Consider the following 134,777-nt stretch of genomic DNA (forward strand, 5'->3'; position numbering starts at 1 on the left):
CTAATTTTTTTAAGTCAGAACGTTCAACCTAAAGTGGAATGCAAGACAAAAAATTGAAAAAAGCTAACTGAACTGCCTTGTTAATCTCACACATTTCTGAGAGAGACACAAAAACCTTTAACAAACATGTGACTTATTTTCCTTCTCCTCGCACTCATGTTCTCATCTCATTCAGTGTGCCACTAAGACTGTCTTCACTGACAAAAAGGTTCATTTTTTGCCATGAAATAGCTAACTTGATTTACCAATTTCACTGTAAAATCCTAATGGCTACAAGGCACAGGTAGTTTTTACCTCACTAGCTAGTCAAGGTGAACTCCAGGTGAGGTTATAGTGTTGACCGCCACAAACATTGGCAGTAAAAATATAGCCTAGCAGCTGCTTCAAGATTACTGGGAACGTAATAATAATCTCAGCTAACAGTACTCCTCCTTCTACTATTGGAATGAGATTGTACTATTTAAAAACAGCCCTGCAGAAAGATAGTCAGGTCAATATGCTGACCAATAAGTACATAGCAAATTACAGATACGATTAGGGATAAGCCTCCACATGCATTTTTGTTATTTTGTTTTTATACTTATGTTCAACTTATGCCCTCATCATTGTGTTAATGAATAAATAGATTAGTAAAAACATAAGAACGGCCATACTGGGTCAGACCAAAGGTCCCCCTAGCCCAGTATGCTGTCTTCCAACAGTAACCAATGCCCCAGAGAGAGTGAACAGAAACAGGTAATCAGCAAGTGATCCCTCTCCTGTCATCCATTTCCAGCCCATGGCAAATAGAGGCTAGGGGCACCATTCCTACCCATTTTGGCTAATAAGTATTGATGGACCTAACCTCCATGAATTTATCTAGTTCTTTCTTGAACCCTCTTAATGTCCTGGTCTTCACAACTTCCTCTGGCAAGGAGTTCTACAGGTTGACTCAGTACTGCATGAAGAAAAACTTCTTTTTGTTTGTTTTAAACCTGCCACCTATTAATTTCATTTGATGACCCCTAGTTCTTATGTTATGGGAACAAGTAAATAACTTTTCCTTATTCACTTTCTCCATACCTGTTATGATTTTATAGACCCCTATCATCTCCCCACTTAGTCTTCTTTTTTCTAAGCTGAAAAGTCCCAGGTTTTTTTAATCTATCTTCACAAGACACTCATTCCAAACACCTAATCATTTTTGTTGCCCTTTTCTGAATCTTTTCCGATGCCAATATATGTTTTTTGAGATGAGGCGACCACATCTGTAAGCAGTATTCAAGATGTGGGTATACCATGGATTTATACAGAGGCAATAAGATAGTCTCTGTCTTATTCTCTATCCCTTTTTAAATGATTCCTAACACTCTGTTTGATTTTTTGACTGCAGCTGCACATTGAGTGGATGTTTTCAGAGAACTATCCACAATGACTCCAAGATCTCTCTCTTGAGTGGTTATAGTTAAATTAGTCCCCATCATTTTGCACGTGTAGTTGGGATTATTTTTAGTGGTCAAAGTTAACTCTACATTTTATTTTAAATCATGATGTCCTCAAAATTAGATCAGCAGCCAACCTATTTCTGTACTAGATCTCAGAGGAGGGGCCAGGCAATTCAAGTGAGAGATACTGTGGAAAGTGGTACAATTGTTTTTGTGGTGTGAATCCTGCCATCTGACTCTGAAGTAGAAGTTGGGAGATAAGGAATGGAAGCAGGTTTCCAGTCCCCTCGCAAGTAACTATTAGCATTCCCTTAGGGATCATGATCAATAGATTGAGAACCACTTTAAATCTTAGAATGAATACTATTTGAGTGGGAAGACTCACCCCAATGCCCACTACTGCAATCCAGTTCTTTCCACAACTTCTAGAACCTACCCTGGGGCTACAAGCAACCTCCTCTATTTTGCATGATAAGCACTGTCCTACCCTGAAGTTGCATCAGAAAATGAAGCAATTGGGAAAGAATATTGTAATATTCTGGGAATATGTCCTGGATTCCTGACCAGGATTTTGGCGCAACCAATTAAGAGTATGCCTGCCACATACCACCAAGGAATCCCTTGCCCAGTTTTACAATGAACCTAGTGCAAGTTTTAACAAGTCCTGTATGAATTCATGTAGAAACTCCTGTTCAGGAAAGTAGCCTTATTCAGGAAAGCATTTAAGAATGTGCTTAAAGTTAGGCATATACTTAAATGTCTTCCAGAATAGAGACAGATTTAAGCACAGTTATGTTTCCCTGAATTGGATCATAGTGCAGACGCAATCACTAAAACTTATATTATGATGTACCTGAGCAGGGCCGGACCACAACATTTTGGCACCTGAGGCGGGGAGCTCAAATGACGCCCCCATGCCTCCTCACTGCACCAGCAGCAGACACAATTTTCTACACTCTGAGTCCTAGTGGCACCCTCCCCACCCCCCCAGTCTGGCACTTGAGGCGGCTGTCTCAGTTTGGCTCATGGTAAGGCCAGCCCGGTTCGTGAGTGTATGAGCTCCCAGTCATCTGGTACACAACATGCAAAGGAGCAATGGTTAGAGGATTTTAGTTACAGCATGGCCCTGTACAAAAGGATTTGCTTAATCTGCCTTACCTGTTGACTATAATTTATCCAAGCTTAGGTGCTTCCTTTTACAATTTTGAGTTCTTCCCCCAAAAGCTATTTGTAACTCGTTTAGATGCAATAAATCTGAATTATTTTTCAAAAGCTATTGTGTTTTGTAGAAGCGTTATTCAATTAAAACACTTTATTTGCCCCACCCTCATTGCACATCAGTGTAATCTCCAGAGTGACTAATTTTTGTCTGACTTGCTCTTAGCTGTTGTTGACTTTTGTGCAATTCATTGCTTTTAGGATCAGACCCAGTAGTGCACCCACATCTCCTACAGACTTCAATTTGAGCTCTGATACAAAGACAGAATACTTGATGATATTATTACTCTTTATAACTGTTGTTATCAATACATCTCTACTCCTTGTGTATTTAGTTACAGTTGCTATATCAATATGTATTTATAATGTTCAGTACCTTTTCTTGAAAGATCTCTAAGTATTTGACAAACATTAATTAACTAAGCCTATACTACCCTGTAAAATGCTGTAGAGTCTTCTTATACCATTCTAAACATCTGTAAAATGAGCACAGAGCTACTATATGAATCAAAGAACAGAATCCAGATATCCTAACTTCCAGACCCCTGATTTAACCACTGAACAATGTTTTTTCCATCCATATATTTTTAGAGTGCCATTACTTGAAAGTGAATTAATAAAGTTTGCCTGTGTATAGACATATAAAAATATGACTATACACATAGGCAAGTGAGGTGCGTCATACCAGATATATTTTCATAAATACAATTTACCTCTCCTGTAAAAAGTCAGAGTGGTATATTATATAAAGTTCTCCGGAATAAATGGTGATATTACCAAGAACACACCTTCCATGATGATGTGGCTCATTTATTTTATGTATTGATATTTTATATTATGGTAATACCCACAATGTGGTAGGTGCTGTCCAAACATATATGACACGAGCCCTGCCTTGAAGAATTGGTATATCTTATTTAAGATTGGAGGGGGTGAATTTTAGTTTACTATGATGAAAAATCACATCTACACGTGAGTAGGGGTGATACTTCCGAGCACTACCTGCTAGTCATGTCATGCCATTTTCAAAGCAATAGTGGCAGAGATTCAAGTTGTTTCAGATTATTGATTCCCACCTTTGTTCTTTATTAAGACCCTGTGCAAAGAGCACCTGCTGATTTCTGATCTGTATGATGGTGCCTATCGCAACATGAGAGTACTGCAATCACAAAATATGTAAAAATAAAAAAGCACATAAATTGAATAAATACAGAACTATGTTTCAGTTTCTACGCATGCATGTTACAGAGAATTAAAAACCATAAACCTTTTCAAACAAATTTGTATTGAAAATATTTATCCTGCTTAGTTACTAAATGTATTAATAATTAGGAGTTTAAAGGCAGGGCCCATGTTAATGCTCAAGAAGAGCTCCTTCCCATGCTGTTAGTAGGAAGCGGTGGTGGTGGTGGTTGTAGAGTAGGGGAGGTTCAACTGCCTCTGCAGCATGATCTGCCCTTTCACAAGACCATCAGAGAACCCTCCAGGGGGTCAGGAACCCATGTGTGGGGAATGAGGTGAAATGGGGGAACAGAGGTTGGTGGACAACATGTATTAACTTCCCTCCAGCAGCCAGCAGCAAATCTGAAAAGTTCACAGTCTGAGGCAGAGTCCTCCACTCTATGGACCTCTTATGTGTAGGGTCAGGGTGCTCCCCAGATGTTGTCAAGTGGGCTCAGGACAAGTGAAAATATAGACGCTAAGGTTCTGTGCATAGATGAGCTTTACCTAGTAAATTCACTTATGTGTGTGATGTTCTCAGAAGAACTGTAAGTCCTGGGTGGCCACTCCCCTGCTAATGCCAGTGGGTAAAGAGACCACCCCCTCCTCCTTTTTTTTTTTTTAACAAGTCAGCAATTTGGCTTCTTCAAGGTGTAGGATAAATCCCACAAGAAAAAAAATCAGTTTCCTTCCTCGGCTGTCACGCCCGGCCTTAGGGCAAGGTGAGCAAGGTGGTTACCTTGGGCCCCATGCCTTCAGGGCCCTACTTTGCACTGAGCCCAAGTACAAGGGGCTGTGGCTGGAGCTGGAACTGGACAAGCTGGTCACCTGCGTCCCCATGGGGCTGCTGCTGCTGCTCGTCTCATTGGCCTTCATGCAGGTGATCTCCATAGGTACCCAGCCAGCCAGCCCAGCCACTGATCCCTCCATCTTGCCCTGTGGGCATCTGGGCTCCTGCCCAGCTGCATTGGTGAGACTGGGAGAGCTGGCTCAGCCCTCATGTGTGTTGACAGCTCTAGGCTGTGTTTGGTCCTAGTGAGCCAGGATGCGGCCCTGAGCCCTTGCCTTTCTCCCTGTCTGCCACAGATTGTGTTTTCACTGTACAGAGGGGAGAGTCACACAGGTCAGCAGAGAATCTGACCTGGCCTATGTGTTGTGGAATATATCCAGCAAGTGACTTGTACTGCCCAGGCTGGACTCTGTAACCCCTCAACTGGGATTGACTTAAACTAGAACATTCATTGGCCGGACACTGCTGTCAGTGTGCCACGATGGGCTCCGCAAACTCTTTGGCCAGGCCTGTCAGCTGCCTTCTACAGGATTTTCCACCGGAAAAAGCACTCTTGCCCAAAGAGACAAACAATAACTTTATATTTCATAGACATAAAGGATAAAACTTTCAAAAACACTTACACCATTTTGGAACCTAAATCCCCTGGACTTCTGAAAATGTTAACTGATTTGTTGTAACTCAGTTCTTTCTCTTGTAAAAACTTTGATTGCTGAAGGCGTGATGTTGGCATACCAGGTGCCAATTCATGCCAAGGCCCAAAACTTTACTGAATAATGACAAATGTATAGCTGGAAATCAATCTGGCCTTTCTGTGGGCTAGTATAGTTAAAAATAGACATCAGCATTACAGGCAGTCCCCGGGTTATGTACAAGATAGGGACTGTAGGTTTGTTCTTAAGTTGAATCTGTATGTAAGTCGGAACTGGCGTCCAGATTCAGCCGCTGCTGAAACTGATCAGTTTCAACAGTGGCTGAATCTGGACGCCAGTTCTGACTTACATACAGATTCAACTTAAGAACCCCAGGCATCCCCAAGTCAGCTGCTGCTGAAACTGATCAGCGGCTGATTCCAGGAAGCCCGGGGCAGGGGCTTCCTGTAGTCAGCCACTGGTCAGTTTCAGCAGCGGCTGACTTGGGAACGCCTGGGGCAGAGCAGCTGGGGTGCTGCTGGGTTGGTCCAGTAGCGCCGCCGCTCCTCGGCGCTACTGGACCAACCCAGCAGCACCCCAGCTGCTCTGCCCCAGGCGTCCTGATTCAGCTGCTGCTGAAACTGACCAGCAGTGGCTGAATCAGGACGCCTGGGGCAGAGCAGCTGGGGTGCTGCCGGGTTGGTCCAGTAGCGCCCAGAGCGGTGCTACGGGACCAACCGGCAGTGCCCCAGCTGCTGTACCACAGGTGTCCGGAGCAAAGCCGCGGAGCACGGGGGCAGCGGGACAGCCCAGATGCACCGTGGCTGTCCTGCTGCCCTCGGGCTCCGTGGCTTTGCTCTGCTTTGCTCCCCGTCCCCCTGGTCTGCAGACCAGGGGGACGGGGAGCAAAGCAGAGCAAAGCCGCGGGCAGCTGACAGCCCAGATGCATCTGGGCTGTCCGCTGCCCGCGTGTTCCGCCGCTTTGCTCCCCGTCCCCCTGGTCTGCAGACCAGGGGGATGGGAGCAAAGCAGAGCAAAGCCGCTGCCCGTGTGTTCCGCTGCTTTGCTCCCCGTCCCCTGGTCTGCTGGAGACCAGAGAGAGGGAAGGCCTCGTTCGTAACTGCGGATCCGACATAAGTCGGATTCGCGTAACTCGGGGACTGCCTGTATAAGAATATGTTCAGTGTTTAGATTTTATGGAATGCTTGTAGGGTGCTTCGTGTATTAATCCTACTTATAGTAGCTGCATTGCATGGTATAAAGTTATATTGAGTGTTTGCATTGTAAACCTATGTAATTGTGTAGCTCACCAAACAGGGGAAAAAAGCATTAATACACATTAAAGGAAAGTGCTTGTCCTGCAGACAAGATGGTCCACTGAAGGCAAATGAAGCATTGGGTACAACGAAAAGACAGACACCTTGTTGACTGCATTCCACACTGCCTCCGGGGAGGGCTAGCCTGTGCATTAACTCATCCCATGTTTGGATTCTGGGTTGAAGGGAATAAAAGTCCTTGACAGGGAGAAACTGGACACAAATTCCTAAACATAAACAAGAGATCGCTATTCTGCTCAGCATGGGTTAGCCCTAAAGGATAGATATTTATATTACCTCTATAAACCAAAATGTAACTCATTTCTATGTGTAGGCATTCTGTTTTAACCTTGCAAAAATCCTCTCCTTTCTTTTTCCTAGTTAGCTAATCTTTAGTTAATTACAGGACTGGGTTCAGGAAGTCTTTAAAGGGTACGTCTAGACTACATGCCTCTGTCGCCAGAGGCATGTAGATTAGGCTACCCGACATAGTAAAATGAAGCGGCGATTTAAATAATCGCCGCTTTATTTAAATTTACATGGCTGCCGCGCTGAGCCGACAAACAGCTGATCAGCTGTTTGTCGGCTCAGCGCGATAGTCTGGACGCGCGGGTGTCGACATCAAAAGTATTTGTCGACCACCCAGGTAAACCTCCTGGGATGTTTACCTGGGTAGTCGACAAATACCTTTGATGTCGACACCCGCGCGTCCAGACTATCGCGCTGAGCCGACAAACAGTTGATCAGCTGTTTGTCGGCTCAGCGCGGCAGCCATGTAAATTTAAATGAAGCGGCGATTATTTAAATCGCCGCTTCATTTTACTATGTCGGGTAGCCTAATCTACATGCCTCTGGCGACAGAGGCATGTAGTCTAGACGTACCCTTTGGTTTGAAATCTGATGGCCTCAGATAAGTGACCAGTCCTTTGTAATGGAAATAATGTGAATATTGTTGTGACTGTTGGTATAAAGTGACCATCTATCATATAGTCCAGGGGTCGGCAAGCTTTTTGAAGTGGCGTGCCAAGATTTAACCCTCCTGCCCTGGGCTGCGCTGCTCTCCTGGGGGCAGTGGGCTATGTCACTGTACGCCCTGTTTCGTCTCCTGCCCTGAGTTCCACTCCAGCTTTTCCTGTGGGGAGTTGAGGAGCTGTGCGCATGTGCTTCCCTGCACTTGGGTGCAGGGTCTGGGTGGGTGGTGGGGTGTAGCAGCAGGCTGAGATTAGGGTGTCTGGCCAGAGGGAGGGGCAGAAGTAAGGTGCGGGTGCAGGGTCTCAGCATGGAAGGGGGTGAGGGTGCAGGGTCTGGGTGGCACTTACTTTTTTTTTTCTAGTGTCTGTAACAGGGTTTATTCATTGTAATAGTCACTATCATGTGGCAGCCAGACACTGCTCAACACACGGAATATGTTAGCGGCCCTTGGGCCAAGTGTGGAATGTATGCCATGCCTTGCCAGGAGTGCAGGGAGGCCGGCCAGTGGATCCAGGCAAGCTGGCTAGGATCTAGCCTGCTGGCACCTGGATGATGGACTCCACTGACCCTATGGGGCTCTCTGGTGGGTGTGGGTGCATGGCATACATGGGAGGTGTGAGGTGGAGGCGGAGCAGTGTGCAGAGCAGTGGGGGGACAGCCATGGCAGCAGTGAGTCCTCCATGGGCAAGATGGTGGCCAGGTCTACCGTACTTTTGCCCCCTGCGCTGCTCTCAGGTTTTCTGTCCCAGGCATGGCTTCCCATTGCTTCATTGGCTGGATTCTGGCCAATGGAGCAGTGGGAAAAGCCTACAGTGCTGGTGCACTGCTTTTTTCCTCCAGCCGGGGGGAGGAGGCAGGGGGAATGCGCATGCATGCATGGAGCTGTATGTGGCTCCAGCTTTTTTCCGATCACACAGTGAGGCTCGGGGCTTTCTCCACTCCCCCACCCTTGCTGCCACTGAAAATCATCTTGTGTGCCACTTATGGCACATGTGCCAGATGCTGCCGACCCTGATATAGTCCATCTTGCCTGGGGAGCAATATAGACTGGAATGCCCCGGAGGACCATCTGTAACTTGATGCTCTTACAGTGGTTTAAGAGTTCACATTTGTTACTGGGTTGGTGAAATCTAGTAACAGAAGATCCAGTTTGTGAGCACTTCAAACAGCATGAAAGAAGGTTGCACATTTATAATGCATAATTGGCCAAAGCTCATTAATAGAAATAAGATCAAGCTTCATTTTGATACTGGTTTGGGTAGAAAAGTAAAAAGCAAAACAAAACAACAAACCATGGTATTTTTCACTAAGCAAAGCATGTCAATTTGTTAGTACTAGAAATCTGCAAAATATTGGCTGGGTCAGTCAAAACTTTCCAAGACAATTTTTTTTTTTTTTTTTTTTTGCAACTTACAAGGTGTAACAGTATGTGTCACATCATTTAATGCAGAGCTATACAAAAACCTTCTGGGATTATTTATAGCTATTACAGCAGTAAGGATATGTCTACACTACAGCACTAATCTGAACTAACTAAGCTAATTCAAATTAGCGCATCTAGACCTAAAAAATAGTTCGAATTAGTGTTTTGCTAATTCGAACTAGCATGTCCACACTTGAGTGGACCCTGAACCGAGGTTAAGGCTGGCCGGAAGCAGTGCCGGCAGGGCATCAGATTAGGACTTAGAGCCTAGAGCTGCTGTCTCAGGCTAGCCGAGGTCTGTGCTTAAAGGGACCCGACCCTCACCCCGGATAGACAGTTCTCAGGGTTCCCCGCTTGCTTGTCTACCTCGATGAGGGACAGCAAAGCAGTCCTGGCTTGGAGTGCCCTGAGTGCCCACACTCGGCACATCACAGCACTCAGCCACCAGCCCGGCTGCACTTGCTGCAGGCTGCCATCTGGGGGAGGGGTCAATCGGGGGGCTGCAGGAGAGCTTCCACCCCGAGGAGCCCGCAGAGCCACCCCAGTCCTCCCCATCAGGGGCTCATACTCCATTCCTCCCTCACCTCCTTCCACTTACCCCTCCCTAGCCCCCCTTCCTGATGTACAAAATAAAGGACACGTGTGTTCAAAAATAGAAACTCTCTTTATTGAACAGAACTCAGGGAGACTGGGAAAATGAGGTGGGAGAGGGGAAGAGAGAGGGTGGAAGAGGGGAGGGCAACTAAAATGATCAGGGGTTTGGAACAGGTCCCATACGAAGAGAGGCTAAAGAGACTGGGACTTTTCAGCTTAGAAAAGAGGAGACTGAGGGGGGATATGATAGAGGTCTATAAAAGCATGAGTGGTGTAGAGAGGGTGCATAAAGAAAAGTTCTTCATTAGTTCCCATAATATAAGGACTAAAGGACACCAAATGAAATGAATGGGTAGCAGGCTTCAAACTAATATGCGAAAGTTCTTCTTCACAAAGCAAGTAGTCAACCTGTGGAACTCCTTGCTGAAAGAGGCTGTGAAGGCTAGAACTAGAACAGAGTTTAAAGAGAAGTGAGATAAAGTCACGGAGGTTGGGTCCATGGAGTGGTATTAGCCAGGGGGTAGAAATGGTGTCCCTGGCCTCTGTTTTGGAAGGCTGGAGATGGATGGCACGAGACAAATGGCTTGGTCTTTGTCTTTGGTCCATCCCCTCCAGGGTCCCTAGTGTTGGCCGCTGTTGGCAGACAGGCTATTGGGCTAGATGGACCTTTGGTCTGACCCAGTACGGCCATTCTAAGCTCAGGGCTCAGGGTCGGGGGGGTCTCACTGGACCACCCTGATTTTCATGCACACCTGCTCCTGGGTGGCCAGGCTGGCAGCTATCCTGCCCTAGACGGCCACTTTCCTGTGCTTAGTGCGGAGGTCGTGGATGAGGTCCACTATGTCCGCACTAGACCAGGCGGGCGTCCGTCTCTTGCGGACCCGGGCAGGCTCCCAGGAGCCGCCAGCCTGGTCCTGGGAAGAGGCGGAGGGCTGGGTGGCAGCGGGTGGCTGGCTCGAACCGTGCCAGGTGCAGGGTCTGCTGGCTGGGTGCTGGCAGGCTTGCACCTGGCACGGGCACCGTAGCCAGCCCGTGCCCCTTTAAGGGCTCCGGAGCCAGGACGGGGGCAGAAGAGTTTCCCTGGTGGTGCCCAGAGTGGCCACCAGGGAAAGCTGGGAAGGGCTAGCCTCCCACTAGTTCAAATTAAGTGGCTACATAGCCCTTAATTCGAACTAGTTAATTTGAACTAGGCGTTAGTCCTCGTGGAATGAGGTTTACCTAGTTCGACTTAAGCGTGCCGCTAGTTCAAATTAAGTTTGAACCAGCGGTTTGCATGTGTAGTGCCTATTAAAGTTAATTTGAACTAACGTCTGTTAGTTCGAATTAACTTTGTAGTGTAGACATACGCTAATATAGTAAAGTTCAACAGCACAAAGATGATGTAAAAATTGCTCTTCCCATCTACCATAGTTTAGTGACACTTCACATCCTTGATAACTGTAGCCCCTATTGAAGTGGAATCTTAAGATTCATACTTCTTTCAAGGATGCTAAGAACCCCAATCTGGAACACTATGAAAGACACAAAAGGAAGGACACAAAGAAAATGTTGTTAGAGGAAGCATAAAATAATGAGAATCCAAATACCATCTTCTATATTGTTAACTACATCATTATTTCTACTGTAAATCTCTTACATTGACTAGTGAATAAGGGAAGGCAACACTGTATGGAGGAGGAAGGTGATTCTCACTCTAAAAGGAGGGAGCTTTCTGATAAGATAAAGGCTGAAAAGATATGGCACAGTCCATTTTTCTTTTGGGACATCAATAAAGCAAGTTAGTGAGAACTGTCCTGGAAGTTACAGATTGGTTCCTTTCAATTCCTGGATTTGAAGATGAGACTTTCCAAATCCCAAGCTATCTGACTTCCAGCTTCCCAACAGTATATGCATTGGCATCTTTGTTTACAAGTTAAGGTAAAAGACAACAAGGACTGCCTTTCAAGGAAACACTCCTAGCATTTATTTTAATGACAAGAGTCCTGTTATTAGCTGGGAAGAGTGGTACTTATGGATTTCACACTAGCTAAAACTTTCCGTAAGTGCTCTTCAGTCTCCTTTCATGTGCATTTCATTCAAGGACATATCTTCCTGATTCTCTCCCTCTCCTTCCCCCTCCCCACGATTGGAGACTTGACAACAGGAGAACAGCTATAAATGTGAGGGTACAGTATATCATGAAAGAAAATGTGGAGAATATGTCCTCTACCAAAATACCCCTTGGTGTAAGAAAAAAAGACAAAATGCTTAGAAGAGAACTCCCTTGGATTAATTCCACAAAGGAGTCAAAAACAAAACAAAACAAAAATGAGCTGTACATGTTCCTAAGGCATCAGATCTGGCAGAAAGTTGAAAGGTTATGTTTGTGAAATAGCAGCTGCTTTCCTGCCATTTGATTCAGGTTTCTGCATTGCAAAGTCTCCAAACCGAAAGACAAATCTGACAATATGCTAATCTTCCAATAAAAAAATGTGACTTCTGAACCCTTATCTGTTGAAGAGCTGACAGTGAAGTTCAGAGACGGTTGTCTAACCAGACAAAACGATAGAGAAAATATGCCTTCAAACAAGATCATAAATCTTGAATAGTGCAGGGGAACAAATGTAAAGGGAACGATTTACCACTAATACCATTTACTAGCCTCACTTTCCTTGTCTCTCGTCTACCTCACCCCCAGCCCCATCACACATACAAGGACGGACGATGCACCCTGTCAAACCAATAACATAAAAGCAACGTTAGGGGAGAAAAAAGTGACAATATATCGTGTATTAAGATCAGATATTATTTCCTTCACATCCTGGGAGAAGGCAGAATACAAATATAGTGTAACTTGAATACAACCGTATACACACACACATACACACAAAAAGTTTGCATATTGCACAGGGCGCTTGAAGATCATAAATCTATGCATGAGAAAGATGTAGTGGAAATTTTGGGGGGGATTAGAGTTTATTTTTGTCATCTCTGTGAGACAGCTACTCATTCATCCAGATCACAGCTAAGAAAAAAGCTGGTCACAGAAATTAGCAGTTTCAGCTCAGCAGCAAAGTCGCCAGCCTGTGAAGGCAGAGAGAAATTGACTAATTAGCAATGCGCACTAAAACTTGACGGTTCTTTATAGAGAGAGAGGGAGAGAGGGAGGGAGGCAGAGGAGGGGGGGGCTAGCTTTTTCCCCTTCTTTCTTCCAAAGATGTTTGAAATCGCAGTCATTTACGCTCGACAATTTTTACAATAGCCTTGAGCCATAATTTTGCGAGTCTCTCCAGCATCCATCCCCCTGTATGGTCTCTCTCCACTGGCCATGCACGACCGTTTCTCTCCCCAACCGTGGATTTCCTATTACTCTCGTTACGACTCACTGAGCCCCAGGCCCAAGGATAATGATGTGTTGTTTCTTGGTAGCATAATTTGTCACACGTACATTTTTTCTTCTTCTTCTCTTGCAGAAAGCTCTGCGCGCTCTCTCTCTCTCTCTTTCTCTCTCCTTCTCCCTCTCCTACATTTTCTTGCTGTTGCTAATTCATGGTGATCAAATGATGTACGACAAAATAAATTGTAAAGAGTGACTGCTCCGAGTTGGGAAGCAGAAGGTTGTGGGTTTTTTGGTTTTTTTTTTTTTTTTTTTTTTTTTTTTTGAAGGAGCGATCAAACCTTTAAAAAGGAAGGACAATTGATTTTTGGGGGGGAGCTTAAGTGAACCTTTACTTTGGCCGCTGGTTGTGGAGCAGGTAAGTTTCTGGCCTTGTGTCTAGCCGTCTGTGTGTATTTTCTTGTGTCTTCTGGTTTGTTTGTTGTTGGGGAAGAGCGGGGTGTTTGTGTGTGTGCTGCCGGGGGGGAGTTGTGTAACAAACGCCTTTGGAGAATAAACTCCAATTGCAAGAAATGGGCAAAGGAGGAAGAAAGCAGGGGAGGGAGGGAGGAGGAGAGAGAGAGTGTGTGTGTGGTTGGGGGGCGGGAGGGACTGACCGGGTCCACTTAAAGGGAGAGGCTCGTGGAGATTTCTTAAGCCCGGGCTGGAGCTGCAAAGCCGGGGAGGCGGAGGTTGGGGGCAGCCGGCGCGGGGCAGGAGGGAAAGTGGCTCCCGCCCGGGAATCAGGACAATCGAAGGGAAGCAAGTGCTCGGGAGGAGTGAGCGGCCGCGCTGCAATGGAAGGAGCCGGGCCCTGGAGGGTCCCGCCGAGGAGGGGGAAGAGCAGTGGCGGGCTCCGCTCGCTCGGAGGCGGGATGTGGCCAGCCCGGGGCCCCTTCTCGCCAGCCCTGGAAGGTGCCGTGTGTCAGGGCTGTCTGCGGGGGGGCGGCAGGGCAGAGGCCAGGGCGCCCCCCCCCCCCCCCAACTTGAACTTCCCGCAGTTCGGGGAGTTAAAAGCGGCTCCCGCCCGGAGGCGAAGAGCAGGACAAGCCGCGGCTGCGCCCCCCCCCCCCCCCCAGCCTCCTGCACCAACCCAGCGCCCGGCTGCTGCCAACTCGGGCAAAGCCGCGCCAGGGGAGCGGTGGCGCGAGGCTGGGCCCCCACCCGGCCCCACACACAGACACACACAGGCGCGCGCGGGCTGCAGCGCTAAGCGGAGCCCGGCGCGGTAGAGCGGCGAGCAGCGGAGGGGAGGGCGAGCAACAGGCTGGGCGGGGGACCCGCCGACGCTGTGTCTGCCGCGCTAGAGGGGGGGGCGGGTTTTTCCCCCTCCGCCTGCCCCTCGCTAGTTTCTCGGGGTACGGCAGAGTTTGCAGGTTTGCAAACAGCCCCCAACTCCTCCTCGCTCCTCCCCTGGAAACAAGCTCCATTTGCACACACACAAACCGGGAGGGAGGGGGAGCGGGAAGAGGGTTTCCAAGCCGCGCGCCGTCCCTGCCCCTCTTCTTCCTTCTGCTCCTCGTTACACACGCCCTGTGCATGGAGGACAAAGCCCCCGCGCCACGCACCGGCCCCAGGAGCTTGTGCCGCCTCGAGCCCCCAGGAGCACCCGGCGCCGGCTTGCTGCCGTGCATGGCTTTAGGGCCGTTGCTCTGGGGAGGGGGCGGCTGAGTGGAGAAGCTCTCGCGTGGCAAACATGAGTGCGCCAGGCCTGCTGTAAAGCTCTGTATTTGTTGTTGTCCCCTTCCCCCTACCCACCCCCCCCACCGCCCCCTTTGCCCAGGTTGGAGGAGGGTTTAAAGGCAGGTGCGTTGAGGCCGCTCGCCATGTCCAGATCCGGGGACAGGACCTCCACCTTCGACCCCAGCCACAGCGACAACCTGCTGCATGGCCTCAACCTGCTGTGGAGGAAGCAGCTCTTCTGCGACGTGACCCTGACGGCCCAGGGCCAGCAGTTCCACTGCCACAAGGCCGTGCTGGCCTCCTGCTCCCAGTACTTCCGATCCCTCTTCTCCAGCACTGGCGGCGGCGGCCACCCCCAACCCCTGGCGCTGGGACCGAGCGCGCAGGACGGGCTGGGCCTGGGCGCACCCCCCAAGGAGCAGCAGCAGGAGGAGCCGGGCACCCCTTCTTCCTCCCCCGAGGACAAGCTCCTGGCCAGCCCCAGGGCCATCAACAACCTGGTGTTGCAAGGCTGCTCGTCCATCGGGCTGCGCCTGGTGCTGGAGTACCTGTACACGGCCAACGTGACCCTGTCCCTGGACACTGTGGAGGAGGTGCTGTCGGTCAGCAAGATCCTGCACATCCCGCAGGTCACCAAGCTGTGCGTGCAGTTCCTCAACGACCAGATCTCGGTGCAGAACTACAAGCAGGTGTGCAAGATCGCCGCCCTGCACGGCCTGGAGGAGACCAAGAAACTGGCCAACAAGTACCTGGTGGAGGACGTGCTGCTGCTCAACTTCGAGGAGATGCGCGCCCTGCTTGACTCGCTGCCTCCCCCAGTGGAGTCGGAGCTGGCGCTTTTCCAAATGTCCGTGCTCTGGCTGGAGCACGACCGGGAGACCCGCATGCAGTATGCCCCGGACCTCATGAAGCGCCTCCGCTTCGCCCTCATCCCGGCCCCGGAGCTGGTAGAGCGGGTCCAGTCGGTGGATTTCATGCGCACCGACCCCGTCTGCCAGAAGCTGCTGCTGGACGCCATGAACTACCACCTGATGCCCTTCAGGCAACACTGCAGGCAGAGCCTGGCCAGCAGGTAAGGGGGGAAGCTAGATGGAAGGCAGTGGCTGGCAGGTGGGAGGGGTAGGGGGGATTCAGCCACAAACTTAGTGATTTTCAGCAAATGCCTGGAGATATAAAAGTTGAGTTCAGCTTGACAAGATCCAACAAAGAAAGAGGTGGGATGAGGGGCATACAGAAGGGAGGGGGGGGTCTCCCTCTCGCCCACCCACTCACACTACGGGGGGCACAAAACCACAACTATCGGCTATAAAACCCACAAATGGCATCAGAGAAATACCACGTGTATTGCACCAGAAAAGAGCATTGACCCATTAGTTATGGGGATCCGGACGGTCAGTGTGATATGGAATGATTGTGCTGGTTAACTAACATTTCTAGAAGGTTTTTGCTATAGCACTTTTTGTAACGTTTTAACCTACCTTCGTCTCCGGGAAAGGACTTTTGATAATTGTCACATCTCTTCAGTGTCATCTTGTTTAGTAGGAACTAGACAAGGATGGAAATGAGGGATTGCCGTACTACTTTCCTTCCCCAGCCCTGCCAAACAAACTTTGTGTGTTCCCTCCCCTTTTCTCAGTGATCGGAGAAGTGGCTGACGCAGATCTGTCTCATATGTGAGACTTTTTTTGTCTTTTAAAATCTCTCATTAGTTTATTAAGCTAGGACACTTTTGATGGAAAAGTGACTTGGGAGCAGTAATTTCCCACTACATGCCACTGTCAGTGGTGAGTGCTCGAAATACGGCAAAGTGGGAAAGACCCGCCTAGACTGTTCTCTAGACACTGTAACACCGTATAGTTTGGTAAATGCTTAGTTATCCATTTACACAACGTTTTAGAAGTGTGTATTGCAAACCAAATTACGATTTAGCTGCCTCTTAAAATATAATGTGAGAAGAAGATTGTATGGGCAAACAGGCATGGTTTACTAGCATCAGTTTTAAATCTCATTATGAGCTCCCTGGGCTGTTTGCTTAGGGAGATGGTATCTTGTCAGCTTCCCATCTTTCTATTGTGGTAATCAACACCACTCCATAAGATATCATGCCTAATCCATAACATTAAAATGTACATCTTAGATTTGACAGTGCATGTAAAGGCTCATGACTTGAGAACCTGTTGTAATTAATATAGGCCACCCCCCATTCTCTCACTTTAGAAAGGCAATGTATCTGTCACAATACTTTTAAAACTATAATACATATGTAAATCCCATTTATTGATTTTGTACAACTAATTGCATTCATAGGTGTTTTGATATTTTTGTGGTTCAGATACAATGTGAGGTTAGTGTCATGAGATGAAAGCACTGAATATAGTTTAATTGGTAGTTTGTAAATTCAAAGGCTAGTTGAAGGGTTTTAGTTTTCTGCCCTTACAATAGGGGTATACTTCATTTTGTTCAAAGAATGTAATAAAATAAAACAAATATGGTGACAGTATTATAAAAATCAAAGCATATTGAGAAGATTTTGGTCTGTACTTTAATTAATATCAAGTAGGCTATTAATAGGAAAGAGTGGTATAATGCTAAGATTTTAAACAATGTAAAATATTTTTTGAAAATCTAATTTTAATATGTACCCAGATGATTTAGCTGTAAAAACACTGTAAGTGCCTTCTTTTATTATATTTATTTGTCCATATAGGATTTTGTTTGCACCCATTACCAAAGTCTATAAATTATTTCCATTGCAAGATACTGTAATAAAAATGAATACAAACATTTGCAGCAAAAAAGTATTTCTGAGGCCTATTGTATCTGGTAAATATTCTTAGATTTCAACATTCAGAACAGTTGACTTTCAAAATGCAAAATCCCCTACCTGTTTTAGTCTAGATTCCGCACACCTCCTGGGGCATGCTGGGGCTCTTGTCCTGGTGGATTGCTGAGATACCAGGCTGTTTGGTTCAGTGAAGGTACCTTCCAGCTTCACTGGTCCATATCATTTGAAGGATATGTAGTGGTGTTCTGACCACTGAATGCTTACAAGTGTCATGGATGCTGTAAGAATCTGATACTCCTGCTGCTAGAAGCCGTCTTTAAGCAGGAAAGTACACAAAGTAACAGACTTAAATTGGCTCGTAAATGGCAGTTATTTAATTGGCTGAGGGAGACTATAAAATCATATTTTTTGTTTATAATAGGCCTGGATATTATGGATAATATTTCAGACATCTGTTTATAACTTTAAAAGGTGAATAATATGCTGTCACCTTCTCATCTTTAGCATACGTTTAGACACAGTGTTGTAACTAGCTTCAGTTTTGTTTTGAGCATCACAACCTTCCATAAAGTGTTAAAACATTAACAGTACCAAACAGACTAGGATACAGAATATATTTTGTGTATTTTCACATTTGGGATTGGATTGCTAATGCTCATTCAAGATCCATTGTTGTGTCTTGATGATCTTAAGGTCGCATCATTGTTCCATTAGATTGTACTAATCTGCACATGCTTTTAAAAATCCAGATCACTCTCTCCTAGCTATACTGGCTCTGAAGTTCTGATAAGAGTAAAAACTTATCTATTTCCTTTACTGACTAAAGTACACTCATAATGTATACAAAGCACTGGTGTATTGAGTAAGAAATACTGTTTTACATTTTGAAATGAAAGAAACAAACAATAATAAACATATACCTATCTGGACAAGCTTTTGCAGTATGATATATGTAGTTTTCCTAAAATTATGATCTCTGATTAAAATAACATTTTACTGAATGTTAAACCTAAGAGAAAAGATATTACAACATTTTCTGGAATTATAAATTTGAAAAATAATATCTAAAAAGTACTGAATAGTAAAATAAATGAATAAAAATGTGTAGGATTTTGAAAGATCACTATTGGTTTCCTGGGAGCAATATTAACCTTAATAGATTAGAACTTCAAAAAAAATTGATGAAAGGTTATTCAGAAAGGATTCATGAGTCTTTTAGAAAGGTAAGTTACTCTCTGTTTACATTAAAGTTTTTAATCACTGAAAAGTAAATAGTATACTTCTGGTCTACACTAGGGGATAAATTCGAATTAAGATACGCAGCTTAACCTAACAATTAATGTAGCTAAAGTCAAAGTATCTTAACTCATATTTTGGTGCTGTGCACACTGCGAAGGGAGCGCACTCTCCCTTCGACTTCCCTTACTCCTCATAGAAGCAGGACTACCGGCATCAACAGGAATGCCCTCTCAGTTCAAATTGGCATGTCTTCACTAGGCCTAGTAATTTGAACCCTGGAAGAGCGACTGTGTGTGTGTGGTTCAGTCTTCTCTGTAGTGTAGACAGGGCTATAGTGACAGAAATATCTGCTTGGTAAGTGTAGAAGAAATTGGGAAGATCACACACACTAAAACTTCGCTTGATAACTTTCTTCCTTATTTAAAACACCTTTGTCTATATTGCACTATTTGAAAATTGTAGCATACAAGTACTTTGGGATTTCACCTAGTCACATTTCTTAAATTCTCACCAAATAGAGTAAATATCAGAAAGCATAACATATGGTTGTTCTACTCCAAAAAGTAACTATATAAAAACGGTATAATCTAATTGACCTGTGCCATGTATGTATTCTGAGTCATATCTATTTACTGCCTAAAATAAGTTTTCATTCTTGTCAGCCTTGTAGAGCCAATATAGCTATGGGAGAGGGAGCTGGATTTTATTCTTGCTCATGGAGAATGAACAGAATTATTTACTGAATTCCAAATGCAAAATCTCCGTGTTGCTAATGCATGAGCTAGAAAGAGTCTAGTTTGACTTCCATGTTGGATTTTCAGGAGTCTCGATAAAACAAAACAGATTTCCATGTGCCTATTTGTACTATCAATATATTTTTTAGTTAGTCTCACTGCACCATAGTTTGAAATAAGATACGTAATTTGAGCTATGCAAATTGCAGATCTTATTTTGATCTTATTTCAAAATAGCTTAAATTTCAAAATAACCCACCATTCTGAAATGCCCCTTACTCCTCATGGAACAAGGTTTACAGGGATGTCAGAATAGCAAGCTCAAAATAATGGGCTTAATGTTAAGATGGGGATAGCTATTTTGGGATACTCTGGTATCCTGAAATAGCATCGCAGTATAGACATAGCCAAAGAGCATGTCTACACTGGGGAGTTATTTCAAAATAACTCCCCTTATTTTGAAATAACAAGCAGAGTGTCCACACTACCAAGTATGTTATTTCAAAATAATGGGCTTGTTATTTCAAAATAACTCCTGCTTGTGAAGAAGCTTATTTTGAAATAGTCATTTCAGGAGTTATTATTTTGAAATAACTTATTTCAGAATAATCTGGTAGTGTACACATAACCAAAAGTGCTAAAGGACCATTGTTGTTTTTTAAAATTTCCACTTATATACCAAGTAGATTGTTTCTGGGAGCCACAGAGACAAACATGAAATCCCATAGGGGCTTTTTTGCACTTACCTTTTGGATGCAAATAAACTGTAATTTTAAAAGAAAGTTGAAGAGAAATATTCCCATTAAACTCTGGGGCTGTGTCTACATTGGCCCCTATACCGTAATAGGGATGCTAATATAGCACTTTGGAATAGGCAAATCCGCGGGGTATTTAAAAATCCCCTGCGGTATTTGCATTTTCATGGCTGCCGCTTTTTTCCGGCTTGTAGATAACCTGGAGAAATGCACCAGTCTGGACGCGATCCTCCGGAAAATAAGCTCTTTTCCAGAGGATCTCTTATTCCTACTTTCAATTTAAATCCCCCGCAGATTTGCCTATTCCAAAGTGCTACATTAGCATCCCTATTACGGAATAGGGGCCAATGTAGACGTAGCCTGGTAGAGGCTTGATCCTGGAAAGTGCTAAACAATCAGGCTCTGATTCAGCAGCGCATTTAAGCGCATGTTTCACTTTATTCTGATATCCCTTTTACTGATTTTGCATTAGGCACTTCTTTGGCTTCAGTGGACTTGCTCCTGTTACAGGCCCTGGTTCAGTAGGCCCCAGTAGGATTGCTCACATGCTTAAAGTTAGTTGCATAGGAGAATTTCTGTGTCTACTGAAGTCAATGGAAGTTTCACCATTGGGTTTTTTTTTGCTGAATTAGGGCCTCTGACATTAGTGAGAGCAGAATTGGGCAACTCCAGTGGGACTTTTACTTAAATAGTAGGTCTGAAAATTCTTCAGAGGGATCTTTGTGACACAGATAAGATTATGTACTTCACAAGTGATATCCAGTTTTGAGGCCCAACTATAGCGTGAGTAAGGAGAAGCATCTCATCTCCTATAGCATCCCACAGTTTGTTTTGAAAGTCTCCAGTGTGGGGAACATCAACGAAGAATAGGCAATTTCTTTTAAAAGAGCACTTTTGTGAATTTCTGCTCAAGAGAATTTTTAACCATATCAAGAGAATCTTCTGCTTGAGAGTTTTTCACCATGTCCTCTGACTCCATTTTTTAGCAGAAAAATAAAATCTCTCCCTGGGAGGGAGTTAATGGCGGGTGGACATTTCTTTGCAGGGATACTTCTCGGTCATTCAGTTTGGAACGGGCTGGATTTGCTCCTACCCTCTATCACAAAACCTGGTTTGGGGCCTGCTCACAAACTGAAATCTTCATGGAACAAGACGACACAGGCAGTATTATCTTTTACCTGTTAGTACTATGGAGTTGGAGATGTGCATATCCCTCAGCCATACTGATGTTCTTAGTGGGATGTCTCCCAATCCATTCTTCTGCTGCCCCTTTCCCCCGTAGACATCCCAATCCCATAGAGAGCATAGGTAAGATGATGGAAGGAGGATAGTCTCATGCAAGTGTGTCCATCTGCATCTGGATCTTGAAGGCAGCAAAGTTCCTCAATGCAGGAAGGAGAACTCTGAAATTCTGAATCTGTAATTACAGGCTATTGTAAATGAAAGCTTTGTCTCAGTAGAATCATTCAATTCCATATTCAAGAGAATGAAAGTCAACTTGGATATTACAAAAAGCCGAAGACAGAAAATAAAATGAACAGCTAATATTTTTTTCCCCAGGAAAAAAATCTAAGTTCTGTTAAATACACAATCCCTGTAAAAACAAGGTCACTATTTGATAGTTCAGGTAAGTATTAAAAATGCAGAGAAGTCCCTCTCTATTTCAAAAATTGAATGCAGCAGCACCCTTGGCAAAGGGCATGATTATTTTTGCACAGCAATCTGTCTTCCCAAAAGAAGAAACATATATGAAGTCAGTGGGAATCCTTAGGTGAAATTTTGGGCAGAATTCCTCTGTAAAGCTGGGTTGGGAATTTTTCAGCAAAATATTTTTTCCAATTACAAAATGCTAATTTGTTGAAAACAAATCTTCTTGCAGGAATGGGTTCATTTCAATTAATTTCTCCACTCAATAATCCACTTCATTTAAGTCCATTCCATTTAAAATCAAAATTTTCAATACAAAATGTTTTGATATTCTCAAAGATTTCAAAATGATCAATGTTTAAATTGACCTGAACCAATTTTTTATTATTATTTATGGTTCACTAACTTTTGAGTTTGACTTTTTGTCCCTATTCAGGGTGAGAAAAAATTTGAAATCTCTCTGGAAGCCCGTTTCACATCTAGCTCGACTCATCACGGGCTTTGGCCAACCAGCTCCTACTTAGTGTAACAACATAAAATATGCAAAAGTTTCAAAGGACAGGAAGTTAAAATCTATCTTCCAAAACACTTCTTGGCATCATTTTTCATACTTGAGATAATCACTGGCTCCCAGAAACTTCCCTTAGGACCATGGCACCCAGTACTGTTGCTAGCAGATATCTCCTGCTGTGTCCTTGGAAGGCAGGCAGCCAACTTTGAAGAAATATTATCACCTGCCAAGTTTGAAGGAAGCAGACTGTTCTGGGAGAAGTGGGGGAAAATAGAAACTGATGCAGCAGGCAAAAATATATAAATAAATAAAAATAATGCCTTTGTCTTCAGAAACCTGAGAGGAAAAGAAGATAACCAACCTTAACAAAGGATCAGACAGGCCTTTTAGAACTCCTGTGGGCCTCAGGGAGACATTTTAGAAAAATCTCAGGATACAACAGAAACAAATGTAGAAACAGAGGCAATGGAGGAGACAAATCAAGTCAAGATCACTTCTACTCAGATAACAGCAGCAATTCTCACTTCCTAAGCCCAGGGTCCTAATGAAAGGAACCACAGATAGCAAAAAAGAATAAATTAAGATAGAGTGCTCCATACAATCACATCGAATTACAAACCAGGCTGTAGGCAATCTTACCTAATGGTCAGGGAAGGAGTCTGGCCTGGTGGAACAGATCTAATGACCAGAGTTGAAATCAGGAGCTGATTTACTTAGTTAGGATTGGGGTTGCCAGGTGTCCGGAATTCAGTATTTGAGCTTTCTGTTTGGGAAACAAATTGAGAAAATATAAATAAATGTCCAGTATTTTCTAAATAAGATGTAATGTAGACTGTGATGTAATGTCAAGTGTGTCTGGTATTTTTGTTGAAACCATCTGGCAGTCCTAGTTTGGATGTGAACCATTGTCAAGAGCCAGTAATAAGTAGTCAAGCATCAGAGCCAGATTATTATTTGGAGTAGGGACAGGAGCAGAAATCTAAAAGTCTGAGCTGGGGGGAGAAAACCAGGGATGAATCTAGGAATACAGAACAAGAGGCAGGAACAATGAAAAAACTGAGAGCAATAAGCAGGTGCAGAAATTTAGCTGCAGGCATGGAGCACTATTAAGATGCCAGGGACCCACCCCTGCTTCAGGGTTTAAAGCATTAAACTGGGTCTAGATTCAGCTGTGGGGACCCTGACACATTGTAATCAAGCAAAGGCCCAAATCATCAGGAAACTTAATAACATTCATTGACCTTTCGAAGGTCTACATGCCAATTAGACTGGCACAGAAGTTTCTGTTATTCACTTTACAAAGCTAAACATTGTGGCTACGTCTAGACTGGCATGATTTTCCGCAAATGCTTTTAACGGAAAAGTTTTCCGTTAAAAGCATTTGCGGAAAAGAGCGTTTGGATTGGAATGGACGCTTTTCCGCAAAAGCACTTTTTGCGGAAAAGCGTCCGTGCCAATCTAGATGTGCTTTTGCGCAAAACAAATCTAAGCTGTCTACACTGGCCCTTTTGCGCAAAAGCTTTTGTGCAAAAGGACTTTTGTCCGAACGGGAGCAGCATAGTATTTCCGCAAGAAGCACTGATTTCTTACATGAGATCGTCAGTGTTCTTGTGGAAATTCAAGCGGCCAGTGTAGACAGCTGGCAAGTTTTTATACAAAAGCAGCTGCTTTTATGGAAAAACTTGCCAGTCTAGACGCAGCCTGTCAGTGTAAGTTCCTTCCATTGAGCTCACGAAAAGTGCCTCAAGGATTTATTGACTTGATAGTAGACATGTATGCAAAGTTCAAGTCTCAGGGTATGTCTACACTACAAAGTTAATTCGAACTAACAGATGTTAGTTCGAATTAACTTTGATAGGCGCTACACATGCGAACCGCTAGTTCGAACTTAATTCGAACTAGCGGAGCGCTTAATTCGAACTAGGTAAACCTCATTCCACAAGGACTAACGCCCAGTTTGAATTAACTAGTTCGAATTAAGGGCTGTGTAGCCACTTAATTCAAAGTAGTAGGAGGCTAACCCTCCCCAGCTTTCCCTGGTGGCCACTCTGGGCACCACCAGGGAAACTCTTCTGCCCCCCTCCCGGCACCGGAGCCCTTAAAGGGGCACGGGCTGGCTACGGTGCCCGTGCCAGGTGCAAACCTGCCAGCACCCAGCCAGCAGACTCTGCACCTGGCACGGCTCGAGCCAGCCACCCGCTGCCACCCAGCCCTCCGCCTCTTCTCGGGACCAGGCTGGTGGCTCCCGGGAGCCTGCCCAGGTCCGCAAGAGGCGGGCGCCCGCCTGGTCTAGTGCAGACATCGTGGACCTCATCCACGACCTCCGCACTAGGCACAGGAAAGTGGCCGTCTAGGGCAGGATAGCTGCCAGCCTGGCCACCCAGGAGCAGGTGTGCATGAAAATCAAGGTGGTCCACTGAGACCCCTGACCCTGAGCCGTGAGCTTAGAATGGCCGTACTGGGTCAGACCAAAGGTCCATCTAGCCCAGTAGCCTGTCTGTCAACAGCGGCCAACACTAGGTACCCTGGAGGGGATGGACTGAAGACAATGACCAAGCCATTTGTCTCGTGCCATCCATCTCCAGCCTTCCACCAACAGAGGCCAGGGACACCATTTCTACCCCCTGGCTAATACCACTCCATGGACCCAACCTCCATGACTTTATCTCACTTCTCTTTAAACTCTGTTCTAGTTCTAGCCTTCACAGCCTCCTGCAGCAAGGAGTTCCACAGTTTGACTACTTGCTTTGTGAAGAAGAACTTTCTGTTGTTAGTTTGAAGCCTGCTACCCATTCATTTCATTTGGTGTCCTTTAGTCCTTATATTATGGGAACTAATGAAGAACTTTTCTTTATGCACCCTCTCCACACCTCTCATGCTTTTATAGACCTCTATCATATCCCCCCTCAGTCTCCTCTTTTCTAAGCTGAAAAGTCCCAGTCTCTTTAGCCTCTCTTCATATGGGACCTGTTCCAAACCCCTGATCATTTTAGTTGCCCTCCCCTCTCCCACTCTCTGTCTTCCCCTCTCCCACCTCCTTTTCCCAGTCTCCCCGAGTTTTGTTCAATAAAGAGAGTTTCTATTTTTGAACACGTGTCCTTTATTTTGTACATCAGGAAGGGGGGTTAGGGAGGGGTAAGTGGAAGGAGGTGAGGGAGGAATGGGGTATGAGCCCCCGATGGAGAGGACTGGGCTGGCTCTGCGGGCTCCTCGGGGTGGGAGCTCTCCTGAAGCCTCTTGATTGACCCCCCCCCCTCCGGATGGCAGCCTGCGGCAAGTGCAGCCGGGCTGATTGCCGAGTGCTGTGATGTGCCGAGTGTGGGCACTCAGGGCACTCCAAGCCAGGACTGCTTTGCAAGCGGGGAACCTCTGAGAACTGTCTGTCCAGGGTGGGGGTTGGGTCCCTTTAAGCACAGCCCTCGGCTAGCCTGAGACAGCAGCTCCACGCTCTAAGTCCTACTCTGATGCCCTGCCGGCACTGCTTCCAGCCATCCTTAACCCCAGTTCAGGGTCCACTCAGTGTGGACATGCTAGTTCGAATTAGCAAAATGCTAATTCGAACTAGTTTTTTAGTCTGGATCCATTAGTTCGAATTAGCTTAGTTCGAATTAACTAAGTTAGGTCGAATTAGTGCTGTAGTGTAGACATACCCTTAGTGCTACAGATAGTTGTGCTTTCTAGTGTGGATCTAATCATTACAGCCAGTACAGGAAGCAACTAACTCTGCAGCATCAGAAATGCAGAAACCTAGATTCATAATATATTTCAACAAAAGGAATCTAGTTTCAACATAGTCATCTACACAAGATGAGAGATGCCTTTGACAGAGGAAAGATTCTAGAAGATAAGTTTGGCTGGCTAGTCACAGTGGAACACGGGCAAAGAAAGCCTGTATTGTAGCCTGTCTGAAGCTACAAAGAACAGTGGCAACCTTGGCAAAATTCCATATGCAATAACTACAGAGATTCTTTATAAAGAACTGGTACCAGTCTCTTAACAACATGAATAATAAGCTGGTAATGCAAGGAGAAAATAGTTAAAAGAACATTATTGGATATTCCTCTGAGAGAAACACTGAAAATGGAGGCCAACCTTCAAAGAGAGCAACCTGTACTTAGTCTATAACAACACAGTGAAGCTAATGCCCAAATCAGAAGATTCTGAATATCCTGGAACTAAGAACAGAGGAACGTGCTATCCTAACTTTTCTGAATCGACTCAGACACCATCATAGGTTAGTAACAACATGATACCAAACAGCGATTGCATTAATGAAAAAGTCTGAAAGATACTCAAAGCTCTGGATCACATCAGGAATCATTAGTCTTAGCAGAGGGGGTGGAACTTCCCTTCAGAATCATATAGGAAATGCAAGTAGAGGAATTGACCGTAAAAAAGCACCCGGGTTAGCAAGCAACCTCATCAACTGTCACAGTAGTGATTTAATCATCAATCATATTTCTCATTGATACAGTCAACCTCAAGACTTGTTTCCAAGGTCAAGACAAAGATTAAAAAAAAGTTCTAGAAATTAGTATCGTACCTCTAATTTATATATGAAGTACCTATCCAGTGCTCTGTGTTATGGACAAAAAATTAAATATTTCAATAGATCAAGAGGACCACAAACAGACATCAGTCCTTACAGCAGGTCACTCCCTAAACTTGTTATTCTTATCTCCTGTCAACTTCTACTCAACTTCATACACCATTTTCTGTCCCAAATCCCAGCCCCTCAAATAGTCTGCAGGTCAGTCCCCAATCATCCCTTCCTCTCCCAAAGAAATGAATGAGGAGAAAAGATATGCCATGGAGGCCACCAAATGCAGGCTTAAACAAATGTTGTTATTAATTCTATTACAATATATTCATTGTCTCCGGCTACTCTGCTAAGCAGGCCTATACAGAGGATAAAGACAGAAGGAGTATCTATCATCTTCATGGCTGCAAACTGAATGAGAAGACCCTGTTTCAAAAACTTAGTGATGGTATCAGTGGGACCACCATTCAGATCCTCACTGCTGTCTCCTCCTAAGGAAAGAAATATGTTGGGGAAAAAATTGTCATACCAAATTATATCCAGGTTATTGTTGTGAAGGGAACTTATCGTATCTAGAGCATGCTCTAGGATTTGGCTACAGTTCATTTATTGGCATTGAGTCTTTTCCTGCTGATCAAGACTGTTCTTGCAGAAGGGAAAGGTTCCAGCCACAAGGAGGCAGTAGGACACTACACTTCTAAAAACAGCAGTGTAGATGGGGAGGTATACCTTAGTTGATCCACGCAAAATATGTATTCGTGCATACTAGGGATGTAAAGTTTTGTTTAAAAATGTAACTGTGTATTTTACTGCTAAAAATCATAGTGGTTACAGGGTTACACACGCTGTAGGCTCTGCAATATAAAGCTTAAATAAGCTTTATACTGTAGAGCCTGCAGTGAAGCCTCCCTGGTAGTGTTCCCTGTAAGCTGAGTGCTTAGGTAGCCACCTAGGAGAGATTCAAATGCCACCCAGTAAGCAGAGCAGCCACAGCTGCCCAGAGCCAGAAACATGTGTTTCTACTGGTGGTGCACATATGCACATGGCTTGGTGCATGTAACAAAATTTATTCTGCATACGTATTAAAAACTGTAGAGAGGACAGTGCTCCCCAGGAGCGCCGCCATCAGGGGCTGCTGCCAGCTCTCCTCCCAGGGAGGAGGCTTTATTGTGGGCTCTGCAGCCAGCTCCTCGGGAGCGGAGCTGGAAGCCCCTGCTGGTTCTGCTCCCTGGGAACCAGTGTGTGACCTGTAGCAGGGTGGGGGGCGGAACGGGGACAGCTAGGCCCAGCATGGACAGTGGCTGCTCTGGGGGTCCCTGAGGAGTGGGGGAGCCAGCAGGGAGCTGCTTCAGTCGCTACTAGTTAACCTGAACCTGATGGGTGAGGCTTACTGGTTAACTGGTCAACTTTTTACATCCTTAATGCATAGCCCTGTCCATCAGGCATGCTCTCCAGAGCCATGTGTCACTAGCTCCACTGCTGTTATATCTGTGCTGGGGTGACTATGCTTGTGTTCTGATCTTAGACTTCTTAATAAGTGGTCAGAGATGCTGAGTACCTGCAGCTTCTTTTCTAGTCAGTAGGAGTTGCGTGAATTCATCCTCTTTGAAAATCAGGGCACTTGTGTGTGTGTGTGTGTGTGTGTGTGTGTGTGTGTATATATATATATATAGGATTTTGTGCCTGGAGTGAGACATCTTAAATTTTAAAATTTTGGCCTTAAAATATCTGATCGAGTTTGCACACCCAGAAATAGGTGACATAAATTTCACATAGCTCAGGGTTCTCTGAGGCTTAATTTTGTTTTATTAAGTGTTTTGTGATTTTTCATATGGAAGCAGCTATGTCCATGGAAAATAATAGTAATTAACAGGTGTATGTGTGTGAGACTAGACCTGTTGGAGTTTGGGTATCAAAAATCTTTTGTGGAGAAGTTACTGTGCTGTAACTTTCTTGCTTTGGGGTGTGAAAAAATACACCCCTGAGCACAGCAAGGGTGAATAGGTTCCCAGCACTGGGAGCCGCGCACCCAACTCTGTTAGCTACTCCCCTCATTGAGGTGATTTATCTAGGGTGCTGGGAGAGTTGTCACGCAGCACTCATACCATGACCACACTGCTGCGTTACAGTGCTGTTGCAGAAGTCTTTTAAACTTGAATGTGTAATCAAAGCCTTAGAGTACCCTATATCAGCTTTTAATGCTACACAAGTATGCCTGCAATCGACTGGTCAATATTTCAGCTAGGGATGTGAAAGTGTAACCATGTATACGGTTACATGCAGGCTCTCAGTTTGTGTGGGGAGCCGACATATAAACCAGCTTCTGGGGAACCTCTGCCCCCTATCCCCAAATGTAACTATGTAATCACTGAAATCTTCTGCTTTTTCAGGTTTACTTGATTAAACACATTTTAACATCCCTAATTTCAACCTCCCCTTATTTGCAACCTACTAGTATTAACTGAGTACAGAGGATTATAAATAGTCATATTAATATGAATGTGAATCATGATCCTATTAGTATGTCATATGGCATACTGTAGTATGAAATATAGAATTTAAAAAGAAAATGTTTCAGTTATAGTGTGAAGTGTTTCAGATAATAATTGCACATTACCAAATTAAAAAATAGGTAGTAGTGTAATAGGGAAAATTTCTCTCTCAGGCTTCTGCTAGAAAATCACATGAGCTTTAGACTATGCTTTTCTCTTACTGTTTTTATTTAATTACATTAATGTTTGAAACTACATTATAGCTTATGAACAGTGAGATTTTTTCACACCATGTTTTATTGTATCAGTGTATGTTAACATTCTACTGCAGTAATATTATTGGATGTAATTTCAAACATGGATATAGTATGATTTAGTAAATAAAAATGCATATTTCAAAACCTACAATAGATGCATCTACTCAAAAGATAAAAAAGCATCTGAGGAGCTACCAAGCCAATAAAACATGCTTTACAAAGAAATATAGACACTTTTATGTACCAATTTTGACATCGGAATGTTTCTGAACATAAATCAGTTAAATAGTGCATATTTGACATAAAACATATAGTAACTATCTGAAAGACCCAGATGCTTTTCCTCAAAAAAAATCCTGGCTATATGACCCTTTTATAAAATGATTCTTATTTACCTCATTGACTAACACATTAAAAAACAGTTTTTTTTTCAGGTTGTCTCACTACCTCTTAAAGATATTCAAGATACTGTAAATATACAAATGGGGCTTTGTTTAGATAAAATTGAGGGTAGATTCCATGATGCCAATGTCTTGAAATTCAAAGTCACATCTGACATTTCATTCTATACCTTAGCCATTAAGTCTTATTGTTCATTGTTTTTTCATGACACTGTGAGGTGAAAGGAGAAGGGAGTTTATCAGAAGAAAGTTGACAACTGAAATATGCTCCTTTATCTACTAGACCTTACAAGACCGTTTACATTTTTATAAGACAAGTAGAATTGATTGTGATATAACTATAACATGTAACAGGGTTGGAATAACCAATTTATTCTCTATCATTAGGGATGACCATACATAACATGACTTATGGCTATACCACTAGTTATATATGTAGTCATCCCTAGCTCAGGTACTTTTATGTTGCATATTTTCTATTTACCATATTTTTATTTAAAATTTCTATGTGGAGGAACTGAACATGTCAGGGAATTGGTAACATATTTAAAAGCTTTGTCAGCTAGGTCATAGTTTGAATCCGGTCCATTCTAGCAATTTCACCCCCACTTACATATAGAGTCCGGTAGACTGGTAACAACCATCCTTTGACAATAAATAGAAATTATGGTGCATAGGCCAAAGACTGAATTATCAGGAAGACTGAATGATTTCCTCCAAATCAGGGTTCAAGCACGTTGTTAAGACAGTGTGGGCAAACCTTGCTCTGTCACTGCACATACAGTACAAAGTCTACATAAAATGGCATTTATATTTCCTGTGTTATCAATTTGGCAACTTACAAAAGCCTTAAATAGATTTCAAAATAAGTAAGGCTATCTGTTATAGTATCCACAGTCTGTCTTTCTCATGGATATTTTATTTCTCAAAATCTATAACTGTAGTTGTATTCTGTGTAGCAACATCTCACAATACCATTCCAAAGGTTTGATTCCTAAACGTAATGTGGAGGGAATCTCCTATTGTACATTCTCTCTCTGATTAAGATCCATTGGGATAGCACATATCTAAAGGCATCCAATATTGAAAGAAAATCAAAACGTGCTCAATTTTATTTTGCACAATTTTTAATGTGATGCAATATGAATATAAATGTATATTAGCCTGACTGACAGTCTTCGTAAATAATAATGTAAGCAGTATTTAAAAAAAAAGTTTATGGACATCAATGATAAGGCTCCCTCTACTGGGGTGTATTACTAATAAAGAAGTTTCTGTGCAGAAAACTCACCCTGTTGATGTATGTACACAATTTAATAATAATGGAGCTAGATTTTAATGCCGTTCTCTGGTTTTCTTTGCAAGGCACATTCATTAACAATATCTAAATTAGTGCCAATGACGTTACTCTGCTCCACAAAGCAGTGGCATATAGCAAAGGGGTATTACAGGAAACATTCTGTTCCTTATAACAATAAATAGTATGGATGTGTTTTTAAATGCTATCTCACCATCATATTTAGAATGAATTGTTTTACTGAGGTTCTTTGTGTAGATTTTCAGGTATAGACTGGCTGATAGAAGTTCAATTGTATGTCAAGTGACTATTAAACATCAGTGCTCATGGGGGGCTTATGACTTCCTTCCCCTCTTCACATACAATTGTGCTAAATCTGTTAATGTTGCAAAGAAAACTAAGTTCATCAGGTAAAGTGGTGAAGGCCCGAGTGAATATATGGCTTTTACTTCATATGAGACATTGCAGTCCTGTTCTTAAAAACTGCCAGGCAGATTGGGAATCACGGTCACGGTTAATAGCAGCGAATTGCCAGCTCTTGATGGGTGGGTAGTCACTCCTTTCAGTGGTTGCCCCCTGGGGGAGAAGGTAGAAAAACAGAGGGAGGGAATTAGAGTGACTTTGCACAGTCGAGCAAGTTCATGCCGCTGGATCAGTAGCAAGCATTGGCAGGGCTCCACTCTGGGGAGGCTCTCAACAACATCACAGTCTCATTTTTACCAATTGGTGTTGCTATAGCCAGTGGTGCACAGGGGGAGAGCAAAGAAAACGGGAGGAGGTTGTGGGGGAATGGGAAAGCAGGAGTCTGGACTAATTTGAACAAAACAAAAAAGTACTTTTAAGTTAGCGTTTAACCCATAACCATTCGCCTGGTACTTCTAATTGTACTAAACTATACTACTAGAAGTTCACTGTGTGATTAAAGAGTTGGCTCACAAACTCTCTGCATAACCTTAATTTTTTCAAGGTTCTTTGAGTGTAGAATGGCTTATAATAATGATTTTGACTAATACGATTTTTGACATGCAACTTTAATGTTTAACCTTAGTACAACTCCAGAGCATTTCATGTGTATTCAGCTGTAAAGAGTGATGATTTAAAGGGATAATATAAGAAAAAGGTCGTTCTAGAATGAACCTCTAACAAATTGCATAAAGGAAGCTTATTATTCCATGAGTAGAGGGATATGCAGCTTTTCTGATCATTTTTCTGCTTGGTTCAAAAATTGTTGAGACATGATTGGGGAAAGAAACACAAAAAATGAAAACTGCAAGCAGTGAACATTCTTTTGATGGTTATGATTTTGTTGCCACTAAAAATACTCTACAGTAATATAGTTATTCGTCTTTTTTCTTGTTTTGGGTGAAGAATTCGCTCCAATAAGAAAATGCTGTTATTGGTCGGAGGCTTGCCTCCTGGACCTGACCGGCTACCAAGCAATTTGGTTCAGTATTATGATGATGAAAAGAAGACATGGAAAATACTGACAAGTAAGTGGTTTATTTTTTGTAGAGTTGTCTTGATGAATCTAAAAACATGGTTAATTAAATTAGACATTTTATTGATTTGTTTCCCTTCAGAGATTTGTTTATGTATCACAAGAGGTTTCACAATGGAGCAATAAATTGAGATTGCAGAAGCTGGTAATTTTGTAATAGAAAAGGCCTAAATTAAGATTGGCTTAAAATCATTCCAGTATGTTTTTAAAATAAACTTGCAAAGTTTTCATATCACAATACATATCATCTGAATTGTTAAAAAATAATTTGATGTTGGAGGAATTCATATCTCTGGCTAACACTTTTAGAACACACTTCCTATTCTGTTTTTCACTTTGGTTTCCCTCTTCAGTCTTTATGTCTTTTGGTCATTGAAGGCAGTTTTCCCCATTCTCCTCTATATATATATCCGTTGCCCCCAGCGTGTTAGCATGTATCAGCTACAGTAAATAATGCTTAGAGGTTTTATGTACTGATTTTTTCAACACATTCCTGTCTTAAGGTGTGATTGTGTTTTACAGTGAATGTTTTGCCTTGAGCATTGAGATTTGGGACTTACTGTTATATTGGTTACAATTCCCAAACTAACTTGGTCATGGAATCTAATCAGTTTCTTGAATGCAGTAGGCTGTGTGTATTAGCCCCCTTGTGGTTAGACTGGCTTTAGGGATCAATACAACTAAATTTTAACCAAAGCTGCATAGATGAAATAATAAATGAACATTTTAAGCCATAAATGAAAACCATACTTCTTAAATTGGCCAGCTAGTAAACCTTGGATTTCCTAACAGATTTCCAGTTTTTCCTAGTGAAACATCTTTCACAAAATTAAATATTTTTATAAAAACCTTTTAATAGGATGAAGCCAAAATAGTATTTGGTTCATAAGACAAAGCAAAAGTAAAGATAGATGAGATGCAGTGCTTGAAATAATGCTTCTTCAAACTGGTTTACACAGTGAAACTAAACTGGCATCATCTACAAACTACAACAAGAAGACTCCCTAGATACCAATACTGTGAATTAATAGTAGATGGTGTTGTGTAAGAATAGCAATATTAAGGAGAAGATATGAACTATAGTCTAGAAAAGTCTACATTTATCACTTTGTTCTGGTAGACATGTCACTAACGACTTTTCAGACATCAAAACTATGATGATATTGCCTCTTATTGTGACAGATTACTTTTCAGAAAAATGTGTAGGATAATAAGTCAGTTCAAAAACAGTGTGTTTTGTAAGACATAAGTAATCTATTTTTCTGATGTTGTTTTGTGAAAGGCAGTACCTCATAGTGAGGCATAAGTGAACTAGAGCGCTATGTAGAGTAGGAGATTCCTGACTCAAGTTCTTGTCCTGCAGCTGAATAAAGGATATTATTTCATTGCATACTCACTGTCTAGAATAGCTGGTCAGTGTCCTGAATCTACTTATGCTTGCAAATATAATTTTGTAGGAATGAAATTTGACAGCTGATTATTTAAATGGATACTATCCATTAGTTTGGGGAAATACTGAACCATACTTAATGTTATATGTATGTTCTGATAAAGAACATTGTTCAGATTCTAAATCGGGGTGGGGAACCTCAGGCCCAGGGGCTGGCTGAGGCTCACAGCTTGCCTGGATCTGGCCCCCAGGCACCATTGGAGAGTCCGTGCTGACACTTCAGCACTCCAACCCCCCTGCTGCCCCACCACAGGGCTCGAATACATGAAAGCTACTAGGCTGGGCCCCAATGTCTTTCTCCTTCTCAGTCAGGGGCTACATCAGTGAGGTTTGGGTTTTTTTTGTTTTTGGCTGTTGTTGTTGCTTCTCACTTGTGTGTGGCCACTGACTGATTTTTCTGTGGACCAGTGGCCCCAAAAAGGGTTCCCCGACCCTGTTCTAAATTAATTGGCTCCAATCCATACATATTGTAATTTAAATGACTGAATTAGAATTATATCATGGATGAATGTGGACTAGTGTCTGTTTTTTTAAAAAGGTATCAGTCTGAACTTCAAGAAGTTTTTAAAGAGTATTTTTGTGCAGCTTACCAAAATAAAGCATATTCTTCCCATTGCCCTTTAGCAAGCAGTTATCTGAAGGCTTGTCTACACATAGCAGCAGTGTGAACTGGTGTGATGCACAATACATGGTCTATGTAGACCCTCGTTGTGTGAATTCAAAGTTTCCTAGTGCAGTGTTTCTCAACCCTTTTTTATAAAGTACCCCTTTTTCAGAAAAAAAAGTACCCCCAGTACCTACAGTTTTCAGACACACAATTTTTTTTCTACCATTGCAACACATTTGTTTAAACGACTTAATCGGGCAAGCAATTAAATAAAAGTACAAAAATTAAAAAGTGCTATAAAACTTAAAACAAAAATTCAATTTTCTCCAAATTTCAGTTGTGTTGATGTATTCCCCAGACTTCTCTCGAGTACCCCTGAGGGTATTCATACCACTGGTTGAGAAACACTGCCCTTGTGCATACTACTATAGTACTTTCTGAAACCAAGTTTGAGTGACAGTGACCAGACTGTGAAACAAAACTGGAGTTACACAGAGAGATTTGATTAGCAGTACAGAGTGATCAGATTAGCAGAGTGATTGGATTAGTTACTAATGAGTTGTAAATCAGCTGTTGGATCCCCTCCTGAATTGATAGCTCAAGCATCAGCCCCACTCACCTCTAAGCAAGCAGTCTACCTTGAGCTTTAAAGCACTTCTTAAGTTGAGGCAGAGATTTGTGTGTGTGGATGGGTGTTAAATTAGGGGTTACACTCAAGTTATAACTCAAGCTAGCCAATCTGTGAAGACACACCTTATGTAATAGTGGGAAACAGAAAAATGTCAATATTTGCATAATGGAAAAGGTCAAATGTGACAGGGACAGCTTAGAACATATTAGAGATAGCCTTTAAATAATTAAAGGCAACAATTTAAAACTTTTTTAAAAAGTTGATAGCTCTTAAGCTGTTTAAAGTTCAATAAACCGCCACCATTCCCTAATTTACCATGAAGCAATGCAGGAACCCAGAGAAATGTGAGTAGAATTTTCTTCCCAATTTCTCCTTAAAACATACATTAACACTAAAGAACAGTGGTATGTTACCTTGAAGAGCAGGCAAGGAATATCATAAGTGAAAGGATTTGGGGAGAACCAGCAAGGAATCACAGCACAACACCTTGATATTGCATTGTAGTCATGGTGCTTCATCAACATGTGTTGTGGTGTTTAGTTATCACAAGACAGTGTAAAAATGACTTATTTGTGTTGTAGCAATAACATGAAATAAATATTACAGTGCAAGTCCAGTACATTGTGCCATCTTTACTTTCTGATGCAATAACTCTTTTATTCTTACCCCCCACAATCTTGGTTCTTAGACATGAAATATTTATCTGGCTATCTCCCACCCAGTCCTAGTGCAGAGTGTCTGAAAAGAAGAATAGTTTTCTTATTTTTTATCCCAATTTCTGATGGTTAGGGAAGGAGGAAATCATCCTCCTCTGTTTCTGTGTTACCAGCAAGAGCAATTCAGACAATCTTGCCCATCCCAGAGGCACAATGCACCTCCAAGTCATCAATGGAGGTGAAAAATTGACTGCTCACTCTCCAGTGAACCAGTGGAGCTGGATTGTGCTTCACTTTATGGTTCACTGTAAATATTAAGAAATGCCACCAACTTCTATCAAGACACTTTGGATTTAGACTGGTATAAATGTGCACAGAATTTGGCACCTGGTTTGTCCATATTACTTATCCCCTTCTCTCCTTTGACTTCTACAAGTAGTGTGTCATAGGAGCATGGGGCAGATGAGGTGGGAAGAGAAGATTGAAAATGAAATCCTGGGTCTTTGAACTGGAAAACTGCATCAGATGACTCAGGAAGGAGACTCAGATATTCTTGGACTGGACATGTTAACCTGTTAGAGGGAGATGGTTACCCTCACATCTCAGGAGGCTGAGTGGCTTTTGCATCAGTCCATTTGCTCAGTGCTCCATGAGGCGCCTTATGTGAGATACCAACAGAGCAAGAATATAATGCATTGCAAACCACAGATTCCACAAAAGCCATGATACTCAGGGATATGAAAAGAGTTGCAGGTTGAGCACTACAGCTGTTGAATATAAGAGCTTTGCAAAATAAAAATTTTGCTTTGTTCACGCTAGATGACTAGATCTGTTGGCAAAGGATACTGCATTCTTCTCTCTTCTTGGCTTCGCAAAGCAACTAATGCATCAGGACTAATGGGAGTAATTCTGAAGGTATCAGAAAAATAACTCACCTTTGTCAGAAGACCAGAGGAGGAGGGGAAACATGCACCCATTTCCAATTTTAATGTCATCGTCTGTAAGCGAGAATGTTATGCCTCAAGGGCTCATTAGATTTTTTACAGTCCAGTATTACTGTGTATTTTCCCTGCTAGTGTTCCTCAAAGAGTGACTGTTTTGAGGCGGGGAACAAAGGACAGAGAAGTTAAGTGTGGTGTTTTAAAAGAATACATTGGCATCTAATTTTACCTTCAGTGGTCTCAATTCTAATTTGAGATACATGGATGCACATTGCTATATATCTTGAAATATCCGTTATTGCACATTCATGTCCAAGCAGAGTAGAAGATTTTACAAGCTACATGGTGATGTGTAGTGAACAGAATTCATACAGTAACCATTCTTGGCTGAGTCACCCAGATTCTCACATGCGCGTGCACACACACACACCTGCTTTAAAGTCATTGGTTGTAATCTGTGTCATATAGCAGAAATATGTTACTATTGCTATCAGTGGCACTAGTTAATCTTGAACTGACAGGTGTTTAGTGGCCCTAATTAGCAGCAGAAGCAGTGTCCTGTTGCTGGGTGTTGTGTCACTTAATACCCTCTCAGTTCTCCTTTAAACTGAGCAAACTACTTGGTGGACACTGATTCTTTCAATGCAACAGCACTGTGCCCCACAAGTCAAGATCAACTGCTGCTGCTTATATTTTAATTATCAATCACAATCCTACTAAGAGGCCTCTTGTTTAAGCCTAACACCTTACTTTTTCTTTGTAACTAACATTTAAGATGGATTGAATTTTAAAAGATACCCTTTGTTTCATTTGTTAAAATGAAACTATAATAATTGTAAGTTTCAAAAGCCAGAACCTATAAAGATTTTTTTGTGTTCAGACTTGCATAGCACTTCCAAAAAACCCTACTGCTAAGGCAATGATGTATTACTTTCACTTTCATTATATGTTTTTAATCAGAGCGTGACTTCACACTAGACAAAGCGATGCTTTATGCATGGTCTCACTTGTTTTTGCTAAAATCTTTTGACATGATTAATTTTACTTTAATGCTTTTGTCTTGTTGTAATGTTGAGGATGATGAGTGTAAACCAGGGCAAAATACATGTTTTTCTATCGTAATACCTCTTAGCATTTAAAAAATAACTTAGATGAAAGAAAAAAAAGATCACAAGAATATGGTCCAACTGAAATTGAATGTCCTGTGATGTGAACATAGACTAGAAGAAATAAAAAGGATGCAGTCATTGTTATTATGTTTACTTTTGCTGTTTTTTGAATGGAAATATATTCATCTGCATGATTAGAAGTGATGAGATTATATATTACAGACTTCTGGATTTCAGATTTCTCCATTTCAATGCTGGATTTTCTTCTTTAAACCATGAATGAATAAACTATTAGGAAAGACTTCTGAAAGCTTAAAGTGCATAGTCTATTTGGTATTAAACTGCAGCCTGCTTTTCTTTTACATCAGTACTTTCTTCAGTAACATGCTAACTGGAACTTTCATCGAGCTCTCAAAATAGGAATCCATCATATGGTTAAAAAATCATAGAGGATTTGATGAGCATTGAAAGTACAGGCAGTCCCCGGGTTACGTACAAGATAGGGACTGTAGGTTTGTTCTTAAGTTGAATTTGTATGTAAGTCGGAACTGGCTCCAGATTCAGCCACTGCTGAAATTGACCAGCGGCTGACTACAAGAAGCCCGAGGCAGAGTTGCTCTGCCCTGGGCTTCCTGGAATCAGCTGCTGATCAGTTTCAACAGTGGCTGAATTTGGACGCCTGGGACAGAGCAGCTGGGGCGCTGCCGGGTAGGTCCCCGCAGCGCTGCACCTCAGCGCTGAGGGGACCAACCCAGCATCACCCCAGCTGCTCTACCCCAGGTGTCCTCAAGTCAGCTGCTGCTGAAACTGATCAGCGGCTGATTCCAGGAAGCCCGGGGCAGAGCAACTCTGCCTCGGGCTTTCTGTAGTCAGCCGCTGGTCAGTTTCAGCAGCGGCTGACTTGGGGACGCCTGGGGCAGAGCAACTGGGGTGCTGCCGGGTTGGTCCAGTAGCGTCGAGGAGCGGCGCTGTGGGACCAACCTGGCAGCGCCCCACCTGCTGTACCCCAGACGTTCTTGGGGAGAAAAGCCTGGTCTGCTGGGGGGGGGGCGCACTAGCTGAGCCCCCCCCAGCAGACCAGGGAGACGTGGGTGGCGGGACCGCCGAGACGCGCCACAGTCCCGCCCGCATCCTCCGCAGCTTTGCTCCGCGTACAGATAGTTCGGAATGGAGATAGTACGCGTGGAACGAGGCGTACAGATAGTTCAGAATGGCTACGTAGTTTGAACTATCTAGCCCGTGCCGCGTGTAGCCGCGCGGCACGGGGTTCGCACTAGCCGGCTTTTAAAAATGGCGGCGCCGGCTTTATGCTAATGAAGCCCGGGAAATTCAAATCCCGGGCTTCATTAGCAAGTTCGGTATGCATACATTACCCCGCTAGTTCGAACTAGCGGGGTAGTGTAGACATACCCAGAGGCAGCAGCGCAGGGGTCGGGTCTGTGTGTAACTGTGAAGGTTAACCAATATGCCCTGGCTCATTGGCTAACCAGGTACTTGTACACTTTCATATCCCTAGTCCTCAGTGAGGTACTCCATGCTAAGGGTATGTCTACACTAGCTCTGTAGTTCGAGCTAGGTAGGCAAATGAGGGCAACCGGAGTTGCAAATGAAGCCCGGGATTTAAATATCCCGGGCTTCATTTACATCTTCCTGGGTGCTGCCATTTTTAAATCCCCCTTAGTCCGAACTCCGTGCCCGCAGCTACACACGGCACGGAGTAGTTAGTTCGAAGTAGGATCTCTATTTCGAACTACCGTTACTCCTCATGGAATGAGGTGTACCGGTAGTTCGAATTAGAGATCCTAATTCGAACTACCTACTCCGTGCCGCGTTTAGCTGTGGGCACGGAGTTCGGACTAAGGAGGATTTAAAAATGGCGGCACCCGGGAAGATGCAAATGAAGCCCGGGATATTTAAATCCCGGGCTTCCTTTGCAACTCCGGTTGCCCTCATTTGCCTACCTAGCTCGAACTACCGAGCTAGTGTAGACATACCCTAAGAAAAACATGTTATGTGTTTTTACCATATTTTGAGCTAGCAGGTTCTCCTTGACCATTTGCCTCTACAGTCTAGCCCCTTTATCCCTCTGCCACTCAGGCTCATTCAGATTATAATTTAAATGTCTCTCCTTTACTATAAATCTCTTAGGATCTTTAATAATAGTACTTTGCAATTATAGGGCAATTTTAGTCCATACCAGTAGTTCTAAAAGCTCTTTCCAACGCTGCGCAAGCATTATTATTTTTCCATTTTACAAAGAAGGAAGCCAAGGCAATGGGCAGTTCAATGACTCGCCCGAGTTCACAGTTAAAAAGTCAGCATTAGAGAACCTACATTTCCTCACTCCCCAACCTGTGCTATGCCCATTGGACCATGCTGCTTCTATTCTCAGCAGCATGGGATTTCACAGATACTAAGTTGCGCCAACTTTTCCCCACTCGTGACAATATTTTTTCTTCTCAGACTCACTGAGCTCAATGTTCTCCAGCCTTCTATTCTTTTGGAATAGCTTGGAAATGCTGGTTCCCATGGCAAGCCTTCTTCTGGGGGGATCACTAAAAAAGTTTCTTGGCCATGACATAGATTAAAACATTTGGCCACCTTTTCCTATCTATTCCTGAAAACTCCCAGCGTTGTTTTTCCTTTTCCATATTGATGACTTCTGTTAACATAGGTTGTGGCTTTTGTCTCTACATTTAAGATTCATGGGAGAGATTTTTTATTATGTCATGCCTTTAAAAACTTTTCCCCTTGTAAATGAATTCATCGGCTATAAAACTTTTGGTTTAAAAAAAAAAAAAGAGGTTAGAGCAGTTTTGAGAACTTCTTTCTGCCATGGTCCCTTCCTAGATTTATAATTGAAAATTAACAATGAAAAGGGGTGTTGAACAGGGGAGGAGAGAGAAAACTTGTGATATCCTCACATTTGTTTTTATCATTTACATGCATAAATCCTACACGTGTGTACACCAAAAATTTAACTTGCTGAGCAATTCTTGGGAGCCCTGATAAATTTCAGATACCTTATTCTGTTCATTCCATAGTCTCAAGCACCAGGGCTTCTGTTTCAGTGCTGTGTCAAGGCTGGTTTCACCACTGCATTGAAACGTTTAAGCAAGCATTGGCACATTACTAAGGCAGAAGCTTTGACACTCCCTGCTAGATGGATTTAATGAACGTTTTGGAGCTCTATAGAAGTAATGACCTTCCCCCCAAGCCCACACACTCTGTCTCTCCTCAATAATTACATGCAATTACCATGCAAGCTGTGATATCCAACATTTCAATATCCGGAAAACTCAGTTAACCAGCATCTGTCATAGGTGGCAATACAATTCCTTCTTCACTTAACCAGAAAAATTCTGATAGCCATCCAGCATAATTTTTCAACATTTTCTAGCACTTGCAGAAGTCAAGTTTGTAAACTTGTGGCAGTAAAGTTTATTTGTGTTGTGCTTCTGCATAAAATACCACTATCAGATATTATTGAACCCATCCTGCAACAATGGCTAGTGAATGGTGAAAAATTCATGAGCCATCAGTGTAAAGCTTGAGTAACCGGCACACTTGATTAACTGACAACCCCCATTCTGCATGAATGCTGGATAACAGAGCTTATACTGCATTATATTAAATGCAACTGCTTTAGTATATATTCCTTCTTTTTGTTCCATTCATATATTTAGCTCATTATTGAAGGTTCAAAACAGTTGAGCACAAACATGAAAGAAGACACACAAATACTTAGAAATTTCTAACTCATATGAGGGGAATAAATGTGCAATACTATGTCTAAACTTATTTGATGTGACCAATCAAATTTCCAGTAGGCCACAGGTTTATATCATATGGGTTGTGAGAAGCATGAGGTCAGTGAAGTGTAATTTTTGTGTGTGATAGTTAGCCACTCAGCTCTCATTCTGAGCATGATGCAACGCTCATTAATGACGTAAGCTGCATATCTAAGAGCAATATGAAGTTCTGAGAATGAGTGAAAATACAGCGAGTTGTTAAAATGCATGCTCTATTTGCCTATTAAATATTATTCTCTCCTGCAGTACCATTTGCAATAAATTCCAGGAAATGTCAGCACTCCTCCTGGAGTGTAGGTTTTTGTCGTTTTTGGTTATACAGGCAGTCCCCGGGTTACGTACAAGATAGGGACTGTAGGTTTGTTCTTAAGTTGAATCTGTATGTAAGTCGGAACTGGCGTCCAAATTCAGCCACTGCTGAAACTGACCGCCAGTTCTGACTTACATACAGAATCAACTTAAGAACCCCAAGCGTCCCCAAGTCAGCTGCTGCTGAAACTGATCCGCAGCTGATTCCAGGAAGCCCGAGGCAGAGCAACTCTGCCTCGGGCTTCCTGTAGTCAGCGCTGGTCAGTTTCAGCAGCGGCAAAATCAGGACGCCTGGGGCAGAGCAGCTGGGGTGCTGCTGGGTTGCTCCAGTAGCGCCGCTCCTAGGCGCAACTGGACCAACCCAGCAGCACCCCATCTGCTCTGCCCCAGGTTTCCTGATTCAGCCACTGCTGAAACTGACCAGCAGCGGCTGAATCAGGACCAGAGCAGCTGGGGTGCTGCTGGGTTGGTCCAGTAGCGCCCAGAGCGGCGCTGCGGGACCAACCGGCAGCGCCCCAGCTGCTCTACCACAGGTGTCCAGAGAAAAGCCTAGTCTGCTGGGGGGAGGGGCGTACTACCTGCGCCCCCCTCAACCCCAGCAGACCAGGAAGACGCACCGCGGTCCCGCCACCTGGGTCCTCCGCGGCTTTGCTCCCAGTCTCCCTGGTCTGCTGGAGACCAGCAGAACAGGGAGACGGGGAGCAAAGCCTCTAAGGACACCGGCAGCGGGACAGCCGCGGGGCGTCTGGGCTGTCCCGCTGCCGGCTTTCCCCGCGGCTTTGCAAAGCCGCGGGGGGGCTCGGGCAGCGAGGCAGCCCAGGTGGGCCTGGGCTGCATCGCTGCCGGCTTCCCCGAGGCTTTGCAAAGCCGCGGGGGGGGGGGGAGGGCTCGGGCAGCGGCTTTGCTCCGCGTCTTCCTGGTCTGCAGACCAGGGGGACGCGGAGTAGCTTTTCTCGCCCGGAGTACACGGGCAGCGGGACCGCGAGGTCCCGCAGTCCGTGTACTCCGGGGCAGCCCCGTTCGTAACTGCGGATCCGACATAAGTCGGATCCGCGTAAGTCGGGGACTGCCTGTACTATCCTTAGCTGCCACATTTATACTGATGTTCAACTGTTCTTATCTTTTGATAACTTTAATGACTCTGCCTAGTTTGACCAAGCAACCTTGTGACTTCAAAGACAAAAATGCTTCTCTTGGACAAGCAAAGCATCTTCTCTTTGACTCAGACCTTCTGTTTGCCTTCCCTATGCATAATTTTGGCACTGTTCTTGACCGTGGACTTTCCAAATCTTCCCATAATCCCTTTGTCATCATACCTTGCTGTCATCACCTCTGTGATATTGCCTATGGCATACCATTGCTGTGACTCCATCTCTATCCATGGCTTCATCTCTTGATTACTATATCCCCTTCTCTATGGCCTTCTGAATGCTTAGTCCTCCAAATTTCAGCATGTATGGAATGCTGTTGCTTTCCTTCACAGATGTACAAAGAATTATGAACTATAGCCATATTCCAATCTGAAACAGAGCTCAGGACACAAGTTGCTTGCAACCTTTCCTTCACTGGTAGAGAGGAGAAACTCAGATGTCTGGCACAGCCTAGAAAGTGGACAGATCCAGTTGATAGGAGGATGGGTCAAAAGAAATCAGGAGATATGTTTATTTAGCATGTTTCCATGATAGGCTCTGCTGACAGACTCCTATGGGCCTTTGTTCAGAATTTAAAGTGGCCATCCCCTGGAGATAATGCTGCCTGCTTGGAAGTAAATCAAGATACTTGTCCTAAATCCTTCTTGGGATATTTCCATCCTCACAGATCTTATTTGCTTCCAACTCCGTTTACTCATCTCGTACTGGGTTCTCTTTAACATTGTCTGGGCACTGCCGGTGGGAGAATCTTCTCTGCTGTTCCAGCCATTTGGAACAGTCTTCTTACAAAATTGAGTTCCATTGAATGAATAGTATCCTCATTGCAAATGTGGTTTTAAGTTTCTTGCATGATTTCAGGTAAAATTAATGTGTTTATTCTCATCTAGTCACAGTGGGATTCATATAACATTAATAGGAGTAAGGCATCAAAATGGATTTGTGTGTTTCTGGTTGTTTGTGTCAAAAACTATTCCTTTTGTTTCTGTATCTGTTGTGAAATTTTTGTTTTTGTATAAATGGGTTACAGACAGGATGGTGGAGTCACATTTTTGCAAGGAGGTGTAACACTTTTTCAACGGTTTTTTTCATAGAACAACAGGCTGCTTTCTTTTCAAAGGAGGGAAACAGTAATTTTAATTCACAACATTTGCAGAGTGGTTTTTGATAACTTATCTTAGCTTTTTTTAGTTTCACAGATGGCATTAATGGTGAAAGGTGCAAATCTTAAATTGCTGGCAGTTGTTATCTTAATTGATTCATTTTCTTGTTTGACTCTGCTGGTTCATTATATATGGAATGTAGCTCTTCTTTTTCTTCTTGTTTTTAAGGTTCCTTTTTGTTAAGTTTCATATTTTTATTTTGTTGATTTTTACTTAGGTCAGGTGTGAAATGTTATCAAATATACAAGGCCCATTGCTTTTGGTTTTCATTTTGTATTAAAATTTCCTGGAAACTCATCAGTATTTATTCAAAAACATTTTTAAAAATGGTAAAATCCATGCGAGAAATTAATTATACAGTTTTCTGGGTACATATCAGCACTAATATTGGGAGATCAGATGACAATGGCGGGGGGGGAGGGGAGTGAAGGAGGAAGCACTGCATAGAAACAAGTAAAAGTGTTGAAAGTAAAACCAGTTTAATGCTGTGATTGTTTCATGAAATTGTACATTAACATTAACAGTATGTACACATATGCACATACTTTGATATGTGTGTGTGTGTATTCCACTACATTGTCTTACTTAGCCCCACATTTGCACTTAGAGTAATTTATCATTAACATAAATGCATCTTTCTATTAATATATTGGATTTTCTTAACATATTCATGTTTTTTTCATGTACTTAAGTGGTCCAAAATTCAGGTGAAAAGCAATAAAAAATGAATAATAGCTTTTTTAAAACCCCAAATTTAAAAAATAGTAAAAACTGAAAACAACGCCTTAAAAATACAGGCTTGAGGGTTTATTTCTATGAGAAGAATGGATTTACAAACATAATATGTTGTACCAAATGTATATCAATTATTACTTTCTTTCATCTGGACACCAAAGTAAATATCTGCATAAAAAAGGTAATGTGTTTTTCACTGGGCAGCTTTGTTTTGTGTACTCATCATTTTTTGACTCCATTCCCACTTGGCATTGTTCCCCTTTGGGGTGTGTAAGTAAGAGGAGTCCACGATCACTGAGAAAAAAGTGAACTTAATAATGATATATTAACCTTAAAAAGGTATTTTGCCCTAATTTGCATAGACTCCCTGCATAACTAGAGCATATAATTTTAAATGAACCAGGCACTAAGAATGCCGCATGGGTGTAATGTCGACAGGAGCTCATAATTCATGCATATGAATTACATCTGAATATCAGGAAAATCTCTCTGACACTGAGATCTATAAGACTGTGGAATAGTGTCCCTTGGGAAATAGTGGAAGTCCTATTACTTTAGTTGTTTAAAATGAGCCAGAGCCCAAGACAAGGTTCAGCTCTTGGCTGACCACAATCTTTTTGAAAAATGAATTCATTGCTTTTGAAATGTGCCAACCTGACAGCCTATGAGATTGAAGTCCGCATGTCATTCACAGAACAGAAATATCAAAGGTGGTTGTAGTGCAAGCTTCCTACATTGTCCCTGTAATGTGACTCACCTTCTTTATGAATAGGACAAGGTCTACCACAGAAGTGTTTTGCTGGTATAGCTATATTGATAAAACACTCCTATTGTGTATACAACTTGCGTGGGAAAAGCTGTGCTTTTGTCTGTACAGACAGTCCCCGGGTTACGTACAAGATAGGGACTGTAGGTTTGTTCTTAAGTTGAAGCTGTATGTAAGTCGGAACTGTCGTCCAGATTCAGCCGCTGCTGAAACTGACCAGTGGCTGACTACAGGAAGCCCGAGGCAGAGTTGCTCTGCCCCGGGCTTCCTGGAATCAGCCGCTGATCAGTTTCAACAGGCTGAATCTGGACGCCAGTTCCGACTTACATACAGATTCAACTTAAGAACCCCAGGTGTCCCCGAGTCAGCTGCTGCTGAAACTGATCAGAGGCTGATTCCAGGAAGCCCAGAGCAGAGCAACTCTGCCTTGGGCTTCCTGTAGTCAGCGCTGGTCAGTTTCAGCAGCGGCTGACTTGGGGACGCCTGGGGCAGAGCAGCTGGGGTGCTGCTGGGTTGCTCCAGTAGCGCCCAGAGCGGCGCTACTGGACCAACCCAGCAGCACCCCAGCTGCTCTGCCCCAGGCGTCCTGATTCAGCCGCTGCTGAAACTGACCAGCAGGGGCTGAATCAGGACGCCTGGGGCAGAGCAGCTGGGGTGCTGCCGGTTTGGTGCAGAAGCACCCAGAGTGGGGCTGCGGGACCAACCGGCAGCGCCCCATCTGCTCTACCACAGGCGTCCGGAGAAAAGCCTGGTCTGCTGGCGGGGGGGGGGGGCACTAGTTGCGCCCCCACCCCCCAGCAGATCAGGGAGACGGGGAGCAAAGCCGCGGAGCACACGGGCAGCGGGACAGCCCAGACGCGCCTCGGCTGTCCCACTGCCGGTGTCCTCCGAGGCTTTGCTCCCCGTCTCCCTGGTCTGCTGGAGACAGCAGACCAGGAAGACGGGGAGCAAAGACAGCCGCGGCGCGTCTGGGCTGTCCCACTGCCCACGTGCTCCGCGGCTTTGCTCCCCGTCTCCCTGATCTGCTGGTCTCCAGCAGACCAGAGAGACGCGGAGCAAAGCCGCGGAGGATCCGGGCGGCGGGACTGCGGTGCGTCTCAGTCCGCCGCCCATGTCTCCCTGGTCTGCTGGGGGGTGGGGGCGCAGCTAGTGCGCCCCCCCCTCCGCGTCTTTGCTCCGCGTCTCCCTGGTCTGCTGGGGGGGGCTTCCCCCTCCAGCAGACCAGGGAGACGCGGAGCAGCTTTTCTCGCCCCGGAGGACGCGGGTGGCCGCTCCCGTCCTCCGGGGCGAGAAAAACCCATTCGTAACTGCAGATCCGACATAAGTCGGATCCGCATAACTCGAGGACTGCCTGTATAGTTTATTTCAGCTCCCCCCAAGACATACACTGACCAAAGTGTAGTTTTGCCAGTATTACTGAATTGCATCTACACTAGTGGCTTTTGCTACAGCTGTGTCAATCAGAAATCACATCCTTCAGAGACATATCTATGCAAGCAAAAATTTGTAGAGCAGACTTATCCAACTCTAGGACTGTGTCTAGACTGGCAAGTTTTTCCGCAAAAGCAGCTGCTTTTGCGGAAAACTTGCCAGCTGTCTACACTGGCCACTTGAATTTCCATAAGAACACTGACTTCCTACTGTCTGAAATCAGTGCTTCTTGCGGAAATACTATGCTGCTCCCGTTCGGGCAAAAGTCCCTTTTGCGCAAAGCTTTTGCGTAAAAGGGCCAGTGTAGACAGCTCAGATTTGTTTTGCGCAAAAAAGCCCCGATCGCGAAAATAGTGATCGGGGCTTTTTTGCAGAAAAGCACGTCTAGATTGGCACGGACGCTTTTCCGCAAAAAGTGCTTTTGCGGAAAAGCGTCCGTGCCAATCTAGACGCTCTTTTCCGCAAATGCTTTTAATGGAAAACTTTTCCGTTAAAAGCATTTGCAGAAAATCATGCCAGGCTAGACGCAGTCTAGGAGTAAAAATATAGTTAAATCTCTGTGTTGAAGCAGAGCCTAATCCAAAGCCCACTGAAGTCAATTGGTATTCTTTTAATTGACTTCAGCAGCCTTTGGCTTAGAGAAGGGGTAGTGAGTAAGCAGACACCACATCAAATCTGGACTGCCAGATGCTTTTGAATGGCCCATGAAATCTTTTTACTTACTTGTTATTATCATTATTGTTACCTTGGTGTGAAAATTGTTTCTTTGGGGTCTGGACCTTGCTTGTACCTTGTCCAAGAAATGTGGACATTAACAAAAAATAATTGATTATCCCTAGGTCATTAGGCCATCAGTCCTTGGGGTTTGTTTGGGACTGTCAACAAAAACAATAGTTAAGGACAGCTTTGATATTTGGGAGGAAGGAGGGAAGGAAGGGAGAGGCTTATATGAATTCCTGACCATTATAAATTGGCCTGAGAATACCAACATGTTTCACTTAGACCACTAAACAGCTATAAACTACTAATGACTTTCTGTATGGCTTCAGTTTTCAGTAGCTATTTATCTGTGACAGTGGCATTCTGAAATTCCCCTTTTCATAACAAATAAAATATTTAATTCACATGGTTTGGAGATGGGCAAGAGTAAAGCATTATTAAATAAATAACGTTCATTGAGCTGTAGGGAAAAAAGTGACTATTTTAAGTGAAAAATATTGGGATGTCCACAGCTTCCAACAGCCTCTCACATACACCTAAGCTTTTTCTTTTGCATGCTCAAATTTTCTTCAAAAAAGTTTATTAGAAGAATTGCAAATTGGTTGATTTTGGTCAAGCAAGAAAGGAGGATATTGGAGTAGCACCATTTCTGAATCTGCAGATTCGGAGGATGATGTCCAGGAATATTTTGTTAATATATATTCAGAAGGTAATATTTAAAATTTGCTTTTCATTTCCTGTAGAAATAACATGAAAGACATTTTAAGTGACTTCAAACCTTTTCCAGATCAAAAAAGATTGTCTTTCTGGTTGAATAGTTAAGGACGATTGGGAAAATATCCAAAGGCCATAGAACCATTTTCTGTCCTCCATCATACCTGTGCAACCTCCCTGAAGTCAATGGCATTTTGTGTATATAACAAATGGCAGAATGCAACTCATGAGATTGTCCAATGGTTTTAGATAAAATTGAAAGGAAGTCTGTATTACCAGAACATAAAACCATATATAACCAAAAGGTGTGATGATAGAAAAATGTTTGTACACTATGGCCCTAATTCAGCAATGTATATAAGCATGCATCTACAGTCATAGCTATTCAACAAAGCACTTAAGTTAAACATACGCTTTATATACCTCTATTTGCAAAGTACAAAATGTATGTATGCCATTGTGAATTTAGACAGGACAGAGTTTCTCTGCATTGCCCCCAGATAGGGTTGCCAGGTGGTTGAAACAAAAATACCGAACACCCTCCCCCCAAAAAAGGGAAACAATTCTGTTGAAGGAAAAAAGGGGGGGGGGGGAGAGACCAAAGTTGCTGAGCAAAAAAAAAAAAAAAGACTCCCAAGACTTAAGCAAAAAAAAATTTTTTTTTAAATAAAACAGCATGTCCCCTTTAAGAGTGAGTGCAGGGATAGGAACAGGTGAGTGGTTGAGCACTAAGACCCAGGTGCTTCCCCTAGGTCAGCAGCCATTTTGTGCCAGCAGCCTTGCGGAACCAGGTCAGCCGGGGAACTGGGGGTGTTGGGGGCCTCGGGGGAAGGGCCCTGAGTGTTTGTAGGGAGTTTGCAGGATTGCCAGGTGCCTGGCATTTTCACTTCCTGGCTGGGAAAAAAAATCAGAAAATACCGGACATTTTAGGTGTCTGTTATTCTCTGAATTTTTTTACTGGACAGGAGGCGAAAATACCGGACTGTCCAGGTGAATACAGGACACGTGGCAACCCTACCCCCAGATGTTTATTAGAAAAACCCAACCAAACGTGGTCCCCAATCCTACAGCATTTACTAGTCTATGGCAACCCAAATCTCAGTTTTCAGATTGATAAACAAGCAGTCCTGCTCTTCCAGTTATATTACCACAATGTATGCAAAGGTTCATTTAAACTTCATTTTATTCAGTGGAATTATAATTACTGGAATGAATAGTCCTGTTACTGGCACCAATCAATTTCTGCTCAAGCAGAGACCTTCATGCCCACGCAAAAGGCCCATACAAGGCCCTGTGCTGCACTTAAGCTGTTAGCATTTTGTGACCTTTTGGGAGTGGGAGGGGAGGAATGAGGGGAGGAGTGAACCTGCAGAACAGTGGCTCTCAACCTTTCCAGACTACTGAGAGTCTGATTTGTCTTGCATACCTCCAGTTTTTATTTCACCTAAAACCTACTTGATTACAAAATCAAACATAAAAATACAAAAGTGTCACAGCAAGCTATTACTGAAAATTGCTTACTTTCTTATTTTCCCCATATAATTATAAACCAATCGGCATATAAATACTGTATGTAGATTTCACTGTATAGTATGTAGAGCAAGATAAACAAGCCATTGCATAAAATTTTAGTTTGTACCGACTTTTCTAGAACTTTTTATGTGGGCTTTGAAAAACAAGGCAGATATCTAGATGAGTTGATGTACCCCTTGGAAGACTGCTGCATATTGAAAACCATTGTGATAGAAGTAGCAGCAGACATTCTCTCCTGTGTTCACAGAATGTTTCTAGCTAAACAAAGCTCCCAAGAATGATCATTCAGATGTTCTGAAATTTTATTTTTCTTAACTCAAAGATTTATCATGGCAATAAAGCCCTTTGTCTGGGAGAATTGTTTGGCTTCATCCCAACTGCTTCATTTTCACAGCCAGGCTTTTGCTCACAAAGAAAGGCCCACGATGGTAAGGCTTTTCCTCTATAATAAATGCAACAGTTTGCTTGAAATGCTTGCAATTATTTAAGAGCTCTCACTTGAGATTTTTAATATGGGAAACACAGTGATCCCCTATAATATCTTATGGGAAAGTCCTGTTGAATTACATAGGCATGAAACCAATAATGTTCTGTAGAAATTAGAATAGCTCTTCAAAAAAAACCCACAGAATTGCGCAAGTAATGCTAATTTTTCCATAGATTTTTAAATTATCCTATATAATTTATTAGAGAACAATATTCTGCAGAAAAATCATCTTCTGGTGATTTCTGTGGACATTTCCCCGGGGGGAGGGGGGGAGGAGAGAGTGTCACTTAATTAGATAGCACTAAGGGCATTTACTTGTCTTTGTCAAGCAAAGTCATGAGTTACTTTTTGTCATATACTGAATAGGGAGGTTAAGTAGTGGTTAATTAGCTAATCGAGTAGTCGATGGAATTTCCATCGACTACTCAGTTAGTTGATAAGGGGGGATGCTTGCTACCCCCTCTGCAGCTCTGCAGTTTAAATGTAGTAGGAGCTGGGCATGCAGTGATCATGTTCATTTTAGCCATATTAAAGACTGGGTTGCATGGTTGGAGGGGATCACTGTTCCCCTGCCATTACATGGAAGCTATGAGGTGCAGTTCTGTCCACACAGAGACCTTATGCCATTGATGGCTCTGACTCCAGTCCCTGTGGAACTGAGGGTCGGGGGAACATGATCACTTCCACTATGGTTATATTACCTGTATTTTATAAAGCAAATCTATAACACAGTGGTGAGCGATCTGCAAGCTATGTGTGGCCCACAAGACATTTTATTTACAGTTACCCACATGCACTGCAGCAGGTTTCTGTCTACACGTGTTTTTTTCCTACTGGTATTACTAAACTGACATGCACGTAAAGCAATGGCACATGAAGCGAGGTGCGTGCTGATTGCATACAGTATTGATTGTGAGAGCCGTGTGCTCCCTCCACATATCATCAAAGTACTGCTGTGTTTAGTCAGCACACCTCGCAAATTCTAGGTGTGCAAGCGCAGTTAGCAAAACTACCCTATTCCACAAGACCCTCTTGGTTACAACAATCTTGCGGCCCACTGATTTAAAGGAAGGCCACTCATGCAGCTCATTCACTAGCCCAGGAGTCCCACTGCTGCTATAACACCACACCAACACAGTAAAGGTTCTAACTGTGGCTCAGACTTACACAGGGCTCTTTGGCCATGGCACATTTAACATAAGGATTCTGTTATAATAAACTCGTGACTGATTTCTGAATTTCTAAGTGAGATATGAAAAATTGAAAGACAAGAACGTTACCCTTTTGTTTGCAAGGCGACAACTAGAATTAATTCTGAGTAGGCAGGAAATGCTGATCCAAAATATGAGTGTCACGGTAGAAAATATTAGCTAACGAAATCTGCACTAGAGCAAGACTCTCAATTATTTCAGTGGGAGTGAAACAAAGCCCTTAGTAGGTAAGAGAGGGAAAGCATTTGGCTCCATGAAACTTAGCAATGATTTATGATGATTCATGGGAGTTGCACCAGGGATAAATAGCTGGAGGCCTGGAAGGAGCCACTTTGATTAACAGTTTTGGAGATTGTTTTGTAAAGCCTTCAGTGCTGAGGCTATCTCTTGTTATGTGTCTGGAAGTTGGTTTCTGATCCTGATCAGAGCTATTACAATAAAAGAGAGTCTCTCATCTAGAGTACATAGCTTAATTGAAGGCTGATGTGCTGAAAATAGGCCTACTGATAAGCAATGAGAGCATAGGTGGAAGGTATAATAGGCCAGGGAAAGCTAAGTCTTCCCTGATGCAGCCATCTCTGGCCCGCTGCCTGGTCTCCTGCTGTGCCTCTGCCTTTTAAATGTAGTAAGAGCCACCCGGCTGGGAGCTAATCCCACTACAACTCAGTAGTTTCTCCCCATATCAACTAATTTCCATTGACTACTCGATTAGCTGATTAAACGCAATTTAACATCCTTACTCTTGAAGTCTCAGGGCTTGTTTTTTGTAGTACAGATGAACCAATTTTTGTAACAAAGGAGTCTCTTCACTGTCTTCACAGCTCACTTAGGTTATTGGACTCCACTGTACCACGTACTCCTACCGAGTTAGTAATCAAAGATTGTAGAAACTAATTTGTTTCCATAAAATATTTCAGCCTCTCTGTAAATGTACCATTTCTCTGTTAAGAAGTGGCCACTAGCAATGAGAAGGAAATTCAGTTTGATAGGCTGAAGTGAGTGCATAGAAGTGAGCATGGTGTTGGTATATTAATATGTAGCTCTGCATTCACTCTCAAAAGTGCCATTCTAAATTACTTCCCCTTCATCTACATGGAAGCTCTCTGTTTTTTACTGTCTCTCAAGAGCTCTGGGTAAACTCAAAAGCTCATCTCTCTCACTAACATAAATTGATCCCCAAAAAGATATTACCTCACCTGCCTTGTTTCTTTTTCACTCACACGCACACAAGCCAGCACTGAAAGACTGGAGAGAGAAGCACTTTCTGTGCTAGCCGGCATAAAGAAAGAGATTCTTACTTAATTATCTCACTGCAAATGACAAAGGAAATGTCCAATATTAAAGAAATGCTTGTGCCTTTTTTGTTCTAACTTTCAACAGACTGCTTTGAAAGTCTCAGAGGGGCAGAATGCGTCTACACAGCAAGGCTAAAGTCAAATTAAGCTATGCAACTTCAGCTACGTCAATTGCATAGCTTAAGTCAAAATAACTTAACTTGGCTTTAGGTGCTATCTACATAGCAGAACACTCTTCCATCAACTTCCCTTACTCATGAAATGAGGGATACAGGAGTCAGATTAAGAAGTCCTCCAGCTCACCATTATTTCAAAATAAAGGCTTGTTGTATAGATGCGCTCTTTGGTATTTCGGAATAATGTGAGTTACTCTGAAATAACACTGCTATGTAGACGTACACTCATGGTACTTTTTTTTTAATCTCTAGGATAAGCTACAGGATCTTATTTTTTTTAACGTTTTTTCAGACTGGTTTGGTTTGGCTATTTCTGCCCTACGTTGTTTCTTTGTTATTTACAGTGAGACTTGACCTTAGCTCTGCCGGAGGGAAAACTCCCCTACTAGCTCCCTTTCTCTGGCTCCGGAAAGAGAATATGTTTATGCAAGTCAAAAAGGACACAGTACCAAATGGCACTCTCACTTCATTTTTACTTAGGCAGTAAGCATTTTGATACAGAGCCGTTCCTCCAAGCCCACAGGCTTTGCTCCTTATGGGTGCGTCTAGACAGTGGGGCTATTTCAGGATACCAGAGGATACCCCACGTCTTTTAAATGCCCTGTTAATTAAAAATATTTTTCAAAATAACAGGTGCTCTATTTCGACATCCCTGTAACCGTCATTCCACGATGGTTAAGGGATGCCTCAAAATAATATGTTATTTCGAAATCTGGCACTGTGTAGCTGGACCAAATTTTGAAATAATTATTTCTAAATACAATCAAAGTAAGACACAATTTGTGTAGCACAAATTGCGTATCTTATTTTGAGTTTAGGGTGCTGTGCAGACGTGCCCTATGGGGGCCTCTGGACTCTACTGCAATTGAACTTACTATACAAGTAACTCCCCATGGCATTAATGAGATTTACCCTTATCTTGTGGCAGAAAAGTAGTGTCCCAGTATTGTATGTGAGACTTAATTAGGGTAAGATTGTACCTCCCTTGCCCAGCATCACATGACACTGTTATGGGGAGAGCAGAGTCTTCAATGGGTAGTGGGCATGTCAGAGCAGATAACGGTCTCAATTCCACTCTTCCAACTTTCTGCCCATCACAGCAGAGCCAGTGGGGCAGAAGAAATAATCAGCTACTGTGGTAGAACAGCAGCAGATTGCTTTTCCTTTGGAGGAAAGGGGAAGCAGAGGAGGAAATTGTGTCTTTCTGAGTGATAGTTCTATCCCTAGTCTGCTTCAAGTCTTGGGGCAGTGTAGCTACAAGCTGCCCCTTTCCATTTGTCAGGAAGTTAACTCAGAGTTTAGCCCTCATTTGGATTGCTGTTGTGATTTTATCTCACCATTCACAGCATATGGTATTTTACCTAAAGCCTTGTGTACACAATCAAATTTTGTCGCCATAAACTGCCTTTTGGTGACAAAACAGTGAAGGAGAACATACCCCAATGCATCTTTTGTTGGGAAAAATGCCCAGTTTCAGCGACAAAAAACTTCTGCTCCATGAGAGACTTTTTTTCTTTTCTCCTCACCTTATTGTTGACAAAAAGCCAGTGTCGACACTGCTGTTTGTTTTGTCAACAGAACTGTCTTCCGCCAGTATCCTACAAGGCCTGCCCTGATTACTCTGCCTAGTGTTTTGATCTCTGCTGCCCTGCAGGCAAGCACCCCTTTGCTTTCAATGCTCCTGGAAGTATCTGACAGCTGAGTGTGCTGCTGCTCCCTTTGGGGAACGAAGACAGGAGCACCATTTATGGGGGGCAAAAAAGGCTGTATCTCCTCTCCCAAGTTTGAACCCTGGATTTCATATTTGAGGTCTGCTTAAAGCTACATGCCCTGACTTCAGAGGCAGTTCTTAAATGCAACAGAGTTTGAGCTGTTTGCAGTTTTGCCTTGGGGCAGTGAGTTTGTTATAAAAAGAGAGAGGCAGGAGATTAAGAATAACAAAAGGCTAGGCATTCAAGTAATTAAAGGATCATTAGATCATCATGAAAACATTGGTGGGTACTTCACTTAAAAGATAGGGGGGAAGAGTAGGAATAAGTGTTGTGCTACTGGGATTTGCATTTGGATCACTGCTGTTATACTTATAAATTTTATTGGAAAAGGGGTGAACTGGGACTAATCTAAAGTTGACTGCAAAGAGTTACAAAGGGATCTCACAAAACTGGGTGATTGGGCACCACAAAGGCAGATAGAATTCAGGGTTGATAAGTGCAGAGTAACAAACACAGAAAAATATAATCCCAATTATAGATACAAAACAGTTGTTACCATTCAAGAAAGAGACCTTGGAATCTTTGTGGATAGTTCCCTGACTGCATTTGTTCAATGTGCAGTGGCAGTCTAAAAACTAAAACAGCTTACAGAATATTGGGACTCATTAGGAAAGGAATAGATAATAAAACAAGATACCATATTGCCTCTACATAAAGTCTTTGTACGTTCACATCTTGAATACTGTATGCAGATCTGGTAACCCCATCTAAAAAAGATATATTGTATTTGGGAAAGGCACAGAAAGGGCAACAGAAATTGTTAGGGGTAAGGAACAGCTTCCATGTTAGCAGATATTAACAAGCCTGGGGCTACATCTAGACTACAGTGTTTTTCCGGTATCCCAAAAAAACTCTGCCACGTCCAGGGAACGAGGCATACAGCTAATGCGGATTAGAAGCCTAATCCGAACTAGCTACTCCGTGCCGCGTGTAGCCGCGCGGCACAGGGTTCGAACTAGCCGGCATTTAAAAATGGCGCCGGCCGGCTTCATGCAAATGAAGCCCGGGAAATTCAAATCCTGGGCTTCATTTGCAACTGCGGATGACTACATTACCCCCGCTAGTTCGAACTAGCGGGGTAGTGTAGACATACCCAATGTGTACCCTGGATTAGGTATCTCTATACCACATTTATTTTTTTAATGTTCAAGAGTAAATTCTTCAGGGAGGGGCAGTCTATATTTTGTATTTTGAATGGCACTGAGAAAATTGTGCTTTACACATAATACAGAAAATAATGTCTTCTGTGCCCCTTTTTTCACACTCTCTGTTTTTTTCTAGTCCATTTCTCACCTTTTTCACTAATTTTTTCTCTTTCCCTTTCTGCTTATTTTCCACTATTTTCTGACTAGAATTCAGATTTAGTAACAAGGAAGCTTAAGCTAAAATTTCAAATATGGGCTGTGTGGGAGTGTTTGTTATTAGGCAACCCTAATTTGTTCATCCCTAGATCAGACTACATTGTTATGGTTTTATCCTCCCTGGCAAAGCTGGTGACTCTGGTGTGGTATTCCACTGGAATGTATGACAGTGTTGCTGTAGCTGAGCTGAGCCTACAACACAGATTCTAGTGTGTGCATGTGTACATACAAAAGGTAGGGCTGTTTCTGACAGGCTACAGCACTATGGTGGCAGGAAACCATGTGCTGAGAGCAGCAGAGGATTGTGTGCATGCTTAGTCCACTCCTTACTCCTCCTTTGCACACCACATTAGGCATCAGCATAAGTCGAGCATCCATCTCTGTCTCATGGATATGGCTGCTGCTCAGGGAGGATAGGTGGAAACAAAGCCAGGAACTAGTGATGTAAAAGAGTAGTCGAGTCGACTACTCACATTCCTCCCCTCCCCCCTGCTGCTTCTATATCAGAGGCAGCAAATGGGGTGACACGCAGGAGTTGGTGCTAAGGGAGCCAACTTAAAAGCCATTCCTCCAAGCACCGTCTCCGTGGTGCCGCTCGCCCCCCCCCCCCCGGGGGAGGAGGCTGACTAGGTGGTTCAGTGGTTTTGTGGGGTCACCGATAGGCTGCCTTGCTCTGCTGCTTACACTATGAGTGTGAGTCTTTTATCCGCAGTTTCTCAGTCCATACCGCTTCATGCAGCTCCCATTGGCCATTCCCATTGGCCAGGAATGGCAATCTGCTGCCAATAGGAGCTGTGATCCCCCATACCTGTGGAGGCGCAAGTAAACAAAGCATTTCACAGCCAGCTAGTGGCTTGCCCTTACAAGCCGCAGCCCAGAATTTGAAGCTTCCTAGTCTAGTGGAAGACCTCTTGGTGGAGATAAAAGAGCCACACTCGTATTGTAGGCAGCAGAGGAAGACAATGCTTCATGCTGGATTATCAGAACTGATTATGCTGCAACTTTGTGCTGAAGGGCAAAATGGGGCACCAATTCTTTAAGCCACAGAGGTCCCCATTTTTCAGCAGCAGGGCAAGCATTGGCCACCTGAATGACAGGAGGAACATCCTGCTCCCCATGGTCTTGGCCTACACAGTGGCAAGTCTGGGCTAAGAACATCTCAGACCACACAGTTGAACACCCTGGTCAGCCCCGAGATTTGTTGGTGGGCATCAGACAGAGGGCTTCCAAGAACTCAGCCACACTGAAGGGTTTCTCTAGCCTATCCTGCCTTCACTGACTGTAGAGAGTTCATCCTACAGAACCCCACAGGCATCATTATTGGTTGAATCCAGGGAGAAGAGGCTGGCGTCGAAAGCCTTGGACCTTCCCAGCCATGAGAGGGGTGCTGTCCTCCACAAGGAGACAGGTAATATACTTTTTGGAACCCCTCTTTTTCTCCAGGTGTAGAAAAATCAGAAGCCATGATCCATCTTCCAAAGGAGCAGGATGTGGGATCGAATGAAGGTGCCTTGACCATTGAGCTTGATAGTAATAGAAAACCCAGAGCATAATCTGCTTCTCCTGACATTCTCTTCAGAGGGCAAGAGGCTAGGCACCTTTCTAGCTCCAGAAGGTCCCGCTCCAACTGGTCTGTTGTCACTCCCACCTCTGGCTGGGCCACTGGGCCCTATGAAGTGTTGGGTAAAGGTCTTAGAATGAAGTAAGCAGTAGTAAATTCCCTTCGGATTTCTGAAAGCCTGGGCTTGCTTCCAAGACTCCACGGCTTTAGCTATGATGGCTTTCTTCAGGGAAAGAGGAAGACGGCTATAATATGTCTGACCTTATTCCATCCAGCAGTTTCACTAGCATTGGGTAAAATACTGTATTTCGTTTGGAAAGAAGTGAATGTTTTAGAATGATTTTTTTATTCTGGCTGTCTCTGTTTTTGTACTATAGTTCCTTCCCAATCCATCCTGATTCCCATAATAAGGAGCAACTCCTTAACAAATGCAGGCACTTTGTTTTCTTCAGGTTCCTCAATGCTATTATAAGAGATAGCTTTTGCCATGTATTAGTAAGGAAGGGAGCTGTGCCTGACATTTCATTGGGACTGAAGTGTGGAGTAGAAAAGCAGATGTGTGTGGACTGCCAGAGGAATCACTGACTGATTCTTGTGCAGTTTGGGTTCGGGGAACTGAGACCAGATAAGACAAAGCAGGTACAACTGATATTGTGCCAAATCCTGAGCATTGCTGAGCACTTGCAGCTCCCATTGCAGTCAGTGGGCAGTTTCTCAAAGGAAATTATAGGAGCTTTGCATCAATCAGGATTTATGCCTAGTGGTTTTGTTTTTTGTGTACTACGTTTGATTTCTCTCCTTTCAAACTGAACATGAGGAACAAACAGAAATAAACTGTTTGGGAGGAAAACTGGCTATGTCTTTTCTGTGATGCATTTCGCTTTTTTATTTTTGGTTGGCTGCAAAACCCAAAGCTTACATGTAATTTAAATGATTTTCTGAGAGGGGGGGTGGGAGGGAGCTGAGAACAATGCACACCATCTAGTGGCTTAGTACAGAACTGCAATTTATGAAGACTGGTAAGAAAGGAAGGTGACAAGAGGCTAGTGAGTGTCTCAATTAACTGGACTGACTTTGCAGCTCCTTCCTACAGCATTTATATGAATGATCAAGAAACACCAAAACATGACCACAAACATAGATATGAAGATCATTAGCTATTTTTTAAAATTAAAGACACATGAAATTAATTCCATTATTAACAAAATTAATCTGTTGTGTTTAAATACACAATGATGATCGCTTATATTAAGGTTGTATATTCTCAACTCATACTTTTACACATTGAAATTTGGGGCTGTATAAATTTGTGCCCTTCTTTGTGAAAATTTCCATTTTTGTTTTCCTCATATTCATGACATTTCTCAAAAATGTTTATTGGCTTTGAAAACATGTCAGATCCTTTAATTATTGCATGTTGCTATAATGAAAACAGATTTGCTCAGAAATAGGTCTGTCTTGGTAACACCAGTTTGCTAAAATATGATTCCAGTTTGAACTTCAATTCACATTGAGTTGTGAAAGTGCTCATATTTTGCATATGTTGAATTTCTTTGAAAACACTTCACACAAGTATACTCGTAACTCTCCGAAAGCTGTTTTTCATTTTGTATTTGGACTAAATTTGTTGAGTAGTTTTTCAGTTACAGTAAACAACCATAAAATATAACTGCTTTAAATTTCATTAAGTCACTTTGATAACTTAGACTGATAATTATAAACTTCATATTTGGAATGACTCATTTTCAAGAAAGAAACGCAATAAGTCAATTTGGGGAGAAAACAGTTACATATCTTAAAATGCTAAAATTACCAGTTTGTGCATGAATATAGCAGAAATCTAAGTTACTGATTTTGAGGAAATACTATGCATGCTCAGTTGGGTGAACCACCATGGACATTGATTTCTATGAATTTAGCTCTTTATGCTGCTTGTGAATTGTCTATGAACAGACATTAATGTTTATGAATGTGTACATTAGTAGAATGGTTATATATGGACATGTCAGCCTGTGTATTGCTGAGAAACTGTCACCACCCTTTCTTCAAGTAATAACTATCTGTAGTTTGATACTTAGGTGTGTGATTACTCACTTAAGAAACACCGCGTGTTTATTTCCTGACCGGATGAGTCTAAACCCACTGAGTTTTCAAGATGGCTGTGAAAATTTTCTGGCATGAATGCTCGTGAATACATATTTGTTTGTGACACTTTCTCATACCATTATTCATAGAAAGCAGATAAAAGGAGATGCATATATTGTCAAAATGGATTTGTGTTTTTATTCAAACAAGTGTCCTCAAATTACCCAATGTGCAGATACACTCAGTGATGTGACTGTGTCTAGACTGGCCAGTTTTTCCGGAAAATCAGCTGCTTTTCCGGAAAAACTTGCCAGCTGTCTACACTGGCCGCTTGAATGTCCGCAAAAGCACTGACTTCCTACTGTAAGAAATCAGTGCTTCTTGCGGAAATACTATGCTGCTCCCATTCGGGCAAAAGTCCCTTTTGCGCAAAGCTTTTGCGCAAAGGGCCAGTGTAGACAGCTCAGATTTGTTTTCCGCAAAAAAGCCCCGATCGCGAAAATGGCGATCAGGCCTTTTTTGCAGAAAAGCACATCTAGATTGGCACGGACACTTTTCCGCAGGGCCTCCTGCAAGATTCTTCTTGGGTCTTCTAACCCAGCGTTTCCCAAACTATGGGCTGCGGCCCGATACCGGGTTACGGGAAAAAAATACCAGGCCTCAGCATGCCTGGTGGCTGCCGGCCCTTAGGCCAATTCAACCAATTCGGTCGAATCGGGCCCTGTGCCCCTGAACCCGTAAGCGCTGGCGAGTTACAGAGCCGGGGCCCTGCTCCACCAATATGTGGAGCTGGGTCTCTCCCCCGGCTCTGCCTGGAGTGGGCCCCGGACACCCCCGCCAGGTCCCCAGCGCATTCTCCCACCCCACCCCCAGAACGTCCCTCTGGGCCCCGGACCTTCTCTGCCGTGCACAGCTCCTCCTCGCTGCCTGCTGCTGCCCATGCACGGCGTTGCACGTGGGTGGGGAGGACGCCCGGGTGTGACGTGACGTAACGGCCCGGGAATTTAAAACTCTTTGGAGGCACGTTGTGGGGCCACACTGGCTCCGGTTTCGGCCTCCGGGGCCTCAGCGTGGCCTCCGGCCCCGCAACATGGAAGACAGAAGGTAGGGAACAGGCTTGTGCGGCGGTGGTGGTGGAGGGGAGGAGAGGCAGCGGCGGGGGGCTTGGGTTTGGGCTTGGGCTTGGGGGGAGGAGAGGAGGTGGTGGTGGGAGGGGCTTGGGCAGAGGTGGGGGGGAGGAGTTGAAGGAGAAGGGGCTTGGGCGGGAGGAGGGGAAGGCACCAAGGGACAGGGTGCAGGAGAGAGACAAATGGCAGGGGGCCAAGTGCAGACAATGGAAAGGGCAGGAGTGGGAGCCGAAACAAAAAAGTAGTCAGTGTAATGATCTTCTGTTGATATGTGTTTTAGTAGTTAAATTCTTGGACTGTCATTGCTCATGAAAAGTGCTGTCACATGGGGAGAAATCAGGTAAATATTGAATTTTATTAATATCAGCAGAACTGACTTAAATGGGGCCTGTGTGTTGTGTAGTCTTGCTTAATCTTTGTATTCATGCCTGTCGGTGTGAGAGAAGCTATTTGTATATATTTGCTTGCATATGCAACCACTCTTAAGTTGAGGCCCTCAGCATGTTCTGTAAATATCAGTGTGGCCCCTGGGGCTTCTACAGTTGAATTGCCCCAGCTCATCCCGGACAGGTGTCTGTCTAACCTGGTCTTAAATATCTCCAGTGATGGAGATTCTGCAATCTCACTAGGCCAGCATTTCCCAAACTGTGGGCTGCAGCCTGGTACCGGGCTGCAGGAAAAAACTACTGGGCCTCAGAGTGGCTGCCGGAGTGTTCTGCGCTACCGGAGTGCCCTTGTGGTGCTGGGTCCCCCAAGCCCTCTGCCGGCCTGGGCGGAGTCTGCAGCCGGATGTTCCAGCTCCTGGCAGAGTCCTAGCTAAGGGAGGTGGAAGGGGGGGGAGGAGGAGGGGAGAGCCGGCCACCAGAAGCAGTACTGGCCTGGGGAATCGGGGCGGGCTGGGGAGATTGGGGAGCCGGTGGAAGCAGGGCTGCCAGGGGGCGCGAGGTTGGGGGCAGGGAGCTGGCCGGGGAAGATGTGAGGCGGGAGGAGAAGCGGCTGCCAGAAGGAGGGCTGGACGCAGGCAGCGGGGCTGGCCAAGGGAGATTGGGAGGAGAAGCAGGGGAGAACTGGCTGCCTGGGAGGGGGTTGGGGGAAGTGGTGTTGGACAGAGGCTCAGCCATGGGGAGCAGGGGGGAGGAATGAATCGGCCTGCAGGGAGTGGGACTGACCCGGCCATATGTAGATCTCGGGGCACTGCCCCCCTTCCCCCCTCTCCCCCGCAAAGCAAGAGTTAGCCCGGCCCGGGGATTCTATTGTCCCCCCCACACACACACCCCTTGAGTAGTTGCGAACTGCCTGGCTGGTAGACACACTCATGCAGCCTGAGCACATTTACCAGCCAGGCAGTTTGAAACTACAAACTGATACATCTAGTAATAATACAACTTACCTAATGAGAAAATACCAGATATGTTACATGGCTGGTATTTTCTCAGTTTGTTTTTTATGTGTTTATATTTTGGGGCTGCAAAAAACAGTACTGAAAAAAACGGGTTCCAACTAAAGTAAAAAGTTTGGGAAACCCTGGTCTAACCAGCTTTCTGTCTGTCTTACAGTCCATTTATCCAATCCATATTCCCTTAACTTGCTGGCAAGAATATTGTGGGTGACCATATCAAAAGCTTTGCTAAAGCTGGCACTGGGGGTTTTGGGAGGACCAGAAACAACTTATTTGAATAGTCATCATTTGAGTAATGAATATGCAAATGAACGTTACCGGTCCTCTAAAAGTTTGTGAATGGATTTTCTGGTCCCTGTGTCAAAAAGTTTGGGAAACCCTGTTCTAACCAAACATCTTTTCACTGGGCTCTTGAAAGCACTTTTCCCCTCAGATTCCCACTAACGTCCCTCACAGGCAACTTTGGCAGCTTCTCTCAAGGAACTTCTACTCCTGGCCCCCTTCCTTACTGATAGCCTGGCTTTTTATCAGGAACATCTGTCCTCTCCTCAGATGTGCCAGACAAATGAATAGGTCTGTCTAGCCCCAGGCCTGAGGCCTTTAACTGGGCAGATCATCCAGTTACATACTGCCATGGTATCTATAGGAGCCCCACTTGTAAAGACTGCAGAAGGGACGTAGTAAATCAATTAATCATGTCAATGTCCCAGCACAGCACCTTCCCAGCCAGCAATACTCTTTTTGGGTGCTTTGTTGACTTCATGTGATCTGCCTGCAAGAAAAACTTGTGGCCATCTTGTGCAATTAAAATTTGTCTTGATAGAGTTTCCACTGTCAGGGACCCTCAGCAACTCAAACAGTACTTAGGCAATATAGGCACATGAATATAACTATGCCTGTAAACACACAAACATGGGCTCTCTTGGTGTTCTGGATCGCACTGGGAGGTTTGGACACAGCTTCCTTCTACGCAGGACCTTTTCTGTGGGAGGAAGTAAGTCATCACTGGGTTTCTTCCTCTTCCCTCTGCTGTGTTTCTGCTGCTGGTGGAGAAAAGCCTGGCTGGAAGATTCCCTTTTATAAAAAATACTACAGTATTCAGCAATAACAATCCAAAACTTCATAGCAACACAATTGCAAAAGTTGTATTTTGGAATGTAGCAGAAGAATGCTGTAATATATCTTTGTAAAGACCACTCTCAAGATATGCTTTCACTATGTAATAGGGTTCCGACACCTGCCATCCTTATGAAGATCCAATGGAGTGCTAAAGTCCCATTTTTGGCTTCTTCTAGAAATATTTCCATGCTGATAGAAGAAATAGCAGCACTGGGTTTTTCTGGAGAAAGTTTGTTATTAAGAGACAGGAGAAAATTGGAGACCGGGGATTGAAGCTACAGGATTGAGAATTAAGAAGATGAAAGGCCAATCCTTGTAGGAATTGGAGAATCAATGACAGAAGACTATTAGGTTAACCTTTGTATGGAATTTTAATGTAACTGTAGAACTGGGAAAAGATCTGATAAGGATCTGAGATTTCTGGGAAGCCACAACTTAGAGTTTGTGATTGGTTTGGGTCTGAAATGTGTAGTTCAGGGAACAGTATGGGGCCTTTGAAGTCAGTAAATCCTATTCTCAGGTAGGGAGGGAGCCAAGAAGAGACATTGAAACGAGATCTACTCAGAGATGCCCACTTGGGCATCAGCTGGCTGTCATGGGTGTGGGTAGGGTCTGCATTTTATTCAGTGCTACTAGAAGAGGGAAAGTTGTCCTCAAACAACTATCTTGAAGAATCTAGCAGCCTCTCATGGGACTGCACAGTATTTCTTTCTGGAGCTCTGGTGAGTTTGCTGTGGCTTCATCTGGTCAGAGACCATTCATCATTTCTTCCATGATTAGATTTTGTTGTGCAAAATGTCATGCAAGAGTGTTTCGTCATAAGACTATTAGTTGTGATGCGATGTCATCTCTAGTAATATATGTTGGATTCTAATTTAGAGGCAATAAATCCAGGCCTGAGTTTGTATACAGTATATGCTGTTGGGAACAAAATATCACTGATCTATTACTGCGTAATTCACAGTTGTGGCCAAAATGTTGCCTGATGAAGTGTCTACATTTAGATCAGTGGTCACCAACCAGTAGTTTTTGGAGCCTTATAGATTTTGGAGCCTGTGATAGGTGATCCTGATTAATTTGGCTTGGAGCTAGAGTACTTCAACTGCCCTTCTCCCCACTGCTGTGCTGCTACTGGCCTCTGCATTGGAGCTGCCCCTCTGGGGGCCATCTGTTTGCTGTTCAGGGTGGGGGAGGCAGAAGAGAGGGGCCACTGAAGCCAGGGTTTTCCCTTTTCCCCACCTCTGTACCCCCATCTCCACAGAATGAGCAAGGTGGTGTCTCAGAGAAGGGGTAGGGAAAGAGGTGGGACAAGGGTATTTGGATTTGAGGTAGCTCCTGGATTGACAGAAATTTGAAATGTGATCTTACGCTTAAAAAGTTTGGAGAGCACTGCTCTACACGATGTGGACTCAATGAAGAGTTTTTGACAGAAGGGTCAGCCTTCAGCAGAGATGTGTGTACATAGGGAAAAGCAACACAAAAGGAAATGTACGTGGGTCCCAAAAGAGTCACTATTAGCATCACCGTAATAATATACATTAAATCTCAGTACTGTACTTCATAACAATAAGATTGGTTCATTTCTGTATCATCACATCTCAGAAGATGCAGTGGCAGTTTGGCCGTACTGAACAGAGTCTTTTTAAGAAGTGAAAAGAGAAGTCTAGGGGTGATTTCTAAACAGTATGAGTATGTCTACACTACCACCCTAGTTTGAACTAGGGTGGTAATGTAGGCAACCGGAGTTGCAAGTGAAGCCCGGGATTTGAATTTCCCGGACTTCATTTTCATAAAGCCAGGCGCCGCCATTTTTAAATGTCTGCTAGTGCAAACTCCGTGCCGCGCGGCTACACGCGGCACGGACTAGGTAGTTCGGACTAGGCTTCCTAGTCCGAACTACCGTTACTCCTCGTTTCACGAGGAGAAGTCTAGGGGTTATTTCTAAACAGTATGGGTACCCTATATGACTACGATAATGCCAGCATGTAGATGCATAGAAGCCAGTGAGTACTAGAATGTAAGCTCAGTATACTTCTGCTGTATCTAGATACTGCAAATGTAAGTCCAAGTAAATAACTTTATTTTATTGTTAATGTACAGTCCTAAAGTATGATAGGACCTTTACAGATACATGGGTGAAACAGCCAGCACAAAGCTTATCACCTTTCCACTAATGCTTTCTGCACAGGGGTAAATTTCACCTGCAGAAGAAGACAGGTGTCTGCCCTGAAGTGCTGACATACAAATCATGTTAGAGTACTTGATTTCAATGGGAACTATAGGTGATTGATGCCTTTGAAAAGCAAATCACCTGTTTAGGTGCTTAAGTGTGGATTTAGGAGTTTATTTTAGGCATTCACTTTTGAAAAATTTAGTAGTGGAGATTTTTTTAAAACTGAGAACCAAGCTGGACAAAGCTTTGCTCAAAGAGAAACACAATAATTAACCATTAGTAACTTACTTTTAAATGCTGTCTCTTGTTAATATTTTAATATATACATGTTGAACCTCTATGGTCCAGCACCCTCGGGACCTGATCTTTTCCGAATCAAAGAATTTTCCAGACCCATATTGTCTAGCATTATTACCAACACTTCCACTTCTTACTGGGCTGTTAGAGGACATTTAGGGGTAAATTAAAGAGCCAGGACTGGTGGCTATAAACAAACTTTATGGGACCTCAGAAACTTGGCTGCACCCATGAAAAATGGATAGCCAGCTAACGAAAATCATTCCAGATGACAGATGTTTCTAGACCAGAAAGTTCTGTACAAGAAAGTTTCCACCTGTAATATTCTTTGGGTGACTCCTATCACTTCTATTTGCCCAAAATGCGACCTACTTGATGCTCAGTTTAGATTGAGTTGTGGCGATGTGTTGAGAGGTGAAGTTATGTTGATAACTTCCACAGTCTCCTTCATTGTTGAGTTTGCTGATACTTGACCTGTAGGCCTAAAGCAGCGTTTCCCAAACTATGGGCCTCAGCCCAGTACTGGGCCATGGGAAAAAAATACTGGGCCTCAGCGTCGCTGCCGGGAGGGGAGCAGAGCGGGGTGGGCCGGGAGGAGGTGTATGGGGGGAGAGAGGAACCATCCGCCGGGAAGCAGGGTTGGGGGTAGCAGGGCTGTCCCGCGGAGATGGGGGGGCGGGTGGCCGGCAGAAGCAGGTTTGGGGGCCGCGGGGCTGTCCCGTGAAGATTGGGGCTGGCAGGCAGGCGGCCAACGGAAGCAGGGTTAGGGGTAGTGGGGCTGTCCGGCGGAGATCCGGGCAGGCGGGTGGGCAAGTGACAGAAGCAGGGTTAGGGGTAGCGGGGCTGTCCGGTGGAGATTGGGGAGGGTGGGCGGCGGAACCAGGGCTGAACGGGAGGCAGGGGGGCTGGCCAGGGAAGATTGGGAGGAGAAGGACTGGAGAACCGCCCTCTGGAAGCAGGGCTGGATGGGGGCAGCAGGCTGGCCAGAGGATGGGGCGGGGGAGCTGGACGGGGGAGATCGGGAGGAGGAGTACAGGAGAACCAGCTGCCGGAAGCAAGGCTGAACAGAGTCAGCGGGGCTGGTGGGGGGGGTCGTTGGGGGAGCGGGGCTGACCAGGGGAGATCCGTGGGGGACGGGGAGGAACCGGCCACTGGAAGCAGGGCTGGACGGTTGCAGCAGGGCTGGACTGGGGAGATCGGGAGGAGAAGACGGGGGAAGCAGGACTGACCTGGGCACATGCAGACCCGGGCACACGAGTGAGTCTGGCCTTGGGGATTCCATTTTGCCCTCCCCCCCCCCATACCCTCGCTCGAGTAGTTGTGAACTGCCTATCTGGTGGACACACTCACGCAGCCTGAGTATATTTACCAGCCAGGCAGTTCATAGCTAAGGACTGATACACCTAATTATAATAAAACGTACCTAATTAGAAAATACCAGACATTTTATATGTCCGGTATTTTCTCAGTTTGTTTCCCAGACAGAAGCCTCAAATACCAGACTGTCTGGTACAAAACTGGACACCTGGCAACCCTACCTCTCCTTGCACCCTCCCTCCTAGCCAAATACCCTACCCCCAATCTGCTTCTGCTCCCGCCTCCTGGAGTGCCCATGCAGCGCCAGGTACCCCAAGCCCTGGCCCAGGCTGGGTGGATGATGCAGCCGGGTGAAACACTGAAAATTTATTCATTTTTAATTATTTTTTTATATACGTTTATATTTTTGGGCTGCAAAAAACAGTACAGAAAAAAATCGGGTTCCAACTAAAGTAAAAAGTTTGGGAAACCCTGGCCTAGCCAGCTTTCTATCCATCTTACAGTCCATTTATCCAATCCATATTCCCTTAACTTGCTGGCAAGAATATTGTGGGTGACTGTATCAAAAGCTTTGCTAACGCTGGCACTGGGGGCTTTGGGAGGACCAGAAACAACTTATTTGAATATTCATCATTTGCTTAATGAATATGCAAATATGCAAATGATTGTTACTGGTCCTCCAAAAGCTCGTGAATGGATTTACTGGTCCCCATGTCAAAAAGTTTGGGAACCCCTGGCCTAAAGGATCTACTTTGTTAGGGTATGTCTACACTACCCCGCTAGTTCGAACTAGCAGGGTAATGTAGGCATACCGCACTTGCAAATGAAGCCCGGGATTTGAATTTCCTGGGCTTCATTTGCATAAGCGGGGAGCCGCCATTTTTAAAACCCCGCTGGTTCGAACCCCGTGCAGTGCGGCTACACGGGGCTCGAACTAGGTAGTTCGGACTAGGTGGAACGAGGTGTACCAGTAGTTCGGACTAGGAAGCCTAGTCCGAACTACCTAGTTCGAGCCCCGTGTAGCCGCGCTGCACGGGGTTCGAACCAGCAGGGTTTTAAAAATGGCGGCTCCCCGCTTATGCAAATGAAGCCCGGGAAATTCAAATCCCGGGCTTCATTTGCAAGTGCGGTATGCCTATATTACCCTCCTAGTTCGAACTAGCGGGGTAGTGTAGACATACCCTTAGTCAGGTTGATGGAACTATCTAGATTCAGGTTACTTAGAAAATTAATATTATTCAGTCAAGAGACCACAATATTGCTATCCTAAAAAGGCATTATCCTTTCCTTTTGTCCTCTTATTGGCACAATGACCATTAAAACACTCTCTTGTTCTACTTCATCCTCACAGGTCATGGTGGTATCCCGATGTCCTACAACAGATGACAAGCATGAGTGGGGCATATAGAGTTTTGAAACGCTATTCTGTGGTTGTGCTATAGGAAGAGAAAAGTTTCTTTACTTCCCTCACAACACCTGCAAAGTTCCAATCCCCTGAATTGTTCTAGTCAGTAAAACATTTACTTGTCTAGTTTGTTTATATCAAAGCCTAGAGTCAGGTATAGTTTTTGAGAGGATTTTTTGCAGATAAAATTGCTCATATTCAGGCTGTGTTATCTTCTGAATATATGTGAGCTCTTCATAACCAAGGAGGGGTTAAAGCAGTGAGGGGCAACCTAGGGTAGTGAGTGGGCCATATGAGTGGCCCTCCTTCATCTCAGTGGGACCACAAGATTGTCATAAACAGAACAGTCTCTCGGGTTAGGGAAGGTTTTGCTAACTGTGCTTGTGTACCTAGTTTTTGCATGATATCCCAATTGAACCGCAGCAGTGTTTTGACTGGACACAGAGGGAGCTCATGGCTCTCACAATGTTGTGTACAATCAGCACACACCTCACTTCACATGCCCTTGCTTTAGGCACATGTATATAGGGGAAAAAGCTACGTGGATGTAAACCAGCAGAATCTGGCAATCTTGTGTGTGGGTAACGGTAAACAAAATGTCTTGTGGGCCACATGCAGTTCTCAGGCCACAGTGGGTTGTCCACCACTGGGTTAAAATAAGGGAAGCTTGCCCACATGTGTGTGTGTCTGCCACAATTCTCTTCCTTTGGGTGGAGCAGGGAGAAAGATCCCATTGTAGTCCCCCAAGACTTGGGACATTTCACTCCAGTTCTTTCAACCTGTCCAGTGCTTAGTGCTGAATGAGGAAAAAGCCCGGCTGGTTAATCTGGAATGGTAGGAGCAAGAGAAATTTGTGTATGGCTGGGGAGCTTCTGGGGTCTATCAGAGACTATAACTGGGATGAGTGAGAGCTGGTTTAGACTTAAGCTGCACAAAACTGAATTGGGGGAGCAGTGCAAAGCATGGCCAGATGTATACCAGGGCAGGTTCAAAGACTAGGTGTGCTGTTGGATCCCCACTGCTTCTGAATAGCCAGTTAGCAGTGGCCAAGAAGTGCTTTTTGCTATTAGTGCTTGTCTATAAGGCTGTGGCCTTTCTTTTTATAAGTAGGAGTAACTAGAGTTATCTATGCCTTTTGTCATCTCAAAATTGGACTATTCTACTGAGTTCTGCCTGGGACACATTACTATGTGTATAATATGTGTACATTACTGGAATATCTCCTACATGGGACTGTATCAGAAGAGCATTCAGGAGCATCAGCTCAAACAGAATGCAGCAGATCATTTGTTTAGTGGGGTGTTTCACAGACAGCTCATCCCACAATTATCTCCACTGACGTCCAGGTCATTTTCGGATATAGTTCAAGGTATTGGGTTTTGGTATTGGGTTTTAGAGGCAAAAACCTCTAAAAAGTTTGGTGCCTAGGTACCTGATAAATTTCCACTCACCCCTTAAGGCCAGCTGAGCCTCCTGTATTGTACATTTGGTCCTGTGGCTCCTCAGTTGATAGATATTAGGCTCCAAAAGCTTTGAAGAGATGGAGGATTAGAAAAGGTGATGTATGCTTATTCTGTCTAATTTGTATTTGTGTGTCTGTCTAGAGTATTTCTAAGGCACTTATCACCTTGGAATCTAAGCATATGCCTCTAATAACCAGAGCCCTTCCTCTTTTTTACTTAGTTATCCCCCCCCTTTTCATTTAACTCTACTAGTTCATTTAATAAAGTTGAGAATTCTTGCACAGGGCTTTATAAACATGTGTTGTTAGATTTTAAATCTGTTTTGAAAGTGCCTCTATCCTACTCCTTCCTAGTAAAGTGACCTTTTTAAATGGAGGGAAGTGGGTTTAGATGACAGTCATGATAAATGCGGTCATGTTCACTCAATAAAATAAGGCCCAGTGCATTTGAGGATAAATCAGTGAAATGTACAGCCCCACCTGTCTGTCTCCATCATTCATTTCCACTGTCACTTTCACAGTGGCTGATGGATCACAGTTGCTGTAAAATTAGACAGCCTTTAATCTCATTTCATCCTGATTAGCTTCTCTTTACCCTTTCCCTCTAACTCACTGACTGACACGCTAAAAACTCGCACTGGGCTGTGTTTGAGCATGGCATACAAACTTCAAATACCTTTTTCGTGGGGCAAGCAGGTGTTCACCTGAGTTGAAATCTAAAAATGAGAGTCTGAGATTCATGTTATTAAAATAAATCAGGAGACAAAGGGATTAAATTAATGAGACCGTTGATCTGTACGGGCAAATGATGTTATGGGCCAAATTCTGTCCCCATTAGACCCTAGTAACACTTATGACATTAATAGATTCTACCATTGCTATTAGAGCCTGAATTTATCTTTTGGTTTGTCCCACCCATATATTTTGATTATAGGGTATGAAAAGTTAGACTATGTGCAAAACTAAGACACCAGGTTTTTTAAAGTTGCAGTTTAGAGCGAGAGGATTTTCTCTTTTAAAGGGCACTTTAAGAGCCACAAAATCTGTACATTCTCATAGTTTTCATTTACAGCTAATTCAGAATTCTTCTTCTCTACTCTGCGCTGATTAGGCCTCCACTGGAGTATTATGTCCAGTTCTGGTCACTACATTTCAGGAAAGATGTGGAGAAATTGGAGAACAACCAGAGAAGAGCAACAAAAATTATTAAAGATCTAAAAAGCATCTTTTGTGAAGGAAGACTGAAAGAATTCGGTTTATTTAGTTTGGGAAAGAGAAGACTGAGAGGGGACTTGATAACAGTTTTCAAGTACCTAAAAGGGTGTTATGTTACAAGGAGGAGGGAGAAAAATTATTCTCCTTAACCTCTGATGATAGGATGAGAAGCAGTGGTCTTAAATTACGGTAAGGGAGGTTTAGATTGGACATTAGGAAAAACTTTCTAACTGTCAGGGTGGTTAAGCACTGGAATAAATTGCCAAGGGAGGCTATGGAATCTCCATCATTGGAGATATTTGAGAGCAGGTTAGATAAATATCTATCAGGGATGATCTAGATGATGCTTGGTCTTGCCATAAGTGCAGGGGACTGGATTTGATGATCTCTCAAGGTCCCTTCCAGTTCTAGTATTCTAAGGACACTGAAAATGCTTACGTGTTAAGAATGTAGTTTTGAGGATATTGCATTTTCAGGGCAAGAAGTAACTCTCTGATACTAGCAGACACTTTGCCTTCCTGGAAGCTTGCAGGGGACAATATCACTACCGAGATTCATATAACACTGAGCGCAAAATTTGCCTATAATGTTACAGGAAACTAAGGACAAAGCTAAGATACTCATGTCATAGTCACCTCTTTCTTTAGGCCCAGTACTTCAGCTCTTAGATAAACTTCTGATTAACTTTGTTAGGAGTTGTACCTGAGCAACAACTAAAGATTTGGGTCATTAAGGTCCAATCCTGCACCAGTTAAGTCAGAATTTTGCCATTTAGTTCAGTGAGGGCAGGATTAAGCTTTTAGTTTTCATTAACATGGGGGTCTCGAATACATGATAATTTATAACAAAATACAGGACTATGTAGCACTTTAAAGACTAACAAGATGGTTTATTAGATGATGAGCTTTTGTGGGCCAGACCCACTTCCTCAGATCAAATAGTGGAAGAAAATAGTGACTATTTTCTTCCACTATTTGATCTGAGGTAGTGGGTCTGGCCCACGAAAGCTCATCATCTAATAAACCATCTTGTTAGTCTTTAAAGTGCTACATAGTCCTGTATTTTGTTTCAGCTACACCAGACTAACACGGCTACATTTCTATCACTATGATAATTTATGTTCATGACGGTGGCTGAAAAACTTAAAATATAATTTCGTCCTCTATTGACCCTCTGTTTGTACCAATTGGGGGGAGGGTAAACAAAGTAATGCAAACACAAAAGGTAACAAATATTTGTTTGTGATGTGCCCCGTGAATTTTGTTTTTTGGGAAATGCAAGATCTTTCAGAAATTGACTAAAGGAGAACAAGAGAGAGCTTGCTTATGTGTGCAAGACATTGGCTTTATCCTTAATTTACAAAACAACAGAGTAGCTGTGTGGGTAATAGTTGATGGCTCTGCATCCTGTCGCTGGAGAGTCCCTTATTGGCATGTGGGGGAAGAAACATTATTGTCCTGTGGATACACTCTAATCTTGCAATGCAAGCTACATTAAAATGGCTAAGGTCCAGTTTATAAGGTAAGTTTTATAAAATGGGGAAATGACTGAGATTTAAAGAATGAGGAAAATATAATTTGCAGTTGGGAAAAACACGGTGCATTTATTAATAAGATACCAAAGCCTCTGGAGTTTAAATTAATTCAGCATGCTAGCGACCTGTATATAGTAAAAAGCCTTATAGAGTGGCTAGTTCCAGTTACTTCATGGTTGTATAAATATTATCATTAACAAATAACCTTAATTAATGCATTTCCACTAATCCAGGCTGCCTAATTTAAGAATTGCTGCTTGTAAGACCACAGACTATGAAAATAATATTCGACCTTCACTAAAAACTAAAAATGCACCTTTGCTTATTTATCACTGCCTTGCAAAAACTTCAGTAAGGAGCTTAAATGAGCCCACTTGATCTTTAAGAAAATGTGTCCTAAATAACAAAGCTATGCATATTTCTTCTTATTATTATTTGCATATGCTATACTGCACAACTGCATTCTGAGAAAAATAAAAGATAATAAAACAAATGAAATGGGAGATATATCACCCAAAATAATCCAAGTGTGAGATAGGCTGCTCTTTTTTTTTGGCATTGGCAAAAGAGCACAAAGTAAGAGCTGGCCCTGAGTCATATTGATTTCCCACTGCACTGATTTCCTAAGTGCTCTGTTGATCCGTGTCAAGCAATAAGTTCCCTGCCTGTACATGCACATCACCTCCCCATTTGTCCTCACCTAGATTTAAGGTGCCCATATGATGAGCTGAACAAGGACATCATTTTTCCTACTGGTGTCAGTGGGCCAAAACTACTGCATGTGGTATGATAACTAATACCATGTAAGTTTACATTTACCATATGATATTATAATAGTGCTGCACAGCACAGATCCGTACACAGTATGGTACAGAAGCAGTCTGTTTTTTGTGCCTTAGCTCTTGCTGTGGTATATGTAAATACACAGAAAAATAGTCTTGATGGTTTTAGCCAGGTCTATAATAACAATCCTAAAATCACTTCCAAAAAAGGATATTGCAAACCTAATATCACAGTTTTGATCTTTGTTAATGAAGAGCTTCCTGATTAGATGAATAGAAAATGTGTGGTTGTGCTGCTAATGACATTGTACAGGAAATTAAGCGTATACATTTGGAGAAAGCATTAAATCAGCAGGACCTTAATTTAAAAACTTAAAACTGTATGGAAATGCAGCTTGTTCATTGCTGTGTAATAGAAAGCTACTGAACACACTGACTCTTGCTGTGGAAGCATTGCCAGCAGAACAAAACTAGGATGAGGATTTTTTTAATGTATCCTAGCATTTTTCTGTTTTATTTTCCAGAGAAATATCAGACATCTTGACCCATTTTTTGCATGTCTGTTCTTTTTCAATTACTCATAGATGTTAGTCAGATAGGTGTGGTCTTAGTAAGCATAATTCACGTAACATAGTTATTCTTCAATAATTTGTAAAATACTTTTATGTGAAATTATTGTTAAACAGTTGGATTTTGGCTGCTGCTAATTCACTAAACATATGCATATTTGTAGCAATGTATTACCTTCTTATCCATTTCCAGACTTTGTACAATCATGTTTTGTACCTTTGCTAAAGTAACTATTTTAAAATAATCAGCATGCTAAGATAGAGAATTATAAAGAATATTTTGTTTTATTTACAGTTATGCCATATAATAGTGCCCATCACTGTGTTGTGGAATTAGAAAATTTCTTGTTCGTTTTGGGAGGAGAAGACCAATGGAACCCAAATGGTATGTACACCACATTAAAACAGAACATGCACAGATTTTGAGTTATGATATCAAATGATGCAGTAGTTAGTGAATGGTCCTGATCTAGTTATTGACCTAGTCAAAATCACTTATGTTCCAGCAGTGCTGTAATAAATATCTGGAGCTTTAGATTCTCCATCACTCATCAAGTCCCATGTCCCTTGGGAAATGCCACAGGCATCTGAACAGACTTTTTCAAGTGAAGGCACCAGGCATCAGCTGTTAAGAATTTAGCCCTCATTTCCAGCCTCCTTCTAGTCACAATACAATAATGATACTGTAATAAAATTAATTCTCTCTTTCTGATGTCTAACCAGACTCTTGCAGCTAAAGTTGTTAAAGTCTCAAGACTCTAAAAGTGGTCCTTTTTCTAGTTTTGTACAAAAGCTTTCCATATAGATTATCAGCTGTTACCATCTTTTGTTTTGGTTACTTCATAAATTTACTGCAAAGAGAAATTAAACGATTTAACAGGTTTCTGAGCAAAACGAAAGGAGAAAACTGTGCCTTGCAAAATTCACAAAATTGTCAAGACATTGTTAGAAAGCTTGCACATGAAGAACGAGTTGTAGCTGTTGCAGTCTGTGTAACAGAGATAATTATGACTGAGAAACCATAAAACAGCTTGCAGGTACACATTTTTACTTTAAAACACCAGAAGAGCCAGCTGAAATTACATACACTGCATATATTTTATTGTGAATGCCCCATTTCAGCATCTGCACTTAACCAAATTATAGAAAATTGTTACATCTGTTCCCTTCCTAAAATCTGAGAGAAACAATCCAGTCCACTCTATAAGCATATTTCTGGTGCAGTTTAAAAATATCTCTAAATGTTTAGAAAGCAAAATCCTTCATCTATCTTGTTGAATCTCCTGTATTCTAAGCAGGAGTTGTACATGTTGCTACTCATGATCATTGTTGTTACTGCGGTAGCACCCCAGCTCCCCAGCTGTTGTTTGGTGTTCCATTGTGCAAGGCGCTGTACATACACATACTAAGAAACGGAATCTACACCAAAGTGATTACAATTGAGTAGTCGAGACAGACTAAAGGTTTGAGGAAGGAAATATAAGTATCCATACGAAGAGAAAATTGGGATTAAGTGAAGTCCTACAGCAGGGGTTGGGAACCTCTGGTACGTGGGCTGGATCTGGCCTGTGACTTGCTTTGACCCAGCTCACAAGGCTCGGGGCTCCTCCGCCCCTCTTCCCCCTGCAGGGGTGCAAGCCAGCACTGGCACTCCAGCCACCCGGAGGGTGCCATGGCTGGAGCACTAGTGCTGGCTCCCCGCTATGAGAGGGCAGGGCGGGAAAGCCCCGAGCCTCCCAGGCCCAATCCAAGCAAGTCAGATCCAGGCCACAGGCTCTGCCTGGCAGGGGAAAGTGGCTCTGCATGTTCACAGCAGTGCTTCTGAATCACGATCAATGGGAGCAGCAGGGAGTGGTGCCCTACAGCGCTCAGAGCCACACAAAGCTACCTGCTTTCTCCCACCCCCTCACGAGCTGCACCAGGTAGGTGCCCATGCCCCTCTCCCACTCCTCACTCCCCTTCTAGACCTCCCTACCTCTAGCATGCTCCCATACCCTCCCTCCCACCTATAGCTTCCACCCTGCTCCTGCATGCCCCCTTCCAAACTCCCCACCCCAGCGTGCTCTTCTACCTCTCTTCTAGACTCCAAACCCCTAGCCAGCACCCCCCTTCCAAACTCCTCTCCTGCACCCTGCCTCCCATCCAGGCCCTCCACCCCAGTCCACTCTTGCACCCTACCTCCTGCCAAACCTCACATCCCCAGCCCACTCCCTGGCAGCTTCCTTCTATACACTGAACCTCTCATTTTTGGGGGCCCACCCTATAGCCCTAAAAAATCTGCTATCCACAGTCCCTCTAGTCTCTGGGATGGAGCTCGAGGGTAGCGAGGTGAATGTCTTTTTTTTCTGCTTCTCAGTTGGGACCAAATCTGTGAGATTTTTGCACCCAACTGATTTTTGTGTGTGTCAGTGGCCCCAACCCAAAAAAGATTCCCCTGTCCTACAGGAATTGTGTGGTAGCAGCAGGAATTGCACCTAGCCCTTCTAATGAGTCGATCCACCAGTCGTCATTCTTCTTAATGTCTTAACTGCAAAAGCATCTAAATCAACTATTAGAGTCTGAAGATCATCCTGTGAGTTGGAGACACCCCCCTAGGAGTAAAAGAATTGCCATGCAGGAACTTGGCTCACAGATTAAGTTGTCCAAACCTTGTAAATACCAAGTAAATGAAATGTGTGGATAGAGTGGATCTGGGATAGGAATCCTACTGATACTGGTGATTACTGTATATCCATACTCCAGCAAAGATGGATCTGAGACATTACAAAGGTTGGATTTGAAGATCATCCACTCTACATTATGCACTTGTTCCTGGACTTCTTCTCTGAACTAATTTAAACTAAGTAGAGCATGTCATCATTACACACAGTAGTCCTGATATAATTTACATAAAGCCCTTTTATACCATGCTGGCAGCATAAAGGGGTGGCTAGGAGGGCTAAAATGGGCGTGAATGTCACTGATCTATCAGAGCTGTGTAAATGGGCTGTAGTATAAAATGAGAATCTGTTTGTTTATGTGATTCACTATTGTGCTTTCACGGCTACTTCTGTGTTTGTTGGATGGAGGTTCCCATTGGAATGGGAGAAAACTAGGGATAGGGGTCCAGGGGTATGAGCCACCACATTGGCAGTCACTTGAGGAGCTCTGCTCCGAACCCCATAGAACTTGGAACTTTCCAACCAGTTCTGAAGCAGCAGCCACTGTAGTGGTTACTGCTATAGCCAACTAACCATGCTCAACCAGCCAAATAGCCACATGTGGCTAGTGTGTTGGACACCATGGCTCTAGAGAAAGGACCTACGCCCTCCATGACATATTTTGAACTCTTCCTTCACCCTGGCAGCCTGAGAGCCATTTTGTCATTTGCTACCTTTTCTCGTGGCTATGCAGTACTAGCCATGAACAGGACCCTGTGGGGGTGAATGCTTCCAAGAGCAGCACTGGCTATCTGGGATCTATGAAGCAGTACATTACAGAATTAGCTACTCCCTGGCAACACTCCTGGCACTGCCTAGCAGAGCCCTGACTTCGCAGAACTGAGGCAGAAAGTCTTCTTGTTGGATTTGGGGGAGGGGGAATAATCTCCAGCTCCCATTGACCTTTCACAGATTTGCCGAATCTGACTCCTCCTGTGCTCACTTGACTAGACAGGAACAGTAGCCCCTTTGTTTTCATCTGCAGTTCAGTTTTTACATAGTAAGGAGTGCTAACATGCACTTCCAGGCTGACATGCAAAGCAAACTGGTGCAAGCAATTTTCTTTCAAACTGAGTTCCACAAATAAATTGGAGGATCCACATTAAAATCTGTTATGCTGTGCAGTCTGGAAAATCCTGTGTTCGTACCAATGCACAGTGTGTTATGAAGCGTAGGACTACAAAATCAGAGTGGTTTAGGGTAACAATTAAAAAGCTGCTGTGCCTCCAAGGAGTTCTGAGGGTGTGATAAATTGTCAGATCTTTTGTTTATAATATCTATAGCAGCATTAAAACCATCCCAGAATTCAAGCTTGTGTTCAGCATTATAAACAATTCTGTGAGGGTATGTCTACACTACCCTCCTAGTTCGAACTAGGAGGGTAATGTATGCATACCGCACTTGCTAATGAAGCCCGGGATTTGAATTTCCCGGGCTTCATTAGCATAAGCGGGGAGCCGCCATTTTTAAATCCCCGCTGCTTCGAACCCCGTGTAGCGCGGCTACACGGGGCTCGAACTAGGTAGTTCGGACTAGGGTGCCTATTCCGAACTACCGGTACACCTCGTTTCACGAGGAGTACCGGTAGTTCGGAATAGGACCCTAGTCCGAACTACCTAGTTCGAGCCCCGTGTAGCCGCGCTACACGGGGTTCGAAGCAGCGGGGATTTAAAAATGGCGGCTCCCCGCTTATGCTAATGAAGCCCGGGAAATTCAAATCCCGGGCTTCATTAGCAAGTGCGGTATGCATACATTACCCCGCTAGTTCGAACTAGCGGGGTAGTGTAGACATACCCTGAGGGTGTCTACCCTAAACTCGAAATAAGATACGCAATTTTCACTACGCAAATTGTGTATCTTATTTTGATTCTATTTCAAACTAGCTTATTCCAAAATTTGGAGCATCTATACAGCTCCAAATTTCAAAATAACGCACTATTTTTGAGACATCCCTTAACCCTCGTGGAGCAAGGGTTACAGGGAAGCTGAAATAGCGCACCCGTAATTTCAAAAAATATTTCAAAATAATGGACGGTTCGTTAAGATGCGGGGTAGCTATTTTGGGATACCAAAGGTTGTAATCTCTTTGGGTATGTCTACACTACAACTGTTATTTCGAAATAACTTAGGGTATGTTTACACTACCCCACTAGTTCGAACTAGCAGGGGTAATGTAGTCATCCGCACTTGCAAATGAAGCCCGGGATTTGAATTTCCCGGGCTTCATTTGCATGAAGCCGGCCGGCGCCATTTTTAAATGCTGGCTAGTTCAGACTCCGTGCCGCGCGGCTACACGTGGCACGGACTAGCTAATTCGGATTAGGCTTCTAATCCGAGCTAGCTGTACGCCTCATGGAACGAGGTGTACAGCTAGTTCGGATTAGGAAGCCTAATCCGAACTAGCTAGTCCGTGCCTCATGTAGCCGCGCGGCACGGAGTCCGAACTAGCCGGCATTTAAAAATGGCGCCGGCTGGCTTCATGCAAATGAAGCCCGGGAAATTCAAATCCTGGGCTTCATTTGCAAGTGCGGATGACTACATTACCCCTGCTAGTTTGAACTAGCGGGGTAGTGTAGACATACCCTTGGTTGTGTAGACATGCCCTTTGAGGCAGGAGGCATGGGTAAAATCCTGACCTCACTGTACTCAAATGTCAGAACTCCCATTGCCTTCAAGAAGGCAGAATCCGCCCTCTCCCCCTTCAGATATATTTGTGTAGCACCCAGCAAACTGGGGCCTCAATCCTGATTTAGGGACATGCCGGGTCTGGCAGAAAATATGACACTTTTCAGCAGTCACATTCTACATTTCATCCTGCAAGCAGCATGCTTGCACAGAGTGCAAAGGCTAAATTTACCTCCAGAAGTAGAAGACAACATGCACCTTTCTCTAAATCCTTGTACAATATGTTCCCCGTTTATTAGAGATAAAAACTGTGGCTGGATCATTGTTCTTATCTATGATTTTGATGTTTACAAATCCATCCTATTGTATGTGTACAAAACAAGTGGCAAGAGACACAATCCTATAAGTTGACAATGTAAAATGTTCTCCTTGCTGAATACTCTCTGATTCAATTATTTAACTGTGACGTATATGGATGGGTTATCCTGCTGTCTTTTGGAGCCTCTAATTCAATTTTTTAGTCACACGTACATAAACAAAGGTTTCTTTTTCAAAGACCCTCACGTGTTGAAGTCTCAGGTGTTACATAGAAATTGACGTTCACTCTTTTGCTTCAGTCTTCTTGCTTTGATGTTAATCTGTATGTAAACTAAGTTGCAATCTTAATATCATGAAGGCATGCATATGATTCTGGGGTTTGACAGTAGGAATAAGCTAGTTAACTGGTTTATGTTGCTCATGTTTCCTATTTCAGCTAGTACACTTGGAATAAGACCCTAGGAGTATATTTGCCCCTTGAGGCACACACATAACTCCTACTAACTTACACCAAAGGTGGATAGTAGAATAAAAATAAAATAGTGTGGTAGTGATAGCACAACATGTCTTAATGGTCTGTGCAGCTCCTAGTTATTTAAACAATCTTTTTCACCCTGCTCCAAATAGAAATGAAGTGGGGAGGAAGGAAAGTACACGTTATTCCCGTGATTTTTCAACGTGTCACAAAGTCCTCTTGCCATAAAAATGCCATGAAGAAGCCCCCTATTAAGCAATAATTTTGTGTTTGTCATGAGAATTTTATTTATGGTGGATTTGAAAACACTAGGACTTCTGTTAGGAAACGCAATTTTTCGAGTTCTTATTACAAAATGAAAAACTATTCTTCACGTCTTTATTTACACAATTGCTGTTTGCTAACTCTGTGGTAAGTACTGTAGTGCCCCATTTATTGAATAACATGTACTGAGTTCATATATTGTTATAAAAATGGGACCCTTCATAGAAGTTGCCAATATGTGAAATGTATGTAATATATTAAATGGTGATGTTAAGTACATGGAATAAACAGTTGAGTGTCAAAATAATCTGTCTTTACAGGAAAACATAGTACAAACTTTGTGAGCCGATATGATCCCAGGTTTAACAGCTGGATCCAACTTCCACCCATGCAAGAGAGGTAAAAACCTGCTACACATTTTTCACTATTTCTTTTGTTGTCCTAAGAAGAGCTGAAGATTGGCTTGGTTCTGGAAGGGAGGCAATGCTGTAGAAGTAGTAAAGACGTTGAAGATAAAATCTCAGTGTATCGTTATTTCTCTTTATGCTCCTAATTTTATTGAAGTATTCCAAATTCAAATATCGAAGGGTCAAATCCTTCAGTGCTGACTCCTGTAAAATTACCGTAATCTTCATGGGGGAGAGCTTCCTAAGTAAGCACTGCAGGATTGTGTCCTTTCTAAAGCCTCCAAAATATCCTGCAGAGTTTGTCTTTTTCGTTTTCTTGATGTTTGTTTGGTCATCGCCTCTCAGGCATATTGCATGAGCCAAACATCACCGAGGGTATGTCTACACTACAGCGTTAATTTGAGTTAACTTAATTCGAAATAGTTAATTCGAATTAAGCTAATTCGAAATAACACATCTATACACAAAAACTATTTTGAAATAGTGTTTTGCTATTACACTGAGTGGACCCTGAACCGAAGTTAAGGATGGCCGGAACCAGTGCCAGCAGGGCATCAGGTTAGGACTTAGTGGGTGGGGCTGCTGCCTGAGGCTAACTGAGCTCTGTGCTTAAAGGGACCCTACCCCCACCCTGGACAGACAGTTCTCAGGGTTCCCCACTTGCTTTTCTACCTCAATGAGGGACAGCAAAACAATCCTGTCTTGGAGTGCCCTGAGTGCCTGCACTCAGGACACCACAGCACTCGGCCACATGGAGCCAGAGTCTTGTAGGGTCATTGCCATCAGCCTGGCTGCACTTGCTGCAGGCTGCCATCCGGTGGTGTCAATCGGGGGCTGTCAGGAGGCCCAGTGGGAGAGCATCCACCCCAAGGAGCCCTCAGAACCACCTCACCCACCCACCGGGGGCTCGTACCTCACCCACCGGGGGCTCGTACCCCATTCCTCCCTCACGTCCTTCCACTCAACCCCTCCCTAGCCCCCCTTTCTGATGTCAAAAGACACGTTTTTTCATAAACATGAGCTGTCTTTATTTAACAAAATTTGGGACGGGGAGTGAAAGTCTGGGGAGACTGGGAAAAGGAGGTGGGAGACGGGAGGTGAGAGGGTGGGAGAGGGGAGGGGGAAAACTGTGAGGAAGGATCTGGTAGAGGGAAGCAAGGGAAGGAAGTGGGAGGGGAAGCTCAGCGCTCAGGGGTGGGGGTCTCATCAGGCCACATGTCTCCCAACACGGCAGGTGCAGGGGCCTCGGCGTCCCCGGGGGGATGGGGTGGAAGGTGTGGAGGTTGAGGTGGGGGTGTGGGGATTGAGGAGGAGGTTGAGGAAGGAGAGGTGGGGGGACAGGAGTGGGAAGAGGAACAGTAGCCTGGGTCAGGGCCCTCTGGTCCCGACTCACTGCCCCCCGGGGTGGCGCGGACCGTCCCGCCCCCCAGGATGCAGTCGATCGCAGGGAAGTAGGGGCAGGTGTCAGCCCCTGCTGTGGCGTCACCCCTGGTGGCCCTGGCGAACCCCTGCCGCAGCTCTTTAATTTTCAGGTGCACCTGCTCCTGGTGGCCTTTCTGGGCCATGGTGGCTGCTATGCGGCCACAGACGGCCGCATTCCTCCGCCTGGTGCAGAGATCATGGACATTGGGGGGCCTCCCCCCAAACCTCTATGAAGTCCATGATCTCCATACCAGTCCAGGAGGGCGCATGCCGTCTACAGCCCCTGGCTGGCCCCTGCATGCTGGGGGACTGGGCGGGGGACGGCTCGCTGGCACTGGCTGCCTGGCTCATTATGGGGCCACTGGGTCAGGGGCAGAGACTGCTGGGATGCCTGGCTCTGGCACGTGGCATTTGGCCAGAGTCTACCCCTTTAAGGGCTCCGGGGCTGGGGGAGAGGAGAGGAGTTTTCCTGCTTTGGCCCAGAGTGGCCACCAGGGGAAACTGGGAAAGGCTGGAGGCCAGCTAATTCGAATTAAGTGTCTACACAGCACTTATTTCGAATGAGCTATTTCGAATTTGGTGTTACTCTTCATAGAATGAGGTTTACCAAATTCAAATTAAGCACTCCGCTGTTTCGAATTAAATTCGAAATAGCGGTTTGCATGTATAGATAACAGCTGTTATTTCGAATTAAATTTGCAGTGTAGACACATGAGTGTGCAGTAGACACAGGACAGTTACAATATAATGTCAGTTATAGACAACAGAAACCTGGAGATCCCAGCCCTCCTTTGCGAGGGTGTGTGTGTGTGTGTGTGTGTGTGTGTGTGTGTGTGTGTGTGTGTGTGCGCGCAGTAGACACAGGACAGTTACAATATAATGTCAGTTATAGACAACAGAAACCTGGAGATCCCAGCCCTCCTTTGCGAGGGTGTGTGTGTGTGTGTGTGTGTGTGTGTGTGTGTGTGTGTGTGTGTGTGTGTGTGTGTGTGTGTGTGTGTGTGTGTGTGTGTGTGTGTGTGTGTGTGTGTGTGTGTGTGTGTGTTACTCCAGCAATTCAAAGATAGCCTAAACTTGACTTAGCTATCCAGAGCAGCCCCGCTCCTCTCTGCTCTTGATCTGCTGGCAGGAGTTGCAAATTAGAGCAGCCTTTGTGCTACTCTGATGGGCTATGTCTACACTGGCCCCTTCTTCGGAAAGGGCATGCTAATTTTGAACTTGGGAATAGGGAAATCCGCGGGGGATTTAAATATCCCCCGCGGGATTTAAATAAACATGGCCGCCGCTTTTTTTCCGGCTTGGGGAAAAGCTGGAAAAAAGCGTCTAGACTGGCGCAACCCTCCGGAATAAAGCCCTTTTCCGGAGGATCTCTTATTCCTACTTTGAAGTAGGAATAAGAGATCCTCCGGAAAAGGGCTTTATTCCAGAGGATCGCGCCAGTCTAGACGCTTTTTTCTGGCTTTTCCCCAAGCCGGAAAAAAAGCGGCGGCCATGTTTATTTAAATCCCGCAGGGGATATTTAAATCCCCCGCGGATTTCCCTATTCCCAAGTTCAAAATTAGCATGCCCCTTCCGAAGAAGGGGCCAGAGTAGACGTAGCCATTGTGTGTTATTTCAGAATAACATGTTGTTCTGAAATAACAAAGAGCATGTCTACACTACCAGGCTTTATTTCAATATAATGTCGAACTGGAGGACTTCTTACTCCAACTCATGGTAACCCTCATTTCATGAGGAGTAAGGGAAGTCGAAGGAAGTGTTCTTCCTTCAACTTTTTGCTGTGTAGACAGCGCCTAAAGCCAAGGTAAGCTATTTCAACATAAGCCAAGAAATTTCACCCAGCTCTAGTGGGTATCATACTTGCCATAGCCAAGTACATTGTAGTTTGTCGGGATGTAAGGGCAGAATTTGGACTGTTCTGGAGTACATTGGCACTGTATTTCCATATTTAGAAATACCTGGGATACTTTTTCCTGACTTTCAGATAATTAGGACAGCGGTGTTCTAATGAGGGCTATCAAGCTATTTTTACACAAACTGTGTTTACAACCTTAACTCAGTTTGAATAAAGATTTTGTTTCTGGGAGTTATATAAGATTTGATCCAGAAAACTAACAGTTTTGTGATGGGGTCTGATAGGCATCACTTTAGGGTTCCGCAAAGATAGGGGTTTTTCTGACAGAAACACCTCATACACTGTGGCAAACTCCATTATAATCATGTAAGAAGTGCCTGGATATATGCAGATCACCCAGTGAACTTTGACGTTGGCCTCTTTTCTTAGGGATTTTGAAGTCTGATCTAAATCCTCACTAGATCTTATGGGAGCAAAAGTCCTGCCTGTTGCCAACTCTTTACATTGCTGCCAGAGTGCTGCAAGCTCTAGGGAGTATTAAAGGCGGGGGGTAGTGCCAAGGGCCCACTGCCTTTAGCCCCACCCTTTGTGCCCTTGGCCCTGCCCTTTCCAGGCACCTTGCCCAGGGGCCCCATGGAGGCTGTCGGCTGTGGTGTTTCGCCTACATGTGTATCCAGACTTAAGGAATGGCAACAAGTGAGGCTTATTTGGATGAGAAAAGAGCCTTCTCATAGCTCAGAAAGGAGAAGGGTGGAATGGTGAAAGGAGGCAATAGTAGGACATCTGCGAGCCAGCTCAGTAGCACTAAAAACAGCGGAGAAAGTTTATATTTGTGTGTGCCTTAGTGTGACCTTAACTTTGTGTGTTGTATCGAGCAATATGCCAGATTTGCATGTGGTGCACTCACTGGTTTTGTGATATGAAAGAGAGCGAAATAAACTTCAGATGATCTGAGGAGGTGATGTTTGGATCTTGATTAGGAATGGGATTTAGATTTGAGGCAGAATCTGAGTTTAGTGATGAAATATTATGAGTTGTTCCTGTGGAAATTGGGCTAAAAAATGTTGGAAATCTTGTGGGGTTTTAGCTACGTCTGAACCAAGAGGTCCTGACTGTTTTGAGTATGACCACAGGACCAAAGTCATAGAAATCTGAACTATCTGAGAACTTGAAGCTGTCCTTTGGCCCCTAGGTTGTAGATTTGACCCATCTCTTCAGCAAACCTGCATAGTAGTTTCTTTGCTAGTTGCCTTTAGTGGTAGAGTGACATATTCCATAGGCAGCGTCAAGATAATTATTAAAGTACTTAGAGGCTTTCAGGGCCTGATACAGCACCCATCAAAATCATTTGGAAGACTGCCATTTGCTTCAGTGGGCATTGGATCAAAGCTCCTAGTGAAAGTTAGTTTTAGTATGTGGTGAGTTTTTACCAAGAACTATAAATCCTCTGGAGCCTTCTGACTGCTCAGTGTTTCCCCATTACTATGGTGATAAATTAATTGTTCAAAACAGTTAGTAGCTTACAATATTACAAAAAAAATGTAAAATGTAATGCTCTAATCGTAATTGTTCCTTTTGCTGGGAGCTTTAGAGTGAGATAATTAACCATTACCCCTTCCACTCAGGATTCATAACTCAGCCAATGGTCAGTTATCTCTGGATAGAGCCTCCGAGGACAGAAAATGTAGTTAGGGATTTCTAAAAACATGTGTTGTTATGTGTTAGACTGTAATGACTTCCTCAGAGGTACTACAACCTTTTCCATCACGTTCTAACAAGACAGGCTTTAGGAGACAATTTGTCTGATTACAGAACTGCAAAGCAGTCCAACCTCCACTCCTTACTCTGGCAAAATGCTTGGTAAAGTCAATAGAGAAACAAGGTGGGTGAAGTAGTATCTGTTATTGGACCAACTGCTGCTGGTGAGAGAACTTTTGAGCTCTTCTTCAAAGTCAGTGAGCTTTTTTTCCCAAGTAAAGAGTGCAGGATTAAGCCCTATATCGTCTGTTTAATGGATTCTTATGACTCATTATGGTCCATCAAGTCAAGACTGATATAGGGATTTTAATCTGAGAATAATCAACCAGATAAACGATAATGTCTCCTTTTTTAAATGCCTGTCAGGTAAATGTGGGTCTTGTGCACATGCAGTAAATTCTTAAGTGGAAAATCTGTGTAAAATCTGTGATGGATGAACTTTTATCTCATATGCTGAAATCCATATTAAACTTATCTCATTTTTGAGTTATAAAAAATACTCAAACGTCTAATCCCCATTAGGGAATCAGTGTCACAGCAGCATGTTTTGCTTTTTTCTTGAAGCCAGTTATTTTGTGCTGTTTGCTTGAATTAATATTTAGTATTTACTGCATATAACATTTTATGTGACTATGAAATAACTTCTTAGAAAGGCAAAATAAAAATTGCTCAGTCCTGCCTTCTTACTCCATCCAGTAACAGTAAATGGACCAAGATTCTGATCAAAGCACAATGGGATACTTTTTAAATTGCAGTGCATTTAAACAAGTAAATCCAATACAAGGAAATACCTTGATAGCAGTCATAATTGCCCAATCTATGGAATTCAAAGCTGCTAAATGTCAGACTCAAATGCTGTTGCTGCATCTGAAGAGTAACCATTAGGGTAACCAGATGTACAGTTTTTAACAGGAACCCCCAGTTGAAAAGGGACTCTGGTGCCTCCAGTCAGCACTACTGACTGGGCCATTTAAAAGTCTTGTCAGTGATGCTGGAGGGATAATGCAGGCTACTACCCACCTGTCCTGGCACCACAATGCACCCGGGAAGCAGCCAGCAGGTCCAGCTCCTCGTCAAGGGGGCCATGGAGTTCTGTGCGCTGCCCCACCCCAAGCACCAGCTCTGTACTTCCATTGGCCGGTTCCCAGCCAATAGCAGCTGTGAGGGCAATGCCTGTGGGCAAGAGAATTGCACAGCATCTCCTAATACCTCCCCCACCCCGCCTAGGTGCTGGACCTGCTGGAGCCAAGACAGAGCGGAGCCAGGACAGGCAAGGAGCCTGCCTTAGCCTCACTGTACCACTGACCAAGAGCACCTGAGGTAAGGCCATGCCCCGGTCTCCTAATCCCAACCCTGGCCTCCCCCAAATCCAGAGCCCCCTCATGCATCCCAATCCCCTCATCCCTGGCCCCACCTCAGAGCCCTTTCCCTCATCCCAGAGCCCTTGCTGCCCTGAACCTCAACCCCCTGCCTCAACCCACAGCACCTTCCTGCTTTCTGAATCCCTTGGTCCCAACCCCCAGCCTAGAGCCCCCTCCTTCACCCCAAACCTCTCATCCCCAGGCCCATCACAGATCCAGCACCCAGCCCAGAGCCCTCACCCTATCCCACATCGCAACCCTCTGCCTCAATCCGCAGTCCCCTCCCACATTTTGAATACTTCATCCTCACCCTTGCATCCCAGAGCCCTGTCCTGAACCCTTAATCCCTCATCTCAATTCCAGATCCCACACCCACAGCCAGAGACCTCACTCTCTCCCAACCCAGAGCTCCCTCCTGCACCCTGAACCTCTCATTTTTGGCCACACCCAACACTCTGCACCCCCAGTTAGAGTCCTCACCCCCTCTCGCATCACAGCCTGCTGACCCAGCCTAATGAAAGTGAGTGAGAGTAGGGGAGAGCAAGCCATCAAGGAAGGGGGAATGTAGTAGGTAGCGGGTAGGGCCTTAGGGAAGGGACGAGGCTAAGGTGTTCACCATTAGAAAGTTGGCAACCTTAACTAGTTTCAGCACAGAACTGCAGGTTACAACACCAAATATCATTCAAAACATTTCCATAATATTCCATTTTTCATTTAAAAGTTTTTATTTACAATTTCAGCTGTATTTTTAGAACCTAAAAAATACACCTTTGTATCAGTGCATGAGAAACAGAAAATGAAGCTGTTTAGAAGCTGCCAGTCTTGTTTCATTGTCCCAAGTCAAGTGAAATGAAAAAGTAAAGAAAACAATAAAATAACTTGATCTATGGATTCAGTAATAATGTAAGTAAAAATAATACTTGTCCTTAAAAAATAGACTAAACCTAATAGTATTCTTTCAAAAGATCCACACTTTATTATGACTTCTAGTAACATTAGTAGCTATTCAATCTAAAATTGGCATCAAATGTAGTATTTCTGGGCATAAATTTACTTCCCAGGTACACCATGTAAAATTTATTTAAGTTCATTATGAGGTCTTTTTCACTATCAAGTATTGGTTATTGAAGCATCAAGTATTGGTTACTGCTGGAGGCAGACTGCAGGACTAGTAGTAGACCAGTATTCTCATCCACAGTAATAGTACACTATAATTTTTCTTGCTAGAGAGGAGACACTTTTCATATTATATAGTCTGGAGCACATTTTACAGCAATTAAAAGACTTAACTGTGCACTGCTTTTACACAGTGCTCTTATAAAGTATTTTATGGAGAAAAAAGATGAGGGTAACTTGAAATCCTTGCTGTTGGAGTTTCTGCATATATACACACATTTAATCAGAAGACTGAAGCATGCTATTTCTTTTTTGCTCCTAACAGTGACACTCTGTGGATGAAACCAGGAGTACACTTATAGGACAATATTAAGTTAGGTTTTTTTCTTAAAATCGTAAGATCTTCCAGTTATATACCTAGAGCTGTATATTGAGCTTAGACAAAAGTAAAAAGAGTCTGCCAGTTATGTAGATGTTTATTTTTTTAATGTCAGAGTGTAATGTATAAGCACCTTGTGTATTGCTGATACTCTGCAAATAACTAATTCACATACACAATTCTGCAAAAAGAAAGTTGTTAATTAAAATATACTTCATTTGATTGGACAATTGCATGCCTCCTACTTCTAGTAAAAGCTGTACAGGCCTCCAAAACTATCAAGCAGAAGGAGAATGTAATATATTTTGGCAACAAAACCACGTTATAATTTATAGGTTGCTACATACTAAAATGGCCATGGTTATTAATAATATATATGTCTGGAGCCATTCCTCAGCCATCTTCTGCTTTGTTTGCTTTTGGTAATAGGTATGAAGTAAGGATGTTAGGAGGCAGGTAATTGGGTAATCGTGTAGTCAATAAAAATTCTACAGCCTACACGATTAGTCGATGGAATTTAAATGTAGTAGCAGTCAGGCGCGCAGGCTGAGGCTCATGTACATTTCAAAACAGAAGCGTGGCATAGAGTCCTGGGCCAGTGGCAGACTCAGAATCCCCCACTGGTCCTAAGCTCCACGTGGCATTTCAATCTTTGCCCCTGCTAAGGCTCTTGTACATTTCAAAGGCGGAACACCACATGCCATTTCCACATTTGAAATGTAGCTACAGCCAGGTGGGCTTTTGCTACATGTCAAAGCGGAAGCGCCCTTTTTGACTAATCGAATAGTCGATGGATTAGTTGATTAGTTGGTTTGATTAGTTGGTTAATCTAATTTTAACATCCCTACTCCAAATCATTTCTGCCCCAGAGTAAGAATAAGTTGTAAGCAGCTAGATCACATCAGACTTGGTCATTCTACTTCCTTGACTGACTCTTCAAAGGGTGGCAATACACAGGATTTGAGATTTCAGTTTAATGTGGAGGATTACGCCTACTGTTTAGCCTCACTAACACCCACGTAGAGCCTCCACTCACCTTGTGCTCACTGCTTTGCTCCTTGCGAAGACTTGCAGGATAGAGGCCTAAGTAAAACTTGACAATCTCTGTGATGCCTTTATGATTCAAAGATTCTCCTTCTCAAATTTGGATGCTTAGATATCCATTTAGGTGCCTTATTTTAGCTACACAAGTTTGAAATACTTGCCCCGTTGCTTTCTTTAGAAGCTATAGTTACAATATATTAATTGTAATATATAATATGTCATTTACATGGCCTAATTGCAACTGTACCTAATAGTATCTAGGCTCTGACTCCCTTTGGTGGTGTTGCAAAAATAAGGCCTAGAGGAATGGGCTCTTCAAATGTTGTCAGTCTAAATTATGTATTAGTCCTAGGGTGTGTCTAGACTACAGAATTTTGTCGACAAAAGTGGACTTTTGTCGACAAAACTATACCTGCGTCTACACTTCCGCTGAGTTCTGTCGACATAACGTCGACAGAACTCAGCAGTTTTGTCGACGCTGGTAAACCTCATTTTACGAGGCATAACGCCTTTTGTCGACAGAGTTCTGTCGACAGAAGGTGTTATTGCATGTAGGGTTGTGTCTAGACTACAGGGTTTTGTCGACAAAGCAGCTTGCTTTGTCGACAAAACTGAATGTAGTCTAGACGCTCTTTGTCGACAGAAGTTTTGTCGACAGATACTGTCAACAAAACTTCTGTCAACAAAACCCTGTAGTCTAGACGTACCCCCAGGGTACGTCTAGACTACATGCCTCTGTCGCCAGAGGCATGTAGATTAGGCTACCAGACATAGTAAAATGAAGCGGCGATTTAAATAATTGCCGCTTCATTTCAATTTACATGGCTGCTGCGCTGAGCAAACAAACAGCTTATCCTGGGATGAGGTATACCTGGGTGGTCGACAAATACCTTTGATGTCGACACCCGCACGTCCAGACTATCGCGCTGAGCCGACAAACAGCTGATCAGCTGTTTGTCGGCTCAGCGCGGCAGCCATGTAAATTTAAATGAAGCGGCGATTATTTAAATCGCTGCTTCATTTTACTATGTCTGGTAGCCTAATCTACATGCCTCTGGCAACAGAGGCATTTAGTCTAGACGTACCCCTAGTGTACAGCTGCTCGGCACTGTTTTCCTCCTCATATTGATGCTTGTTATAACTAAAGAGCCTGATTCTGCAATTCTTACTCTGGAAAATCTCCCATTAACATCAAAAGAGTAAGGATTGTCCCAAACTAGGAAAGTCTCAAAACACCCCCAATACTCTGTTTTTATTCCAATGGTAAACATTTAACATTAATTTTGAAGAATCCAGGAAAGCAAACTATAGAAGTTCTGTCAGCACACACTCCTAAGCAGGAACAATAATCAGTTTCCTGTGTACCTGTATTGCATGTGAAACCAGGCAGATGGCTAAAACTTTGTTCAGAGTTAGTTAGTTGGACCTTTGTGAGTTAAAGGGCAGAAATGTAATACTGTGCCTATCTTAAGGAAAGTTGTTCTATTTTCAGTACTATAGAAAGAAGAAAAAATGATAATTGAAGAAAAATTTTGATGATGTGGTTCTCTTAGTAAATTGGGAACAATGACCCTTGAAGGACCATAAAGAAAGTGAATGTCAAGATAATTTATTATTGTTACATTATCTACCTCATTTTTCACTTTGTCTTACTGAGTTGTTATATCCTTACAAAGTAACAAATGCCCTAAACATTAATAAGCACTTTTTTATCCTTCAGTGGTATTAAAGGCAACAAATGCTTTGGGGGGGGGGAAGATATTCCTCTTACCAGATATATATGTGTTAATTGTTTTGATACTAAAAGCATAGTATTCATTTGATGCAGAACACATATTTGATTAGCTAACTAGATCCAATCTTTAAATGACCCTAAACATTTGAAACCCACAGACACCCTTTTTTTGAAGTAGAACTTCAAGTAGCATCTAATTTAGTTCACAGAGTGGAATGAAAGAATTGTCCTAGTAACTAATTGGATTATTATTTTTATTTATTTATTTTTTACTCTAGGAGAGCCAGTTTCTATGCATGTCGGCTTGATAAGAACTTATATGTGATTGGTGGAAGAAATGAAACTGGATACTTGTCCAGTGTGGAATGCTATAACTTAGAGACAAATGAATGGCGTTATGTATCTTCTTTACCACAACCTTTGGCAGCGCATGCAGGAGCAGTGCACAATGGCAAGATATATATTTCAGGCAAGTCTCTTTTCCAAATACTGCTACATACAAAACTTCACAGGCAAATTCCAGTTTCAAGGCAGCATCTTCATTTACGTTTAATTAATGAAAATATATTTTCTTTGTAGGGGGTGTTCATAATGGAGAATATGTCCCCTGGCTATACTGCTATGACCCTGTTATGGATGTCTGGGCCCGAAAACAGGACATGAACACAAAGCGAGCAATCCACGCTTTGGCTGTAATGAATGATCGACTGTATGCAATTGGAGGAAACCATTTGAAAGGTCGCCTTTTTATAGCAAAACAATATTTCAGTGTCCTGTCTCAGTACAGAGGATATTTCTGTTAGCAAGTAATTGTTAAATTAAGTTTAAAAACCTTGCAACACAATTTAACAGGATGCTCGAGCCAGCAGTTTTAAAACATCTTATGCAAATTATTTCAAAATTATAACAGTACATTAAATGTATGAGTAATGAATGCTTTGGATAATAAAAAAATAGGAGCTTCCATTACTCAGAAGCATGGACAATTTGTCATTACCATGAATTCAGTGAAACAAATAGATTATTCTTTGACCCAAAAGTAACAGCAATATTTTCCTCTGTAAAACATTTTCTGAGATGTGAAATAAGAGTTTTATTCAGAGCTGCACAGAGAAACAAACTCCTGATTTAATGAAAAAACATCCATTAAATGTTAGGACTAGAGACTTTTTAATATTAAATGTAGCCTGTGAATTTTAATTCTTTACTAATTCTGCTTAAAAGTTTCTTCTTTTCATCTTTTAAAAGCTTTTCTTTAATGACCTAGTGTTCTCTTTTCAATTTGTAAATGCCAATCCCTTCAATGTTAAAAGGATGCTGTCCAATCTAGTCAGTTTAAAAAATGAATTTAAAGAAATTTCACACACTTCTCCTGCCCCAGTGTCTCCCTGACAATGTCTGTTATTTTATAATCAAATTTGTTTATTTGTTTTGTGTCCACAAAGCCACGCAGACAAAAGGGGAAACTAACTGGCAATGCTGGAGAAGCAGTGAAAATGACTATGGGTAAAATTTTCAAAAGTGCCTAAATGACTTAGGAGCCTAAGTCCCAATGAAATCTTAAGTCACTCTGGGTATGCCTTCATTACAAGTAATGGTATGATTGTAGAATGCATAGTTTTAATCAAGCTAATATGGGGAAAAATAGGACGGTGTCTACACTATAAGCAAAGGGTGTGATTCTCTTGCTTGGTTACACATACTCAAGCTACCTCTCATCAAGATACCACGATACCATTGTAAACCTCATTTTTTGAGGAATACAGGCTCTGTCAAAAACGGGTTTATTTTTCAACAGATCTCTGTCTAGACTGCTGGGTTTTTTTTTGTTTGTTTGTTTTGGGGGTTTTTTTTCCCGAAAAAGCTCCATGTCGAAAAAAGTGGCGGCCATGTTTATGCTAATGAAGCACGGGATATTTAAATCCCTGCCTCATTAGCAATTTCGACGTGCCTAATCTACATCTCTCTGTCGACAAAGAGGTGTCGTCTAGATGTACCCATACAGACCAAGGGAATCTTAAAGTCCTCTCAGTAAACAGAAGTAAGTAAGCAGCAAGTCTCCTCAGTAAATGGCACTGTAGACATAATGGCTCTAAGCCAAGTGCAGAACTGGTTCCGCTAGATCTATGCAGCCTACAGAAGAGGCCGAAGGAAAGGAAAAGCAGCTTATGTGTATGCTGCACTCCAGAAAATCAGGTCAGTTTTAGGTGCCAAATTTGAAAATGTTGATCTCTGAGTACTTTGAAATGTTGGTCTTTGAAAATCCTCACTCCTGAGTGGCATAGTTAACCCAACCTAACCTCTGGTGAAAACAGCAATAGGTTGACAGAAGAAGTCTGAAGCCTTCCATCAACCTAGCTTCTACCTCTCAGAGAGACACATTAACTATAGAGATGGGAACCCATGCCATTGCTGTCAAGTCTATACAATCACTGAAACTGCATGGCTGTAGAGGGTTAAGTGTAGACATACATAGTCTTATTCCCATAGAGCGCCAACATTCTTTTTTCTGTTGGAATAACAAAATTCAGAGATATGTAAAAACTGTAAATGTTCCCCTCTTCATTTCTTCTTTTAGGCTTTGTTTTCTTCCCTGCAACAGAGGGAAATCAAAAAGTAAAGGGACTGAGTTGCAGCACTATATGCATTTAATGAAAGAGAGTACACTTACATATTTTTAGTATTCTCCCAGAGGAGTTTTTTCATTGGACTTTTAATGTTTTATAAATAGAGAATCAGATTGTCAACTGGTATTCATTATCATCATTCCAGTTTACTTCACAGGAATAGCACAACTATACACTAGCTGAAGATTCAGCCTTAAGATCTGACCCCTCTAGTCAATATGGGTGTTGCAAGCAAAGTTGACAAATGTTCCATAGAGTAACAAAATATTAAAGTGCATTTGAACATGTGTTGATTAAAATTAAAATGAACTGTTCTGCACACTTTAGTAAGGTCTCTTTACTCAGGAAGTTGTGACCACAGTTCATTTCTGCATCTCCCAGTTTCATTGGACAAATAAAATCACATTGATGTATGACTAAGACTATATTTTTATTGTAATGTACCAAAATTGTTTGGACTCTTCAGATTTAGGATATTTGATAAGAGGAAATGTTGTCTAATGGGTGCATGGATACCAGTTATCTATTTCTAACTGATCACACAATCTCTGTGTGAACTTGGGCAAATCATTTAACATCTGTGGTCCTCAATTTATCCATCTATAAAGCGGCAATAATACAATTTACCTCAGAGGGGCATTGTGAGAATTATAGCATCTTAGGAGACTTTGCAGTCTAAACTATAAGACAGTAAATTCGAAACTACTCTTTGACCCTTTCTAAAAAATTCACAGACTTGATCTGTGAGAGAAGTTACTGTTTCCAGTCTAACAAGCTGTTATAAAAAAAAGCCAAACAATGGGGTTTATACTTCTAAAAATTATTCTAACTTTTGTCCATTCATAATTCATAATGGCTTAACATAAAGATCTCAGAATTATGTGATGTATTGTTCCGCAATGTAATCTGGACCACAAATCTAGTTTTGCCTTTTTTGAGGACCTAATTCTTTTTATATATAAATTGTTTGTAGGTCTTGATTGTTCAGTTCTGCTTTTATCTTGTATAGCCATCTACATTTGTGCAATCACTTTACAGCCATTTTGCACAATTATAAATGATTCCACAAGGTACAAAGCAGTGGAGAATTAACTTCAGACAACCCAGGTGCCTCAGATCTCCTTGACAATCTGGATACAGACCTGCAAATGGCACAAATACAACAGTGGTGCTGGCATTACTAGGTGCTCCTTTCCTGAAGAGTGGTGTCATATGGCTTCTCTTATGTGACTTCTTCATTCTTTCCTTGCTGAGCATTCTCTGATGGTGATTTCTAGCAATTACTCGTCATCTCTAAGGCTCTGTTTACACTGGGAAATTATTTTGAAATAATTACTCCCAAAATAACTATTTCAAAATAGTGTGTCCATGCTACAAGGCACTATCTAAATAGCACAGAATTATATCAAAATAGCACATCCACACTGATTGGAGCCTGTATGAAATTTAGAGCCCTTCCTCCTCCCCCCGGAAGCATTCTGGGGAGGGCACCAGGAGAGCAGTCACTTTCTGTTGCTGCTTCCTGAGGCTAGCTGAAACTCGTGCTTAAAGTGGCTCCTCTCTACAGTGTTGTCTCACACACCACTTCTTCACTGCCTACCTTCTGGAGAAATACACAAACTCACACCATGTGCTCTGGTTCCCCTTGCGAAGGCCACAGCACTCGTCATGGTGCCAGAGCTGCTGCAAAGCAGTCACCAGCTCTTGGGCCTCCTGCTGTGCATCATGGTGCAGAACATGCAGACTGTCCACATGGTGCTGCAAGAACCAGCCTTGACTGGGGGACCTCTTCACCCAGGCCCTGGTGCTCCTCATGTACCACATTCCCTTCCGTCCTCCGCTGTGCACCATGCTGCACCGCTTCCGTCGATGGGAGACCAGTTCCAACTTGTGGGACCGCATCGTCACAGAGCGGTGGGACAACCAGCAGTGGCTCCAGAACTTCCATGTGCAGAAGGCCACCTTCCACGAGTTCTGCAAGTGGCTCACCCCTGCCCTCTGGTTATGGGACACTCGGATGCCACCCGCCATCCCGTTCCAGAAGTGAGTCACCATCACACTTGGGAAGTTTACCACTCTGGACAGCTGCTGCTTTGTCGAGAACCAGTTCAGCCTAGGGAGATTCACAGTCGGGGCTGTGCTCATGCAGATTTGATTCTTTTACTATTTTACCAGGAGCATGATGAAGCACTGGAATGGGTTCTCTAGGGAGGTGGTGGAATCTCCATCCCTAGAGGTTTTTCAGTCCCGGTTTGACCAAGCCCTGGCTGGGATGGTTTAGCTGGGTTTGGTCCTGCTTTGGGCAGAGGGTTGGACTGAATGCCCACCTGAGGGCTCTTGTAATCCTATGAGTCTATTTTTCTATGATTCTGTAGGTGGCCAAGGTCATCAATGCCATCCTGTTGCCGAGGATCATCACCCTGGGTCACACTGACCCCATCGTCACTGGCTTTGCTGCCATGGGATTCTCCATATGCGGGGGCGGAGTGGCATTGACGGCATCCACATCCCCATTCTGGCCCCTGACCAACATGCCTCCTTCATATATAAATAAGAAGGGGTATTTTTCCATCATGCTGCAGGCTCTTATGGACCACAGGGTCTAGTTCACAGACATTTATGTCAGGTGGTCGGGGAAGCTGTGCAATGCTCATGTCTTCCAGAACTCAAGCCTCTTCCACAGGATACACGCCAGCACTTTTTTCCCCTACTACACCATCGGGGTTGGGCAAGTGGACATGCGCATGTGCATCCTGGGCGACGAAGCCCTACACAGGAAGCATGGACCCCACCAAAGAGACCTTCAACACCAGGCTGAGCAGGTGCGCCACATGGTTGTGGAAGGTGCCTTCGGCCGCCTCAAGGGGAGGTTGCAGAGTCTCCTCATCTGATAGGACCTTGACGATCAGAACATCCCCAAGGTGGTGGTGGCCTACAATATATGCATGAACAAGGGGGAGACTTTCCTGCCATGGTGGGTAACAGAGACTGAGGGGTTGTCCAGGACTGTTGAACAGCCGGGCACCACTGCCATTTGGCAGGCCCATCAAGGGGCTGTGCTCATTGGGGAGGCCTTGAGGGAGAGTTTCAGCCAAGGCCACTTGTGTGACTCTCCCCCAGACCTCTCCACAAGGGGCCTCTGCCTTGCCCCTGTGTGCCCTTCCTCCCCCACCACTCCCTTCCCCTGCCCTCCCTTTTTACCTCCACCCCCACCCCCGGCTGACCAAATAATCAAGCCTTTTTTGTTTGGAAAAATAACCTGATATTTTTATTTGAGGAATATACAACAGGGAGTATTGAGGAAAGAACCTGGCTTGAGCGGGTAGAGGGGCTCAGGGATGGGGCTGGGACTGGCAGCTGCCTCAGATATCTCGTGAGGCTTCAGCTGCCCAGAAGATCCCACTGCTATGTGTTCATGGGCCCCAGAGGCTTCTGGGGGGTTAGGAGGAGAAGCCACGGGGCGGGTGCTAGGAGTCCGGAGTGCAGGTGCGGGGAATTGGGCAAGGAGTGGGGGGGAGGGAAGATTTGGGCGGGGAAGCTGGCTCCATAATTGCAACCATGCATTCCATGATTGATGTTAAGGAGGAGTACATGGCCTTGTGCTGGTGTGTCAGCTGCTCCCACATCGTCCTCCTCAGCTCCTGGTCAGCCTTGTGTTCCTGGCAGTCCACATCAAAGTTTCAGTTGAGGGAACGGAAGCAATTCAGGTGTTCTCACACCACGTCCTCACGGGGTTGCCTGCTCCTGCAGCTCTCATGGGGTCAGGAAGATGGCACGGGAAGTGGTGGCTAGCCACGCTTGCAGCTGGCCCAGCTGTGAAGAAAAGTTACAAAGGCACTCATCTCAGGAGATTGCGTACATGAAGCCTAGCCCTAATCTCCTAGCCAACACCAAGGGCCTCCGTTAAGATGATGGTGATATGCTTTGAACAAGGCCATCTGTTGCCTAGGCAGTGGGCACTTTCCAGCAGGGATACACATGTCCTAGGGAAGCCTCACTACCCTCATGTCCCGGGGACAAGCAGGCATGGGAAGCGGCCGGGCAGGCCAGGAACCTGTGGGTGGAAGTGGGGGGGGTGGAGCAGCTCGGCTTCCTACTGTGTCCTGCACACTTTGGGTCCAGCAATGGCAGTGTCACACAGAGCGAGAACATCTATCCCTGCCCACCGGAGGAGAGCAGTGGGCTGTTGGGGGGCTGTGTGTGAGCAGTAGAGGCTGGAGAGAGTGCTACTGGGGTCCCCTCCTCTGCATTGGTGCATTTGACCGGGAGCAGATGAGCATGTGGGCATGAGCCGGTGCCCTGTACGGCACTGCTGTGTGTTTCCATGACCCCATCCGCATTAGTGGTAGCTTGTTGTGGAAGGGTGTCCCACCACGGAGGCCGGATTAAGGCAGGCCTGTGCAAGAACCTTGTGAAAAGGACTGGGGAGTTCCTGTGTGAGAGCTTCATAGAACTGAGTGCTCTGGGCTGGTGCTCCATGTGCACCCACGTGCACAGGCTGTTGTGCAATCCCCAGGCCAAGAAGGTCAAGCGAGGAGCATGCAACTGCATGCTACCCACCACCTGCCCCCACGTGTTTATAGGGCAAGTGCTAGAGCTCACCTGAACTGCCTTCTCCGGGTGCATCAAAGCCCTGGGAGACATCCTGGGAGGGGGGTATTGGTTCCAGGAAGATGACGACTTCCTGGATGTTGAGCATGATGTCCAGACTGACACCTCCTTCTCTTCCTCATCCTCCTCCACGACCCCACCCTTATGGAGGCTGATGACAGGCGTATTCTGTTGACAATTAGGTGGGGAGATGACTGGCCTCCCTCAAAGGATGGCATCCAGCTGCTCATAGTAGCAGCAGGTGTGTAGAACGGGAACTTTGCATCCTGGCCTTCATGTAGGACAGCCATAGTCCTTTAATTTTCATCCACACCTGGTCCAGGGTGCAGCTGTGCCCCTTCTGGGCCAGGTTGGTGGCCATGCGGCCATACACATCGCAGGGCTCAACAAACCACTGAATCTACTCGCCCGTGGCAAATAGATTTCAGCCAGTCGCTCCGAGCGCCCCATTCACCAGCACTTCGCGCATGTCCAGTGCCAGTCTGACACATGCACAGTGCAGGGCTGGCGAGTGGCGCTCGCCAGGGTTTGTCAAGCCCTGCACATCGGCATTGCACCGTCTGGTGCGGAGATCCTGGAGCTTTGTCTCCTCGCCCCACACCTCGATGGGATCCAAGATCTCCACATCAGCCCAGGCCGATGCCCTCTTTCACCCCTGGCCAGGGGCTTCCGAGGTGGCTGCAGAAGTGCTGGCAGCCGTGGGGGGCTCAGAGGGAGCGCTGTGGTCTGACATGGCTCAAACACAGACTGCTGTGTGGCACGGGGCTAGCCAAGCTCGCATTATACCATTAGCCCTTTCCCTTCTGCCTGCAACTTTAAAGTCTACAGGAGAAGGGGAGCATTGGAGTTGTCAGGTGTGTGACCAGGGTGGCCACAAGTGCAGCTGTGAGAGGCCTCTGGAGGCCATTTATTTCAAAATAGCAGCTGTGCATCCACGCTAACGCTATTTTGAAATAACAGATTTGAAATAAGTGTTATTCCTCACGACAAGCAGGAGTTATTATTTTGAAATAACAAGCCCATTACTTCAAAATAATTTCAAAATAACAGGCTTGATATGTGGACGCTTGACTTGTTATTTTGAAATAATGGAGTTATTTCAAAATAACTCCACAGTGTACACACGTCCTAAGGGAGCTCATAAGTAGAGTTCCCCAGGACTCCATCTTGTCTCCTTTCCTGTTTTGATTCTTGTGTTCATGGAGCCAGTTGCAGAGTTAGTGGAGAGGGATGGGCAGCCATATATTCATTTGTTTGATGACACCCCAGCTCTTTGTTTCTATCTTGTCTGATCCAACCAGTGCTATTGAATGGTTTCCTCAGTTTCTGGGTGAGATTGAGGCATGGACGAAGTCTAGCAGGCTGCGATCAATGCAGACAAGACTGAGGGAATACTCATTTGGTTGCAGGAAGCAACCAAAGAGCCAGCGAGAGTTATGTCTACCTCTTGCTTGGAAGATTTGTTCCCACATTTTCACAGTCTGGGTACATCATTGCTTCCCACTGCTGTTGAATGATTATATAGTAGCAGAAACCAGGAACATTTTTCCATCTCAGTCAGGCGAGGGTGACCATTCTTTTTGTGGGTGTAAGCTATGTCACTATAATCCAAGGTATCTAAAAGGGTGTCATAAGGAGGAGGGAGAAAACTTGTTCATCTTGGCCTCTGAGGATAGAACGAGAAGCAACGGGCTTAAACTGCAGCAAGGGAGGTTTAGGTTGCACATTAGGAAAAAGTTCCTAACTGTCAGGGTAGTCAAACCCTGGAATAAATCTCTGGAATAAATTGCCCAGGGAGGTTGTGGAATCCCCATCTCTGGAGATATTCAAGAGTAGGTTAGATAAATGTCTATCAGGGATGGTCTAGACAGTATTTGGTCCTGCCATGAGGGCAGAGGACTGGACTCGATGACCTCTCGAGGTCCCTTCCAGTCCTAGTATTCTATGATTCTGTGTCTTTATCAATTCATGACTGCTGCAGTACACCTTAACACGGCTACCTTAAATCAGCTGAAAACAGAACCTTGTTCAAAAAATTGCAGCCTGCTTTTTAAACAGATTATTTTGCTGCAGCATAAGACACCAGTGCTCCATATCGGCACTGGCTATCTGTGGTTCCTGGATGAGGTTTAAGATGTTGCGTTTGAATGACAGAATCCTAACTGGCTTGGAACCTGTCTGCTTTAGGGACAGCTTCTTGCCATACACTGTAGTGGCAGAAGAAGTCAGCATTGGTGCTCAAGCTGGAATCCGATCTGCATAAAATAGTAGCTACTAGCAAGGTGTTCTACTTCAGGCAACCTAAACTTTGAAACGTACTCCCCATCCCTTTGCCCACAATCGCTTAGATCTGTTGATCCTCAGGGAACTCTGCCCACACTTTTGGGGTGCAATGGGTAGAATAAATGGTTGGCGAAGAAGAATATTGTTTGGAGTCTGCTTTTATCATTTCTTAGTAATTTTCTTATTTGGGGTGAAGAGAAGCCTCTGGTTAGGTTTGCTATGCCATTGTATTTTTGATTCATGACAGAGATCCTTGGGTCCGGTGAGTTATTATAAATTGAAATAGTTACAGAAATAAACATTAAAGGGGTTGGTTTACATATCTGTATGTTGGGTAAATTTTTTCATCCTTTTCTAAAATGACTTTTGAGAAAGTGAAAACTTACTAGTATCAGGAAGAAATAAGAAAATGTGTATTTTTATTTTTAGTAATAGAGAAATTCCAACATAAAAGGATTAATTACAAAAGTATTAAGTTTGGGTCTAAATGTTTATTAATTTAAAACAATATTGTTGTAATTAAAATATTTTTAAAAAGCAAAAGACCCAAACATTTGAAGTCAGGAAGTTCAAAGTTAAAGTTAGAAAACAAATCAAAATTAAAAAAATGTTGTTTTTTCAAAACCCTGAACACTGAAAAGTCTCAAAATACCCAGCAAATTTTCTATCACTAATCTTATCTTTCTGTCCCTTTACCCTCACTTCTCCTCCAGTTACAGGTGGAAGAACCTCACTACTGGCCATATAGAATAAAAGCCAGTTTTCCCTGAATATCTTAGATTGTTGCCTAATATCTATCCTGCTGGCTTACATCAAGTAAAGGGATATTTTAGGCCTGTATTTTGAGGGTAAGCTATTGGGAGTCTTTCATCATATGATCATAGTGGATTTAGAAAAAGCTGACTTCTAGTTTAGGGGGCGTGGGGCTTCTAAACGATATAAGTAAGTTTAACAGCATAAAATTGGGCTCCAGCTATAGTTATGATGTGTGACCCATTCTTAATACAATCCGATAATCAGGTACGTTTTAGAAGTGGCTGCAGTTGTTCTTCTGAACTAAATTTGGCTTTTTTTTAAAAGGATCTAGAAACTTAAAAATGGCTGCTAAGTTATTCTCTAAATATTTTATCCAGGTTTCTCCCATCTTGATGTTATGCTTGTGGAATGCTATGATCCAAAAGGTGACCAGTGGAATATTCTTCAGACTCCTATTTTGGAAGGTCGCAGTGGCCCTGGATGTGCAGTTCTTGATGACAGTATTTACCTTGTCGGAGGCTACAGCTGGAGTATGGTGTGTATCTGTTTTCTGAAAATGGCTCCTCATACAATTTTTAATTACTATCTGAAAAACGTTGTGCCTGTTCTTTTTTCTCCTCTAAGAAAAGCTGAAAATATAAATCAGGGGCTGTCAGAATCTTGGATGCGTTGAAAATGTTCTTGAGGGTGATTTACAGCTTGGTTTGTAAAGCTGGCATTACTTATTGATTCTCTGATGACAATAATCTTATTTTATTTCCAATTGTATTTTATTATGAAAATATAAACTAAGGGTTTAGGCCCAGATTTTTAAAGCTATATAGGCGTTGCTGCACTTTGCACTGCCTAACTGACTTAGGAGACTAAGGCTATGTCTACACTGCAGAGTTTCTGTTTTTCAAAAAAAACGTCACTCACATCCACACTGCAATCACGTTCTTTCGAAAAAAAATCTAAAGAACATAGGGGTTTTTCCGACATTGGTAAACCTCTTTCTATGAGGAAGAAGCCTTTTTCAGAAAGAGCTCTTTTGGAAAAAGGCGTGTGTGGATGGGGAAGATGGAGTTCTTTCGAAAGAAGAGGAAAGAAGAAAAAGCAAGGTGCCCTGGTGGCCACTCTGTCCATAGTAATCACAGCTTAAATGTGAGATAGCATCCATTCAATGTGGACGCTATCTTTCGAAAAAGCAGATCGCTCTTTCGATGCACTTTGGCAGTGTGGACACACTTTTTCGGAAGAAGTTTTTTCGGAAGATATCTTCTGGAAAAGCTTCTTCCGAAAGAAGCCTGCAGCCTAGAAATAGCCCCAGTCTCATGTACATGAGACTTAAGCTTCTAAATTAGTTAGGCATTATAACACAGGCTATGTCTACACTAGCCCACAAAAGCTCATCACCTAATAAACCATCTTGTTAGTCTTTAAAGTGCTTCATAGTCCTGTCTTTTGTTTCATAACATTAAGTGTTAGTGATTGAATTTTTTGCGTAAAGTGCCTATTTGCAAGTGTACATCTACATGAACAATTGCCTTTTTGGCACCAATGTACCTTTTTATAGGTTAAAATACATTCAGTTGTTTTGAAAATGTAGCCCTATATGTACATTTTACGGTATTAAATAAGCATAATTCCAAAGTATGTTTGAGCGTGTAGTCAACCTGTGGAACTCCTTGCCAGAGAAGGCTGTGAAGGCTAGGACTATAACAGAGTTTAAAGAGAAGCTAGATAATTTCATGGGGGTTAGGTCCATAAAAGGCTATTAGCCAGGGGATAGAAGTGGTGTCCCTGGCCTCTGTTTGTCAGAGGCTGGAGAAGGATGGCAGGAGACAAATCGCTGATCATTGTCTTCGTTCCACCCTCTCTGGGGCACCTGGTGCTGGCCACTGTCGGCAGACAGGCTACTGGGCTAGATGGACCTTTGATCTGACCCAGTACGGCCGTTCTTATGAGATCTTGCCTCGCTTGCTTACATGAATAGTCCCATTGACTCGGACTGAAATATTTATATAAACTCATTGAGCCTGGTTCTCTTCAAACTTACAGTAGTGGTAGCTCTACTGATCTCTGATTTATATCTCTGTAAGAAGCTCTGATCCCCTATAGTTGGCTTTAGAATAAGTGAGGCAAAGTTTTTGTAATGTTATTTGCATGATATGCGTATGTATATGTACTAATGAAGTTGAGAAGAGAACATGGATAGATTTAAGACAGAGCATCAGGTGATTTTAAATCTGAGTATTAATCACTGGTAAGGAACTTTTAGCATTCTTTCATTATTGCAATTTCCTTTTAAAATAAAATTTTGTAGAATTCATTATTTTAACTCAGGCAAGGTTCAGTGATAGAATTAGGAGTGTCATTTGGTAAAAGTTGAATGGTGATTTTGGGTGCCTCAGTACTTATATTCCCCACTTAAGACACCTTTAAAGGAACTTGATTTTGAGGGGGTGAGTATTCAGCACTTAATGACAATTGAGACTCTTTAATGCGCCTCAAGTTGGGCATCCAAAATCAATCGTTGGGTCTGAAAAGCTTTTGTCTTTACATCAAATTTGCCATTTGAGTTTTTCTCTGACAGTGTTTCAGTAAGATTTTGTTCTATTCTAGGGAGCCTACAAATCTTCTACCATTTGCTACAGTCCTGAGAAAGGAACCTGGACAGAACTAGAAGGAGATGTAGCTGAGCCACTTGCAGGTCCTGCATGTTCAACTGTCATACTGCCAGCCTGTGTACCGTACAACAAATAATATTTAAGAAGCTCTGAAATGAACAATGTTACATTCTGGAAAGTAATGACGGGTGACGTAAATATTTTAATAGAACAGAATTCCTGGTAAAACAAAACTACTGTAATCAACCCCTTATTTCAGATTTATACATTAAAAGCAAAGTAGGAACAAAGAGTTTAATCTCAGATAGATGCCGGTGTCTCGTGAAGCAAGTAACTAGAACACACTGAACATTACATGCTGACAGACTGCCATTTCAGACTGATTTTAACTTTTTTCCCACTACAGAAATATTCCTCATGTGGATTTTAACTTTTTAAAATGAAGGCTAAATGTCCAAATACAACCTGAAAGGACGATCAGTTTTGTGCATTGTATTCTACCTGCATGTGATCTATGTGAAGTCATGAGGATGTTGTGTTCATGAATGCTTCAAAACTCAGATACTGCAAAGCTCACTCTGCATTGCAGAGCTGTCTCCTCCTACAGCTACTTCACATGCTCTGCGAGCAACACAGAATCAAAAGATCATAAGAGGTAAAGAAATGTCATTTCACTTTTACTCGTCTTAGCTTATCATACACTCTGCCTTCAAAGTCTCTATGTGTAAGTGTAGTGAAGAGCAGACTACAGTGAAAATGATGCTTTACAGAGCACTTCTTGCAATAGTGTTTTAAGAACTAGGAACAAATTCTGCTCTTCATTACACTGGTGTAAATCCAGAGACATTCCACTAAAATCATTGGAATGGATGTCTTTTTGGTTGGTGTGACTGAAATCTTGGCCTAAACCTCAAATACTGGGTTTACAAAGTAAGTTTTATCATAAGCAGTTAAAAGCTAACACGGTCCATTAATACGGTAAACATACAAGAATTCTTCTTCATTTTCACTCATATTAGAAGTGAATACACTTGTTATTTGCTTTCAAAGATAAAAGCACTGAACTGAAGCTTAATGGAACCTCTTAAATTAATATGCACAGAATTGAAGGTCAGCTAAATTCCATATCTCTGATTTACCTTCAGATGTTCATAATTTGCAGAGCTTTGTTGATCCAGAGAAATACAGGGCTGGAGTTTCCACTGCCTTGTGCCTTGTGCAGCTATTTATATTTGGTAAAGTGAGTGCAAAATGTTACCAGCTCAGAACCGTCACATGTTCCACCCACTTCACAAAGTTGTACTTGATTACGTAAGGTGCCAGGCAGTGGCAAATCAGGCCTTTTGTGTTTTTATGCTTATGTCTTCCTTTTGCAGCAGTAATTGACTTACAGACATGTACCTGATTCACCATTGCCTTTTGGCTTGAATAAGAATTTACACCTGTGCACCATGCATGTGAAATACTTTCACTCTGGATTATTGGAGTTTAACTTCCTCTTTGCATTCAGGCCAACTCCTCAGCCAGAGTACACTGACGTAGCTCCATGGAAACCATTAAAGGCATTCCAGTTTTCACCAGTTGGTGATCTGGCCTTCTGCTTACACTGGGTGAAAGGCAGTAGGGATCAGGCTGAGTATTTCCAAAGGCGTGCATATTTCTGTTGATATTAATTGACAATGATGATACATAAACAAGAAGCAAACAGTTACTGTATGTTAGCTTCTGCTGCATTAGGAATAGACAAAAGGGGGAAATCATTGTGTTTTTTATATATATAGAAATAGAAAAAGGACAAATTTGGTTAGAAATGAAACTACATTCAAGTTGCCAAGAGAGTGATATAAACAATGGAGATTAAATATTGTTTCTCTGTGGCACCATTCCAGTTTTATGACAGTGTAACTCTCTTGCATCCAGCAGAATTACACTGAAGTAAAACTGGAGTAACTCAATAGACACAGAGGCTATGCAAATGCAATAAAGCAATTGGTGAGGCAGCTACCCATGCAGAAAAAGTTGTTTAAACAATTATTTTCAGAAGCCACAGATAGCATCAGTAAGGAATTCATAAAGGTTGAGTGTATATCCTGAAATCTCAATCCATTTCTACTGTATAGTGCAATTTTAGTTGGTTTTGTATTTATTTGTATTGTTCATATCCAAGGGATCCCTTGTAAAATATATTTGGTGCAATCATGACATTTTTTTTCTTTTCTGTTTAAAATATATAAATATATATGAAAAGGAAACATGTTACAATATTAAATGAGGAAACCTAGAATGACATTTAAGATCAAGATAAGGTCTGCCATAAATCACTGACTGTTACATATCTCTACTAATATGTACCACTTTAAAAGGGTATTTGTTGTCCTTTTAAATGGCTCTTTTTTTACCAAGATAATTTAAAGATTTATGAGGCTTGTATGTAAATCTTTATCTTTCAGAAAGGCATGACCAAGGAAAGTGCTAACTGAATAAGTCACAAAGAATGTAAATTTTGTACAGTATTAGAAAGTGTAAATGAAGCTTGCTTGTAGGGCGAAAACTTTAAATAAAACTTTATGTACTAAATCAACTGTCTGCCATATTCCTACTTATAAAGTGTATGTATAAATAATATCTACATTAAATTCTTTGGAAGTTTTTTATCACGCAAATGCGTAAACATTTTTATTTTGCGGAGATGCATAACTGTGTCACTGTTCTCCAAGAGTGATCATATACTTACTCAATGCTGTAAATGTAATGAATCAAATTCTTCCCTTGAATGCACATGCTTAGCCTATGTTTAAATCAGTGAAAGCCCCTCATGCATGTCTAATGACAGAATTTGACCTCGGGAAAATACAAATTCTATTGCGCACTTCTGAAATACACCTCTTCAAGTCCTTGAGTGTCACTCTACTCTGCCCATTGGGAAAGTAAAAATTAACTAGCTTCCATTTCATAATAAACTAAATCCAAACTCTCTTTTGTAAAGTATGCTGTACTCATGGGGATTTTTTGTCTCTCTTCAAAATTTCCCTAAAATTGTGATTAACAATTGTGTATTTTAAGTCATTATCCTGGAAGCACTAATACAGGTGACAGGTTAAGGAGGTGGGAGAGGTAGGGCCTCTGGCTGGTAGGAAGAGGAAAGGGATGGATCTTGACAGGTGTGGTGCTATTGAATCAGCAGCAGTTGTGTTGCTACAGGGCTGAGAGGAACACTTAAGTTTTTATAATTCCCTGTGCTAAGAGGCGATGGAAGCCTGTACAAATCTTCGGCACAGAAGGGAAGAGTGATGGCAGACATGAAAATGGAATGAGAGCCACCTGGGGAGGATTTTTGTAAGTGTATAAGTTGGGCACAGAATATGACAGAAGAGAAGGGAAGAAAAAGGAGAGTGAAGAGAGGGTTTGGGGGGGGGGGTTTATGTGGGAGAAAAAGCAAAACAGAAGCTGGAAACAAAAAGGAGAGATAGGGCAGACACAGAAAAGAAGGAACAGGGGCTAGGAGGAGCACACAGGAATGAAAGGAAAAATAGGAGCAAGACCTAAGAAAGGAGGAAGATAACAGAGGAAAAGTAAGAAGGGAAGTTTAGAAAGGAACAGGTCTCCTGGATCAGGGTTAGAGGAGAAACTGATGAGACTGGATGACAAAAGAAGCGGAGGGCGGGTCCAGGATACAAACTGGATGGGAGGAGGAATAAAGAGCAGAGTGGAGGAGACACAAAAGGAAATATCCAAAAAGGAGAGAAATGAAGTAATGTAAGCAGATTTGTGACAGCTGCTGTTCTGCTTCTAAAAGCCAATTCATGGAAGTGCTATAGCTCTGAGTCCCAAAAAGGTCAAAATCCTGTCAACTGGTGTCATAGCAGGGGAGAAGGGAAGATGAGAATTTTCCCCTCTGGGTGCAAGCAGAGTAGTATATTGCTCCACAGTGCTCAGGAAGCACAAGATGGGAGAGAGGCTTGCTAACCAGTCAATCCCCACACATGTCCTAAGGGGGACATAATCTGTTGTTTAGGGAACATGTCTTCCACCAATTAATTGATATCCTGAAAGGCGCTAAGCACCCACAATTTCCACTGAAAGATGGAGCCCTGAAGTTTGAAATAGGAAAGGCTGTTACTAGAATTTATTTAATTTTGTATTTTCCTGATGTTAATAAAATGCAGGCCTGTATGGTCTCTCTACCTCCAAGGACCAACCTATGAGGAAAATTCATGCAATACCTCCCAAAGGATTGAATCTGATTGACTCACCAATGAAGTACAATAGTTCTCTTGGTTGAAAGAGTCAGCTCACTTTGCAGAGCTTTTCTTACAGAAGTTGCAAACAAATGGCAATAACTGATTTTAGTTATCAAAATATATTCTGCTGTACAATTAAAGACACAGATCTCATTTTCAAGCATGTATCAGAAATAGAAGAGATTTTTGCCCTCCCGTTTGTTTGGCCTTTAACATTCAGACCAAAAAGTTGCAGTGGTAATGCTGGAGGTCATAGTGATCAGTGGTAGGGGAAACTATACTAATGAATTCTAGAGGGCTCGTAATGCCATAAAAGATTTAGCTAATCTGCAGCATAGATGTTGATCAGTGGAACTGAACCTAACTCCCTGGACCTTGTCAGATGTATTCTGTGCATGTCAGTGTTCCACACCAATTACAGATTTTAGAAGATGCTCTCATGCAAAACGATGTGCCCTAATATATAAGCCAGCTCAGATGTAGCTAAAATTAAAATCTGACTGTGGCAAATCTCTGTGATCCTGATATATGAAAATCCAAATAAATGATTTGTTCACAGAAATGAAAAATAACTTCAGCAGGAAATTTCAAAATTACTTATGCAGGATTAATCCAGTTCAATGAATGCATCTTACAATGATTAATAAAGCATCCATGAATTGCAAAATAAAACCAGAGGAGACTTCTGGGGCTGTTCTATTTGTATCCCTTACTGAAGCTTAGGACAAGAGTGTACATTCAGAAGCAACGTGGTCAACCAATGTATTATTTTAATTGTAAGGGACTGAATACAAATACTGCTTCTTAATTGTTGGTGTTTTCCCCTTCAACTGCTATCTGTTATTGTATCACTTTACTGCTTCTATGAAGAACAAAGAAAGTCACCATCTTACCAGTCAATACGGTGACTAAGTATAGTGTTACCGGCCAGTTTCCCATAGTGACTCCATTCATCACCTGCAAGACATCACTGGAAATGAATGCAAGATCCTAACCATTAGCTAACCCAAATCTCTTTGTTGTTAGTACTTTTTGCTTCCCGGTGCTGGTACAAATTAGAATTCTTGTTCTAGCTGCACTTGTATTTAAATGGCCTTAGAAGTAAAACTAAATGTATGTGATCTGATATAGGGAAATTACTTAGGTGTTTTTTTAACAAACTTTACTTTCTCACAAATTATTGTTCCCCACCAACATCGAAAGAGCAATCAGTTGGATTTATGGAAAGTAGCATTTTCAGACTTGTGATTCTGTTCTTCAGTTCAGAAAACTGCAATTAAACATCACAATGGTACCAGAAGAAATGTTTATTAATGTCTGAGGTGAATTAGCTGCAAGTATCTTGCAAATGCCTCTAAAATTCCTTCAAATTTGATTTGCTTTCTTTTCTTTCCCATGATGTAATAAATGTGTTGAAATCCCACAAACCTAGTATGGGGCAATTCCAGAGTGCTTTTTGCCTCTTTGAAGAGCTCACATTTACTGTGGTTTGAAAAATGCAAGAATTCAAAGAGAAATACACGTTGGCATTACTTAAGGCAATAACAGCAGCAGCAATTATCTGTACTTACCTGCCATAAGTAAAGCAAAAACTTGGAAAACCAGGAGCTGCTTAGTTCAAGTGATTGGTTACCTTTATTAAGCACTCTCAGGCTACGGCTACACTGTAGCCTTCTTCCGGAAAAGTTTATGCAAATGAAGTGTGGCATGGAATATCACTACACTTCATTTGCATAATTAATTAGCAGCCGCTTTTGCGCAAGAGGCTTTTGCACAAAAACAAGCAGTGTAGACATCTCCTTTTTGCGCTAAAACCTCTTGTACAAAAATGGCTCCTAATTAATTATGTAAATGAAGCATGGTGATATTCCACGCCGCATTTAATTTGCATAAGCTTTTCCAGAGGAAGGCTACAGTATAGCCGTAGTCTCAGTGTGCTCAAGAGTCTGCAAATCTACAAGTAGTTTGACCCAGAAATGTCTTATGTAATCAATACGATCTTTACAATTTACATAGGACCGTCTACAGCAGATTGGTAATGGAATATGGAGCCTTTTGCTTCTAGGATGCTTGTGCAAATTTCAGCCCAGCTGATGGTTATTATTGCAGAAGTGCTTTAGGTCCCCAAACATAGGTGCTGGAACTAGGGATGCCGTGGGGATGCAATTGCATCCCATGGCATGAAGTGGTTTCATTATATACAGGATAGTGATAGAAATGTAGCCGTGTTAGTCTGGTGTAGCTGAAACAAAATACAAGACTATGTAGCACTTTAAAGACTAACAAGATGGTTTATTAGATGATGAGCTTTCGTGGGCCAGACCCACTTCCTCAGATCATTATATACAGGGTTTGCTGTTTTGTTCAGTGGCTTTCAGCATGCACACGCACACTATACAAATTGTCCAGTGCCATTAACCCCAAATAGATTGGCAATAACAACGTTCTTATCTAGTAGCAGTTTGTGGCTAATGTACATTGAGTTTGGTGTTCTCCAGTTTCTAGGAAAGAGGTAGTCACTGCTCAGAAACCCCCATCAATGCTAGTACTAATAATCAGCCATGAAAGCCAAGATTTGATGGGCATAGGGACAGAATACTCTCTTTTCCTCTGAACACCAGTAATGCAGCATATGGCAATTCCAACTATTGATTCCAAATTCGGTGGACAACTACAAGTTCACTTTCAGGGGGGTGTCAGTCCATTTCATTAGCACAAAAGTCACAGCAATAAATACAAACAAATATAATCTAAAATAAAGATACTGGAAGAATTACACTGATTGCTTTCTTGCTTTGCATCACATTTTGGTGTGTTTTATGCAATTTCTAGTGGTTTGCCATTTGCTTCAGTTTTTGTCTACATTTGTGCAAAGTAATTCCATACAGGTCTTTGTAAAAAAAACAAAACCTGTGGCTGATTAAGGATACTTCACGTTAACTGAATAAACATATACCAGACTTGCCTGGATTGTGGACATTGACTCCTTAAAAAACAACAAATTGTCTGGTAGCACCTTAAAGAGACTACCGAGCTATATCACTTGGTTCAAAGAACAAATTTTCTTTTTGCTTTTGGTGTAATGAGAGGTATTCAAATTGCATCTGTGTGTGTTTGCTATCCTATTAGATTACATATATCCCAAATACAGTGTGGCTGCATCTACACTGCAGGCTTTTTGCGGAAGAACTACTGTTCTTGCGCAAAAACTTGCAGAGTCTACACTGCACGCGCATTCTTGCTCAAGTAAATTTACAGTACAGTGTCAGAAAACAGGGCTTCTTCCGGAAGAGTTATTCCTCTCCCCACAAGGAATAAGCCCTCCTGCGCAAGAGCTCTTCCACAAGAAGGTAGTGTAGACAGGTAACATGAATTTCTTGTGCAAGAAATCCCTATGGCTAAAATGGCCATCAGAGCTTTCTTGCGCAAGAGAGTGTCCACACTGCCATGGACGCTCTTGTGCAAAAGCACATGGCAGTGTGGACGCGCTCTTGTGGAAGACCGTTTGCACAAGAACGCTTGCACAAAACAGTTCTTGTGCAAGAAGCCTGCAGTGTAGACAGAGCCTGTATAAATAATCAAATGGAGATGCATAGAGCTTTATTTTGTATATATGAGGTTTGTAGGGCTACTCTGCCAATTCTTTTTTATATTGTAAACTAATAGTGAAGCTCTTTGAAACGCTTTCTAAGAAGCTCTAGATTTTGAAGATCCTATTAGTCACAGCTGGGAGCATAACCACAAGGAGGTTGTATATAACCATAGTAGGAGAGCACATTACACTGTAGGTCAAAATCATGATAGAATGATTAGCTTCAGGGAGGAAGTAAATCCTCAGACTCAGAGATTTAAAGTTCTTTATTTCCATACTATTTAGGTCTTCATATTACTTGCCCAGTCTAGAGCTGATTGGAACAGATATTTCAGCATTTTTCAATAAGAAAGTGATATATTCACTTTTTAATAGTCATGTCAGGTTTTCCATCAAAGGTGAGGAATAAAGCTAATATCCAGATATCCAGTATTCTCAGACCCTCAAACTTTACTTATGTCAATAATTTTTACTCACACACATGAATACAGCTCTACTCTGTTGTCAGAAAATGACAGTTTTCTCAGTGCATGGGCATTTAGAAAAGACATCTTTCGTTTAGGCTCCTTTGCTTCCCTTGAGTAAGATGAAGCACATTTGTAAATAGTTATGTCTGTGCATTCACTTTTGCCATCACATATTCCAGTGATTTCAAGAGCTACTGGATAGCATCAATATCTGAAATGAAAAGACAAATGGCATAATTTTTGTCTTTTCATTTCAGGTATTGGTGCTATCCAGTGTCTTCTCTTGAATCTGATGTGACTGTTCCTGATGGGAAGCACCATCCATGGTAGTAAAGGTTTGCAGGCTGGGGCACTGTATTGTATCAAGAGCTTGCAACATTTCAAAATAAATATGGGAGGAGGGGAGTCTGCCAGATGGCACACTGAGTCCCCATCCAAAAGAGAACATTTTTTAGAAAAGTCTCAAGTCTGTCTTAAAGTTTGTGAAGCAGCTAAATGAAAAAAAAAGTGGTCTGCATATATTAAAAAGAGATTTTCAAAGTTTTCAAAAATATCTGTACTCCAATAACACTGAAATATTTCATATTGAAAGTTCTGGACTGACATATGAACGGCTCTCGGTGAGGAATTAATTATTGTTAAGGTATCAAAAATTAGATGGAAAATAACATCTATTTGAAAATCATGTGCCCTTTTGCTTTTAGTAATAGACCACAGTGTAAATATTTGGCTATAAACCTAATTCCATGTATATAGATTAAGGGACTGGGTTTATAGTAGGTCGGGGTAAGCAAACTATGTTGCATGGGCCAGATCTGGCTTGCCAGAGTCTCAGCCAGGCTCCCTGTGTGTCCTGACCCACACACTGCTCACAGCAGCTCTCTCAATTCTGTGAGCCTGGGAGGAGAGGCTTTGTGAGCTGTCCCCAGCACAATCTCATGGCTCCCATTGGTTTATGGTCAATGGAAGCTGCCCCTCCCTCTCTGGGCTCCCAGCATTCATAGCCACACATGGCCCCTACAGCCAGTGCAGGTGCATAGAAGGCAGGGACTTAGAGTAAGGAAACTGCTGGGCTGTTGACCAGGAGCTTGCCAGGTAAGCACTTCTTGGCCAGAGCCTGCCTCTGGCACCTCAGCCCCTTCCTCCCCACAATCCCTACTCCCTCCCAGAACCTATCCCCCAATTCTCTGCACCCACTCCTGTACCCCTTCTCCAGGTCACAACCGCCTCCCAGACCTTGTATCCCAATCACCTACCTCCAGTCACAACCTAGACCCCTGCACCCCATCCTGCACTCCTTCCCCAGGTCACAACCCCCTCTCAGATCATGCATTTCTTCCTCTGTGTCAGAATCCTCTCCTTCACCCATGTCCCCTCCCAGACTCTGCAACCTCTTCTGCACCCCAATCTCCTGCCACAGGCCACAACTCCCTCCTTCACCCCAACTTGTTCCCACACCCTCTCTGCACCTCAGTCCTTTAGCTTACCCCAAGCTTCCTTCTGCACTCAGCCTCCATCACAGCTCTTGACCACTTACCAAATTCTTGGAGTGCCCTCCCCCCCCCTCAAATATGATTGCCCTCCTCTTCACTAGAATATAATCACACAATGCACCCACATCCTTCCCTCTACATTGGGGAAAGCCAACCAGGGACCAGGATAACATTTTCCACTTTGTAGGCTAACCCAGAAGGATGTGGAGCAATAAGATGTGCTGATTATGCAGCCTGCCGTGGCAGAGCTCCTGTACAGCTCCCTGCAAAACATTACACTGGCCTACCTTCCCTTAGTGAGAGCAGTGGCAGCAACACTGCTTGCCTTTCTAGGAGTTGAGCCCCTCAGGTTCAGTGGGTTTCTGATTCAGGGGTAAATCTGATCTATTATGTTAATATAGACCGTGGGGGGAGAACTAAGGATCCTGGCTGGATCCTACCTGGATCCGGCCCCCGAGATTCAAGGTTGTTCCCTATCATTGGGGAGCCCCACCACTGTTCCTGCAGGGCTGGAGCACACAAAATGTATTAGCCTTAGCCCCACTAGGCTTTGGTATGTGAGGGCAGTGTGGGTAGTGTCTTTCTCCTCAGTTGGGGACCATATAGGTGAAGGGTTTTTTTTGTTGTTGTTGTTGTTGTTTTTTTGTTTGTTTGTTTGTTTGGGGTTTTTTTGCTTCTTACTTGCGTGCAGCCCCCAACTGATTTTCCTGTGAGTCAGCAGCAGTGTTCCTTACAAGCTGCATGGGGGAACAGCTTCACAGATGATTAATTAGCCCACCCAGTCAGTCAGCTCCATGCACCTTGCCCTGAGCTTCTGGCTAGGTGGGGCCAACTAATCACCTGTGAAGCTGTGCTGCCCCACAGATAAAAGGGAACACAGGTCAGTGGCCCCCACCCAAGAAAGTTTCCCCTTCCCATATAAACCATGATTCTGCATCATTGCCGTTAGAGAGAATTTGCTTAGTCACTTCAATGAGAGTTGGATGAAACCCACACTGAATTCCTCTCTCACAACCTTAATGTTTGTGGTATCAATTTTTTCCATTTTCTCTGCCACGCCCTCTTATCATGTGGGGAATATCTTCATGTTTTCTGTTTCCTTGCAAAAAATGTTGGGGGAGAGGGAGGGATAAGTGCTATTGGCTAATTACCACAGGCTTAAAGAAGTTAGGCATTGTGCAAGCTTCCTATACACCAGTGACCTTGTAGCCCAGAGTTTAACTGCAAAACTTCTACCATTTTAGCCTTTGGCCTCCCTTAAGGAAAGAATGCTTGATGTGTTAGCTGGGTGTTTGGAAGTGGGGCTAAGGTAGACCTTTTTCTTTTGCAATCCAAAAGATTATGGCCCAGGCCTCAAAAGTAGAAGGTTAATATAGTCCTAGGGTTCTAGGCCTGAAAGGGAACCATGCAGAAACAAGTCATATATCGCATTAACACATCCTAGCTCTAAAATGGTGAAGACTGAAGTCTCAAACTGACATAGATTCTAGTCAACATCAACAGCTCATCTTCTGAGGATGATGGAATTCATGGGTATTTTCTCTTCTATTGTCCAGAATTTTATTTATGATCAGTGTATGTTGTCACTTCATTTCTGATCTGCAGCTTGCATGTCAGAGCCTCGCTTTCACATTTCTCTGACCGAGTCATCCTTTACTGCGGGATGGAGGGCTGAAGAATGACATCCAGAATTCATACTGAAAAAGAATCCTAAATTGGCCATCTTACTTGCTTGTGTCTAATTAGTGAATGAACTAGCCTCTGCTTTTGCTGGATAAAACTAATTTCTAATTGATTTATAAGGTGATTGGAGAATATCAGAGGGACCAGTATTGCAACTGTCATTTTGAGAAAGAAGCGAAGCACTGATTATTTACAGTTTGGGGGCAGCCTGCAATCTCTGTCATAAGAGCTGTCAACATAATATTTAATTTGTGTGGTGAGAGTTATAACCGTGGCTGGAAAGAAACACTCTGGGCCAAATTAATTACTGATGTAACTGCAATGAGTCATACTGCACACAGAAAGAAGGGCAGACTGTAGTCCTTCAAAAAATGTACATATACTGTCACCATTATTTTAGCCTATGAATTTAGTGTGTGAATTGGGGGAGGAGAGGTGATGTCATATCTAGCTGACCAAAGGCATGATGGGTTGTATAAATAACCACTAAGGGATTGTGGGACAGAGTAGCTGCATCCCCAAGTGCAGTTAATTGCTTGACCAGCAAGAGCATAAATAAGAAGCTACTGCCAAGGGAGGAAGGAGTGGTTACGAGAGAGGCCCAGGAATATGCTGTGGCAGCAGCAAACTGCTCAAGGAGGAGGACTGAAAATCCCTTGATGACTGAGGTGAGCTGACCAGGTGGGGGGAACTTAGCAGTCTAAAGAAGTTTCCCTTTTTCTCCTTTCCATGAGCTAGAGCAAGACAGGAATTCCCTATGATCCTTCCACCAAGCCTGTGAGGAATTTGATATAAGGCTTTGAGAAGAGTAGGAGCTGAGGGAAAAGCTAAGAGTATATATACACAGAAAAGTTATTTCGAAATAACAGCTGTTATTTCAAAATAACTTTCCTAGCGTCTACACAAGCCAACCACTATTTTGAAATTATTTCGAAATAGCGGCAGGCTTATTTCAAAATTGGTAAACCTCATTCCTCGAGGAATGGCTATTTCGAAATAGGCGCCGAGTACACCGGGAATAGGGGCTATTTTGAAATAGGGGGCCTCCAGCCCTTCCCAGGGTGCCCTGGTGACCACTCTGGGCACAAACAGGAAAACTCCTACCCCAGCAGGGTCTGGAAGAAGGTCTGGGGGTTGGGTTGCCGCAGATCCTATGAGGCAGCCTGCAAAAAGTGCTGCCAGGCTCGCAGCAACATGTCCAAGAGAAGTACCAGAGTACCCCCAGGGGCAGCTCTGGCTCCATGCTGCAGAGTGCTGTGGTGTCCTGAGTGAGGACAACCAGAGCACGCAGAGGAAAAAAATGCTTTGCTGTCCCTCAGCGAGGTAGGCCAGCAAGCAGGGAAACCTGAGAATTGGCTGTCCAGGGGGGTCCCTTTAAGCACAGGCCTCAGGCAGCCTCAGGAAGCAGCCACACAAAGTAACTCCTGACCTGATGCCCTGCCAGAACCAGTTCCGGCCAGCCTTAAAAGCGATTCAGTGTCCAATCAGTGAGGATGCGCTATTTCAAAATAGCACAATGCTATTTTGAAATGCATTTTGTATCTAGATATGTTATTTCGAAATAACTATTTCAAAATAATGCTGTAGTGTAGACATACCCCAAAAGAACAAGCTCTTAAAGGGCCAGTGGTGTACTTTTAAGGGACCTGGGTCAGGTGAAAGCAAGTCTTCTTGGTTGAAGGACCGACCCATTGACCTGGGAGGAGCTGGTAGAGACCTTAATATGGAGGCGATTCTGTGGCTATTAGCTCAGCAAAAGGTTATGACCTTAAAGCTACAGATACCAGTAGAGAACAGCAACAATGGATGCTCTTAACAGCTGCTCCAGGCTCAGCACTGGCCAGAGCCCCCCTCATAGTATAGTTTTAGAAATAGGGTTCTAAAGTATTCTGTGCTTCTCTGAGCATGGTCCTAGAGCTCACAGCCTGAAGGAGGATCATGGAAAAATGAGTCCTATATTACATACCTTAGTGCATTTGACTGTCATGACACTCAAACTGGTTACTGTCTAGTCAGAGTGAATAAGTAAAACAGGTACCAGTATGAGCAATTAGTGAAATTAAGCAATAAATGCAAGTTCCATTATTACAGTGCACTTTTTTTCTTCTAATTACAGTGCATGTATAAATTAACAAACTGAATAATGGCTTCCTCTTATCGTTTGTCTCCGACTTTAGCATGACCATCTCAGTGAATTGGTGCCATTCCATCTACAGGCTCAGGAATTGATTCAGACTGTGTTAGGTTCCTCTTGGTTTAAGTTCCATCCATCCAAGGCTGATTGCTTTCACATTCAATTAAACTGCACCCATTCCTGTTCCCCACAGTGCACCTTCCTGAAAGTTCACCATGGGCTTGATCTTGCTCTGACTAAAATCCATGACAGAACTTCAGATAGGTGGGAGCAAGATTGGGTCCATTGTGAGACACACTTCCCCACAAGTAAAATTCTCCTCTGTGTTGAATATGAAATGAACATTTCTGAGCTTCTTACCAGCGGTATTTACGTAGCTGACTGATAACTGCACTGATAATGAGTCCAGACTGGCATTCCATGTGCACTCAGAACTCCTGCTGACTCCCATGAAGCAGAGGGACTAGTGTGAGAGTGCAAACCAGTTTCTATCTGACTTTTTTTTTTCTGCTGTATGAATCAGTAAAGGAATTTAGGAGGGGGATTACACAGGTTGTGTATGAATTTGGAGGTGTTTGGGACAGACTTTGCTTTTTCCACAATTCATTTTGAAGTATTTTTAATTTTGTTGTTTGAGTCTGATTTCAGACTTGTAGGAAATCTTGCATGGCAGGAAGAAATTTACTGTACACAGCTTGCTATCACAGTCCCTCTGAGGGAGCAGCTCAGAAACCCATGAGTGGCCTCCTGCTGCAGCTAAATATGAAATGGTAGGGTGTCAGCACAAGATAAGGACAGATATCACACTTAGCGTTGCCATGGGACATGATAGAAGGTAGCTGACAATAACCTCATATGGAACATGTTCCTCTGGGAATGATGCATAAGTTGAGGCTACACATTGAATACAACTTAATGGTGACCAGGTCATCATTTGCTAGCACTACTCAATCTGCTAATCTGGAATCCTACAGATCAAATCAACTCTAGAATCTTTGGTTCTAAAGACACATGTATCGTGTTCTGCTGCCAGCTTTGTGACCAGATAGTCTAGGACAGCAAGTCTCTTGGCATCTTAAGTACATTTACTAGTTAACACTCTGCACAGCTTCCCCTTGGATTAGTGGGTCTTTTGGCCATGCCTACTTCTCACTCTGACACTGTATGAAGTGTGTCTTTTCATACGCAGGATGCCCCACAGCTTTTGTTTGAGTCCCAGAGTATATTGAGACACTCCTCTTTCCTTTTTACATTGATTTATACAAATAGATGGAGTAGAATGTATAAGACTTTTTTTTAGCAAATTACTTCTTAAAATATAAAATTGTACATTCAAAACAACTGTTCAATTAACAATTCTTAATCCATTGTGTAAGTGTTCAAAATAAACTATTTTATAGGGATGATTACAGGAGAATTCGAGGGAAGAAAGAATATGGTGACTTCAAGGAGAGTAAGTGATTCAGTGCAAAAAGGGTAAATTTCATCTTCACATTCTTAACTGCGAGGACATTCTGCACATCTCAGGAGTGCACTAAGTGATGCGGTAAACCAGTAAATTAGAAGAATGTAAATTCTTTAGGAGGAATTGCACGCAAGGGGAAAATGCTTCTTCGCTCATATTTGTTTTCATGAAAATAATGTACACTCTTTCTAAAATCATACTGGTACAAAGCAAAGTAAGACATCAAAACCAGTAACAGACGTTACACTGGACTGAGAAATGGCAGACACACAACTATCTTCTCTATTTGTGAAAATTCTTGTGATTAACATGAGAAATTCCATATTCATAGCCTGACTGTGTGTGTATAGCTCTTTGTCTTATTTATCGCTCATTAAATTAAATTGTATTCTATTTGGCTTAAGTTGTCATGGGATAAGAGGGAAGGTCCTCTCATGGATTGATGACTGGTTAAAGGACTGGAAGGAAAGGATAGGAATAAATGGTCAGTCTTGAAAATGGAGAGAGGTAACCAGTAGTGTCCCCCAAGGGTCCGTACTGGGAGCAATCCTACTAAACCTATTTATAAATGGTTTGGAGAAAGGGGTTAACAGTGAGGTTGCAAAACTTACACATGATACTAAGCTGCTCAAGATAATTAAGAACAAAGCAGACTGTCAAGAGCTTCAAAAGGATATCACTAAACTAGGTGATTGGGCAATAAAATGGCAGATGAATTTTAATGTTCATAAATGCAAAGTAATGCACATTGAAAAAAATAATCCCAACTAAACATACAAAATGATGGAGTCATTGCAGATCATTCTTTGAAAACATCACTCAATGTGCAGCTACAGTCAAAAAAAGCAAACCATGTTAGGAATCATTAAAAAAGGGATAGAGTAGCATTTCCCAAAGTATGGGCTGTGGCCTGGTACTGGTCTGCAGGGAAAAAAATACTGGGCCTCAGTGTGCCTGGTGGCTGCCAGGAGGGGAGCAGACTGGGGCAGAGCGGTGCAGGCAGGGAGGAGATGGCGGGGGGGGAGGGAACTGGCCACAGGGAAGCAGGGTTGGGGGCAGCGGGGCTCTCCTGTGGAGATCAGGGCAGGCGGCTGGTGAAAGCAGGGTTAAGGGTAGCAGGGCTGTCCAGCGGAGATCCGGGTGGGTGAGCAGCGGAAGCAGGGTTGGGGGCAGCGGGGCTGTCCCACGGAGATCTGGGTGGACAGCGGAAGCAGGGCTAGGGGTAGCAGGGCTGTCCCGCAGAGATCCGGGCAGGTGGGTGGGCAGCAGAAGCAGGGTTAGAGGCATCGGGGCTGTCCCGTGGAGATTGGAGAGGGCAGGTGGCAGAACCAGGGTTGGATGGGGGAGATCAGGAGGCGGAGGATGGGAGAACCAGCTGCCAGAAGCAGGGCTGGACATTGGGGGGTGGGCTGTAGGGGGAGCGGGGCTGACCGGGGGAGACTGGTGGGGTGGGGGGAACTGGCCACCGGAAGCAGGGCTGGACGGGGGAGATCGGGAGAAGGTGGGGGAGTGGGACTGACCCGGGCATGCAGACCCTGGCAGATGAGTGAGTCAGGCCAGGGATTCCATTTTTGACACACACCCCCCCATGCCCTCCCTCCAGTAGTTGCAAACTGCCTGGCAGGTAGACACACTCAAGCAGTGTGAGCACATCTACCAGCCAGGCAGTTCCCAGCTAAGGACTGATACACCTAATGATAATAAAACTTACCTAATGAGAAAATACCAGACATTTTATATGTCTGGTAATTTCTCAATTTATTTCCCAGGCAAAATCCTCAAATACCGGACTTTCCAGTACAAAACTGGCAACTCTATCCCTCCTTGCACCCTCCCTCCCAGCCAGATACCCTACCCCCAATCTGCTCCTGCCTTCTGGCGTGCCCATGCAGTGCCAGGTTCCCCAAGCCCTGGCCCAGGCTGGGTGGAGGATGCAGCCGGGAAAAGGAATAAGGAAAAATTATGTACTTGCTCCCATAATAGAAGCTAGGGGTTACCAAATGAAATAATAAGTAGCAGGTTTAAAACAAACAAAAGGAAGATTTTCTTCATGTAGCACTCAGTCAACCTGTGGAACACCTTGCTAGAAGATGTTGTGAAGACTAGCACTTTAACAGGGTTCAAAAAAGAACATGATAAATTCATGGAAGTTAGGTCTATAAGTACTTGTTAGCCAGAATGGGTAGGAATGGTGTCCCTAGTCTCTGTTTTTCAGAGGCTGGAAAAGGATGATAGAAGAGGGATCACTTGATGATTACCTGTTCTCTTCACTCCCTCTGGGGCATCTGGAATTGGTCACAGTTGGAAGACAGGATACTAGGCTAGATGGACCTTTGGTCTGACCCAGTATGGCCGTTCTTATGATCTCTGATATGGTGTTAATTGATTTATATGGTGCTTTTTGCAAGCCTCAGAATGCTTTGCAGATTTACGAATATATATAAGATCACTATCCCCACTGCCTAAGGACAGTCAACTCAGAGTTAGACATGTACCCATGAAATGGCACTGAAAACCCTTTAGGATTAGAAAGAGAAGAAGAATATTTTATTCAGTGTCTTCTAATGATCCTGATACCTAAGAGCTGTTCCATAACTGCCTTGGAATCAGACTGGAAGCATAAACATCTTTTTAAAAATAATGGTTTAGTGCAAATGTTGAATAAACTGAATGCAACCAAAAATGAACATGTACAAGATTATTTTTCTGTGTGAATTTACACAAGAAAGCTGTGCATAAAGTTACACTCTCTTCTCAGAGTTCTGATGACAATGTAAACCTTCTAAGATTCATTCTTACGAGATCTGCATATTTGTACTACATTATGTCTACCATTTGCTTGTCATTGTCTCTAAGGCTATGTCTACACTGCAGCACTATTTCAGATTACCTCTGGTATCTCGAAATAGCTATTCTGCATCTTTTGAGCATGAACATTATTTCAAAATTCCAACGTAACTATAAACCTCATTCCACAAGGAGTAAGGGACATTTCCGAATGGCGATTTATTTCTAAATAAGTAAACAAATTTCAAAATAAGCTATTTCGAAATAACATTGAAATAAGATATGCAATTTGTGTAGCTCAAATTGTGTATTTTACTTTGACCTATGGTGCAGTGTAGATGTACCCTAACTGTCTAGAGTACAGGTATATTTTTAATCACAAAAGACTTTTATCTGCAAAGGCTCCTGCGTGCACATGGCTATGTATGCACAGGGATGCATAAGTAGTGGCAGAGGCAAATATTATTTGTGTGTGTCTGACTACTGAATGTATAGTGGTTTTGTGGCCACAGAATATGGGACCCACAAGGTGGATGAGGTAAATCTTTTGTTCAATAAAATATATTATCTCACCCACCTAGTCTCTCTACTTAAATGTGTAATACGAGAAGTATTTGTGTGTCAGGCACAAACAATCCTTGGGTTCTTGGAAAGATGGCTTCTATGCTATATATTTCATACTGTGGTTCTGACTGTGCAGGCTCCGTATGCTGTATTTGGTATCAGACCCTAATTAGAGAGAAGAATTTGCAGAGGCTGCTAGTATTTGCACTTGTCTGACCTTTGGAGATTTGTGAGGGACCAATTCAGCACCCAGTGAAAGTCTGAGTGGCCTCAGGATATGTTATGCCAGCCACAAGTGGCAAGAATATAACAGTGCTCCAACCACAACCCTTTCTCAGGCACTTCCCCAACATACTTCCTAAATCTGAATTGTGCAGAACCAGCTACACTGCCAGGGAATTTCTCAGGATCAGGGGTAACCTCCTCCTTTTCCCAGTTTAACAGCCTATGATTCCTTTGCACTACTCCAGTGGTGAAACGGAATCATTACATGGCTCAGGATTTATTTTCATTTCTCTTTTATTCTCTTGACCTAAGCAAATTGCTTGTACTGTGTAAATTTTGGAGAGTACATAGGATGAATACACAATATCTTTTATTAGAGAGGAATCTTGATGTACTACCTGGAATTGTACATTGTAACCTCTTTTCCCTCAGGAGTTAGGCAGTATTGTACAAAGTAGACAGCCATCAATTAACTTTTTTTAAAAAAATTGCAGAGCTTTGCTCCCCAAAATGGCTCCAATTGTCCCACCTGGCATGTGGCAACTCAGCTTTACTCCTGACTCTGCGCAGTGCCTGCGTGGCACAATTGGAGCCTTTATTATCTGATCAATATGCATATTATCAATATGCACATAAGAAGACTATAGCATATAATATAGCATATATGTGTTTAATATGAGGACTTCCAGAATTTGTGATCATTTTGCACCAAATATATGAGACTCTCCCTAGCCTGATGTTTTTTGAAACATTTGAATGCCTCGGCTTAAAAAAATAACACTTCTTTCCTAAGGTACGAACATAGCAAAGAGTCCCAGAATTAACTGCAAGATTAGGTCATTAAAACGGATTTAAACTTGAGTGAAATATTTTGTATATCTTGGGTGGGTTTGAATCCTCTTCCATTAAAATGATCTCTGGATATGAAAAGATGCACTCCTCTCCCAAAAAGAAAAATTAATTTCACTGGCTACATTAACAAGCAGATCTGCACTCCTTTTCTCTTTCAAGAATTCTATGCCTGACTGCATTTATATTCTCATTTAGCATCTCAAAATGGGCATTTTCTTTCAAGAAGGGCTACTGCATGACTCACCCGCTTAGTTAATCTGACTAATTAGCATACTGTCACCCATTAACAGCATTATAACAACAACTCTAGTTCTTACTACCTCAGTGTCTTGGAAAAAGTCCTCTTCTGATTTGCAAGGGCATGTGTTGCACCCTATCTTTTGTTAACTCTAAAGATTTTATCACACCAGCAGAATTTGCAGATAACCGGGGAACAAATGGATATAATTCTTAATATCCTGCAAAAACCCTCAGCCCATAATCTTTTCTAGTGACTTATTAGCAATTATTTTAAAACTAAGTTCTTAATTCTGGAATCCAAGCAGCTCTCATGCCTCTCTTCAAATTCTGTTGAAAGGCACTGAAAGTGGGAATTACAAAAGTGTTTCTTATATGCACTAATTCATAAGAGGAAGATCAATATGAGTATCTTTAGTATTTGAATTAACATTCATAACTTGACCCTCCTGCCCACTAATATTTTAGGTGCACATTGCTATTCACAGAGACATACATTCTAGAATTAATTTAAGATTTGTGGATTCTTGGAAGTATAAATCTATCATGTAGGCATGCATTGCAAACTAGGAATATTCTTATTCATGGAGGTGATTCGGGAAATCACAGGTGCATAAAAGATTAGAATAGAAGGTCCAAGCTTGTGCCTTTCAGAGCTATTTGGAATAACTATGGAAGGGTAAAGCTTTAAATATACAAATTTAGGCACTTACAATTTGGTACTTAGATCCATATATTGGCACTTTTAAAGGGAGATCTAATGTTCAAAGAACTACAGTCTTCCCAAGAGGAAGACAGGCTTACCTTCCATTTAGAACAACAGGAAACTGTGGTCATATTGGAAAAAGAGCGCTTTGTTAAGGAAGGATCATAGAATCATAGAATAATAGGACTGAAAGGGACATCGAGAGGTCATCGAGTCCAGCCCCCCGCCCTCAAGACAGGACCAAGCTCCGTCTACACCATCCCTGACAGATGTCTATCTAACCTGTTCTTAAATATCTCCAGAGAGGGAGATTCCACCACCTCCCTTGGCAATTTATTCCAATATTTGACCACCCTGACAGTTAGGAATTTTTTCCTAATGTCCAATCTAAACCTCCCCTGCTGCACTTTAAGCCCATTACTCCATGTCCTGTCCTTAGAAACCAAGAGGAACAAATTTTCTCCTTCCTCCTTGTGACACCCTTTTAGATATTTGAAAACCGCTATCATGTCCCCCCTTAATCTTCTTTTTTCCAAACTAATGTAGCCTCCCTTCTCACTGAAAACAATAGGAGATGGCAGCCATTTTGAAAGAGGGTATTTCTTCATGCAATTCTCTAAAGAATATGACTCATTAGTCCGTGTTCAGGCAAAATGAAAATAAGCAAATAAAAAAGATAAATCTAATGATATATGTTTAATTTAATTTGGAACTAGATCCTGCATTATGCACTCCTCATAATTGAACAATTATTTCATAGCATAGATAGAAGGTAGAGTTAAGGTTGTTTGGGTGCCCTAACTGGGTATTTCCATAACTTGTTTCGATTTATTTTAAATGTAAACTTAACTGTGTTTTCTGGGTTTATAATGCTAATTTTGGGGATAATTACAACTTCCCTGTATTATTTTTATCCTTAAATTATTGATATGTACACAACCGTAACTCCACATTACAGTATATATATTTTTATTTGGGAATATAGGCTTAGAAATTGAGCATACATATATATCTAAACTAAATTCAATAAATGTACACGATCTCACCAGAAAGATCCAAACAGCCATTCAGAACAAGTCTCTAAAGAATCCACAGTCAAAACCATATAATAACATATGTTGTACTACAATGTATAAATTGCTTTTCTAGTTTATACCTGAAACCTTTTAGCTGTATCAAAGATAGTGCTGGCAGCTGAACTTTGGATCATATGAAAAGTTTAAGCAAACCAGAACTGTGGATAGTGATAGGCACTAACCATCCTACCATTCCCACACTGCAATTCTGATTATGTAGTGCCTGACACCTTCACTGGTGCACCACATAGGGCACCATTTTATCCAGGTACCATCTATTGCAGGATCAGAACTTAAAGCTTTTAATCATGGTTGAGATTCCAAATACAGATTAACCATGCATGATTCCTATCACAGTCTGTAGCCACATCTGTTGACATAGATTGGTCATATTATTGCAATAAGTCTCCAGGCTAAAAGTCTATATTTAAAAAATTCCAGACACTTGGAAAATGTAAGTAATTTTTGAATAAATAAATTTTACATGCTGATATTAAAATATACAAAACTTGACAAAGATTAATAACTATTAACCTTTTAAAATTTACAAATAAAAAAGTAAGTAATTTAATATATATCTTGCAGAGGAATTGTTTGCAATGTCCGCATAAATAAGACTTACAAGAATTATGCCATTATAACCATAAATTCATTCCTGTCAAATGTGTACAATAAAAGTAGCTCATATGGAAACCTTATCACATACCATATGAATAAGGAGCTTATAAGTCCATAATTTTGTTTACCAAGTGGTACAGGGAGTAGTAATAGCTATCAGAAGTAATCTAATAGTGTGGAAACAACAATGGTAGCATTGCCGCACATTTGGCAAGGTGTAAAGTAGAAAGGCTGTGGGGAATGGACAAGAAATTCAGAGGAAGAGAGAGAGGGTACATCTAAACTACATCCCTATTTTGATAAAGGGATGTAAATTAGACGTATTGAAATTGTAAATGAAGCTGGGATTTGAATTTCCCGTGCTTCATTTATATATAAAATAAAAACCATGATCAAGACGGGGATCTTTTGACAGAAATGCACTGTTTCGAAAGAAAAATGAGGGTTACTGGATCTTTTGAAACGGGGCATTTCTGTCGAAAGATCCCCGTCTTGACCGTGGGTTTTTGGGTTTTTTTTAAAAGCCACCTTTTGTGAAAAAGCTGCAACCACCCTTATGTAAATGAACCTTGGGAAATTCAAATCCCAGCTTCATTGACGATTTCGATACGTCTAATTTACATCCCTTTATTGAAAGAGGGATATAGTTTAGATGCACCAAAAGAGACAGAGAAAGAAAATAGCAAGTGGGGGGAAAAGAGGGGAATGGTAACAGAATCATAAAATTTGCCCACATCATGGCTTACATCTCAGGGATTGCGGTCCTTTGTTTCAGGAGTCTGTTTTACACTCGATGACCTCTCGAGGTCCCTTCCAGTCCTAGTATTCTATGATTACAGGAAGAATGGTTATAAAGTCTGACAGGATTTTCCAGCAGAAAAGTTAATTCCATCCTGCTGGCAAAATATGATATTATTCATCTTAACAATACTGTCAAATTCTTGAAATGCTCCTCTCATAAAATATTTTCTGGTTTAGCTGAATCAGGCAGCACAACTCCAATATGTCTTCTTGCTATGGCTGTTTTTCGCAGCTTGTGTTTTTATGGGGCTTAGATGAGGTTTTGGTGATTCATAGTACTTTGCCACTCAAGAGCACTTTTTTCCATTGGAAAATTCACTTGAAATGAATGCATCATCAGCATGATTGTCCATGCATGAAAGAACTACAATCAAAACAATGAGAACCATTTTTTAAAAACCTACGCTTAAGCCAAGAAAAACAGTTATCATGAAGTATTAAAAAACCTTATTTTTCAGTTTCCAAGAATCTGTTATGGAGAACATGGGTTATTATTGTCTGAATCCCTTATTCTGAGAATCCTGAATTGTAAATGAAAAGAATGCAATGTACATATTGTTTTAGAGTCATTAGCATGATACAGCTCAACATAATTTAATTTATTTACAACAGATCTAGCTATTACCAATTTATCTTCATTCCAGTGGCACTTTTTTCTAGAAAGAGGCTCATAACATCTGAAAGTTGCGTATTCCTTTATTGTTTTCTTTTGAGATTTCAGAATGCTTTAAAAAAGAAATTGCCTTTACAATCTTTTAGCGATAAATAAAATACTTTGTTTCTGGCAGTCACATTGTAGGTGTCAGAGGCGACATCAGTTAGTTGAATCAAGATGAGAGTCTGCATTTATAGTGGATTTTTTTTTTACTCATAGTTTGGTTAATGGCATTTCTAAACATTTTATCCAAATAGCACCAAACCCATCCTTCAGCCCTGCCCTGATCATATTGATTAACTTATTTAGAGTTATATAATACATAAAAGGGTCTATTTGGGGCTCTAGGACATGCAGGGAAAATGTAGCCATGCTGGTGCAAACAAATGTGAAGCCAGCAACCTCCCTAAATAAGAAAAATATAAAAAACAACTAGTCTATTAGCACCTTAAAGACTAACAAAACATGTAGCTGGTATCATGAGTTTTCCTGAGCATAACCAACTTCTTCAGATGACTGGAGTATTGGAAGTCCAGATCCAAGAATGAATAAGGAAAGGGAAGGGGGAGGAAAAAGCGGGGGAGGGAGGGGAGAGACAGTGAATAGATTGTTCTCATCAGCCTCATGTAATTTGAACAATTAGCACTTCCATTGGGTGGTTGGTTGGTTAAGTCATTAGCATTTGGAAGGTAATGTGCGAGCCAGCCAATATCCCTGTTCATACCATTCTGATAACAATTGAACTTGTGTTATTTGGCTTGTGGAATTGGCTTGAAACAATATGGTGACCAGGACATCCATTAATGAGTGCCCGGGTAGGTTAAAGTGTTCTCCAACAGGTTTCTATGTGTTGCCTTTTCGGATATCTAATTTGTGTCCATTAATTCTTTCCCATAGAGATTGTCCAGTTTGGCCAATATATATGCAGAAATAACTGCTTGTAGTGCAGACATGGACTATGTTATTTCTGAATAATGTCAGTTATTCCGAAATAACACTGCTGTATAGACATTCCCTCTAAGTAACAGTGATTTCACTGTATCAGCTGAAGTGCATCTGCTGCTTTGTTATAGCACTTTCCTTGTTAATCACTATGTCCATGCAGGTTTTTGATTGCTAGAACAATTAACCTTGCAGGGTTCTATGGTGTAATGTTCTGTTGCTCAGCAATGAGCTTTGTGATTTTTTTTCACCGTGCATTGTGGGATGCTGTAAAAGAGTTGCCACTGTTAGCTAGTCCAAGAATGTAGTTTCTGATGCATTAGGTGTTCCCTTGCTGCTTGTTCACTCTGCAAGTGTTTTTCTTCTTGTAACATGTCCCTTCTGCCTGTTCACCATTTAATCCACTGCTTCCAAGATCACAAAGTCCAACAGGACAAATGTCTTCTCCAGATGGGTTTTAGTTTCAGCTTAGGGCTCTGTGCCACTCTCAGTGGCTGGTAAGGGAAGCTAGGCCCACCCACTATGCCAGGTTCCAGCTCAGGGACCCTACAAACAGCAATCCAGGTTGGCTCAATCCCAGCCCCAGTCTCTGTGCCAGATTAGGGTTTTGTATGATTCTAGGCCAGAGCAAGTGGGGGGTCCTCCCCACCCCTTTTAGGATCATAAATCATAGAATCATAGGGCTGGAAGAGACCTCAGAAGGTCATCAAGTCCAGCCCTCTGCCCAAAGCAGGACCAATCCCAACTAAATCAACCCAGCCAGGGCTTTGTCAAGACAAGACTTAGGGATGGAGATTCCACCACCTCCCTAGGTAACCCATTCTAGTACTTCACCACCCTCTTAGTGAAATAGTTTTTCCTAATATCCAAACTAGACCTCCCCCACTGTAACTTCAGACCATTGTTCCTTGTTCTGCCATCTGTCACTACTGAGAACAGTCTCTCTCCATACTCTTTAGAACCTCCCTTCAGGAAACAGAAGGCTGCTATCAAATCCCCCCTCACTCCTCTTCTACAGACTAAATAAATCCAAATCCCTCAGCCTCTCCTCATAGATCATGTGCTCCAGCCCCCTAATCATTTTGGTTGCCCTCCGCTGGACCCTCTCCAATGCATCCACATTCTTTCTATAGTGGGGGGGGGGGGTCCTGAAAGAGACACAATATTCCAGATGTGGCCTCACTAGAGCCGAATAAAGGGAATAATCACTTCTCTAGAACTGATTGTAATGCACCTCTTAATGCAACCTAATACTCCATTTGCCTTCTTGGCTACAGGGGCACACTATTGACTCATATCCAGCTTCTCATCCACTGTAATCCCTAGGTTCCTTTCTGCCGAACTGTTACTTAGCCATTCGGTTTCCAGCCTGTAACAATGCTTGGGATTCTTCCATCCCAAGTGCAGGACTCTACACTTGTTCTTGTTGAACCTCATCAGATTTCTTTTGGCCTAATCCTCTAATCTGTCTAGATCACTCTGGACCCTATCCCTGCCCTCCAATGTATCTACTTCTCACCCTGGCTTAGTATAATCCACAAACTTGCTGAGGGTGCAATCCATCCCCTCATCTAGGTCATTTAATAAAGATTTTGAACAAAACCAGCCCTAGAACCGATCCTTGAGGCACTCTGCTAGAAACCAACTGCCAACCTGACATTGAGCCATTAACCACTCACTACCCATTGGGCCCAACAGTCTGGCCAGCTTTCTATCCAATTTACAGTCAATGTAACCAATCCATAATATCTTAACTTGTTGGTAAGAATATTGTGGGAGATGATATCAAAAGGTTTGCTAAAGTCAAGATATATCACATCCACCAACTTTCCCATATCCACAGAGCCAGTTACCTCATTATAGAAGCTAATCAGATTGGTCAGGCATGACTTGCCCTTTGTGAATCCATGTTGACTATTCCTGATCACTTTCCCCTCTTCCAAGTGCTTCAAAATGGATTTCTTGAGGATCCTCTCCATGATTTTTCGAGGGACTGAGGTAAGGCTGACTGGTCTGTAGTTGGATTGTCCTTCCCTTTTTTAAAGATGGGCCTTTTTCCAATCATCCAGGATCTCCACAAGTTTTCAAAGATAATGGCCAAAGGCTCTGCAATGATATTTGCCAACTCCCTCAGTACCCTCGGATGCATTAAATCCAGACCCATGGATTTGTGTATGTCTAGCTTTTCTAAATAGTTCTTAACCTATTCTTTCTCCACCATGGGCTGCCTACCTCCTTCTCATACTGTGTTGCCTAGTGCAGTAGTCTGAGAGCTGACCTTGTCTGTGGGCCGGGTTCAATATCTTGGGGTCCATCTCACACGGAACCGGCTCGCGCCCCCACCCAGTAATCTGGGAAATTCACACACACCCCTGGGTGCCTCTGAGAAGCAATGCTTCCCCACTCGCAAGCACAGAGTCTGAGTGTAGGAAAGAAACATTTAATGAAACAGAGAGAAGTCATGCGGCATTAACTTGGGGAAAATACCACAAACAGAGTTCATATCCCAAACATGAGCTAAGCCTCCCCACCCCACCCCCAGCCAAGAATCACCTGAAGTCTGAAGAGTCTGACACCACAAAAGTCTCTGTCCCTGGTCAGTGCCACCCAGAGTCCAAAAGTTCACCCGCATAAAAATGGCTGCCGCTTTTTTTCCGCACGGAGCTTTGTCGGAAAAAAGCACCAGTCTAGACGCTGATCTTGCGGAAAATAAAGCCTTACAAGGGATCTTTCGGACTTTAAAAACAAATAGACTTGTGGCACCTTGAGTCATGTCTACACTACCAGGTTATGTCAAAATAAGTTATTTTGAAATAACTCCTGAAATAACTATTTTGAAATAAAATTATTCGTTTTCATATGTTGGAGTTATTTCGAAATAACAGGCTTGGTAGAGTAGATGCTCACCTTGTTATTTTGAAATAAGACATGCTCTATCCTCGCTGTAAGTCCAAGATACATTCCAAAAAACTTGGGCTTATAGTGGAACAACTTAAAGCAGGGAATTTTTTTTCCCGTGACTGACTTCTATTTAAGCAAATTGGGGGGAGTGTTTCACACGACTTACAGCGGGGAATGGGAGGACTTATAACGCATCATTTCCTACAAACGTCAACGACTTTAGTGTGGAATGGACTTATAGTATACCTGGGCGACTTACAGTGGGGAAGCCCTGTATGTCTACAGAGTACTGTTATTTCAAAATAACAAAGTGCTTGTCTACACACAAGCAGTTATTTTGACATGATGTCAACATAATGTCTAGCCAGAGGACTTGTATAGGGATTGTTGGGAAAAGCTGATCTTTACACAAAAGCCAATGGGGTTTGTGTGTGACATTGCACATTTGGCACTTAAAGAGGAAGTGCAGATTTCACAGCGCTCAGTTCTGAGCAGGAGGAAGGAAACACTTCCAGACCTTTTGAGTAGCAAACTCCCAGGGCTGGGCTGGGGGCTCAGGCATCAGAATTAGCCCAGGGGAAGAAAAGCCAGAGGGGGGGTAGAGACAGAGCCCCAACACTGCCTTCCCTCAGCGCGCAGACACAGCCCCCGCCCCTCGCTCACACACAAACACACAGCCCTATTGCTCCCCAGAGGCTCTCACTCACACAGCCCCTCTCTGCCCCCCCCGACACTCTCACTCACATGCACAGCCCAACTGCCTCCACTCACATAAGTACACACACACAGCCTCACTGCCCCCAGACACTTACACACACAACCCCCCCGTTCACACACACACACACACACACAGCCTCACTGCCCCCAGACACTTACACACACAACCCCCCCCGTTCACACACACACACACACAGCCTCACTGCCCCAGACACTTACACACAACCCCCCCGTTCACTCACACACACACACACACACAGCCTCACTGCCCCCAGACACTTACACACACAACCCCCCCGTTCACACACACACACACACACACAGCCTCACTGCCCCAGACACTTACACACAACCACCCCCGTTCACACACACACACACACACAGCCTCACTGCCCCAGACACTTACACACAACCCCCCCGTTCACTCACACACACACACACACACAGCCTCACTGCCCCCAGACACTTACACACACAACCCCCCCGTTCACACACACACACACACACAGCCTCACTGCCCCAGACACTTACACACAACCACCCCCGTTCACACACACACACACACAGCCTCACTGCCCCAGACACTTACACACAACCCCCCCGTTCACTCACACACACACACACACAGCCTCACTGCCCCCAGACACTTACACACACAACCCCCCCGTTCACACACACACACACACAGCCTCACTGCCCCAGACACTTACACACAACCCCCCCGTTCACTCACACACACACACACACACAGCCTCACTGCCCCCAGACACTTACACACACAACCCCCCCGTTCACACACACACACACACACACACAGCCTCACTGCCCCAGACACTTACACACAACCCCCCCGTTCACTCACACACACACACACACACAGCCTCACTGCCCCAGACACTTACACACAACCACCCCCGTTCACACACACACACACAGCCTCACTGCCCCAGACACTTACACACAACCCCCCCGTTCACTCACACACACACACACACACACACAGCCTCACTGCCCCCAGACACTTACACACACAACCCCCCCGTTCACACACACACACACACACACACAGCCTCACTGCCCCAGACACTTACACACAACCACCCCCGTTCACACACACACACACAGCCTCACTGCCCCAGACACTTACACACAACCCCCCCGTTCACACACACACACACAGCCTCACTGCCCCAGACACTTACACACAACCCCCCCGTTCACACACACACACACAGCCTCACTGCCCCAGACACTTACACACAACCCCCCCGTTCACTCACACACACACAGCCTCACTGCCCCAGACACTTACACACAACCCCCCCGTTCACTCACACACACACACACACACAGCCTCACTGCCCCAGACACTTACACACAACCCCCCCGTTCACACACACACACACACACACACACACACA

At 43.2% G+C, this 134,777-nt stretch overlaps 1 protein-coding gene and 1 long non-coding RNA gene across 3 annotated transcripts; both read left to right on the forward strand.

The window, feature by feature from the left end:
* The first annotated feature begins 12,997 nt into the window (after positions 1 to 12,997).
* Positions 12,998 to 107,777, forward strand: KLHL14 (kelch like family member 14). 2 transcript variants are annotated; one of them, XM_006113619.4, is made up of 9 exons: positions 12,998 to 13,324; positions 14,729 to 15,700; positions 32,655 to 32,776; positions 75,152 to 75,241; positions 81,558 to 81,636; positions 92,593 to 92,783; positions 92,894 to 93,052; positions 102,969 to 103,126; positions 105,196 to 107,777. In XM_006113619.4, the coding sequence occupies exons 2-9, from the start codon at positions 14,772 to 14,774 to the stop codon at positions 105,334 to 105,336; spliced, it is 1,869 nt and encodes a 622-aa protein (XP_006113681.2). In that variant the 5' UTR covers positions 12,998 to 13,324; positions 14,729 to 14,771; the 3' UTR covers positions 105,337 to 107,777. The 2 variants fall into 2 exon arrangements, with proteins under 2 accessions (XP_006113681.2, XP_075776874.1); XM_075920759.1 differs by lacking the exon at positions 12,998 to 13,324 and adding an exon at positions 13,545 to 13,860.
* Positions 107,778 to 117,142: 9,365 nt separating this feature from the next.
* LOC142826727 (uncharacterized) lies at positions 117,143 to 120,668 on the forward strand. Its single transcript, XR_012900941.1, has 2 exons — positions 117,143 to 117,344; positions 120,211 to 120,668. It is a non-coding gene; the product is annotated as an uncharacterized LOC142826727 (long non-coding RNA).
* Positions 120,669 to 134,777: the final 14,109 nt, after the last annotated feature.

This window comes from Pelodiscus sinensis, chromosome 2 (genome assembly GCF_049634645.1).
Source record: "Pelodiscus sinensis isolate JC-2024 chromosome 2, ASM4963464v1, whole genome shotgun sequence".
Taxonomy (NCBI): Eukaryota; Metazoa; Chordata; order Testudines; family Trionychidae; genus Pelodiscus; species Pelodiscus sinensis.

Excerpts from the sequence above, each read along its gene's own strand:
- KLHL14 (XM_006113619.4), top strand. The coding sequence starts at position 14,772 with ATGTCCAGATCCGGGGACAGGACCTCCACCTTCGACCCCAGCCACAGC. Across the intron at positions 15,701-32,654 it reads AGGCAGAGCCTGGCCAGCAG|AATTCGCTCCAATAAGAAAA; the intron begins GTAAGGGGGGAA and ends TTTTGGGTGAAG. Across the intron at positions 103,127-105,195 it reads GAGGCTACAGCTGGAGTATG|GGAGCCTACAAATCTTCTAC; the intron begins GTGTGTATCTGT and ends GTTCTATTCTAG.